General features: G+C 42.3%; 1 protein-coding gene and 2 long non-coding RNA genes across 4 annotated transcripts; 2 read left to right on the top strand and 1 right to left on the bottom strand.

Moving 5' to 3' along the window:
• Nucleotides 1–1649: 1649 nt before the first annotated feature.
• LOC121659308 lies at nt 1650–9471 on the top strand. Its single transcript, XR_006014270.1, has 3 exons — nt 1650–6341; nt 6984–7150; nt 8192–9471. It is a non-coding gene; the product is annotated as an uncharacterized LOC121659308 (long non-coding RNA).
• A 17034-nt stretch (nt 9472–26505) lies between these two features.
• On the bottom strand, nt 26506–65541 carry HTR1E (5-hydroxytryptamine receptor 1E). Of its 2 annotated transcripts, none has more exons than XM_042017004.1 (2): nt 65440–65541; nt 26506–34491 (listed from the first exon to the last, which is right to left on the bottom strand). In XM_042017004.1, the coding sequence occupies exon 2, from the start codon at nt 34327–34329 to the stop codon at nt 33235–33237; it is 1095 nt and encodes a 364-aa protein (XP_041872938.1). In that variant the 5' UTR covers nt 34330–34491; nt 65440–65541; the 3' UTR covers nt 26506–33234. The 2 variants fall into 2 exon arrangements, with proteins under 2 accessions (XP_041872938.1, XP_041872937.1); XM_042017003.1 differs by lacking the exon at nt 65440–65541 and adding an exon at nt 64724–64807.
• A 66-nt stretch (nt 65542–65607) lies between these two features.
• On the top strand, nt 65608–66528 carry LOC121659151. The gene is made up of 2 exons (XR_006014180.1): nt 65608–66013; nt 66115–66528. It is a non-coding gene; the product is annotated as an uncharacterized LOC121659151 (long non-coding RNA).
• Nucleotides 66529–121896: the final 55368 nt, after the last annotated feature.

Here is a 121896-nt window from a genome sequence, read left to right as displayed (position 1 = left end):
TTTGTAGGGATTAAATACCATATTTACAGTAAAAAACAGGAAAAACGACGATACAGTTTCCTTGTATTATAAAATGGCTGAAGTAGAGGCTTGATTGGTCATATATATTCAAGAGGGCATGGACAGACAATGTCATAAAATCAGAAGAAAAACTAATCCCTTGTTTACACAGATAGCCAATGTACATGTTCTATATTTTAGGAACAGTGTATTTATGCATGGAGATAAAATGAAGCCTTTGTCAGTGTGGTTTAAAAGTAACAATGAATCAGTCAGACTGATACTGTGGATTAAAGATGCTGAAGACCAAGCAGGCTGAAGATAAAAATGATGTGTTTTTGCTGTCACAGTGACCTATATTGTATTGGTTTAACACAGACTGGTTTTTGGTGGGGGCAGGAGAAAAGCTGCTCAAAACATCTCTGTCTGGCACAGAGCCAATCGCTGAAGGCTCTGACGCTGGGCAGGTTACCAGCCCAATGAGAGGAGCTGGTAATGCCCCTGTGATGACATATTTAAGGAAGGAAAAACTGCGGGAAGCTCTCCTTCTTCTCCCGAGGGGTGATGAGGTGGCTGTCGGGACCCATCCTGGTGGGGGCTGCCGGGGCCTGTGCAGCCAGAGCCCTGCTGAGGCCGGGACTGTGCGGCTGGGGCCTTTCTGAGGCCGGGGCTGGCCGTGCGGTGCTGGCAAGGACCATGTGGCCAGCAGAGAGAGATATGGTGAGCAATTCCCAGATGTGGAGCCCAGATGAGATCAACCTCTCAACTGCAACTTACAGACACCAACTTTCTTCCAAGTCAGAGAAAAGGAAAAGTGAGGACACGTGAGGAGAACCAACATGGTGGCACCGAGGTCAGTGAAAGAAAAGGAGAGGGAAGAACTGCTCCAAGCGCCAGAGCTGAGATTCTCCTGCAAGCCGTGGTGAGGACTATAATACAACAAACTGTTTCCCTGTAATTCATGAGGAGCACAGGGGGGTGCAGAGATCCACGTGCAGCCCGTGAGGAAGAGTACTCACGCTGGAGCGCATGGATACTGAAAAGCTGTAATCTAGTGAGGAACTCAAACAGAGAGAGATGACCCTTGCTTTTAGAGCTAGAGGAAGAGAGCCTTTGCTTCCAAACTAGAGCAGCTCATCCTTAAAAGACTAAACCCCATGAACTAAAGTGAGCCCTGCTAGGCAGTTCTGGGAAGACTGCTTGGCCCATAAGAGGGACTCACGCTGCAGCAGGTTGGGGCAGGACTGCTGCTTGTGGAAGTTAAAACCACACTAGGAAGGTTCGCAGAGAACTATCTCCCTTGGGAAGGATCCCACGGCACAGCAGAAGAAACTCTTTTCCTTAAACAAACTGAAGAAAGACTTTTAAGAAGTGAAATACTGACCAAAACCCCATGTTTTGTTTCCTTGTGTGGTTGGTGGAAAGAGGGAGGGACTGGGAAAGAAAGGTGTTCTGAAGGTTTGCTTTGGTTCTCATTAGCCTTTTTACTTTTAATTCTGCTAATAATAAATCTTTATACTGTTTAAGTCTTGAACCTGTTTTGCCTTAAAGTGGTTTTTTTTTTTCAATAACCCTTATCTCAATTCATGAAAATGAAGTTTTCAATTCCCCCTCCTCTGCTCAGGTATAGCAGAGGAAAATAAGTAGATGATTTTCTCATGGGTGCCTGGTGCTTTGCCAGTGTCAAACCACGACATATATAAACTTATATCACCATAGTCCTAATAACAACTTCATTTTGTGAAGTGAGGCTTGATTTCCTGACTATCTGTGCCACGTCTCATTGAAGATCCATTTTGCTCAGCAAACCCCTCTCTCTCCTGCCTGGTGGTCCTGTCAGGTGCCCTCCCGAGCTGCTGCAGAGCCATTATCCAGAGCCAGGGCTTCTGTTTGTCCATCCAGCATGTTTTCTTAGGGGTGCTACCAACTTCTTTTTAGTCAGATCCCAATTTTTGTATTCTGCCATTAGTAAGTGTTCATTTTCACAGATCTGCTAAGACCTTGCAAGGGCTGAGGTCATTACCCATCATCCAAAAATGCTCAAAACTGACCAGAGGGTTAAACAGTTGCTGAGGAGCAGCTATCAGACACCTGTGTGGACAGACAGACAGTGTGAGGGCCTCCCTAATTCCAGGTGCCAGGCTGAAAAACCTTCCAATGATTCAAGGTACTGTGATTTCCAGTCCACAGCTGGTGAGAGCAGAAGGGTGTCTTCTTGGCAGAAAGATAAAGCTTTCAAGCTGTGAGGATTTTAATGAATTGACATTTCAGTCCAGATCTCTTACTCGAGCAAGCCTGAGAAGCTCCAAGTGAGCAGTCCTTTTCTCTCCCTGTCACCCTACCTAAAAGGTGTATTTTAATAATGGTGAGGGGGAAAGACATTATCCCAGGGCTTGTTTTGGAAAAGCAAGGCCTATGTGTCTCCCTTTTACAGCTGGGCAAAAGCTCCTTACTAACTTGAAATTCACTTAGATATATTCATATATAGCAGGAGTCTCTTGCAGTGGAGGGAAGGGCATCAATGAAGATTGCCATGAAAAAAGATTGATTTGAAGATGATGCCAGGAAACTTGTAAACTCACTTGGTGATGAAATAAAACTAACAGTTAATCAGGTGTCTGTTAGAGCAGGTGTCTGGAGGATTTTGCCATTCAAGGGGTTTCCCTGTTGCTCTGCAGTTTCCCATGTCTCTGACATATGTTAACCCAGCACTTGGCCTGCTGTCAGGTTGGAGTAAGATGCCATCTCATTATCTGCACACTTGTAAGCAGCAAATCTAGCAGTTACTGCTCTGCCAAACCATTCTGGATGTGGAGGTATGAGAGAAACCACTATTCTTTTGGTTGAAGCAAACAAAAAGCCAGGAAACTTGCTTTGGGAGAAGACTTCAGCTCAGTGTAATGTCTTGAGAACTTGGGGTTTATTGATTTGATAATTTGCTTTTAAAACAATCTTTCTCCATAATTTTGATGGTCTAAAAGCATAAGAAACATCTTTCAGGTCAAGTCAATCATCCTTCTAGCCCAAGCACTCAGTTTCTGACTCTGACAGTATGAGATGCTGTTTATGGGAGCAAAAGAGTCTGGCCATTTCTTGCAGTTGGTTTCCCTTGTGCCACTCTCACAGTAACACAGAATCACTCCCTCGTGTGCCAGTATCCACACTGGTTTACCGGGGGTGCTAGGGGTTACACCTCTGCTTTGTTCTTTTTGTATCTATCCATGCACTTACTTTGTATTAATACGTCCACTCTGGTTTGAACCTGCTGATATTATGTGCCTTCATAACTTCCTGTCACAATAAGTTGAAGAAGTATGAAAAGTACTTACTCTATTTTAAGCTGATTTCCTAGATACTGCCTTAATTATTTTGTAATACTCAACTGTTCCTGTTCTCAGCATTGTCCTCTCTGTTACAAAGACCCCAGCATTTTTAGGGTTTTCCTTGGAGGCAGCCGCTTGATCATTTTGGTTGTTTTTTTCCATACCTGCTTTAACTCTACTTCACCCTTCCTGAGATGCAGAGAGCAGACCCTGACCTGTGCTCCAGTGTGGTTATACTGAAGTTACGTGTAGCAGCAAAATGATGCCCTCTGTCTTGTTCTGGTACCCTTTTTCAGGATACTGGTTTAGCTCTTATTGATGCAAATGTTACTAATGGTCATGCAATTACCCATCTCTTTTAAACATTAACTTAGAGACTTGTAAGACCCGGGATTTGTAAATAATGACTCTTAAGATCTTTTTTCTCACATGCTGCTTCCAGTTCTGCATTCAGCATCATCTGTGGTTTGGCTTATTTTTCCCTAAAAGCATTAATTTATATTTATATACTCTGAAGTTTATCTGACACCTGTTAGACCATTTTGGTTTGTTTGGTCTTTCTGGGGTTCTTTACATCAGCATAAACATTAGCTGCCTGAAAGAGTTTCGTACAATCTATGAATTTGGAAATGTCACAGAGGATTTCCTGCTCTAGTTTTCTGATTAATATGTTGAGTAAAACTGATTCTTGAAAATAAAAGGTCCAAGTTAGCCTTACCCTTTGTTTCCTATCCTTTAGCTAGCTTTTACTTTGTAAAAGAAACCTTTTTTCCAACCTTGTGGCAACTTAAGCATCTTTAAAAAATCTCTTTAAGCATTATTTTGGCATGTCTCTGTTTTTTGCAGTATTATAATAGTAAAACACCCCAACTCTTAGTATCCAGTTCAAGCTGTCTCAAGCTGCTGCTTGACAGAGATTGAGCAATCTCCTGGTGGTTGCTAGGACTGCCTTTACCCAGCTGCTGGGTTTGGAGTCAGGCCTCCTTACAGCAGTCAGTTTCCATTTCTTGAAAACTTTGTTAGGGTGTTTTCTTTTGGATCAAGCCTAGCTATAGTTTGGCTCAGAGACAGCAAGGTTTGGACTTCCTACACCTCTGCATGGAAACAGCCTGGAAAAGAGTCAGTCCAGAAATAAAATCACCACTCCAGTCACAGCTTCTATCCTTGTTTCTCCGACTTTCAGAAATGACGATAGTAAGTCACTGCTAGCCTGTATGAACATGGTAACTTCTACCATGTGGTCACAGCTACAGGAATCAGTGTTCAAAGAGGAAAAGCCAACACACTCTATTTCCCTGTGTGGGTTTTTTTCTTTCCACTTTATTCCCCTTCATCATTGTCTGCCCATCTTCTTCATAGTGATACTCTAGTGAGTGCAAAGGCCCATCAGGTGTTATCCTCAGCAGACAGGGATGGAGAATGTTATTCCTTGTTCTCACTCCTTAACACAAGTGTATGCTTCTTAATTTAAGTAAGGTAAGGCCACATGAAGGCATGAGGGGAGAATGATTTTTCTTTCCCCTGCAGGTTTTTGAGTTAGCTTGATTTGGAATAACTATGTTTTTACACGTGTTTGTCATTTTACTTCTTTTATGTCTTTGTACTAAGCAGTTCGTAATGTTCCTTTCATGCAAATATACTCCCAGAGGAGGATACAACAGCAAAGCAATTCTGAAAAGTCACCAAATAAATAAAAAGGCAAAACACTGAGCTGTGTGTTATTGGAAGACATAAGGGTGCACAGTTGCCTGAGAGCCCAGGGGAAACAGCTCCAGTTGATGGGGCCTCCAAGCACAAGAGCTGGAGGTAGAAGTCTGAAAGAGCTCTAAGCTAATGTTTAAAAGAGATGGGTAATTGCATGGCCATTAGTAACATTTGCAGCCATAAATGCAAAGATAATGGGAAGCATAAACAAATCCATTGCTCAAGAAGTAAGTTGGCCCTGTAGGCATTAGAAGGAATGGTTTTTTTATTGCTTTTTGGTCAGATCAAATACTTGTTTGTGATAGGTTTTATTATTTTTTTTTCATTTCCTTGGGCATGAGGCATTAACCATTGCTGGGGCAATGATACTGGGTTTCATAGTGAAACAATATTCCTAATAAGGATCTCTTCTAGTTTCTTAACATTACTGAATATTTTCTGTCCCAAGCAGAAGAGAAAACATAATTTTGCTCTAGATGTGTTATCTAGCAGTGGGGAGACTGAAAACCAGCAGAGTTTTCAGAATAATAAACATGGAGACAGCATGACGCTATTTACTATAACAACTTGCCTTTCTGTGTTCTTAAGTTTCCCCATCTTTGGGCAGCATCAGCCCAGTGGCTTTTTGCTGGTGCCATGGATGCAATAGATTTCTCTGAAGTGCCTGGGAAGAGAAAGCTGGTGACAATATTAATGAGTCTCGTGATTGTGCTCTGGATCCATCCAGCAGTTTTGTTGTGGATCATCTCAAGGAGGAATTGAGTTCCTGGCTGTTGATCTGGGTGTAAGGGCTCTACAGGCATAAGGTGATGACCACAGAACAACATATCTCAGCGTCCGATGTGATTCTGGGTGTCCATGTGGCTGTGAGCCATAGTGTGGGTGATTAGGAAGTTTTTTCCTTTTTAGCTGCTTGATTAGAGAATGGCTATGGGGCAAAGATAATGCTGGGATTCTTACATGAGGAATGTGTTGGATAGAACACAATACCTTTGTTGTATACATAATCTCTGTTGAGAAATGATTATGTATTTGAACTGTGCTTTGTAGTTTCTAAAACCCAATTCACAATCAGTGTTTTGATACTTAGAGTTAAAACTCTGCCCTTGATGTTTCCTATTTCTTCTGTTTTCTATTACACTGTACTACTAAGCATCAAAAACATTGTTTCTGTTTTCTTCCACAGGAAGAAAAAAAGTTGTTCTGCTTTTCTTATTTTAAAACCTTGTTTCAATGGGCTGGGCAGAAAATCTTGTGCATGGTACATAGCAGTTTTAAGACTGATAACCACTCCACCCACTTGGACCTCTTCAGGTAACATAAAATAGACCTTACAGGAAGAGGGACAAGGTCTGTATCTGATAAGAGTCCTCTGAGCAGACTGCTATGAAAAAAGACCAGAAGATTGCTCCTTGAGAGCCTTTCCCTGCCCTCAAGCCTTGGTTTGAACAACAGTGCCCAGGCTGGGAGAACAAGGCTGCACAGGCAGCGCTGTTGTAACTCCACTATTTTCTTTTTAGGCCTCATAAGCTACATGTTATCATATATCATAGATCCAGAGAGCAACATGAGCCTCTCCAGAAAACCAGCAACCAAGCACCCCTAAAAGCTGTCTGTAGCTGGGTGCTAAGAGTCCACCAGGCTGTTCTGAGGAGTGTACCCCACATGCAGCTGGGGATCTTCTCTAAACAAAGGACACATCTCTAGGGACATGAATATATGTATATAAACCATATAATATACAAATATATAACATGTAATATATGTTTATGTTAGATATTTATTAAATACTATATATTTTTTTTAATGTGATACTTGAATACTACAGACATTCACTACAATAGGAAGATTAAGCCCCATCAATTTCTCTTTGCTGTGAAGTTGCCCTGTATAATAGCTGGAGAAGATCACATTTTAACTTGGGTATTCTCAGACCTCCCCCCTTTTTACCTGCAGGCACCTGTCCCCTGACCTAAATCCTCACCAGAAGGAAACGTATCCTGTTGCCATCATACTCCAAATGGAACTAAACTGCAGCAGAGCAAAGAGTCCTGAGCACATCACCACAAACACCGTGACCAGCAGTCCAGGCAGCACAGCCTGAGAAACGCAAGCACCTTTGGGTGAGTGAGGCCAGAACACCACCACCACCAGCCACATTCTCAGCAAGAGGCAGCAACACTGGTTTCCCAAGGCAGATTTAAAAAATTGAAGAGGAAACTAAAATTCATAGCTAGACTTCACAGCAAAAACTACAGACTTGGCAGCGACACTGGTTGCCCAGAATATCACAGCTTTTCCCGATGAGCTTTTTTTGTTGCTTGTACTCTGTCTTTACACAGCAGAGGCCATGGCTCTGCCATCTCTCCTCTTCCAATTTTTTCTTTGTACCACAGAGGTGCAAACTGTGTTTTCCTTTGAAGGTGTTAACTGGTGAAACTCAGCAAATACTGCCTGCCTGAAGCGTGCTGTGTTCTTTCAGACCTGCAGAGATACTCGTCTGCTCCAGAGCTCACCTCTCATTCCCGGGCATGCCAGCTGGTGTGTAAAAGCAGCTGTCTCTCTGCAAACCCAACCCTACTCGCACTCCCAGACCCTTACGGCTACACCCCCACAAATACTGCTACCGCTGTGCCGGGCTCTTCTTATCTATAAGAGATGTCAATCTGTCTTTATTCTTAATGAGGCGGTGGAAGTGCAGGGCGGCTCAGGTGGGAAGGGGCCCCAGGGGGTCTCCAGCCCAGCCTCCTCTCAGCCGCTCAGCTGTGAGACGCGGTGGATTTAATGATGCTGCCTGGCGGTAGGACGGGGCTGAGCTTTAAGGAAGGAATACAAAGGCAGAAATGCTTTAAAGAGCTTTTTGTGTGTGCGGGTATTGCACAACCAGGGCGTTGTGTCTGTGTAGACCCAAGGTCAAATTAATACATCTCACTTTTTCTCTCCCTGTTGGGTCCATATTGGGTAGGAAAAACACAAGACGCACCAAATTGTTTCCTGCCAACCTGTATTAATGTCGATGTAGACTGAGATGCCGACATATGACTGGGATTCTCCTAATTGGAATGCTGCTTTCAGATCTCCTGTTCCACATCTTACATGCATATTCAGTTTCGTCTCAGAGGAAAGCTCCTTTCTCCTCAGAAACTGTTTTTTTATCTTTCCAGATTTGTTTTCTTGGAACTTTGAAAGCATGAATATATTACAGAAGCATTACCAACAATCCAAAGGCTTTGGACGCTTTGTGTTTTAATTTTCCTTTGCTGCAGTTCCCGGTGTGAGTATTTATGGCCCTTGAATGCCATCCAGTGGTGGAAAAGCAGGGCATCTCCGAGCCTGCTGAGAAACTGCCTCCAGACACGGCAAGTTCACACGGAAAATTATTTTTACATTAAGAGCTTATCATTCTCATGCCCTATTTGTAGTGAAATCAGAAACCATAAAAATATATTTTATATGGCAGGGCACAGCGACAGAAAAGCCATCTGGCGTTTCACAGTTCTTTAAAATGTGAGACAGAAATAGACTGTATTTATAATTTGAATTATAATTGGCTTTAAAGCTCAAGCTTCAAACAACTGCAAGGGCTGACTTTTTCATCTTCATCATGATTTTTTAAGGCAGAATTTTCTCTTGGGGTTTGCTTGCTCAAGAGAACTAAAATGTGAGCTGCCATGGAGGGAGACAGCTTTGTTAACTATTTCCATGCAGGGCTTTGGAACAGCTGGGTGTTTTGGAAATTTGACATGCAGAGATTGCAAAATATGCCTTGTTGAGAGTACATTGTTACTTAAGTAACAGCACTTTCTGCCTTTCCTATGGTGTGGATTCAGTAAGTATTTGATTTTATGCAATTACAAAAACACAGACTGACGATAACAATGAAGACAGTTCAGCCTGTCAAATAAACAGCAGGTTTGTTTGGAAGTCAGAAATATATTTTGAAGGTTTTTTTTAATTAAAAAATCCAAAACAACAAACATATAGAATAAGAGCAGCTCTTCAAATAGTTATCATGGCTCAGTTCTGAAATCAAAATTTAAAAAGTCACATTTTCACTGTTTTCCCTTCTCACACAGTTTCTGCTTTGTCCCACCACTGCCATTTAATGAGGGCAATATAGAATGAACAAAGAGGAAATGGCTGGAAAAACAGAAGAAAAAAATTTCAAAAAGCCACTCTAAAACAATAACAAAACCCCAACAATTCCTCATTTTCTTATTTATTCTAACATGTAAGAGCCTCTTCTTTTTTCCTATCTCCACAAAACTGAATTTTTGTTCCTTTAAAATTCATTACATTTGGGGAAGTTTTTTTTATTTAAAATGGTTTCTGCCCAGTCATTTCTGATTTTCAGTGAGATTATTGCCAAGCCATGACTTCTTGCCCTCCAGTGGGATTCCCCACTTGCACCCTGAGGTGTGACTGGTTATGGTGCCTGGTGCTAAACAACCACAATAAAGGTCAGCCTTTGTCCCGAAGCCTCAGGCTTCCACGTGTACCATCCTCAGCAATTGCCCTGCAAGGATTTGGGATGCAGAGATGAATGGATATTCATGATTTTCCACCTAACAATTCCCTTCTCCCTGGCTACTATCAGACAGTACCAGAGGACATTCCAGCTACTTGGACATTCATACTGGTGACCTGTTGGCACACACAGGACACTGTGTCAGTTTATGCCACATAGCACAAATCCCAGATCTGGTTCAACAGAGAACACCTGGGACTTTTCCAGTATGGTTCCTGTCTTGGAAGAAAAGTTTAGAGAGGGATCAGAGAACTCCTGAGCTCACCTTAGGAGCTGGAAGCAAGGACTTGTGGTGTTAATTGGCTGAGTGTCTGTACTTTTTGTGTACAGGTCCTGAGCTTCTAAAATATAGTACTCAAATATCTCCTGAATCCCAAACACTGTTTATAATTATGTTTGGCATTGGCCTTTATGGCTGCTCAGTCCTTAGCTGTTAGCACAAAATGAATTTTCATTTAATCCTGACTGTTTAAACAATTTGCATGTTTGCGAGGGCTGCTACGGGTTGGGGACTATGGGATCAGAAATGCCGCTGAATTCCCTAGGTGAAATTTTCAGGGAAACTATTGCAACAAGAGTGGCATACCTTTTGGGATTCAAATTTCAAGTGTGCCTGTCACTGAACACTAATCCCAGGAAAGAGGTATCACTCAGCTCTGTTGGTGTTACTTTTCTTTACTCTTTGCTCTGACAGACATATTCCTAATACCTTTTCCATAAGGATCTCGCATACACTTCTCCTGATGAGGCAAGTTGCATCCCTCTTTTATCTGCCACATCTCTCAAGAACAAAGTTCTCTTAGAAACCAGGATTCATAGCAGTTCTCCAAGTGCTGAAAAATAAGCACAGATCAAGCCTCAAAAATTAAGAACTTAGTGTAAAAGTAATTAAATTATTAACAGTGATAATTAACAATAGATTGTAAGTTTATTTGCTTGCTAGTTTACAGCCCTTAGCGATACCACAGTTTTAAGCTTCCCTGCCTTCCTTGTACCCTTGCACCCAAGTGGAGAAAGACAAGCAGTGACTGGCAGGGCTGCCTGTGGTCCTTCCACCATCTCCCTCAGCTCCTCACTTCAGGCTGTCCAGGGGGTTCAGTATCTCACTCCAGTTTTGGGGTTAGCCACTAATTCCAAGTAGAAGGGTAAAGGGAGGTGATTCAAGAAGCAGAGAGGGAATGCGAGTGCTACACTGAGTTAATCCTGACACAGGTACCACGTGTGTGGGTGTTTATGCCTGCCTGGACAATGCCCTGCAGCCACACGTCCTGCTGGTGCTCAGGATGGTGGCAACACCAGCAGGAAACACAGGTCTCCGATCCCAGCAGAGTCGACCACTGCTGGTGCCAAACAAGGGGTTTTCTGCCAGTCCTGCACAACTAGAGCCCATGGTTCTCATGTCTGAAGAAGCTGATGGATACATTGTGCAGCCATATCGAGACCCAGGCTATTCTAGCACCACACAGGTGTGTTTTTTGTCTTTCAACTGGGCTTCCACCTGGAGCCTCTCCTCGGATTTCTGAGTCTGGGTAGTGTTCTGCTGTTTGAAGTGTTCCCCTCTATTTGCATGTAGAGCAGTTAAAATCTTGTTGTCAGCAGCACAGAAATGAGTTTGGGTGCTGGGTGGAGATAATTTCCTCACAAGACATCACAATTTTCACCAGGACCTATCCTTTCAGTTCTGTCTCACTTTGGTTTCTGTCATGGGGGTGCAAATATTCCTGTTGACAGTCTGTGTCTGTCTGCTGGCTCCTCTCTACTTTGCGGTGGCATATCCTGTGTCTGCCAGCAGATGCCATCAAAGCTAGTCAAACATCAGAAGCTACACAGAATCATAGACTCATAGAATATCCTGATTTGGAAGGGACCCACAAGAATCATCAAAGGTCAGCTCCTGGCCTGGCACAGGACCACCCCCAAGAGTCACACCATGTGCTTGAAAACATTCTCCAAATGTTTCTAGAACTCTGTCAGGCTTGGTGTTGTGACCACTTCCCTGAGGGTCTTGTTTCAATGCCAAACCACCCTCTGAGAGAATAATCTTTCCCTAATATCCAGCCTAAACCTCCCCTGACACAACTTCAGGCCACTCCCTCAGGTCCTTGTAACTGGTCACCAGAGAGAGGAGATCAGTGCCTGCCCCTCCACTTCACCGCATGAGGAAGTACATACTTGTGGGGGAGGACAGTTCTGATTCTTTTGCACTTTCTCTGCTTTTCTCCACATCAAGGTCAGAAAGGGGAAGAAGTGATCAAGGATAGACTAAAAATAATTGAAAGAATGGGTTAAAGAACATATAAGTTTGTTGTCAGACTGAACACGTCTGATTGAACAAGTATGGAAAGAACTAGTCAAAGCCACCTCTGTGTAATTAACAACTAGCACAGAAAATTAGTGTGGGGAGACTTAATGTGCCTGCATTTAGAAAAGTGAAATATGGCTTGAATCATGTCATTCCTAAGAAAAAAAAAACCTTCTACAGGCCTAGCCAAACTAACTCTTATACCTGACAAGATGTAGGACACACTTTTAAGCAATCAATCTGTATACACCTCCTCAAGTAAAAGGAAACAGCATAGATTTGTTGAAAATGAATTGTGACAAAAACCCCCTAGTTTCATTCTTTGACAAAGTAACGGCCTATGAAGGGAAGCGAGAAGTGTAATTTACCTTGCTTTGAAATCAGATTTCTGATACAGCTATTGGATACATTATTTTAACATTATGTCTGGGTTTGGAAAAAAAATTTAATCCCTAGTGCACAACTAGCTGAAAGACTGTTCATAAACACTTTTCAAGGATTCACTATCGGAGACACATAAAGATGGCCCTATGAGACAAGACCTAAGGGCAGCTCTAATCCTTATTTTTATTGATGACTTGGATGATAAACTAGTTGGGATATTTGCAAATTTTGTGGATGGCATTAAGTGGTTGGTGGGTTTATGTACCTTGGAAGAGAAGAATTCACATGGATTTGATAAATTGGGAAAATGTCCCAAAATCAAGGACATTAAATAAAAACAAAGGCAAGTGAAAGCTCAACACTTAGGAAGTGTAATGCAAAGCAGATATTACAAAGTATATTATCTATATAACAGCATTGTGGCAGCCAAATAGAAGTCTCTTGTCACAAGCTTCATGGAGTAAAACTGGAATTGCTAACCTAAAAACCCCCAAAAACCAGAAGGCCAAATGGCACCTTGTAGTGAATTGGCTGGACAATAGTCTGTAAGAGAAAAAGGTATTTACCTGGCTCTGTTCAGCTCTGGGGGGAGAAGGTGTTTGTGGGCAGACTGTGTCTCATCAGGGGTGCAGGACACATGAGCTGTGAAGGAAAGCTGAGGATGTGGACTTGTTTAGCCCAGGAAAGAGATGACTGGAGGGAATGTAATTGTCTCCTAGAAGCCAGAAAATTCTTATATATACATCTGTAGATAGGGTGGTGGGATAGGACAAGAAAAAAATTCAATGATGTACAACCTGGAAGATTTAGGTAAAAAATGAGGGAGAAGACTTTTTGGGTACAAAGGCAGCCAGAGCAGGCTGCTTCAGTCATTACTGAGGGGGACTGAGCATACCCCTGACAGTGGCCAAGGTGCTTGGGGCAGCAGCTGTGTGGGCTAGAGGAGATCCTCTCTTACCTGGGAGCTGTACAGCCCTATCCCACCTGTGCTCCTAGAAGCAATTACTGAATTCACCGAATTTCCTTCAGTTGCACTTCAGTTTTTTTAATGTCCCATTCACATGAACCCAACCTAAGCAAACCAAAGAGGTTTTGTTGCTCTTCTGTAGACTGACCTTTTCCATCCTTATGGCAATGCAACTCAGCTGTTCTCATGAAGACTACCTGTGGTATATTAGCTGAGTACATGGCTGGGGTGGATGGAGAGCAGATAAAAAATGGGGATTGCAAAGTAAATCCAACCCAGAAGGAGAGAGAAGACTGACTCCAGTCGGTGCCGAGTGGAAGTTTGGCCCTGGTGCTTTGGGAATGCTTTTGGGAAACAGGAGCTTTATATGTCAGTAGGTTAAAGAGGGTTGTCATCAAAGATCCCAAGGAGCAGGAGGATCTGAACTTAAACAGTTCCATAGGACAATAAGCCAAATCAAATTGCATTCTGGAAGGGTATTTCCTGCTGTAGAAGATGACCACACCATTTTTCATTTAATGTCTTTGCCAAAAGGAATTCAGGGCTGAAATAGCTTCAGAGTTCATTCCATCAAGGATGGATGGGAACACTTGCATGAGAAGTTACTGTTTTCTGGCTGCCTGTTAAATTTTTAACTAGGAAACTTTTCCTGGAAAGTGCATCAATACTTTTGTCTAGAAATCTCCTTCACAGTCTCTCCAACAAATGCTGCCTGTCAATGTTCTACTGCAGTGCAAATCAAGGGAAAGTTTAGGCGACACTTCATGAAGACATTTACTTTCCTTTTCCTTCTACAGCCACAAAGGAAGCCTAGACTTCAATTTTCTGGGGACTCTGCCAGTTTTGTAAACACATTTTCACAGTGTTTCTACCACTTGTTAATGGAAACTCTTTTCAAGGAATTGTTAAGATCTGACAAATAAACATTAGCAATTTAACACTGAGGTTGATTGGGAGGACTGCTGTTTCCAGATGCCCAGAGCATGAGTGGTTGATGGCCATACTGCTGGTTTGTGTTGAAAATCTGCTGAAATAGATTAATTTGTCTAATTTTCCTCCAAGGGAGGGATTAAATATTTGGGCTTCAGGAAACATGTTCAAGTCTGTCATTGCTGTCCTTTTAAATTTTGACTGGTTGCAGCTGCCACTGCACTGGGCAGCCATGTAGGAGGAAGAGGAGAATGCACATAGTTGCATGGGTAAGCCTCAGAATATTTTGAAGCCTGTGCTAAATGTGTTGATCACTGCAAGACAAAGTTTATGTCAGGCATGTGGAGGGATAAATTCTTGCTCCTTGCAAAGAGAGGGAACCTGAAGGTTGTAACTCTTTGCTGCCTTGTGTGCTGTGATTTCATTTAAACCTTTGCAGAAAAGCTCAGAAAAGTGACACATCTGGAACGTTCCTCTGGGTTGCTAGTAAATGGACCTGAATTTTTTCCTATGTCAGTTCTGTGACTCAGGGATGCAGAGAGACAAACCTAGATCTTTTCCACTGTCATGTATATACATGACAGCACTTACCTTCCTGTACCAGTACATGGGTTGAGAAGCACTGGGCTTCAAGCTGGCACCAGTGCACACAGTCAAATCATTTGGATTTTGGAAGAAACGCCTTTTCTGAGGTGGGCAAAGAAACAGGCAAACTAGACTAAGGTGGTATGTGGTGTTAGTAAAAGAGATGGTATGACATGGTGCTTGGTGGACAATACCAAGGCAGAGACACTGATATCCCATCTTTTGCTATGTGTGTGGGTACACTCCCTCTTACCTCAGACTGGCTCTGCTACACAGTATATGTGGAGTGAGGAGGGAGACAGACTCAAATGAGAAGGGCTGTCACTATTGTCCAAGTTAGTCCTCGACCTGCTGGATGCCTGGATTGCCACCACTGCTAGCTGAGCAGGGAGTCACTTGTGTTCTCCTTTCCTGGTCAGTGCCTGATAGGGATATTTGAGAATACCACCTGACGATAAGTGGTTATTTTATGTACAGGCCTTATGTACTTAACCTGAAAAACAACTTTTCCATGCATGTATATGAGGCATATGGAAAACAACTGGCTGTAAAGCCTGGAGCTCAGATGTATGCATAAGAGACTTCTCTTGCAGCTAAAGGTCTTTTTTTTTTTTTTTTTCCTGGTAAACACATCCTTTCTTAAGTTGTATGATTCCTGTAATACTTACCTCCTAGAATAAGAGTTGCTGAAGAGTGCTCTGATAGTTACATGTGCGCTGTGTGGGGCATTTCAAACTTGTAAGTACTTCTTGTAATAGGCACCCACCTGAAGAGAAATAATAAGAAAGCCTGTCATTCTGAAGTGTTTATTGAATGTAGGCTGGTTTCTTGTCTTCTATTCCTGTTGACCTGAGGTGAAGTTGATGATCTTTTTCACTTGCAATTCATGGGCCTCAGGCTCCCTGTGCACTGAGATCTGCAGAAAAACAGGCATCTGGAGAAAAAGTGATTGTCTGTGCAGTGAGCCTTTGATGCTGACCTTGACCTTTCCATTGTTAGGTGTGAGATAGTAGTATTTTCTTCAAACACTGCTTCTTGTTTGAATTTTGCTGGAAACTGTGTGAAGTCCAATGACTTTGGCGCTGATGAATGAAAATATTTCTCTTCACCAGGAGTGGAATTTTGAAAATCACCTCTATAACCAGTACAGAGAGACAAGTCCCTGTACAGGGGGTCATTTGTGCCCTTGTGTTGTGAACAAGATTACATGAGTCACTCAGGTGCCTCACTTCTGGGTGGCCAAAACTAGGTGAAACAAATACCACCTGAGTGTTTCCTACAGCAGGAATTGCTAACTGGTCAGATGAACCTGAAAGTGCTGCTGATGGTAGATGCTCTACCATCACATATCATGATGGTAGAGCAGCATCTGCCCTGCTGAGCAGTGCTGAACTTGCTAGTTTGGCCTCTGCAGTGGCACTGCCTGGGGCCTGAGGCAGAGAGAAGGACATTGAAGAAGAGGGGGTTGTTGATGGTGCCTCAAGGAGAAGGCTGATGGGTTAGGAGATGGAGATCACTGAGAATCTTGGGAGGCAAACCCTGGATGAGGGTTCAGGTAGGAAGTGACAGTGAAGCCTGCTGTTAAATACCTTCTTTTGCAGTGCATGGTTTCCTCCAGTGAACAGCAAATATCTATCTACAGCCAACCTTTCTGGCTCGCTTTCCATATATTTTTGAGCAGCCAAAGTTTACTCAGCAATTATTCACATTAAGCAGATTGGAAGTTTGCTGTCAGCAAATGCTCTCAGCAGAAGCTGGAGTATAAGTGCCTCCTTCCAGGGCTGAGCTGAGAAGAAGGGGTCTCAGGAGGTCTGTGAAGCAAATGCAGCATAGCAGCAATCTGCACAATGGAAGCCTTTGAAACACATGACATTTGGAGGGAAACTTTTCATACTGTAATGTCCAAATAGCTGCAATGTGCTTATGGGCAAGAAAAAATCAGAATATGAAGGAAGGTTTGTCAGGTGGTAAGGGTTCAGAGGCTGTTGCAAAGAATAGGGCATTTTTTTTTCTCTTTGTTGGTGGTAGATGGGATGAAAAGCAACATGAGTCAATTGCAGCAAATGAGGAGATTCAGGTTAGATAGTGAATAAAGCTTTCTGTTGCTGAAGGAAATGAAGCAGGGAAATTGGCTGTCTGAGGAAGATGAGGTATCTCCATCACTGGAGAACTCTGAGAACAGATTGAACAAATATTTGTCAGAAGTGACATAGCTGTAGGTGACCCTGCCTTGAGGGTAGGGAACGGATGAGGCCCTTCCAGCCTTATGATCTGCTGCTTTCTGATGTGGATTATCTACTTCAGACAAGTCTGTTGGAATAAACACCACAATAATGTGTTTGTCAGACTGTTAGACCACTGGGAATATAAACAGTCAGCCTAACAGACATGAGTTTAATGCCTCACAATTAATTGAAGTTAATTTCCTAAAATGAAGCAAGGGATTTTGGAATCTATTTAGGAAGCCTATTCTAAAAAGTCTGAGTGTAACACTTGCTGCTTCTGATGTTGCAGACTGGCTCATATGGCACTCCGTGTGAATTACAGCATCTTCCTGGTACTACCTGGTGTACGATGCCTCTTCCTTGCGTGCTCTCTGTGCTTCCCTTGCTGTTTCTCCCTCTCTCACTATGAGCCTAAGGTGACATGATGTATGTCTTTTACAGAAGCCAACTGGACCAAAGCTGTGTCCAGGGTGGTCAGCTGGCTGGGCAAGTACCATTCCCAGTATCCAATCAGCTTCCGCCCACTCAGCATCTGCTCCCCACAGTTTCCCATGGTGTGTGAAATGCAGTTTGGTCACAGATGGCCAAGATGCCAGATGGCCTTTGGCCACCAAAATCTGTGCTTGACAGCATCTGCTGGGAAATGACAACAAGGCTGCTCTCCAGTGAACACGGTGATTACTGGGATGACAGAAGTGGTGGTAAAATCGGCAACTGTCACCATCACTACACCCTAGGTGTCAGTATAGGTACACGTGTTGGAGGAAGAACGGGGTTCCAGGGTATGCCAGCACCGTATCTGCAAATGATTTTGTGTGTGAATTTGTCAGTGACTGGTGGGGTCTCAGTCTAAGAAGAAATTGTGATTACCATAACCACGGCTTTGCTTGGAGGGATGTCCAGTCCCAATAGCTCCAAAACAGTCAGACGTACTGCTTACATGGGAGGGGGTGGTGGGGCCTGGGCTGGGACAGGGGGAGCAAGCTGGAGAGGCAGCAGATGACAGCATGACTTGTGGCCTCCGCGGTAAGGATGAACTTGCTGATGGTTAGCACCTACTGTGGAGCAGGGGGGATAGGTTACTGATGTGAGCCTTCAGAAGAGAGCAGTTACCTGTATCTGTGTGGGGATTGAGGCTGGGCATTGGTGAACTGCCACTACAAAGCTGCTGGCTACTCTGCTCTGAGCCCAGGACCACGAAGATCCACATCCCCAGGTGAGCAGCCTGGCATTCTCCTAAATCAGAAGTACAGGGTAGTCCCAACAAGGTACTTGTGTTGTCCTTAATGATCAAGACATAGTAGATTTACAACTGACGGCAACAGCTCTCATCAATGGGCTGTATTTCTGGTGTGTGAAAGACAGGCAGGTGCTGGTGCTGGGACTCCAGCTCCTAAAATAGCCCTGGGACATCTGCAGTACAGATGACCGAGAGAATTGTGGCATGACCCCTCTGTCTGGGGTAAGCAAGGATCTCCTGCTGCTTTTCTCTCCCATTTTGAGCAGGTGGGGAGGCTGACACAGTAAGATCAGAAGTCTGTGGGTAGGCACGAGCCTCTGACTGGAGATGAGACAAGGATTGGAACTAGTTGGAACGTTAAAACCATCTGTGGGGTAGCTTCTGTGACTGACTGTCATAGGTTAGCAAGCATAGTCCCGGAAGGGACGTCCTTGCTAAGGGGTGCTTACAGTTTCCTCTGGGAACTGATAGAACCTATCAGCTGGCCAGTTTGAATATGGACAATTCTCTAAGCCACTTAAAGTTGTGATCACCTCTGTGATCCACATTTAAGAATAGGCAAACTCCCCCTCCAAGCTCTCTCTCGTTTCCGGCGCTGGCACAGGTGGCTGCAGGCCCCGTGTGGGGGCCAGCGGGCCCGGCCAGGCCCTGCTTGGGCCAGGCCGGGCCGGGCCACGGCCATCCTGAAGCCATGGACCTGTTCCAGCCATGGAACCCCCCCCCCACTGCCTTGCCGTGGGCAGCCGGAGCGGCTCGGCTCTCCCCCCTCTCCACTGCGATAAGAAAAATACAACATTCCAGCTGCAAAGCTGCAAGGCCGAGGTGAGATTAACCCTTTTTATTGCTGTGAAGAGCTGAAAACCTGAGGGAAGAGAGAGAGGAGATGCTTAAAGCTGAAAGTCTGTTGTGAAGCTATGATATATCAGAGTATCCTGTTGTAATTTCATGAAGATATGGGGGGTGGAGTGTTCAATTCGTGAGCAAAAGCACCTGCGCTGAGATAGGCAGATGCTGACGCAGCTGTAATTTCATGAGAAGTTTGGACAGGGAGAGATGAACCAGATGAGGACTTTTGCTCCGAACGGGAAAGGAGAAAACCTCAGTCCGTAGAGATGCTCCCAGAGATAGTCCTAAAGATGAAGATGATGAAGACCCTTTGCTCCCAGGGAAGGAGAAGGGCCTCTGTTTTTTGTTTCTGAACGGCTCAACCTTAAAATTGTACCCCAAAAAACTTCAAGAGTGGACCCTCGAAGGCAGTTGCGGGAAAAGCTGCAAGTCGGGGGAAAGGACTCACACGCAGGCAGAGAGACTCCTCTTCCTAAATGGACTGAACAATATTTGGAAGTGGGCGGCTGTCTCGTTGTGATAATGTTTTCATAGCATGAGCAAGAAGAGACTTCTCTCTCTAAATGGACTGAACAAGGTTATTATGGAAGTGGTAAACAGACTGAACATCTCAAGGGTTGTCTTTTCACATTGTCAGTGGGAGAAGGGAGGAAGGTGGGGGGAGGAGGAGAGTTCTGAAGGTGGTATAATTTTTTTTCTTCTTTTAGGTCTGTTAATAAACTTCTTTATATTCTTTCAAGTTTGGTGCCTGTTTTGCATTTCTCCTAATTCTTATCTCACAGCAGATAAACAGTAATGAGTATTTTGGACCAAACCACTACACTGACATTACCCTGTCTGTGATAGTGCATGATCACACCCTGCATTCATGACCACATCAAGTGTCTATGTGGTCCTGAAGACCTGGCAGAGCCAGGTGAAGTCATGGACCTGGAGACAAATCCCCAATCCATGCTGCTCCCCAAAGCACTGGTGCATCTCTCTTGTGCAGCTGAGAAAACTGGGCTGCCCTTGGAGAGCAGCAGGCTGTATCTCACCCATGGATTCATGGCTATTGCCAAGACAAGGAGCTTCGCCCATGTTTGCATTTCCTGCATTACCTACAGACCAAAAGATATTTTTATACAGTTCATTAACAAATATTTCAAGAACACAGATACACTATCAGATTAAAAAATACCCTCAATAAAAATGGCGTTAACACAGCCCCACATGTATCACATGAGCTTGTGAGCAGAGAAGCTGTACTGTCTTACCTTTCAACAATTATTTTTAAGCCTCTCTTTTTTTGTGTGTGCATGTGCAGAAACTTAATCTTATCTCCAGGTTTTGGAATTAGGTGACCTGCAAGACTGGCTTTGTTTGCATTCCTTTTCTCCAGCATGCTCATGTATTAACTACAAAAAGGTGTCTATTTCTTTCATCTGAACAAATTTTTTCACCTTTATTTCCTTGGATAGCCTTGCTGTTTCTAGCACCCTGTTGTTCTACACATGACAAACTTGAAAATGTGCAGTAGAATATAGTTTTATGTGTTTCAAAGACAGACCACTAAGCAAGTGCTTAGTGGGAAAAAGAAGAGAACCATCTCTCCCTAAGAAATGGGCTTTTCACAGAGAGTGTGGGGTATTTTTAAAAGACTTTATTTTTAAAAGGTCAAAGTAGAAAATTTATTCTTGCATGACCGTGTTTCAGTGTTCAAGTGTAGTTGATATGCAGTTGCCTGCAGGAGTCCAAGCTCCCTTGGGAGACATTGAAAATCTAGGGCCTAACCCCACTGCCCATAGGTAGGCATCTACTGACACCTGAGGTGCCCTAAAGTATCCTGCTGTTGCTTTGCAGGTCTGTGAGGCCTGTGTCATGCCTGGGTGCAGGTGTATCTTCCAGGATGAAGTGAATTACAGCCCCTGACTCCAAAGGCTCTGTTGGACAAATCTCTCTTGGATGTAAAGGGAGCAGACAAACCCAGCACACACAAAGGTACTTCTGTACATCTAAATTTTGTGTCTTCATAAGCAGCCGTATCCTGTCCCATCTGTCTCCATTCCAGACAGTCTCTGATATCCCCCTTGTGCTCCCAATCTCAGCCTCATTAAGCTGGAGGTATGACGCAGCCTTGATGATTTGGTATTTCAATACATTTTGTATCTGCTGGCAATGAGCAACTGAGCTGTCTTCTTTTTTAGGCAGAAGGGTAAGTGAAAGGATCATAACTTTCTTTTTTGCCTTTAGAGAACAAAGCATTCATGAACTGAACACCAAAAAGCTTTGAATCCCAAGAAAGCCAAGTACTAAATTTCTTGTGCTAGCAATAAAATTAGCTTATTGTAAGGCAAAATGTAACAATTACATCAGCAGGAATTCAAAAGATAAGTGGCAAAGCTACTTTAGAGCCAAAGAGAGGTCTTACATCTATGGAAGTATTTGATTTTTGCTTTTAATTAATGTGGCTTCTCAAGATGCTCACCTGTCAATCACCTTACAAAGAATGGTAGATCATGAAATGGTGGGTTACCAGGAAAAATGGAAAGACTTATGTGAAGAACTATGTGACTAGCAGACCTGATGAGCTGTGGAAACAACTTGTGTTTTAAGTTGGTTAAAAGGCAGAAAACTACCATTGGAAAGTATTCAGTGTAAACTAACAGGGAACAATAGAGCATGGAGGCAGTTCATCAACCTAAGTGAAAGCCTATAGGAAAGATTCATCTCTAGAGCACCCCTGGCTCTTTCCTTTTACTTAGCTCAAATTTCCCTTTAAAAATAATGATTTTCTGCCACTTTCAATGAACATTTTAAACAGGATCTGTTTGATTTTTAGGCTTGTGCATGTTCATTTTTGGTAACATTTTGGCAGGTTATGTATCTAACAAATGATGTTTGAAGCCTCTTTGTGAAATACACCCTCCTAATAAACAGAACTGACTAGTTAACTTTATAAACAGTAGCTTTCCTTTTCCAGACAAAACTCCCCTCGGGGTACTATAGCTCTGACGCAGACACTTGTCTGCACTACAAAGCAAGCTGGGTGTTTAGCAGTATTTCTGAAGATGACTGTCTCATGGCCATCCTGAGAAATGGAATTTCTCATGGTCATCCTGAGAAATGGAATTTCAGGTGTGGGTGCCAGGCAGTAAGCTACTGCCTTCCCACTGCCTGTCCCAGCTCAGAGCGGTGACATGCATGACACCGATGTGCTCCGGGGGCTGGCAGCTGTGCTTTTGAACCCAGGGGTGTGCCTGGTGGGGTTGGTCACTGGCTGCCTCTTCAAATCAAACTCTTCCGTGATGCTGTTAAAAATATGTGATATCAATTGCAATGGGGAAAACAAAGTCAAACTCAGTATAGGTAAAACTGCCTTTTCTCTAGCTTATAGCACATGAGACACCAGGATGCATAGACCTCTATCAAACTTCCTTGGGATTCCCAGCCCCATGGCAAAGTCCATTGCAGCTGGATGAATGTGGAACAGTTTTTGGCAGGAGGTTCACTTCCAAACCTTTGTTTTCCCTGCAACGTATCATCTCCACCCTGCAATCACGCTCTTGAGCAGAGGAAGACAATAGTCAGCAACTGTGAATTAAATGCAGACCTGAGCTGTGTCAGTGCTCAAGCAGAGCATCCCCGGTGAGTGCTGTGGAGGTGGCAGTGCAGTGCCTGTCTGCTCCCTGACAGCCCAATATCAGGGCTGGGGCCAGGGCCGGGCAGCCCTCCCTGCCTCCTGCACTGAGGGTCTGTGTGGGGGGGCGTGACATTCCCTCTGCCTCCAGCTGCTGGCCTGCCAAGGAGGCAAGACTTTTTATTAGGGAAGCACTCCTTTTAGCTCGTATGACAGCAGCCTGTGTGTTTCATGCTGCTGATGGCAGTTCTGTCCCTCATGGTGCACATATATATATGTGAAAGCATAATACATTTCACTTGTCACTTCTTCTTCAGTTTGCTTGGCACTTTCCCCTGTCGTTATGATGACAGAAGGGTTGATCTCACAGTGCCACCAAGTGCAGAATGCCTTGCAGAGATACTAAATTGCTGAGAAATACAGTGCAGAAATGTAAGGAGCAAATTAGAAGGCACATCAGCCCTCATCCCAGTTATGCTCTACCTCTGCAGCTGTTTACCATCCTGCTTCTTATGTTTGTTGTGGCTTTTGGTTAAAGTTTGAGGAATGTACATTCTAATCTCTGTGTTGCTGCAAAAGTCAAACTGATCCACTGGGTCTAAGATAATGGTTCACAGTAGAATATTAATCCAACATTATAGTGGAGGAATGTGTGAAAGAGGGAGAAAATAGAGAGGATCAAGAAAAAATCACTCATCTAAGGTAATCAGCATTCAGGCATTATTGGTTACTGTAACTCCAAAATGCAGATTATAAGGCAAGTTTTCAAACAGCCTTCAAAAATGGCTTCAAATTTTGCACACCAAGAGACTCATTCAAAGGTAGTTGAGGACAGTATGAGGTCTAACACTGGCTTTTTTGACTTTGGATCCAGTTTCCAAAATTTTATGGGTGTACAATATATAAAACATTAACATGATGAAGAGATCACCACACTCCAGAACTCCTCAGAACTTTGTCCTCTCAAAAGCATTCTCCTTTAGAAGATACCTTACAAGCTGTTTCTTTAATATGGAAATAAGTGTAATCTCCAAAGAGAGTGCAACTGGCCCAGTGTGCTGTTAGTCATTGCTGTTGACTTGGGGTGTCCGTGTCAGACTGTTGTCCCAAATGTAGGCTCGTTACCTGGTGCATGGCACCCATTGACACACCAAAGCGAGGTATTTCAGTTTTTCATTCTAGTTTGTGCAAACTAGGGAGCTAGGTGGTAACCCACAAAAGGCTGGCTCACCAGGCATCAAAACTTTACACTATTTATATGTTTTGATAAACAAAGGCATCAGCATTCATTGGTTGCAGATTACATAATGTCTTTTGAAATTAGTACTCAAATCCCTATTTGCTAGTTATATCTCTTGTTTCTCATGCTAATTAGCCTGCATGTGCAGTTTTTCCCACCATTTGAGTCTGGGGTCCGTTTTGAGTAAGTGGTCAATGACCACTGGGTTGCAATCTCCCACTGCCAGAATTGCCTTTCCCCCAGTTAATGGTTATTTCTGCTGACTTCACTCCTGGTGGCTACCAGACAGACAGCCCATTCATCTTGGGATTGTCTTCCCTCTTCCTTAAAACAAAAGACTAGCCAAGCATACAATGCTCACAATACAGTTTCTTAATCACAACTGTTCAGCTGTAGCTACTTAAAAGAAATTGCAAAGTTTGATCCAAACCTTGAGGGGTTTGATATTAAGACTGTCAGACTTACGTGTCAATGTCAGACTGTGCTGACTCGATCAGGATCCATCAGTAAGGACTGATTTTCAAAACAGGGAGAGGAAAAGGAACAAACATAGATGTGGAAGGAGGCAAGAGGATGTTAGTTAGCCAGGAGAGTCAGTGGGAGCTGCTCCGTGCTCTCCATGCCCCATGAGCTCTCTCATGTGCTTTTACATGCCTGACTTGCTGAGTGCCAAGGCTGCTCTTGGTGGTTGCCACATAGCATATTTAAGGCTATCAGTTTTGGGGACCAAAGCTCCCTTATTCCATACTTGTGCCTATCCTGAGGATAGAGAGCAGCAAATCCACGTTTGTGGTTGCTCTTGGACTGCAGTGGCAGCAGCTTGTTGTTCCCCAGCCTGGGGCAAAAAAAGGGGCATTTGGTGTCTTGCATTGCATTTCCTCAGCTGCTGAAGCTGGGCACTGAGCTGAGAAGTTGCTGTCACCTCAACAGGCTCTTAAAGACTGGTAAGACCTCAGCAGTGGTTGCTTTTGGGAACATTGGTGGCTGCTCTGTGAGTTGTTGGGAATCCCAGCCACAGAGCTTGGGGGTTATTGCTGCCACTGGATGGTGAGTTTTATCAGCCCTTCCCTTGGTTTTGCCCACACAATCTTTCAGTTGTCTTGGTGACAAGTAGTGGCTGTCTTTGTGTGCCTTGGCTATCTTTGTGTGGGAGCTAGGTTTGGTCCCAGTAACAGGTATCCACTGTCAGCACCTGTCAGCCAGAGCAGCCAACTGCAGCGTCTGTAGGAGAGACATGGCTTGTTTCCAGCTGGGACCACTGGATGTGGAGGACAGCAATCCTTCCTTTCACAGAGGGTTTGAGTCTCCTGCCTGGGAATGTTTTGATCTGTAGACTGTCAGAACTTGTTAGTCTGCTTTAGGGAATGGGGAGGTTTAGAAACTGTCCCTCGTGTGACTGTTTAAACATTGTGAGATGGTCTGGTGTTGCCCTAAGGGTATGTGCCTGCCTGCCATACAAAGAAGGGTTTGGCAGTGGAAAGCAGCCCCACTGAGCAAGGTGAAGGCATCCCTGTAACGTGTGATGTGTCCTGTCTGCATTAACTGGAGTGCTGTTGGTCAGGATGCTGCGGCCTGAGCTTTTGCAAGGCTGACACACAAGCACAACCCCACTGAGGGACGATGATCAGCCCTGTCTGCTGCAAGGCCTTGCTGTAATGTGTTAGAAGGGCTTGATGAACATAGCAGGGATGTGGCAGCATGTGCCTGCTCCAGGCAGGTCTGCTCTCCTGGGAGTCCCTGCTGCAGGTCTGAATGGAGCTGCTGGTGTGGAGCACATTTGGTGTGCTGCATCATGTAGCAGGGAGAGGGACAGTGACTGCTTTGGGGACAGTGCCTTGCTGAGAGGTGCCCAGGGTGTGGTGATTGTGCAGGTGGCTTATTTGCAGTCTGTCACTGTCCAGAAGCCTGTCCTGCTCTGTCATTAGCCTGCTGGTTTGATGGTATCGGGGGACACAATTCCAGCCACGTGTTTAGTGCACAGCCCAGGAGGAAGTGTGGTTCTGTCCTTCACACCTCTCACTTTTATTTGGTCAGAGGTGCCCTGAGTCCTCTGGGTGAAGGTGGAAGCCATGGTTTGTGTGGGGGAAGACTGGACTCTGAGGAAGGCAGGATACAGCGGTGACACCACGTTCCCAGTGCGCAGGGAAGACAAGGCACGGTCTCTGCCAGCCGTAAAGCCCCCGGTCTCAATCCCCTTCCTGCCTACGGGTTTTGCGTGCATGGTGGGAAAGGGTACAGCCTCCTACTGATCCTAATTAAAACCACAGATAACCCGCTCTTCAGCAAGTAGAGAAACTGCTGTAGTGAAAAATTAAAGGATTTTGATCTGTGACTTGCGTGTATATGCAAGCAGCAGACCAAGACAACCATGCTTAATTTTGCAGTCCTAGATTAACTTCTCTGAACCTAATTGGATTAATTTTTTCTTTCTGCCTGCTTCAAAATGACTGTCCAGTCATAATACAGAAATGTTCTGAAATTGGAAAAACAAGAGAGAGAGTATTTTCTTGTTATTCTGAATTTAAAAAGTGATTATTTTCATTTCTCATATGCAAGCTTAGCAATAAACAAATGAGGAATTGCACTGAAATATGTACGAAGAAAAGTAAAACTCTAGCTGATAGACTTTATTTTAGTGGTCAATTCAATTTAAAACCCTCAAGCTGGAGGTGTTATCCTCATTTTTTACTTATTGAAGAAATAAGCTTGTTGAGGCTTATCCCAGCAGTCTAGCAGCTTGGCAGGCTGTTCCTCCTGTAAAGGACTGAGATAATATTTCTAGTGGCATTACAAAAGTGAAAGTCATTTCTGTGGAACTTTCTATTCCCTTGAAAAGGTCGTTGTAGAAAGCTTTGGAGAGAAACAATTTTTTATTGTAAAATCCACTGGAGGGTCACTCTGCTTGTTGCAAGTTGTTCAGGCATGCACATGTGATTTCATGTTTTGCTTCTTAGTGCTCTTTTAAAATGAATATTCTGAAGTTGAGTCATTTCAAATTGTGCACAAAACAATTTACAAGGGAATAGGAATTTTGTCCCCCCTCTTCCCAAAAGTTATGTTTTGTTTCTTAATGGACAAAACATGCATTTTTTATAAAGTGTAGTTGCAAGGTGACAGTGCTTTATGCCTCACCTCATAGAAATGTGTGCCATTGGCAGTCATGCAGTGTACAGGATGAATATGTGAGACATAGTACATTAGAAGATTTGAGTACCCTAGTGACAAGGGATCTTGCACCAGATAGAAATGAGGCTCAGAACTTGTCATGCAGGAAATTAACCCACGAAGACTTCAGAAAGCTGCTTTATATGCTAATGTGTTTTAAGTATGCAGTGGAAGCAACTAGAAGAGCATGAAATATGAGGGGCAGTGGGAGGAGTGGCGTGGGCATTTCCAGCACCACTTATTGCATCTGAAAACCATGCTAGCTGTGGCTTTCGTTTTTATTGATAGAAGCCCCATGGGTGAGGAGAAGAGAGGGAATTATTAAAAAGATCTCTTCAAAAATTGTGACACGTGGGAAGAAACTATGATTTAATGCACAGCATCTTTCACTTGGAAGAATCTTGATGCACATTAGAAATACAATTTGTAGTAAAACTGCAATAAAGCTGAAGCAGAGGCTGAGTGGAACAGTGACAAGGAACTGAGCCTGCAACCTGATTTCCTAAAACCAAGAGCAGATGCTTAGGTGATGTGCACCAACATAGCACAACACAGCCTTGCTTCTTGCTACAGGTTACTAGATGCCACTGTGGTGCTGAAGAAGGCTGCCAAGGAAAGGAAGGAGAGAAAGATAAGAAACAGAGGGAAAAAAATTAATGAACAGGATTCACAGACTGGGAAATAGTGAAGTGAGGAAAGAAAAGTGATTAAGAAGGTAAAAAGTTGAAATGAGTCTCTCTCCCTTAGGTCTTTGAGAAGATGTTCATATAATTTTCTAATCATGTTTTTTTCCCACAGCTCATTCATGGTTACATCTTCTACTTACAGCAGCAACATCAAAAATTTATCTTTAAGCACTGATTCATAGAGGCATAGAAATTAGCTGAGTAGGAAGGAGTAATTTAATCATATAACATCATCTACAGATGATTACATGCATGGGATTAATGAAGAAGATTCCCCTTTAAGAGGAAGGGAGCAATGTTTGCAAAGGTACATTGAATAAAATAGAGAATGTTGAAGAATAATTTTACAGCTGATGAACCTGGAATTTATCCAAAGTCAGATAATTTTAAAAAAAAAAATCATTCTTTTTGGCCCCAAGTGAAAAACAGATGGCAATTAGAAAGGGTGACTATATATTGCATGGGACTCTTATGAAATACTACATGACCGATAAAAAATACCACAATATTTACCGTGTCTTCTTAACCAATAAAACAATTTAAGATAATTCTTCATAGAAATCATCTGGGTGTGTAAAGGATGAACATAAACCAGCTTGTCTCACTGATATTTGCAATGGTTAAACAACACCCAGGCACAAGGACCATCTCTGCACTTAAGCTGGAAGCTTGTATTTCCCCTCAACACTGTCATGCTCTTTACTTTTTGATAACTGGGATTCAAAACAGAGGGGTGGAAATAGAGTCCTTAGAAAAGATTCCTTTATTCTTGTAATATCTTGTCTTGAATAAACCAAATTTTTTAAAGTTGTTTTTTCTTGTTTGGTTGGAGTTTTTTGTGGTTGTTTTTGTGTGTGTGTGTTTTTTTTGTTGTTTGTTTTGTTTTGTTCCTTCCTAGCACATGCAAAGGACAAAGAAATGAGAAGTGGTAACTACAGACAGCTCAGGTGCATGGCAGTGAAGTCTGAATAGTGACAGTCTTTTACATAAAGTTGGTGAGGCAGGGGCTTTGTTTTAAACGTTTTGGGAAGTTCAATCCTATCATCTATCTCCATTCAGGAAGATCAACAAAATTAATCTCATGCTGTGAACAGCTCGGTACATCATTGTGGTGAGGAACCCAGAACTTTAAAGGCCTGTGCATGAACCAAATCCAAGTGGCTCAGGACATAAGCAACTCTTAATGTGTTTTTGCTGTGTCTGTATAAGCTGTGCACTAGAGAGAGCTAGCTCACCTCAGATGAGGATGTGATCTATACGGGAAAGGTGGAGAAAAAAAGACAGACAATACCCAGAGAATAATTCCTCCATTGCCCTTGTTGACTGCTTTTCTTTCAGGAGTCTTACCGCATCACAAGTGGTTTTGAGAAGGAAAAACCCCATCAACTGCAAGGAACAGGAGAGATGTGGAAAGTTCATGGAAGTGGTGAAGACAAAGCTTGCAGAGAAGAGAGTTGTGGTTGGCACAGGCAGAAGAGCGGGAGCTGAGTGAAACATGGGTAATCTGTGCAGGGACAAGTCCCTAAAAGTGAAGATACAGGTCCATAAAACAATAATATGAGGGTCACTTTTAATGTGGAAGAAAGGGAACAAAAGGATAGGATACAGAAGAAAGGCAACAAGTTTAAAAAGTAGGTAAATTAGCATTTGAAGAGCATGTCTTTTGGGGAGGGCAGCTTATTGATGGGTGCAATCTTTATGGGTGTATGAACTCACTCCAAAGCACTGGCTGCTTACACAGAGCAAAAATCCAGGATGTGGCCTGGATACTAGTAAGACAGAGTAAAATCTGACAGACTTGAACAGCCACAATCATGGGAATTCTGATCACTGCTGAGACGGGGAGAGAACAGGGACTTGCTCTAGTAGGACCACAATAAATGTAGGGATTAGACAGAGTCAGAAACCCAAAGGCAGGACAGGGAGCTGGGGTTGTAAAGCAAGACAACTTTTCAAGGGCACCATTAAAGAAAATAAGGCTTTGAGGATGCAGAATGGTTTAGAAAGGTTAAGGAAGGTGGATGTAGTCTGTAGGTCTTGAATACATCACTAAGAGCTTGTTGGGAAGACCTTGTATTGCAGACCATGGTGTGAGTGGGCCCGATCAGGGTAGGTGTGAATGGGGACTTGCCATGGACAGGTCAAGAAATGTCTCCAAACCCACGGTAAAAGCAGCAAAAACTTAACATAGAAAAAAAAAAAAGAGAAGTTGTCCAACAGTGGTGTCAGACTAGCAAAAGTTTTTATTTTCATGAGAAGACCAGTAATTTCTGATCAAGCTGAATTGTTTTAAGTAGCCAACCCTTTATATTGTTTCTGACTTTGATTCTGAACATGAGGAAAACATACATCTTCATCAGTCTAGTGGCATTTGTTGGAAAACATTCTCTGTGTTTAGCTAATGACTTAATTAGAAAATCAGTAGTCAGCTGGCAGTGAATGGTGAGCCTTTATTTAACAGGGAAGCACGGAAATTAGGCATCCATCTGTTTTTTCCTGTTAATTACCTCTAGATATTAAAATTGAATACAGCCTCCAACCTGATTGGTAGTTTGAGTGGTAATAGTGGAGTTCACACACTGAAAGGAAGCCATTAGTAGAAATAAAGATGATGTGGCTCCTGTATTTCACAGTTTTCGTACATGTTTCTGAAGCACTGCTACCTGCCTATGACAGCTGCTGTGGAGGTCACATTCAGCATTTCCAGCCCTTCAGCCACACTTACAGCTTTAAATGAGCATTAGTCTTGACAACAGAGTTAACTGAGCTGCTGTTTTTCCACAAGAAACATGACTGCACATGGCTTTTCAGAGCAGTGTTGAGCTTTGAGGTTTGATGTTTGTAGGGGGCTTGGACTAGTTGGCCTCCAGAGATCCCTTCCGAACTAAATTACTCTCTGTGCCATGTGCCCTTAGGAGCAGTAGTCAGAGATGGAAGCCTCTCTCATTTTGTTGGTTTTCCCCTCTGAAACACCTTTCACCAGCACTGTCATTCCCACCCCCTCTCTCTTCATAGCAAAGACCCCTGTGCAGCCCACCCCACAGCTGAGCCATAGCCCCAGAGACAGCCCCAAAGAACCTGGCTGGGGTGCAGCTTCTGCCTCAGCTCAGTTCCTTGGGGTGGCTCAGACTGTCTGCTAGGGTAGTCTTGCACATTTACTCTTCCCTTTCTGATCATCACTGCAACTGGGCACTCTGTTCACCCAAAGGATGCTAAACCTACCCTTATAGCCATAACTGCTTGGGTGTCCTGTCTTCCCTCACAGAGTCAACGTGTTTCAGGAAATTATGCCCACTCTTTATTCTTTAATAATAATTTCTATTGAGCTTGCTGAAAGAAAAAAAAATACTACTCTGCAGCACTTCTTATGAATACCATATTTTTATTTTAATTTCCAGGTTTGTTTATGTTTTTCTTAATAGTGTATGTACTATGGGGAGCTGCTTTGGAAGCTTTATAGCATCAGGACAAACTTCCCTGGTTTCAAACAACAGTTCCCACCTCCAACAAGCTGCAAAGAGGAAAAACCATAATGGATGTCTGTGCTTCCCCACTAAAAGAAATTTTCAGTGGCTGAGATTAATTTTCCCCTCCATTTAGGTATTAATGTTAGCTAGTAGGGAACCTAAAGGCATCTGGAGGAAGCAGCTGCAACAGTAGCTTCAGAAGGACAGCTGGAGATAAACATCCCAAACTCAGGCAGGGAGCCCTGAAAGAAGAATCCCACTGTATGTGGGTAAGCAGCTGATGCCTTAAGAAAACCTAAGGCATCACAGCAGGTCATGCTTTTGTCGCCTTCAGACTTGGTTTATGCTCAGCTTGTGGCACTGCATCTTTCCAACCAAATGCTTTCTCTCACCAGTAAGGATGTCATTTCTCAGTTCCATTTGCAGTTTATTGCTCACAGATTACTTACACTTCCTTGACTCTTGATAAGAAAGATTATTGTCATCTTGTAAATTTTCAAAACATTTTTAAGAGATGGCTTCTAGTGCTGTTATAGCACTTTTGCTGCCTCTAATGTTTGTTTTGATGGATTTGGAGCTGCCATACTGTAGTTTTCACTGTTACTGCACGTCAGGTTGACGTATGTGATATTTCCTCTATTGTGTATTGGTGTAATTCAAAAAGAATTTGTCCAGAAAAATGGACAGGGAAGAAAATTAGGGTGCAAGGCGAATAATAAATATTTAAATGGTACTTAGGAATTGCTAATGGACAGTATCAAATTCTCAGCTTTGATTTTGCCCCTTCCCAGACTGACTTCCACAATATTTGAATCAGGACATTTTAACTTCCATAAGCACAAAAGACAGAATACAAAGGACTCTTTGTCTCTCAGGACAGAGGAATTAAGTCTGTGAAAGACTCCCAGAGCAAGAAATCCTCCCAGACCACCTGACCATAGGTTAAGTGGGCAAGATTGCCATTGCAAATTGTGAGATGACGACAAGGCATATGTGCAGAGTGCTATTTAAAATATTTTCCTGATTTTTTTTTCTGATGTTCAGAAATAATTTGGTTTTAGCTGATGTTTTTGAATTTCTGTATATTGCTGGTCTGCTGAGAAGATATGCAGTTGTCTAAGTTGGTGGGGGTAAGATCCATAGACCTTTGGGGTTATGCACCACAAGATCCAGGTGAAGCATGGCACAGGTGAATAATACCACCCTGGAACTGACTAAGGCACAAGGCCTGAAGAAATAGGGTTAGTGGAATTGAAAGTGTGACCACTCAGATGTGCAGTTAGTTTCACAAGTATGACTCTTGCTAGCTGCATCCTCTCAACTGCCAAACAAACTGCACGGGTGTCTGCCCAACACCTTGAATGCTAATCTGGAATATTACACAAAAAGAGCCACTTAAATAATTCCCTTGGGGTATGAAATGGGATCATTTCTAGATGCAATGAACTGAACTTTGCTTTCTGTTCTGGGAGTGTATTCCTGAAAAAAGAAATAGTTTATTCTGCCTCAGCCCCAGGTGGAAATGGTGGTAATTTTCCTCCTAAACGGCTGTTACAGCTTTTTCAGAATGCCATGGTAAAGAGGTGCTGTTTAACTGTCATGATCATGAAGTGTTTATTAATTTTTGAAGGTGTATTTATGGGGTTCAGTTTATACAGTGCATGATAATTTAGATGTATGATTCTGAAATGGAAGAAGTAAAAAAGTGAATATCGTTATTTGCTTTTGAATCATTGATTACACAAAATGTCTTAGACATGAGTACCTAATACTAATAATATTTTTGTTGTTGTTTCAGTTCTAAAAAATCTTTTCCTTTATAGAATAAATTTATTTCAAACCCTTTACCATGAATAACACTAGAGATTAAAAAAACGGCATAATGAATTACAGGCTGAAGAACAGTCAAGCAAATAGGCAAACACAAAAACACCCTTCATCAAGGGAAATGGTGGCAGAGTCAAATAATTTTGCTCATTTTTAAGGCCAGGAGTCATGTCAGTGCCATCATCTCTCAGTACTTTTAAGTATGTTCTCGACACCTGATGAGCTTTCTAAAGGCCAGCTTGAAATCCTCGTTAAAGCTCGTGTACAGCAAAGGGTTGATGAGTGAGTTGACATACCCAAGCCAGGTCAAGAAGTCTGCTACTTCTGGAGAAACAGTGCAAATGTGGAGGCCCACAAGCAGTTCCTTGATGAAAAAGGGCAACCAAGACAAAATGAAAGCACCCAGAATCAGCCCCAAAATGCGAGCAGCCTTTCGTTCTCGTGTCGTGGAGATCTGCTGCCGGTCACCAGCCAGGTCCAAGTCATTCTCGAAAGGAGGGATCCTCACGGATGCATTGATTTTATCAAACTCTGTGGTTGGGTCAGATGTGGAGAAGTCCGAGACACAGAACGTCTGTGTGAGCTTGCAGCTGGCAAAAGAGTTCTGGCTGTCAGTGCTCCTGTTGCTGAGGTGGCGGCTCGAACCCCGCTTTTGGTAAAGGCTCTTTGCAGCATGGTAAATTCTGTAGTACAGGATCAGGATCAAAGTCAAGGGGATGTAAAATGCTCCGAATGTGGAATAAATCGTGTAGATGACATGGTCATGCTGAATGCGACACTCACTGGGAATATTAATGCTATGGTGATTTCTCCAAAACAAGGGGGGCATTGATATGAAAATGGAGATAGTCCACACGGTCACTATCATCAGCCCAGCCCTTTTTGCCGTTCTTTTCCTGGCGTATTCGATAGCGTCTGTGATGGCCCAGTACCTGTCCAATGCAATGACACACAGATGAAGGATTGAACACGTGCAACAGGTCATGTCGACGCTAAGCCAGATCTCGCAGATGAAGTACCCCAAAGTCCATTTATCTATCATTATGTAAGTGATGCTCAAGGGCATGACGAGAACAGCAACAAGGAGATCTGTCACAGCCAGTGAACATATGAGATAATTTGCCGGCTGGTGGAGCTTCTTGGTTGTGGAGATTGCTGCAATTACAGCAGAATTCAGTAGCATAGTCAAGGTTGTGATTGTGGCCAAGGTCAGGGTAATGAGCATCTTTTCAGTTACTGTTTTTGGCTTTGCAGCCACACTGGCTTCAGTGGTGCAATTTGTGAGATTCATTTTCCCCTCCAGGATGCAAGAAGTTGGTAATGAAGAGTTCCAGGTTCAGAAGTTATCCATTTGAAAGAGATGCTCTCGGTGCAGTTTTTTTTTTTTTTTTAATAATTCCATATTCAACAGAGCAGCAAAAAGCTTCCAGGTTTCATCCTGTTCATTGTTTTCCTAGAAGATAAAAACACATCAGTTAGTCAATCTAGGATAATCCCACCTTTTGGTAAAAAGTTTTCTATTTCTAATATTATTATCTCAGATAAAATGTTGGTCTGTTTTCCCTTCTCTTCTGCCTTTTCTCTCCCCCTTTCTCTGCATTCATTGTTCATTTTTTTCTTCTCTAAAGGACAATTTGGGCCAGATTCCTGCTGATGTGAAATGGTTATTCCTTCTTTGGTTTTGGAGATTTTGCTTAAAGTCGAAGGCTGGGCTAAGGGACCTCCAGAAGTCCCTTTGCACAAACATGCCTATGATCGTTGTGATACTGATACCTTTTCCTGATAGTCCTTTTCCTGCTTGTTAAAATACACTCCAGCAGACGAAGAGCTGAAGGAATTTGCCTTTTCATTTTAATTGCTACATGAGTGGCATCAATTACTTCTATATATCACCTTTGGAAAAAAAGCAGCAGAGCAGCCTATCTCGGCAAAGGCATGCCAGCATTTCATAGCTTTCTATTCTGCTTTTTCATATCCACGTCTGTATTAATATATTGGAAACTGTACTCAAAAATTACTTAGGTTACCTTTATCATGCAGGTTTCCAACAATGTTTAAAAGCTTTATGGCAAATGCTTGGTTTTACACAGCACATCAGTGTTGGTAGGAGCTTATATAGTTTTGTCTAATTATTCCTGACATTTCACATATCCCACTGTGAGTGTCTTTAGAGGAGACAGACAAAAAGCTTCTGCCACTGCTTTGAGATTTCTATCTAATTGTGCTCCCTGTCAGGGAGTCCAGTGTGATGCAAGGTACAAACAATAGTTGAAAAAAAAGTTTAATTTTTTTTCAGAAGTTCGTATATCTTTTCCATATATCCCAAACACTAACTGAAGCCAGAGTTAACAGTCCATGAGATGCAGCTTGGGATAACTTCTGGCACCTTGCTTACTCATTTGTAATTTATCTCGGTGTAAAGGATGTGGAAAACTGAAAGTCTGAATCCTTTTCCATCAAAATAAACAGGAAGATTGCTTCCCCTGACTTCATTTATCAAAGAGTAAAAAGTCTTCTAGGTTAGTTGTACAGGTTCCCTCAGCAAGCAGGGGAATAAGATAGTGGCTGCTGGAAATACACTTCTTCCTTTTCGAGACAAGCCTTTAAGGAAGATGGTATGAATCATATCCTGGAAATGCTGATCTTTCTCTCTTTTGACTACAAGTGGCTCCTCCACAGTTGCATTTAGAATACACGCCTGATTTTTATATGGCTAAATTTGAGAGGTAAAACCCATTCTCACTGACACCAGTGGGACTTGGATTAGGCTCTGAGTTTGCACATGCAAGCGAATGAGGAATTAAGAAATTGAATGAGGAATTATGAATTTAAATCTAGTTGGCTGCCTAGCTCTGTGTATATATGCTCTTCTTCAAAAATTGGAGTGCCATCTTCAGAATGAGCTGGAAGAGGGAAAATTAAAAATAGAAACTTTAGAAAAAAGCTTCTATTTGTGGATAGGATCTAGGAAAGCAGATCCGTACTGCCATAGTCTCTAGGTTAGCAAAATGTTTTAAATTCTGCCCAAGGAACTGCAGAACCGCCTTCCCCCTAAAGCATACTCTACTCTTAAGAAACTACTTTAAACAGCTTTAAACTGTGAATAGCCTAGGAGGAAATATTAGGCCTGATTATTGAAAATTGACTGGAGAAGTCAGATGGAAATCCATCCATCAGTCTTCATGTCGTTACTACCTCTGGGGGCTCGGCCAGGGCTCACGTCCACCCTCCTGCAGTGCCTGCTCCTCACCCACTCTCTCACTGTCCACGCTTGTCCAACTGTCCTCACTCTACTTTTGTATTAGAAGACACAGATAGAGAGTACTTTGGGCCAGGAAAGAAATAATGTTTTAAACTGGGAAGTGATTTACAAGGAGATGCCAGTGATTGACCTTGCTTATTAATACAGGGCAGGATTTAAATGCTACTTATCACTAATCTTTAAAAATGCAGGTGTGTTTGTGGCTGTAACATGAGTGTTAACAAGGAGAGTTTTACTATCTCTAGGCAATAATAGCTGGTTTCCAGCATCTCTATCACTTGCATACAATTGCTATATATAGTATTGCTATCACTATAGTAATTGATTGTGGTTTTCTAAGTGACATCTTGGAAGGGACATTAGTAACTGTTATTTAAAGTGCTCTCACTAAAAGCACTGCTGTGTTTATGTTTTGCAGCTGTATTGCTTTAGGCTGTCAGTCATTTCCTACAGAGAAAATTTTACACACACAGACTAATTTCCCACATTTGGTGCAAGAAACTCATCTGGCTTCCTCCAAATGGGAATCAATCATGTTTCATATTAGCTGATTATTGGTAATGGCTTTGAGTGCTGTTTAGGAGGAAGAAAGGGGAAAGAGTTTGATTAATTGTTCCTTAAAAGGAACTGGACCATTTTAAGCTGTAAGGTGGCAATGTCCATGTCTGCTCTTGCCAAAAAAACATCTCCCCCTTCTCAGCAGAGTACCACAGTGTAGCAGAATACTCTGAATTTCTGCTGGACAGACTGACTCCCACTCCTTGGCCACTGAACTTTGCACCACTTCATAACAAATGGAACAACATCACTTGGAGCAAACAAGTGGAACTGGCATTGCACATGTGTATGTTTAAGGCAGGTTAGTTCCTTTACATCCATGGTTTTACATTTCCTCTAAGCAATTATGGCACTGTACAGCTGCTACATCTTTGTGCCCTTGACAGCAATAAATCAGTTTGACTCTGTTAAACTCTGAATTGGTCTGAGTGCTTTTCACTTTCAATATTTCCATGATTTGAGCTGTGAAGGGCAAGAATCTATACCATGATTTGTGAGACAGTTTATGGAAAATATGACTTAGCACATTTATGATAATGGTAATATTTCAAACCATGAAAAGATGCTAAACTTTCAGTGCTCTTCCTCTTCCTTCAAAGAGGTTTTCTCTTCCAAGTTTATGTACAAAGCACTGAAATTCAGGCCTTTCACTCGCAACTTTCTAGATCATCCTGCTTTTGTAAAGTCAACAAATCTTGGACTTCATGGCTCCTTGGTAATCAAATAATAGAGCTGATTTTAACCAAGGATTATAGGTTTCCAAACACTAAGTATTGTGCTCTGTCATGCGGGTATTGCTTTGGGTTTCTGAGGATGTCAGTGCTGCAGAGGTCACGTTATGGATTTATATAGGCACTGATGCTGCTTGTAACATGTCGTATTTGGAAAAGCAGCATCCAAAAGCTGAGAAAGTGGAGATGGTCATAATCACACCAACCTGTGGCAAGATTGTCAGCAAAACAAAATCTTCTTGTCACCAGGCAGCTCCTATTCACACCCACAGCATGAGATTTAGATGCAGTTGTATTGTAGGCAAAATGAAGGTAAACTATCAGAAGGTGCATCGGGGTTGCCTTACAGAAGCATAAACTGGGGTAGGCCAATAAAGGAAATCACTATTTTTGTGTGAAACCCAAAATTTTACAAAAACCTGTCTGAGGAATTCCTAGCTGCACTATGGGACCATAGATTTAGGGATGTGACCTTTTCCTACACAGACTGAATGAGGCCAGGAATGAAATTACTAGGAAATTTGCACAAATTGACCTATAAAATTGACCTTCAAGGTACAATTTACCCTGGGCACACCACTGAACCAAGCAGCATGATGGAAAGACAGGTTGGAAGGACTCAGCAGTAAGCAAGGTGTGCGGAGGCCTAGCTGTGTGTTTGCATCTGTGGGCATCTGACGAATGTTCATACATGTAGTGACCCTGACATAAATAACCAAAGCACAGTACGTTATAATCAAGGATATAATGGCCTGCAGTCTGTCTTCGTGTAATGTAGGTTTCTAGGGATACAGGGATTTCTCTGCTCCAGCTTGGTCCTGGCCAGAGGATGGGCTGAGTGAACAGCACTGGGGACACTGCTGGGTACAACAGGAGAACATGCTGGACACGACAGGTACCAGTGCAGGTGCCTGGCACAAGTCACAGGTGAAGCCCCAAGGGATGGCTGGGTTTTGCAGGTGGAGTTACATGACATGCGGTTGAAATTCACAGGAGAGTGGAGAGGAGCACTGGGGACTTTTCGGGAGCACAGGTTGTAAAACGCACAGTACCTCAGTCTCTCCAACAGTAACTGCATATAAAGCTGAGCTTGCCTACATCGATTCTATCAGAAACTAGATTTCACTAGTTGTTGCAAAACTGGGACCAGTGGGGAGGAGGTAATTTGGCTAGAGTTTTCCTTTTGGGAGGAGGCTGAGATGGAGAAAGGGAGTGTCAAGTCTGGTGAAAAGAAGGATGAGAAGTGGAAGAAAAGATAACAAGGGAAAAAGCGAGTATGCATTGCTCATCCACAGCCAAATCAGGGCAATAACCCAACTTGTTCAGACCAGAGCACATGAGTCAAACCTGACACCATTGTTGGGAGGCTGGGAGGACTGGGTTATTCCCAACCAGCATGGGACCCAGGGGACAGAGGGATGCAGCACGCTGGTGCTGCTGTGTCAATGCCCACACCAGGCCTGATGGCTTTGGAAGCCATCACCTCCTCAGGGCAATGAGGTGAGTCCAGGTCCTCTTGTCCTGTTCCAAGAGCAAAACCAAGTGTTGGTGCAGGCCAGTTGTGGGTGTGTGCAGGAAACCTCACAGCTCTGCTTATTTTCCAATGAAAACTAAGTTCTGTCTAAGAGGTTGCTAAAATGGCAAGCTGAGAAGCGGTGCTATGTCACTGCTATCACAGTTGTCACTGTATATTGTGATGTTAATCTCTGTCTCTTTCACTGAATGCCAGGGTGCCCATGTTTTAACTCCCTCAGCATTAGAAAGGGGATCTCCGCTTGTGTATCAGGAAGACTTCACCTTCCTTCCCAGTGAACCTTGCCAGCCTGGAGGATTTCCTTCCCAAGTTAGAAGCCTGGGAGAAAACTGATGGGAGAGGGGAGGTGCTGCCTCTCAAAAAGCCCTGGTGCCATCTGATCTGGAGTCAATGAGAGACCACAAGCCAGCAGTTTTGCAGGTTTTTTTTTAAATAAATCCCTCCAGCATTACACTATAGAGGTAAGCTTTTCTGGTGCAGATCTCGGCACATGCAAATGAGAAACAATAATTAGTGATGATCTTCAAACCATGCTCCCTCCCACAAGCAGTGGTATAATTATCATTCACAGATGATTACTCATTTTTATCTACTTTCAGTATGAAAGTTAGTAAATCTTAGGCAGTGAAAGCTTGCAAGATGCTGCTGAGCTGCAATCTGATACAAACTAGGACTTAATGCACATTTAATCCTGGTTTTTGCAGACATAAATAAAATTCTCTGGGGGAGTTAAAACACAGATTTCTCATAAAAAACTAGAGTCGCACCCTACTCTAGTTGCATTATTTTGTAATAAATAATACTCTAAATTTATAGTAATTTGCTCTAAAGAACCTATCAAATGAAAAATAACTTTAAAACTCATTTTCACATCCCTTTAGACCCTTAGCACCGTACATGTAAAGAGTCTATTTTGTTTTACACTACACAAAATACCTACGTAAACTTCAGCTCATTCCTGGTAGCTCCTTTCACTTTACCCTTTTCGTGCTCTACCTTATATCCTGAGATGTTTAATGGATGGACACCAGAGGCTCTAATTTCCCATACTATGGAGCCAAGCGACATGGGTAGCTGGATCTTGCAAAATATTTTGGGGTAGAGTTTATAGTAATCAGCTGTGCAACCCGACACTGTCCAAACATGTAAGTGCTGCCTTTCCCACCAAGTTGTGGCAGAAAGACGTTCTCCCTGTACCTGTTCTTCCTCCAGAGATGATTTATGGAGAAAGAAACCTCCTTTCACGATGAATCTATGCCTGACAGAACAGAAAATAAAAAGATGTTTTGAATTGTCTCCAGTTGTTTTACAGACTACATTTGTGTAAGTGCTGAAATGAGCTAGCTTGGGTACAGAAATATCATGTTATATTAGCATGGAGTGCTGAATGGGTTAATTCACCCAGCCAAGAAACTGTAAATTCCCAGTCATGGAGTTCCTGATTCCCACAGCTAGACAGCCTTGTTACTGAGCTAATCTGATCAAAGTTAGCTGAAGTGCTCTCCCCTCGTATGTGCATGACATCTATATTAACAAAGGCAGCAAGCTTGTTTGATTGCCCCAGAGCAGCATTTAACTGCTCCAGAGCTGTGCTTGTCAGCTGATCTTATCTCAGTGCAAAGGTGCTCTTGATATCCCTGGTGATATCTTAATTTAGTAGATAGCCAGACCCGGAAGACATGTAACCTACACACTTAACCTCTCATCTGAGAAGAAAAATAAAATCTGTATCTGTTACTGAGCCTTGCAACCTTCATGCTTAGCAGTCAACTCTCACAGAGACATTATTCTCTGATTAATTTTTTTAGAAAACTTGTGGTTAATACTGTCTTTCTTGAACTTCATGTTTTTCACTAAAGAAGACTTTTCCTCTGTGTTTTAGGTTCTACCTCGCTTTGTACATGCATCTTTACAAGATGTTCTGTTACCGAAATTCCCTCTCCTCCTTTTTAAGTAAATTTTTAAAGCTTTTAATTTTTTTTTTTTGGCCTATTTTGTTTTATAAAGTTGACCATGGCACTGATCCCTGTTATGGATGTTTTCATGCTTCAGCAAAACATAAAACTTCAAAGACCTGGTGACAGACCCAAATCACTTGCTTTGGAACAGGCAGTTATCCCAAGGGAAGACATTTATCCCGGGTTTTGTGCTGCTGCCAGTACCCACTGCTGCTTTTGGCTTGGCTGTTTTGCTCTCTGCTTCCCTTCTGTTCTACTGAATGGTTCAGCAAGGCACACACACAAGCAGAAAAGAAAAGAGCGTCAACACTGAGTATTGGTGAGTACTGTGGCCCTTCATAATCCCTCCTCCTACTGCTCAACCTCCCATTCAGACTATTTATTCATTGACTGTATGACTAAGACCTGCAATCAGATGAAATACAGGTGGGAGGGCAGCTTGGATAATGAGATACCCTATCAGACATGGGCAGCTAAACTGTGCGAGATCGGAGATCGCACCCTGTAATTCGTAGCAGGAGAGGACAGAGGAGTGTGCCATTACCAGCACTTACAGCCCTCCTTAGAAGAACAACGTTTGGGATGGTGCTTCACTGATGAGTGGCCCAGGGACAGATGAAGCTGGTTAGTAAGGTTTAACTGTAAAGTGAAGGCACACAATGTATGAATGTTCCTGAGCGGGTGAGTCCATCCCCCAAACCTGCAATTCTTCCTGCAGCCACAACTCAGTCTGCCAGGCAGCAACCAAGATGAAGAACCATCCATAACAAATCCCAGGAACATTTTGCCAAAGCAAGGTAAACTACAGTCACATTCACCTTAAAAAACCCCAAACAAAACGACAGTAATTCCAACTGTAGAGACCATGCTGTCACGGCACTGAAGACTGGTGCTGAAGTGATCCCCCATTTCTAAGCTGGGAATAGCAGAGACAGCATCTTGGTGTTTGAGGGAAATACAGAATCACACAAAAAGGTGCGGGAGGACTCAGAAAGAGAGGAGTTCACTCTATTTCTCCTGAAAAAAATCTTGCTTGAAAAACTGGAACCAGGGACAAAATATTTCAGTGTCCCCTTGGTCACTAACAGTGTAATCCCTTTAAGTAAGAAATCTTTGTTTCCCCTTTTGAATAGGCTTATGAAAAGAAAATCCAATATTCAGAACACATTTTGATTAATGTTTACAATTAAAAAAAAAAAAAAATTCTTGACTTCCCCAGGTTGCAATTATGTGGAGAATGGAAGAACTATCCATAGACCTCCAGGAATGATAACTTTTAAAATAGTAGGAGCTATTAGGAGAATTTTAAGTTTAGTATCCTTTGAACTAATAATGTTCTGCTTGTTTTGTAACTAGAAACAAAACTGCTTTGTTTTGAGTCTCCCCTCATGGTCTTTTGGAACAGAAACCATGCAGAGCTTGTGAAGTTGTTGTAAACCAAGACTATTTTGCTGGAGCGATATTCCATGTGGGAAAACTATTTTTTAAAAAGGATCCTTCATTAGAAAGAAATACGTTTCATTTGCAAACTATTAAAGAACTTCACTGGAACATCTTAAAAGTTCCTCTGAAGAACAAGAGGACTACGTCCAATATAACTAGAAAGAGTTGCTGTGGTAACAGTTGGGTTTTCTTACCTGCTGACAATCTTTATTTTTACTTCTTTGAGTTGAAGATCCCAACATAGTCTGCAAGTCTAATACTTCACATACTGTACACAGCCTGGTGGGAGGCACAGTCCAATTCCTCATTTACTAACACCTCCAGAGAGGGAAATGCAGTTTGTGAATGGGAGACCATGTAAAGACAATGGGATTGACTTGTTCTTCAGCTCCTGCTGCCCAAATGCTGAGCTGGTTCTAGAAGTTCAGCAGCACTGTAAGGTGCCCATGAATGGGGTTTATTATCTCTAGGCACACGCCTGAAATCCTATTTAATCTTCATTGTTTTATGGCTTAAAGCCTACCTTTAAAAAGGTAGAGGCCTTGTCAAGCCCCTAAAGGGGGGGAATGATGCCTTAGGTTTTAACTTTTGTATTTTTTAAATCCGGTACTGCCTAGTGTGTAACTCTGAAGTTTCTTGTAGCCTGTTAACTTCTGCTCTCTCATGCAAGGTAGACATAACAAAGCCTCTCCAGGCTTTGTCTTCAAGGACACCCAGACCGTCCTAGGCCCAAAAAGTATAAACCAAAAGCCTTTGAGAGGAGGGCAAGCAGAGGGGAATTACATCATTAAACTGAAGCTTTAATTGGAGAATTAACCCTGATATGCAAATGAACCAAACCTACAAAAGTGTGAAGAACTCGTGACCTGTTGTCCATCTTGGGGTCCATCTTGGCAGTAGCCTCTGGCTCCCCAGGGGGTACCTTTGAAGGCCCTTCAAATAAATACCTACCTTTATTCCCTTACTCCTGTCTAGTCTCTGCTTTTAGGTGGACTCTCAAGGCATCACCTAAATATGATTCTAAGAGTACAACTTTGTAAGGAAGACTTGTTCCCTATGGTGAACAGCTACTACCCAGACACCTTTCCTGTGTCACCTGCGGCTTTAAAGACTTGTGCTGTAATGAGTTGGGCCCTCAATCTTCTTTTTCCTAACTGAAGAGCCTGAGCACTCATTCCTCATATTGATGAACTGTACTGTTGTTCCTCATACAGAGGAAAAAGCCTCTGTACTTTATACAGGGGTTACATTATTAAAGATGCTTAGGTCACTTAAGTCCCTGAAACCCTGGTCTATAAAATCCCTAACTCTCATATAAAGATAGTGAAACATTAGCTCCCTGGTGCATAAATCCTTTCTGAACATGGGTATTAGGCTCCTAAATTAATTAGCTGCTTTAGGGTTTCTTTCTGAGGAGTGTTCTCAGGCTTGGAGCCCTGCCACGTAGCACAGTATGAGTGGCAGAGTCAGGAAGCTACTGGCAGGAACTGAGTATGCTATGGTCCATTGTAGTTCTGATGCTTTGCACTTAAGTCACTACAGAAAGGGAAGCATCTGCTTTTTAAGGTCTCCCAAATGCATTGAGAGAAAAACGTTAAGAAAAATCTGTACTGAATTCTCACCTGCAAATGCATTTTCCATCTCAATTTCTCATCTTGCTGCTTAGAGACATGTCAAAGACACACAAATATTTACTGATGAATATAGTTTATTCAGCTCTGGGGAAATGGTGCTATTTGCATTTATATGGAGACTATCACTTTATACAAGCTAAATGTCACTGTACAAGCATTGTTTTTCTAGTCAATATTTGTTTCTTGCTGCTATTCTGTGTCAGGAGACTGATGTCAATGGAGTTTATTTAATCTCCACATGACTTGGTTCTGTACACAACTGCTCTACAATTCATAAAGGCCTCAAAAGAACAAATCCAACAGACTAAAACTTAGTAATTCTTGAAGCTTGATCTGAGATCCTTTGAAATCAATGGAAATGTTTCCACTGTGAGCAAAAAGATTTCAGATTAAGCCTTAGTGAATATATACCCTATTTCTTGCTGATAAAATAAAGCAGATGATTCACACAATGGCTCTAGACTTGCTTTGAAAGGAAGATTTTGTGTGACTGAACAAATAGTTTTATTGTAGCAGAAGGTGCTGTGGCTCCCTAATCATGTAGAAAAATGTCTCATGTTGGTGAGAAGCACTGGGCTGATGGCATGAGCCTGCTGCCTGGGACCGCGAGCGTGGGATTTCCATCTGGGCAGTGTGCTTGCTGCAAGCACAGGAGAAATGAATTACTGACGTGTTGTACAGCAACCTAAAGGTCAAGGACAGAGTCCTTTTTCGTATGAGAAAACACTTCTTGTACAAGCTGTAGGTGCAAATCCTGCTGAGGCAGAGGCATTCAGATACTGGACTGGCTGAGCTCTGACTCCATGGTGGCCTGATGCACTCTCAGTTTGCCAGTTGGAAGAGGGTCCAAACTTGCTGCAGTACATTTATGGCAGTAGGAGTTTGTATTTGAACTGAACTCATGTTACCATTGCATTCTTAAGGCAAATGCTCCAGGGGTTGGGTCTTGAGTCACGATTTTAACAAAAATCCCCAGCTAAATGTGGTCAATAGCACCTGAAAAATGCCATGAAAAAGAGTTTGTGCTTTTATTTCCAGAAATTTGTTGTTGGTAATAGAAGCCATGAGCTGAGCTGACAGCAAATACAAACAATTTTTTTTGGTTACCCAAATAAAATAGCCACTGTTGTGATACTGCAGTTACATTATTCAGGGCCTTAGCAATACCTACGTCTAGCTCTAGCTTTCATATGAAGACATAATTTTTCCTTGAAACCCTTACAATACACACAACCCGGCTAAAATGTTCACTTTTTCCACTGCCTGGAATAACTAACCCACGTGTCTGCTTTTGGAGACTTTTAGTTTGATTAAACTCACATAACTGGCAGTGTAATTACTTGTCTGGAGCATCATGTAAATACAGAATAAGCAAAAAAACATTATGAAAACAATTCAATGTCAGCTATGTCAGACGTGATTATATGAATTAGTGATAATTTGCTGTCAAAAACCATTAAGCACAATAAAATTAACCCACAGATACAACACACATATAGAGTAATTACAAAATTTCAGTCACTACTAAGACTGAGTTGTCCTTTAGCAGGTGCAATAAAATATGATGAATCAAGCTCTGTTGAAAGTAGTATACATTAAAATAGTAGGCATTGGTGTGTGTGATGCAGAAAGAAAAAGGGTTTTTTTGTAGCCCCTGTTTTTCAGCCACAAACTGCATATACCAAATTTATACTTTCCCCTTATGTAGTAAATTGATTATACTGAATACAGAAGACATTCTTTGATGACTAGCATGTCACAGCCTTTTTAACCAGAAAAATGCTTATGTGACCATTTTTCCTGCCCTTGGTTGGATTTTGCTGCAGCAGTTAATACTCGTAACAATTAAGAGATATTAACATCATGCTAACAAGGAAAGGGTCATGGGAAAAAAGAATTAACCAGAATTCCCCCACAGGGCTCCCCCAGGTGCTTCTCTCAGTGGTAGAAGACTGATTTTAAGGGCGTAATACATTTCACACCTACTGTGTGCATTTCAAATACATTTTTCTCACTAAGAACAATATTAATTTGTGGATTAAACCAAAGTACTTTAATCAGCAGCACAAGCAAAGCCTTGATTTACTGTGCCTCGGAAATGAAGAGGAAGATGAGGGGATAGAAGATGTTTGTCTCTTGCTTTACCAGAGATCTGCTTCAGGCAGCTTGGGTAGTTAACAGGCTTGGGTAGAACTTATTGTGGGATCAAAGGTGAATATAGCAAAGTGTTTTAAAATTCATCAGTTCTATAAAATTAAACCAGCATACATTCTCTAAGTCATACAGGAACTAAAAATGTGTGCATTGTGTATGTTTTGTACAGACACAATTACTGTGAAATTGTACAACCAGTATGTTATTCCTTAAATACTAAATGAAAGTCTATGAACCTGAAGACCCTCATGAGTTTGAGAATTTGAATTCTAATCATGAATGCCACAGCTGTGCTGACTCATCTGCCCCCTGGTAACAAAAGGAAAGGAGCTGACATTGCAAGACCTCTGTTCACCCCAGAAAGGGCTGGAACAACACTTACATGGCACTTGAGGCTTCCTCATCCCACGTGGGAAGAGTCGCTGTCTCACTTCCTAGATTCTGTCAGCTTTGCAGCTGATACCCAGCCCAGCACTACATGCAGTGAGAGAAGCTGGGCAGCATCCACACAGACAACACTAATCCTTTTTGAACAGGCTGCCAGGCCCACCACCCCTCCTGCTTTGTTAAACGTGGCCACTGCTCACGAGGCAACACTGTTCTCTGTCTCTAAAGCAAACATATACTAACCTGTGTGACATTAACTGGACAGACTTAGATTCTGAACAGGATGTTCCTGAAGACCCTACCAGACTGAAAAAAATTTCCTCTCAAAACTTGTGCAAGGTACATATTCTTCCTTCACATAGTGGAGTCTCTAGGACATTGTACCAATGAAACAGAGCAGACTTTGGGTTAAGAAAAAGAGCTGTTGTAATTCTGTGTCACCGCTATCTGGGTTTATTTCTGGGCTTATATGGCATCCTGTGGGCTGGGGGACACCAGTGAGTCACTGCTCTCTGGCTAACTATTATTACAGGGCATAGGCAGCAGGATAGGCTGCTGGGGTAGTGCATCCTATTCCTCACAAACCACAAAAGAGACAGAACTCTGGCTAAAATCCTGGTGAGATGCACCAACCTTCTGTGCAACCTGAGCAACCCCAAAGCTCATGCCCCAGAATAGGTTAATCTAGGGGTAGGCAAAGGCTGGGTCTTCCCTCCTGAGAGCCCACTCTTTGTGGGGATGACCAGGCCACAGGTCCCTTGTGGGTCTCCCAACAGTGGTGAGGGCTCTGATTCACTTGGGACCATAATGGAAAATGAGAAGCAGCCAAATGCTCTGGAAGCATTGCACTGCCTGTTGATGCAGAGGTGCTGGTGACACAGAGGCTCTTCAGCTGGCACAGCATTTCTCAGAGCACCCGATGGTTGCAAAAGGGAGGCTGAAACCTGGACATCTGCAGGCTGTTACAGCAAATTAAATATGATGAAACATAGTAGACAGTTTTATATGCTCTATTAACTGTATTAGACCTCCATATTGGAATAATTTATTGCTGGATTCTACACAGCACAGATGAAGTTCCAAACATCCTCTGATTTTGGTACTTTGCAGAGGCCTTGGTGTCAAAGATATATCCAGTAAGGGCCAGTAGGAGCTGGAAGTTTATTCTGGAGGCTGTCCCAACAATGTCAAAGGAGCAGCTGTAGTCCTTACTACTAGTTGTCTTTTGTCATGCTGACACAGCTGGTACACTTGGTAGGAAATGCCATTCCAAAAGAGTGTTGAAGTTCTGTGGAGACTGTCCAGCAAGTTGTGTTCCTCTCAATGACCATGTGTGAAGTACTCCATTGTTTCAAACCTGTTTGACTTGCTTCTCACCCAGCGATCTGCTGGAGCAGCACTGATTAGAAGAAGAAGAGAAGACGACCTCCTGCATACTCATGCTGGTGGAGTCGCTGTCTGCTTCATCTGTTGCTGAAGGGTGACAAACACTGCAGGGCTGAGTGCCTGCAGGAGGAAAGCGAGGCAATTCAGAAGTTATTTGTTGGTGTCCCGCTGTAGTGGTCGAAAACAGGAATGCTTGTGCTGCTCCTCAGGCTCCTCTGCACAGAGAAGGTGCAGGCACTCACCTTTAATGGGTGATTACTCTTGGATGAGTTTGCTAATGGCTCCAGTTATGTCACTCATGAAACCCATCTTCATGATTTCTGAAAGACCCCATTAACACTGCATTAGAATCCTGATGGCTTTCATTCACTGAATTATTTAATTACTTAAATTTTTTAAACATATCAGAATACCTTCTAAGTCAAATGTGACCTCCTGGTCTTCTTTGAGTGGGGCTGACCTTGAGCATGCTTCAGGGGGCTGTTGCAGCCTTGCTTCTGTCTTCACACATGCTCTCACTACAGCACTCAGCCTTGTACCTTCACAAAAAGGTGTTTTTGAGGGAAGAAGCATGTTAAGTGGTTTTCTTTTTTGTGATTTACCCAAGTGCCTGTTTGCTCCCACATGCTGTGAGTGGATAATAGCAGTTCTCAAACAAAGTTAAAATTACTAACATTCTTGCCTGTGGAAAATTTAGTGCGGGAAAGAAAAAAAGGTTAACGATACTGCTATACTACCAGTCTTACTATGGTTTGTCTTATCTTCATCCCTGCATCTTTGTGAGCATTATTATATTAACAGGGTATTCCAGTTGATTTCTCTGCTGAAACCAATGTAAGGCAACTGTATCTGATATTTTGCTAAGATGGTGAAACTAGTATAAAAAAAAGCCACGTAAACAGAAACAGAAAAACAATGTTTTTTTCAGACACTATGTACATCATCCAGTGAACACTCACAACTCAACAGCGTGCTGACAGAACAGTGATTAGCACAGAGAATTACTCCATCCTCCTCTTGAATATATGCTTACAGCAGTAAATTTTGCCTATGTATTTCCTCATAGCTGGAAGCTGTTGAAATTATTTGGCACAGGATGTTGGAGTAGCTTGGAAAAAAAATAGCAACAACAGCAGCCACTCTCACTTCAAGTTATTGACACTTCACTGTCCATCTGCAGTTCCATCATACAGAGGCAATGTACCATTATTTCTCTTTTTCTAATTGTGTTCACCCGAGGTTCTTCTGTGGAACAAGTTACGACTACCTTTTAATTGTAGTCTTCTACAACCTTTTGCCAGTGTAAAAGGGCAGAGAGTTGATCTTTTCGCTTATATATTCTCAGTCTTCTACTGAACACATTTAATTTATAGGAACTGGAAAATGGGACAGCATTAGGGTTTCATATATCCATGCACAAAAGTCACTTTTAGTTGAGACAGATGAACTCTGATGGATTACATAGTGTCAAATTATATGCTTCAAATTACATGGTGTCATGATGGAGTGGTTTGACCGAGTCATACTAGGCTCCTTATCTGAAAAGGTATCTGAAACCACTCTTGGGTACTTAATCAAAACCAGTCTGGTTTGTAGGGGTCATCTGCATGCATGGACCACTGCCTAAATCACTGTCTGTATGGTGAGAGTATCTCGAATGACTGTTTGCTAGGTAGTCTGGGATCAAGCCACCCTCTTGCGTGCCTGGTTTCTGACACACTGAAGGCTCCAGCAGATGGATGAAGTTATCTTTCGGATGCCTCATGCCCAGCCAGAGCCACACTGAATACTGCATGTTCCCTGTGGTGCTTTAGAGAATAATTAGAAAATTTCAAAATTTACCCTTAAGATAGAGTTGTGTTCAAAGACTGTCCTCCCCTGCATCTTGGATGTCTTCAGTGTGCCCTTGTGTACTCTCCCCTCTGCTACATGGAAGCTTTCCTGTCATGTTGGCTCCGGTTCTGAGACGCAGACGTGCTCCTGATACCACTCCATGACCTTCTTTCACAAGTCTAACACAAAACTCTTGGCAGATAGTGGAAAGACTTCAATTTTCACACTAATTTTGGAATAATCACTCCCAAATCTCCCACTCTCACTTTTCCCAAGACTCTGTGTTTGCTGGAGTCTTTCTGCAATACAAACCTAAATTCAGAACGCCTTCAGCACAAACCTAACATGAAATGTGACAGTACTTCCAGAGGCAGTTGCTGGATCTGTTGCCATGCTGAAGATGAGACATGTATTTAGTTCCTTGCGAATCACCCTCCATGATTTCCTGCATAGAACCAGCACAGATGAAGGCTCAGGGGCAAGTAGGCAAGGTCCTACCCTAAGCCCTGGGTCTTTCCCAGAGACCTTGCAGTTCTGGGTGTGTTTGCCTTAGGAGGCAAAAAGGGAGCTGACTTAATGCATGTGATCAGGCACCCCCCCAAGACACTTTTTGCCTTAATTATATTTACATAGGAGTAACAACAAATAGAAGGAAAACTGTTCTTATCAGCACAGCTTGACATTCCCAGTGCATTAGCACATGAAATGATCTGATGACAGAGTAAACAAGACATAAATTACTTTTAAAAAGTTTTTGCAACAAATTCTAAGATGTTTCCATTTCAAAGGTGACCTGTAATTGTTAATGGTTTGCAAAAACAACCCCATCAATGAAAATGAGGGTTTCAGTAGAATCATTATAAATGTTTCAAATAATCAAGTTAAAGTATTCAGCACAACTGGATTCAAATATGCCTTTTCATTTTCATCTAAGTCCCTATGACAACTGGACTGCCTCCATACTACAGCAGCCAGGTGCAAACATCTCTGCAGGAGCCCTCTGCTTTTCCAGAGGCAGAACCACTTCCCTGCTGAACCCAAAGCTTTCTGAGAGCCCTTAAAGAACACCCAACTTTGTAACCCTTCTGGAGGCCCCATGGGCTGAAGCTGGATGTTGTCCAGCTGTGGCAGTCATAGAATCACAGAATGGTTTAGCTGGAAAAGCCCTTTAAGCTCATCCATTTCAACTATCAACCCAGAACTGCCAAGTCCAACACTCAACCATGTCCCTAAGTGCCACATCTACATGGCTTTCAAGCACTTCAAGGGACAGCAATTCCACAATTTCCCTGGGCAGCCTATTCTAATGCTTGACAACCCTTTCAGGGAAGAAATTGTACCCAGTATCCAATCTAAACCTCCCTTGATGAAATGGGAGGCATCTACCTCTTGTTCTCTAGCTTATTACTTGGGAGAAAAGACCAACATTCCCCTCCTTTCAGGCAATTGTAGAGAGCGATAAGGTCTCCCCTGAGCCTCCTTTTCTCCAGGCTAAACACCCCCAACTCCCTCAAGTGCTCTTCATAAGACCCTTTTGCTCCAGACCCTTCACTGGTTTCATCATGCCCTCACTACTCTTTGTGTCACAACAGTGATTTAATTTTGTCCCACCACCTCCCAAGATGTCACTTGGGCAAGGAGCTGGAAATCTGCCCTGCAAATCTGAACAGCAAATCGAGGTAGGCAGAAAGGGGCCATATCAGGGTACAGCACTCCGTGAAACAGCTACTGTGGCCAGGTGTGCTGACAGCAGCTCACACCAGTCCCACTGTGTTCTGGATTAAGACTTCAACATCTTGATGGGATATTATGTATTTTTTATTGCCAGCTTCATCTTCTATACCACCAAAGCCGGTATTTAATTTAGAACAGCTTTATTCAGAGATGTTTAACCACAGAGTATCTCAATCTGGAGGTGTGGGAAAAGAGATCATTTAAAATTTCTTTAATTTTTTTTCTGGTTATTTTCAGCAGTCCTCTATTCAAAATAACTTGGAGCTATGCATAAAGGCTGATTATAAAACCTATCTAGGGGATTGAGTCACACAGCTGTGCATTTAAATCTCCTTAAGCATGTTTCAACAGTCTCAAACACATGATGCTAAATTGGAGATGCGATTTTTGGATTATAGATGGTGAAATGGTAGAGGCAACACCAGGGTTAGAAACTAAGTGTGACTTCTGCATAGGGCTGTGAGGTTTCATCAGGAATGCTGGCTTGGAGGAAGGATGTCCTTGGCCTGAGAAAACCAAACGGTACAAACTGCACCAGGCTCTGCCAAACTCCCCAAGATGCATGCACTAGGGCAGCAACACCACTCTTAAAAAAGCGTATTTTGCACCTGAGGAATTCAGAGTTTGATAATTTAATACCTTTGGAAGAAGCTGCGGATGGCATGCTCTGCTTGGAAGAACTGCTGTGACCTGCAGGAACAGAGTTGAGACCCAGAGCTGACAAAGTTTCCTGATGAAGCTGAAACCAACACAGTAGCACTACCTTTTCACCCTGAGACCCAGACTCATAGCTTTGCCAGATTATTTTGACGTATTTCCTCCACACTGAGGATTTTAACATTACTTTCGACAATATCTTTTAGCTTGGAAACATTGTTGATTTTCTCTGCAGACTCTTCCCAGAAAAAAAAAAACAGGGAGGAAAAAAAAAGAGTTCATTTCCAGACGCTTGAGAGTATTGGAATTGTTAAGGTGCTGAAGTCAATGCAAGGCATCAGCTGATAAGTGGGAGGCTTAAATGTTAAAAATCTCGAGGTAGCAAGACAATGATTTGAAAAGGCCTTCTTTCTTCCGATTACTACTGAGAAAGGATGATATTACAGTGAACCTTGTTAAAATGGAATATTCTCAACAGAGAATAATTGATGTTAGTGCTACTGTCAAACTGAAGATCTGAAAGGCACTAATTACGTTTTCTACTAGGAATAACTTTCTATTTTGTCACTGCTTCGGTACCTGAGCAGTCCCATTAATCTCAAACATCTGAATCCCAGATCCTCTGCCTAATTTCTGCTGGGAATTGAGGGAAATAGCAAAACCAGCACTACCTAAGCTACAGTGGCTGAATTTGATGCCCTTAAATCAGAAAAACATGTAAAAATTTTCTGGACAGTCTTTAATAATTCATTTTAAGGAACATGCAGCTAGAACAAAGCAAGCATCCGTGAAGCAAGCTGTCTAATGGTGGTTGCTGGTTTAGCTATTCACTGCTGGGACAGGGAACAAGGGATCCTCTCCCCACACTCCTGTGTGAGGCTGTGGGAACATGCACTGGGCTAAAAATGGGAGCTCAGAGGCTCTGCCTGTTAGTGGGAAACTTCTCTCCCCTCCTGTCTCACTGTCATTAGCTCATGACAGGGGCAACATGCTTTCCCTCCAGCTTCCATATGCCTTCTGTACAGGTTTCTGTTTGGTCCTGGCTCCTAGACTGAAGGAAAGCAGTTGACTGCCTCACTTGAGTCTCTTAGCCTGTTAAGTCCAAGAGAGGTGGTATGCTCAGGCCGTTGGACAGATCACATCAAGAGAAACATCTCCTTGTGCTTCAAGAGAAAGCATTGGCTAGAAATGAAGGGCATTAGCACATCATCTACACAACTACAGCAGCTCTGAAGTGTTCCAGCAATATTCCCTTACTCAATGTTTACTCTGTTCCTGAGTGCTTCTTTGTGGTATCCTGCATATTCCCTGACTAGGTTGCAAAGAACGAGAGAGAAACTGGATGAGCAGTTTTCAGACAACATGCTAGTTGTGTCTCCTCTTACCATGGCTGGGCTGTCAGGACTGGTTCCCTCCCCCTGGGGGGATGAGTGGTGCTGCTGCTTGCCTGCAAACAGTGACCAGGCATCATAGAACTAGGGGAAATTGAAAAACAACCAAAACGTTTAAGGAATACTGGGGTGCTCGAAAGTCTCACCAAACTCAGAATTGTCGGAAGGCTGAAGAAAATCAGAACTGAGTTCCCTGCTGTCTATCTGAACGTCCTGGAAAAACGATGCGTTGCGAAACCTCAAGAACAGAAGAACCAGAGGGTCCAGCTGAAGTTCACCAGCAGGATTTATCCTTCAACCAAAGCCAGGCCCTTTCCTTTGTGTAGTCCCAGAAGCAGTATACACAACAGCAAGACTTTCTAGTAATTGGAGTAACAGCCATTTAAAAAAAAAAAAAAAGCTGATGTTAAATATATCTCACTTCTGGGGACATTAACAGAGTTTGCAGGTACCACTAAGAGAAGAGACCTCACATCTGATCCCCCATCAAACCATAAGTCATGGTTTTCTCCTTAGCTAGGTTATGTTGGGAACACAAAATGTCAGAAAAATGCAAGGTTTCTTTGAGTCATATGAAGCATTTTTCTTTGCCTGGATGACATTGATTTAGAAAAAGGGTCTACAGGTGAAGGTGTAGAGATCTCTACACAATCAGAGGCATTCTGGTTCTTTCCAAAGGTGCTGGCTACATCCACGTGTGAATTCAGTGCAAAGGATAATGCAACCAGGGATAAACGCTGGCACAAAAACTGGAGGGTAACTGGAAGTAGGCAATGCATCAACACATCTGCCCAAACTGATGACGAAGGATCAAAAGTGTCCTGGAAAATGGCTTCAAGGGAAATTTATGCCTAAATAAGCTGACAAAAATCAGCAATTTGGGGCACTATTTTTTAGCACATCTGACAGGTTTGTAATAGAAATTGAATACAAATTTTGAGGTACTGACGGTATTAGGTAAAGAGACACCATTTTTGAGACCTATTAATAGTCAGTTATCCAGGGACATTTCTGAAGGCAGTGGTGATTGCACAAGAGGCACTCACTACCTAGATCTCTCCAATGACTACCTAGATCTCTGTGCATTGACACTTCAGTGCAGGAATGCAAGGAACCATCAAGGAATTTTTGGTAATTCAACTCCACGATTTTAGGCATGGCTAGATGGCCAGGATGTGGCAATTATCAGTAGACATAACCTGTTGATGATTTTCTTGCCATCATCTGGCTGGTAATTGCTGCCCAAGGTCTACTTTTACATGCATTGTACACTTCAAGCTCCTTTCAGCCCTGTAACATCCTTTTATTCCTCCCCTCCCCCCCGCTCCCCACCTTCTAGCTGCCAAAAACCAGTCTAGCATAAGTGAAAATTCAGACTGGTTGATTTTCAGAATATTTCCATGATCACGCAGAATCACTCAGCCTTGTACTGCACACAGTTTGAACTACACATGCAGGATTTCATGCCTCATGGAACAGCTTAAAAGTACACTATCTAAAATGGCCCAAAATTAGATCAGTGTTGGTACTGCTGTACTGGATAGTGAAATTGTTTAAAGGTTGTTACATTAAAAGTGCCATCAAGATATTTGTTGTTGAATTAATTTTTTAATGCCTAAAATACCGAAACAAACAAACAAAAAAACCCCCCATGCTTTCCTGCTGAATACAAGATTTAAAAAACATTATTTTATAAGACAGTTCCAGAGAAAAAACATTTTTCTGAAAATAAACCATGGTATCATCAGTATCATGAATTAAACACATAGAGAAGAGAGCTATTACATGCATCCAAAATATAATTTCTGAAAGAAAGATATCTTTTCCCCTCCACCTCTTGAATAATGCCCATTGCGTGCCCGGTTAGAAAGCAATAGCTTGGTTATGAAATAATGGAAACTTTATCCATGAAAATGCCGCTCACCCATTAAAATCATCACACAGCTCACACAGTGCTGTCTGCAAGCTCCTGGGCTATAAATCTATCAGTAAATAAAGACTATTTTACTGTGGCTCTTAACATTAGGTGAATTTCTTATTAAATGGCTGACTAGAATGTGCTATATGTGAAAAAGAGAAGATCAAATTAAGCTGTGCTGTAAAAGTTAAACCACCAGAGGAGATAAATGCTGGCCTCTGCATTTTAAATTTTCCATTCTAAGTTCAAGCTCCAAAGCCTGTGTGGTAACAGCTTTACTGCTTGCTTCTGGCAGTGGTGCATCTGGAGGTCCCAGGGCACAGCTGCACAGCAGGGAGAGCCATGAGCATTTTAAGGAACATGCCTGTTATGTATTAGGGAATGTTCCTGTATCGGGCTGATCAGTGACACAGGAGCTGGTCACACCTGGAGCACTGGTGAAGCGTGGGAGATTGATGTAACTCAATGACATTCACTTGTGGGAAACTGCTTTAGTTAAGGCTGCAGACTCTCTGGGTTCTCCCCATCATTTGAATCTGGCTGCTCTGGAACCACCCTTTCAATCCCTTTTTTTTCCAGTCCTCCTCAGATGCCCAGGCAGAATCGCTGGCAAGGGACAGCCAGAGTGAATACAGAAAGGAGCAGTGAGATACTTGTCCCCTGGTCACAAGCCTTACTGAATGGTGTTGAGTGTGGCCAGCAGATGGTGATGACTGCCAGCTCACTCTGTCCATGAGGAAAAGCTGCAGGATCATTTAAAGTTAAATGAATGTTTTAGTTTAAAACAGGATCATTTAAAGTTAAATAAATGCATTTGTATACGAGACTGGATCTCATATACAAATGCAAAAGCTCTTTTGCACATGAATAGCTTGGGGAAGAGCCTGCACTTGGATCTAGACACACCTTCTGAATTCCCCAAATTATAAAGGAGCCAGGATAATAGGATTTAACCTTAGAAAACTTCCTCAGCAGCCAAAGAGTAAAGAAAACGGGCTTAAGAAAAGTTAAATGTTTTAATACAGAGTGGAAGACATTTAAGTAATGTTTTCTTCCCTATCTGATTATATATTAAAAATTCACTTACATTCTCAGCAGTTCCCAGACCTCTACTGGCTCCAGTGGGCATCACAGTGCCTAAGGGATATGAACAAAACCCCAGAACATGTACAGTGGATTAGCAGGGACTCAAGAAAATTGGCAGGATTTTTTCTTCCAATATACTGTTGTGACTGGGCCAAGTCCTTACTTCTCTGCTGGCCCTGGTGTCTGGACCTGCCCATACTCTAGATTTAAGCTTTCCTGGTAATGCTAAGTTGCGCCTTAGCATGAGCCTCAAGCTCATCTCCCTCCCTGAACTTGGATGTCCCTAGGGCTTGGCCAGGATGTTCTCACTTGTTCTTCTGGCTACTCTTCATCAGCATTGGCAGAGTTCTCTGCTAGCAGTTATTAACAGGAGCAGTTAACAGGAACTGCAGGATTGTAAGTTTCCAAACATCCACGCTGTGCTTTTTGACAGCAAGTGAAAACAGTTACAAGTACCTCCACCAGTAAATCCCAGTATATTTATCACCCACCCACACATCAAACTTGCCTCAAAGCAAGCTGTGCTTAAGTCTGTAGTGTATCTACTTTTCTTTATGTGTTTTTTCCTTCTCTATGAAATATGATAAATTTTCTCCTTTCTTCTTTTTGTGCGTGTTTTTTTTTTTTTGTGAAGTGTTTGCAAACAGTTCTTCTATTATCAAATACTTGAGAAACAAAAAAGCTTTACTTTTGTATGATATGTATTTATTTTTAGAAGCTTAGTATATATGTTTAATCATAAGTCAGAGGCTAAAACCAACAGTGACTGAAAACTGGTATTTCGACACTAAATACTGTAGCCTTTTCAAAGAGACAACTGGACTACGCTAAGTCATTTAGAAGTGTCAATTTCCATTTAATATGAGAAGGTTCCAGAGCATATTTGACACAATTGCAGTTAATGCAAGATTTCTCCATTTTGTGTGTCTTTCACAGACACTTCTGCAGCTACTAGGGAGAAGAGAAACTGTGTTTGCTTCAAACTCTTCAGGACAGAGACCAACTTAACTAAGAGGTTAAATGCAGAGCTTGTTTTATATTATTTATTAATTATTATTTAATAATAAAAAATCTGTGTAGAAATTTCCCTGCTTTCTTGTTCCAAATGTCTCCACAAGAAGGAGCAGCTAGGACTGGCTGCCCTTATGCCCAAACAGCATTTTGGACCCCTCAGATCCCACTGAGGCTCAGCCAGGCAGCACAGTCCTATCAAGGAAAGTCTTCCTCAAGCACAAGTTGTAAGGATCTTAGATAACTACTATTTCTCATACTATAATAAGAGTTTATTACTATTTTTTACTCACTTTGTTTGTTTGTTTTGTTCTCCTCTGTAAGAGGAGGATTTTTCTTCTGTGTCCATATGTTACCTGACAACTGGAAAATATTCAAAAAAGGAGACCAGAGACTCCTTAATAACAAAAGGCTCAAAGAGCTAATGAGACCTCCCCCAGCCCTTCCTTGTCCAAGTGAGTTTTTCGAGGACCCATGGGAGGAATTCCAATGTGGACAAGATGATTGCTGTTTTTCAGAGGAACACTGTGTATTTTAATATCCCTGAAAGCTCTCCTAAGGCTCAGCAAACAGCTGCTGGGTGAAATGCAGCCCAGAGAAAGGCTCATATACACATACAGCAGGAAAGTGCAATTGTAACTCAGGTGAGTGTTCTATTCATACCAGCCCCAAATGTATAATTTGTCCAATTATTCAGGAATTTCAGATCTTTTTTTCAGTCCAGTGAACAAAACTAGTGATAACCTGGGCTCTTAATTCTAGAAGATAATGCACAGCATACTTGGGTTTTTAGCTGTCTCCACACTGTGAAGTTCACACCCACACCATGCAAAGCAGTTTTATCAAATATTTACAGCTTTGTGAGACCACTTGCCTGCTTTATGCTGGCCTATGAAATAGGAGAGCTAAAAAGGCATTAGTCTCACCAGGAAGAGAAAGGTGGATATTTGACTGTCACAACTCAGGGGAACATGAATTGTATGGAAAACCACCTGAGCAGTGACAGCTAACACAGCAAGTTGCATCAGAGAGCTGGGTGCACACGTGTACCCAGCTGGGCCACTTCACTCTGGTCAGTCTGTTCTGACCCTAACAAGTTTGGCAGAATCAGTTGCAAAACATCCAATAAAGAAAACATATGTGTGCCTGCTTGTAACCTGTTCCAGACCTCACTCAATTTCCAAACTGGATGCTAACTACTAACCTATTTCAGCAGTTCAAAAAGCACTTTGCTTTAACATCCCTTAATGAAGTGCCATTGTAAATGGATCAAAATTATCTGCTGTGTAAACACGTGAATCATGCGTGTGTATTATGATCACCAACACTCATGACAAGGTTTTGCTTGGCAGCCAACTTAGGTTTTGCATCTTTGGATATTTTGGGATATGAAGCTAAGACACCACATGGATACAGCTTTGCTAAGTTCCAAGTATTTCCCTTCATGCAGAGCTTCACATATATGGGAAATGCTACTACTCCAAAGCATTACTGCAAGAACAGAGTGGTGTTGATGGGAAGCTGTTCAGTTTAAAATTAAGATATTAATTTGACTAGCAATCATTGTGTGTTTGCAAGTCAGGACAACATGCTTATAGCTCAACAGTCTACAAAACTCTCTCTAGGAGAAAATTGAAAGATTTTCATCCACAAAACACTTGAAGCAAGGCACAGAACATTCAATTCTGTGAAACATGGAATAGTGGAATTATCTTGGCAATTTACATGTGAGCTCTGAGTCAGTGCTTTCAGGCAGGGAATAATTCCACACATGCATCCCTAATGAAACAGGATCATAAATCTTTCTGAATGGTACTTTTCAGTTTATATGCTTGGCTTCAAATTAATCTCCTACAGGAAAGACACTGGAAGACAGGAGCAGCACAGGGTCCAGCCCATGGGACACAGCTCAGGAGCATTTTCCTATGCAGGACCCCATTTGTATGCTCTTATCCTAGTTTGAAATGGGTATTTATATGAGTATTTGCAATGTAATGGTATTAAAAAATAAGAAAAAAAAGGAGAAAAGAGCAGAACAGCAAGGCAGGTAGCAAGTGCTCCCTGGGGTAGCAGGTAGCCTGGCCTGCTTGATTATAAAAAGAAACAAAAAATGTAAACCAGAACCACTAATACCTTAATAGGAATATCTATCTAATTTAGCTTGTGGGGAGGAATAAGTTAATCTCAAAGTAAATAAATGTGTAGTTCTATAAATATCTCTCCTTTTTTTGCTGCTTATGCTATAAGTATAAACCAAAATCTTTCCAAATAGATTTAAAAAGGAGGTGGACCTGGAGCTAGATAGTGTATTTGGGCCTTGGACTGAAAGTCAAAAATGATGAGATGCTGCCACAGCACAGGTAGCTGCAAAAACACCCAGAGGCAAAAAGAGGGTGTCTCGAGGAACGGGAAACAGTCAAGGGCTCAGGGAGCCCACAAAGGGGCTGTCCATCCTGGAGAACTGGATATGTGTTACTCCCTTCCTCTGAAAGGCTCTGCCAAAGAGATGCCACTTCATCTGAGATGTGGGCTCAGGAAAGGGATCTTTCGTGGCCTTCCATGACTTCTAGCTCTTAAAAGAGGATAAATTGGTAAATCAACCAGCAGCATAATTAGAAGCTGTCAGCATGGTATTCATCCAGGATATCCAAACTTGGAAAGTCTTGCAGGAAAAAAGGGATAATTCTGCAAGTGTGGTACTAAAGGTCTCAGTGCACCTGTTCCCTGCCAGGCTGAAGCCATGGCATTTGGCCAGAAGTGTAAAGGAGCAGGGTTTCCATCGGTAGTAACCAAGTGACAATGCTGGGGACGAGCAATACGCTGCCCTTATACATTTTAAATTGTGTTTGATGAGCTGCTGATTTGGTACTGCTGCGTATTTTTGATAGTACCGCAGAGACTGAGTGATGCTTTTGGTGCTACCAAAAACTCCTTCATTTTTAGGATCCCAGACAGACCCCTGGGAGAACATGGGTGACCCTTAAAGGCAACTTTGTTATGAGCTTCTGCAACAGACAAATACTTGATTTGCCTGCTCCCAAAAGAGATGTCCCCTTGCATCTTTCTGCAAGAATGGGGCTGAGCTGGCAGAGGCTGCACCCCACATCCCACAGGCCTTTTGGGAAGTGCCCAGCAATGGGTGCTTATAAGTGGTGGAGAAGGAACCTCTGGCAACATGGATCGTTGTCCAGAGCAGAGGCAGGAATGGCCTGGCCTCAGCAGTCAGGTGGTGAGGCATTTCCCTGTGGGTCCAGGGAAAGCAGGCAGACTATTGTATTGCCAAGAAGCTGCCAGCTGGGCAAAAGGATCCAGCCAGCAAAGACAACAGAGGGAAAACTGGCATTTAGAAAGCCCCGGGCAGCAGCCACAGCCTTGGCAGCTGCCATGTGTAAGATTAAGCCTTGTCTTCAATAGGGTGGCCTTACTTTCAGCATTTTGACTCCTTGTTCCCATTCTGGATTTGAGGAAGCAGTAAGGAAAAGGGTAGTTCCACGTGAGCAAAGGAGTTAGATGTTGGGGCTGATGGATTTGCTTATTGGGTTTCTAAATAATTTAGAGGCCCAAACTATTTTGCCTGAGATGACTTTTCTTTCCATGGGACTAAAGAAAAATATCCCTTTGTCAGAGTAGCTCCCTGTTACAAAAGTGCCCTTGCCAAGTCCTACCCAAGCCCAGGATACCTAAGGATATACCCTGTGACTCAGGGTATTTCCTTGTCTGGATAGGAGTACAACTGCTGCTTCCCTATGGGAAGTTTCCCAGCAGTCCAACACCACGGTTACAGGGTGGCTTGAGCCCATACTGGCTGCACAGGGAGCAGCTAGCTCCCTCCCTTTTGGAGCAGACTTGTAAATGTGGAGGCTACAAGCATGTCCTGCTTCAGTTTACTCTTGAGGTTAAAGAGCCTGATTAATCTCCTTCATGACCACGGTTTTAAACCCCTCCCTGCACCCTCACCAGGAAGTTCACCCTGAACAGCTGTATCCCAAGTGGCAGACTCCTTCAGCCAAGACCCCACCATCGCTGAGCTGTGGGACCAAATCCCACCATGTTTTGTAGGGCGCAATCCTCTTTGTGCAGCCCTGTGAGATGTCTGGCTTTCTCTCAGCACTGCTTTGTTTCCTGTAAAAATGCTACCAGGCAAGCTGCTTCCCATAGTACATTTGTGCAGCAGATTATTCCCAGCTCAGCATGATGCTCTCTACCTGGCCTTCCTGAACTCACTTCTACAGATCACATCTCTACTTCAGCTCAGTCACATTCAAATTCTGACCTCATCTGCACCTGCTGAACTTCCCACCACAGTAATCTCCACAGACCCCACATTTGTTACTGCCACAACTCTCAGGAGCACAAAATTATCTGTGCAAAAAGTTTCAGAAGGGCTAATCCACCAGGTGTTTGCAGAAGTAAAGTAAGTAAAGTAAAGTCTTGGGCAGGTGTTTAATTTTACACAGGCCAAATGCTATAGAATTTATGAGGGCTGCTCATAAATAGACATATTTACGTACTTGAGCATGTGGAGAAATAGGTGCTTGCCTTTTGAATACACTAGTCACTTTATAAAGGAGAACCAGAAATATATTTTCAGTCAAGCTGTGCCAGGGATTAGTTTGACAGACTTAATGTAATTAGATGGAGATGAGTTTGGCCTGGTGACCTTTTTCTTTCTCCTGGTGTACTCCCAGTATTTGACCAATGACTCTCCAAACAGCTTTCAACTGATTTAAGGCTTTTCTTGCTGTTTGCATTGATATTTTTTTTCTCCCTTTTTAATATACAAGACTCCTCCCTATGTGTCCTGGAAGAGATCCTTATGTCTTAAATATATCATTCTTACAGGGAGGTTATGCTAAATCCAAACCCCTCACTCAGAAAAGGGGTTGCTGCCAGTTTCATCTTTACTTACTAATGCCATTGCCAGCAAGGGGCACCAGGATTTCAGCAGAAATACCACAATCAGGGAAACACGAATTTTAAAGCTGACATTCACTGTCTTAGGTGGCCACTTGGTGAAGCTGGTGAGTTTTACAGAAAAAGAAAACAAAATAAAACAATTCCAAAAACTGCCCCCAACAACAACAAAGGCACATTATCAACAGGAACAGGCTAAAGCTCAGAACTGTGAAACCAACACTGCTTCTGTCTGTACACTCCTGGAGATGTTAAATAACAATACAAGCAAAAGTGCATCTTAACTTTATTAAAGCTCTTAAGACAGGCATGCTTATCTGCATCCTGAAAAGAATGGGAAGATACTCAAGGATACAGATGATTTCAGCATGCACAGGACTTTGTCAACAGAGGAAAAACAGGGAATGGTTAAGTACAATTTTCTCTAATTTCATAGGAATCAAAGAATACCTTGCAGAAGAACCAAGCTATTTAGAAATAAATGCTACTCTTTGGACATCCTAATTATATAATGTCCTTTTTCATGCTGGCAAATGCTCCAGTTCCTGAAAATTACCTATGTATCTGGTGCCTGACAATTTATACTTTTGGTGCTTATAAATGATTTGGAGATCATAGTTTTAACAAATAAGAGATTTTCTGTGCGCTTGTATTTTTTAAATTGGGCAGATCATGTGAAAACTGCCCTCCCAAGTCCCAAAGTTTGAGAGATTACTGAAATGCAAAGTTAGGCTGAAGCCAACCCATGATCATGGAGGGCTAGTGGCCCTTATGAGGTTGTAATTCACATTTCAAGACAGAGTCAAGAACAGCTCACTCTATACTTAGAGACCTCCTAAAAAACCCCAGGAAAAATCCACAGGGCTGGTGATTACCTAGTTTTTGTGCAGACAGCCTGACGATGCTGTTCAGCCCATGCTTTCCCTGATTTGGTCTGCCTTGAACTTTTGAATGACTGTGATTCATGTGACTGAATGCTTCAGTGAACAGTACTTAAGCCCTGGTTTGGGGAAGCACAGAAGCACGTTTGCCTTCAGCCTTGCCTTTAGCTTCTGCGTAATTCCACTGAAGCTCATGGTACCTAAGCCCTCACTTGAATTTAACAAGCACTTTGCTGGATTGTTGCTATTCTTACATGTTTCTCAGTGAGAAAGTAGTGCATCCTTAGAGGTGCAGATTTGGTGGGGTTTTCTTTATTTTTTTAACTTAGAGCCCCATTTGAATGCATAATCACATGCCAATTCCAATCCTTTGAAACTGAACATTTCAGATTTTTTTCTGTAAGATTCCCAGCCACCAGGAAATAACTAAACATAGATTAAATGCCTTATGCTGTTAATAGCACATTATTTAGTCACAGTGAACCCAAACTTGAAGTGTAAGGTTGGTTACAAACAATAAAATGAACTAGCCCTGTTCTCTGCTCTCTAGGTACATATACTGAAGGACCCCAAAGCCTGTGGCCAAACGAAGGTCTTGATTCCACCTGATGCTCGTTTTGAGTCACAAGGACTATCAGGTAGATGGGCAGTCCAACACCTGCATTCCTGAAGCAAGGAATACAGTCGTATTCATAATACCTCGTACAGTACTGAGAATAATTATTTTCACATCCTGTGCATCATTTCACCATTCAGCCCCGACTCGGGTGTGAGAAACCAAGGGCAGAGCACTGCCCTTTCTACCTACTGAGAGGTACTTTAGCGACGATCTCACAGCACCACTAATAGATACTGGGGATGCCCGGACAACCCCGGAGAGCACGCCGCTTGCCGGGACCACGGGAGCGCTGGGCGGGATACGCCCGCCGCTCACTCCCTCTCCGAGCTTCCCGCCGGCACCACAGCCCCCGGCAGAGCCCCGCAGCCCTCAAGGAGCCCTTCGGGACCCCGCCTCAAGCTCGCGAAGGAAAACTTCACGGTTCACGGAGACACCATAAGGCAACATCCTGCTGCGCTAGCGGGGTTCCCCCTCGCAGCCGGTCCCTTCGAGGCAGCATCGGGGGATGCCAGACGAGGCGCCCCGCACACCGCGGCTCCCTGCGACCCCCGCACGGTCCCGTCCCTCCCGCCGCCCCCAGCCTCGGGCGCTCACCTGAGCTCCGGCTCCTGTTGGGGGTCGCCGCCGCGGGGAGGGGCCCGAGCTCCGCCGCCTCCCCGCAGCGCAGCAGCCGCCAAGTGCCGCGCTGCCCTCGGCACTGGGATTTATCGGCGGCAGCGGGCGGGTGAGGGAACGCCGTGCGGAGCCCCTTCGGGCCGCGCCTCGACCGCGGGCAGCGCCCGCTGCCTTCCCGCCCCTCTGGGCGGGGGCAGCCGGCGGGGTCGCGCCGCGGGGAGGGGGAGGAGGAGGAGGAGGAGGAGGATGAAGATGAAGATGCGGCCGCTCCGCTCCGCTCCGCGGCGGCGGCAACGCGGCACCACCCCCGCCTCGCCGGCCGGGGAGCACCTCCGCCTGCCGCCGGACACCGCTGGGCACGGCGGCTGCGGGCACCGGCGGCGGGCGGAGCGGGGAGACCCTGCCCCGGCCCCGGCTGCCGCCGCTCTGGCCAAGCCGCCGGCACTCCTCCTCCCCGGCGCGGCTGCTGCCGCTGCTCCGGCACGGCCGTGGCCGCTGCCCGCGGGGGCTGGGCCCGTGCCGGAGGCGCTGTCGCTGCCCTGTCGGGGCGTGGGGCGGCTCAGCCGCCCCCCTGCCTGGAGCCCAGCTGCGGGGCTGGATAAGCCCGCTCCCCGCTGGAGCTCAGCCCGCCCTGGTGCGGGCAGGCGCACGGAGAGAGGGGTGTCGGCGGACAGCGCGCTTCCGAGGGCTGGTACCTGATGCGGGGACTGTCTGGGAACCGAGAGAGCCTGCTTGGGGCTTGCCTACTCTTCGCAGTCCGTCCCTGATCACCCGGTGCTGACCGATGCCGGAGATGCGCTCCTGGAGCAGGCGGGGCTGGAGTGAGAACCATGTGGTTTTGCGAGCGTGTTTTGGGATTGTAAGGTTGCGTCCACGCTGTCTGAACACACGGGAGTGGAGTCGCTCTGTTTTGCGATGCATACACTGTACAGAGTGATAGATACCCTATGGAAGTACCATAGAGAGAGTTTAGAGGCCATCAATGTCTAAAAATCAAGTAGTGGTTCCATCTGATAATGACATCATTTCTACTAGTAATGTTAATTTTGTCAAATGCGACTTTGATGCTATATTTTCTACCAAAATAGGTAGGATGGAAGCTTCCCCACATACCAAATAATTTGGATAAAAATGCCACAGGAGAGTCTTAGAAGGCTTCTGCTTTTCTAAGGAAGGATGTATGCATGGGATACAAGGAAAACAAGAAGTGAAGAATGGAAGTAAAAGAACCTCTGCTTTGTCTAATGAGGTTGTCACTAATCAGAAATGGTATTATTATGCACAGCTTTAGAAACTTGTGTTTTAATGTGGAGTGTTGGTTTAAAATCCATTCACTAAGTCTCTGTTCTATCTCTCCCACTTTACCAAAGGAACAGAAAAACTAAAGAGATTTGTCCTGGTGCTTTCTGATGAAGTGTGTTCAAGACTGCTGGAGAGCTCCATGATCTAAAATGAGAGTGGAAGATGGCATAGAGAAAGAGCAAAAGTCTCTGGATCTCATTAATGATGTGCTAATATGCTCCTCAAATTTTGAACAACAAAGGAATGAGATTCCCAGGCATTTTTTATGGTCATCAGTGTTGAATAAAATTTCTGTCTCAGACTTTCCATAGAGTTTCTGCCATCTCTTACTTCTGTTTGGGCATTGGAGGAGGATGGTAAGGCTGATATGTGTTCACACATCAGCCATAACAGGGCCATAATCTTCAGCAGGGCCATCATCATGATTGGTATTTATCTAGATATGTGCATGGTTGAATAAAACAACTTGCTCTCTGACTCCATTCTGATGTGTGTCCCAGGCAGTGACTCTCCATCTCACCCATCTTCCCCTAACATCCTGCAGCCCCAGGTAAAACCAACTTCCAGAAGCAGGCAGTGGTTGTATCAGTCCCACACGGAGAGCCCTTCATCCAGGGTACCAGGCAATGAAAACAGATTTGAAAAATAAAAGCAATATTATGCAAAAATTAAGTATGGAAGGAAGGATTTTAACTGAGACAAAGTGTTCTCGATGAAAGGCACAAACATCAGTCACTCACAGCTGAATGATTTCAAGTTGATCGGAAGCTGGATGGAGTGACAGCCCAGAAAGTTTCACATTAAGTCAATTAAATTCCATTATTCTTTAGATTTTAAAAACTAATTAAATTAATTTCATGTGACTGTGAAATGAGCTGAAATGACTGCCAAAAACTGTTCTTGTGACAGGCTACAGAGGCAGCATTAGTCAGTAATTATGGCACCAGGCTGGTACTCAGGAGAGTTTTGTGTCTTATCTGCCCAGCTCTGCATGGTGATAAGAGGACTCTTCAATTTCCACAAAGTGGTACTGGGGACAAGTACTCAGTTTACATGGTGGGGAGGAATCACCATAACTGGATTATCTCTTACTGCATCCCAGCAATACTCCTCAAACCTGATCAGTGGTTTCCTGATCGTGGTTTCATTTGTAGGTAGATGATGTAGAGCCTGCTGAATTGCTTCCTTTCAGATATCATGAATGTCTTGCTATGGAAAGGAATATGCCTTTCAGACAAGATTTCATATGCATTTAGGTATGTCTGCTTGCATGTGTTCAGTCTACCAAATTTCCATCATGGTAGAACCGTGGATGCAAGGAAAGGCAGTGGGAGATCATCTTGTGGGCTAACCACAGTCTTACTTCAGTTCTGGATCATTCAGATAGAACTGGTCGTGCTGAGCTGTGCTGTTTTGGGCAGGAAACACCCAGCAGGGAATTGCGGGCTGGTTGCTATCTGCACACATTTCTTCTTATCTTTCTTTAATGTATTGCCCTTCTCCTTTCCTGACCTATTCTTAGCATTTAGGTTGCTATTTCTTTCCTAGGTAGTCACTGGACATGTCACCAGGTACATCTCTGCAGTGCTAGAAGAAGCCACCACAGTGGCTGTCGACTGTGCTCTGTAACCCCCTCCCTTCTGTCTGCAGGGCTGGCTGCTCAAATGCTGATGTGCTGTGCAAGGGATTCATCTGCCTTTAGCTTCTGACATTGTGAGTTAATCATCAGAGTGCAAGCACATCACCTCAGGCTCTCTGTACAGCTAATGGAGAGAAATAGACACCTCCAGAAGGCAACTCATCTCATTCATCTTAGGCATCCTCTACGGGAAGATGAAATGAGCTGCCTTTTGGAGGTGCTCATTTCTCTCCACCGAGTCAGAAGGGCGCCCAGGGTGACTCGCTTAGATAAAGATGGTTAACGTTTAGATATGTACAGTGAAGTTAAATGAATCTCACTTCTTTTGAGTAATTCTGGTAGCAATGACCTAGTGGAGATTGAGAACCTCTTGAGACTTTTCTGCATATCCTATAAAATCCTAGCTGGGGGCAAATCTGAGCTGTTTTGCAGTTTTCTAGCAAATAAAAGCAGTGCTGATCAGTCAGGTTAATCCCAGGGCAGCAGGATGATGCTAATTTAGGAGGAAATAGAGAAATGTTGTTCAAGCAGGTTCCAGAAGTGCCATTTTGTACTGGTAGGTGGCTGCTCCCACCCACTTGTCCATCTCTACGTGGTGGCAGGTTGCTCAGAAACAGGTGTCTACAGAACCACTCTTGCCTGTGCTAAAACAGGTTCTTGTTCAGCACTAGAGTGATTCAAAACTCATTTTAAGGGCTCTTGCAGCTCTCTCTCTGAAGCACCTTGTACTGGCTATGATGAGATGCTGTAAGAGAGACTCACCAGACACACCACAGTCCTTTTTAGTTCTTTTCTCAAAGCTGCCTCTTTCTGAGCTCTGCGTGACACCCTGTTACTTTCCTAAGGAGATAATTCCCTATGAAAAAGTGGTCTGTTGTCCTGTCAGTACCCAGTAATGCACTGCATTGCAATTACTCCTCATAAGAAAATTAACAAAACAGCACCCTCATTTTATTTGGATTAGCTTCTGTAGTGAACAGTTGACAGATGATACCAAAAATACTAGTGTAAATAATGTGTATTTTTATGTTTGAGCTTCTCAGAAGTATTCTCAGGCTTATGTTTTTCATGGGTGGTCCCTGGCCATTAGTAGTTCTAGGACCCTGATGTATAAACAAAGGCTACTTCTGCAGGGAAAAGCAGAGCTGCCCTTTAAAAAAATGCTGTCCTGATAAATCTACTGAAATTCAGAACTTGGCAGGATCATACTCATCAGCAAGGAGTTGATTGGTCATTAGTTTGCTGTTGTTCTCTCGTCCTTCTTTGTGTACATGTCAGTACTGCAACCTCAGACACCCTGGAGCTGTGATGTGCTGCTTGATGCTGTCAGCACTGCCTTGCTTCAAACAGCAGCTGCAGTGTCAGCTCAGCAGCAAAGGCCTGTCTGGGAGCACGTCCCAAAGGACAGAGACCCAACCCACTCACATCCAGCAGACAAAGTGTTAAGGTCTGTGGCATGCTACGAGCACAGCGCCTTCTGGCTCTGGCAAAGTCTGTTTGTGACTTGTTTATTTGTGCAGTGCTCAAAACAATCATGTATTATCTTATGTGTGTGCCTTACTCGGGGTGTGTTCTTTCCATCTCTCCCAGTGGCACTTGTAAGTGTTTGGCAAATGTCCCCCTTACTCCGTCATTCTCCCTCGGTTATTTTGCAGGCATATTTAGGAGGATGCTGTCTTGTAGCACCTCCCCAACCTCATTCTTGCACAGGCAGTTCATTTACTGCTCACAGCTTGTATGGGATCTGCTTTGTTTAATGCTTTAGAGACATCTCAATATGATATATCCCAACCCATGCTCCATCAAGGCTGATGTTTGTCACAGGCATATGACTCCATAAGAGCCAGTCAGTTGTCCTCTACGGCATACAAGCTTCAACTCCTCTGAATCTCACCTTCTGAGATGTGGGTCTGCCACACCCCTCCTCAGCCCAGCTTCCCTGGGGCAATGGTGCTGCAGTGCCTTTTCGCCAGGCACTGTGCGGTGTCTGAGGACCCCTCTTCTTTCACAGGGCAGAGGGCTCAGATGACCCAAAGATGCTGTGAGAAGATGGTGCATGTTGACTGAAGAAGTTGTGTTCACTTCTGTTGGCTGTTTTAGAGGGTTTTCTAGAAGAGACGGCATGTTAGTGAACCATAATATAAGTTTTCCTGGCATATATATTTGGAAGAAGATGTAAAAATAAGTAAATGTGCTTAAGGGGCTTCAAAACTCCGTAAAATGTACCTCTAGTTTTGATTTTCAATTGTATACTCACTATTGGTAAAGGAGGTGTTGTGGGGCTCCTGTCTGGACTTGATAAAAGACCCCAGTGTTGATTAAACTGTGATCAAACAGAAACCAGAGTACTCTTGACAGAGGACTAAGTATTTCTTGTTTAGATAGCACCTAAAATTAATTCTTGGTTAGTTTTTTTTACTCACAATAAAGTGAACAGAACAGGATGTCTCCTACAAACCCTTTGCCTTATGATGAGTATCCAGTCAATATTTAAACTCCAAGTTTGTTAAGAATTCATTCAAATTTCTTATCATAGTTATTTAATTATTTTGTATGAATGGGAAGAGTCCAGTACAGCAGTCAGTATATCTGAGCACACTCAGGGTTTCTCTGCTGAAACAGGAGTGTACTGAAGTATGCAATTTAGTCCCTTCTTGTACAGTGATTGGATGATTTCCCTTGCTTTTATTTTTCTGTAATTTAGTGTTATTCTGACAAACCACAAAGAAATGCACATAAATCATTTTCATTTCTAGATGAGAAATAACCAAAGCAGTATCTTAAAACTTGGAAGACTGTATCTTCTCAGCTTAATAAAAAACATTTGTGGAGACATCAGGCAAATAATAGTGTTCTGTTATGATTCAAAATATGAACACATAGAAGTTACACAGAAAAGAAAAAATGTGGTTGAAGTGGTAAAAAGCAAAATCAGTTTCACACTGAGCACTCAAAGCAGCTCATGTTTAAAGTTGTTGGAAGGCAATAGCTATTGTTGATAAAATCCTTATGAATAAAGGCATTGTGTTACTCTTTTCCCAGAGAACTTCCCCAAACTTTGACTTATCCTACAGCAGTTCTTTACTGATATCTATCCCACTTCCTGGGGGGTGTGCCTGTGATGCCTGTAAATTTTATGACAGTGTGTTTTTGCGTTGCTGCTGTAACTTTAAGTGTTAGCTGGGGATGTTGTGTGGTTCTTAGCCTGACTGTAATGGGGATGGACCACTGACTTGGGATGCAGCTTGAAAACACCGCCATTGCTCATATCAAAGGGTTAACTGGTGATGTTGATGGGTGATACATAGAGGAAGGGATAATAAGTTCCTTTAATAGGGATGTACCTCACTATGTGTTTAGAAGATGAAATGAAGGTGACACTCAATGGCTACAATTTTGTTTGAGTCTGACATTTGATATAGTTGCCTGTATTGGGTTAATTTGAAGTCTTTTCAAGCACTTTCATGGCAAGAGTTTTAGTTGCACCCAAAGCCTGCTGAAATTGATAAGAAAACTTGCTTAGTTTGTGGGGTCATGGATCACATGCTTGGAACAAGTTATGCAGAGATCATTTCGGCTCAGACATCCTATGTTCCATTCCTGCCCTTTCTGTGACAAATGCTTAAGTAACATTTCACATTACCTAAAACACAGCAAAGGTGGCAATGCCTCGTAAGAGGGTCACTAAATTGCAGGATTTTATCACCAACAATTGAGGATATATTTGGATCTAACAGTGCAGGAAAATTTATGTGTCAAGGAGGCATACAGAGTTTTTGAAAATGTGTTCTAATGTTTTAGAACAGTGGCTGTAAGTAATCAAGCAATTAAATCCTTCCCATACGTCCAGCTGTGGCTGGTCAAATAAGTATTCCCACCACCATCAGATAATGCAAGAAGTTCCTTACACGCTGTGATTCTGCTGTTCCTCTTGATAGCACTGCCCCTCACCCCAAGCTGAGCTGACACTCTTCTCTATAAACTTTCAGGCATGACAGACCCCAGCGTAGGTACGTCACTGTTAGGAATGGGGCTTTTCATGGATCGTGTGTTTCTCAAGCATGCGTGGAACGTTTGCTTTGCACTGTGTTTGTTGCTGATGGTTGCCTGATTATCTGCATGGGCTACCAGGTGCATCCCAGCTGCTGAGGGTTGTTGCTCAGTCAAAATCCCTGACAAGTTGACAGCTTTGCTTCCTTCTCATGGCTGTCATGTGATCAGTCTGTTTTACTCACAGCTATGGCTGGGGAATACAGGGAGTGTGTATGCAGGGCCATGCTAACTCTGGTGCTTTGCTTGTACACACAGAAATAGTGAATGGGCAATGAGTCAGCCCTGTTCAGTAAGGGGGCCATGGTCCTGGAGCTACAAAAGCATCTGAAGATGGTTCCCTCTGGAATCCCAGATTTCTCAGAAACAACTTTATGTGCCACTGTCTATGCCATTTATATCTTTTATATGCCCTTTCCTATTGTCCACCTGTGTGTGTGTGCACTTGTGAGTATTCAATACAGCACACAGGTAAGTGACACAGCCCAGGCATCCTTGTCACAAGGGACACCGTGGCATCACAGAGGGAGAAGCAGAAGTTTGTTTTCTCTGTAACACCAGCAAAGGCTCAAATCAAATGGGATGGGTAGAACATTTCTGCATGTAATTCTGGAGATATTTCGCACTCCATCACTACCAAGCAGTGTTCTCTTTTCCTAGTCTGCGTTCCTTTAGGCTCATCTCATTTAGCATGTGATTATTTAAAGGAAGCAGGTGGAGAATTCCCAGTGAGAGGAATAATATAGATGGAAATGAACTTGTCTGTACAATCAGGCTAGCCTGTTTTAAGCGAATTCAAGCACATATGTTGCATGGAAATTCCAGATACCTGACTCTTCATGCTCCTTGTGTCTTTTACATAATTTAGTTGCTCCCTCCCCAACACTCCATCTATCTACAGTGGAAATCAGTAATGACAGAATATTATTAATCTGTCTGGCAGTATAGTGAACTGACTGTACAGTGTCCATTACATTTTAATGTCCTACATTGTTAGATCTGTTTATCCCAATTGCCTGGAATCTTACTCTAGTCTGCTCCTTCTAGAGCCTAAAACCTCCTCTCATTTCATTTTAGTTCACACACTTCTGGTGGAAAAAAATAGCAGGGATTCTGTCTACTGACAGGAGGAATGTAAGAAAAGCAAGATTTGTTTGGCACCTCTTTCACTAAAGTGTTGCCCTGTACATCCTTTGGGAGAAGCACTGCTCAGGCAAAGGTGAGCCATGGACAGGAACCCAGGTGCTATTTAAAACCATAGATGTCTTTCTCTGAATCTTTTCCCTCTGAAAGCCAAATGGAGGACTGACTCAGACTGCTATCGTCCTGCAGCACATTTCCATAATGGATCTAGATGCACAGTAGCACAACCTGACATTTCATTATTTTTAATAGTGCTGTTGCTGGAAGGAGCTGCTGATGTGAGTACACTCCAGCAGCAGACGGAGGTATTAATGGGGAGTCACAGCAGCAAGTGCTGAAAGATGTGTGGCTGGGAGAAAAGGCAGTGCTCCTGACAGGATACAGTACGCAGAGTAAGATTCAATTACACAATATTTATATGCCCATACTTTCTGTTTCAGTGGTGTGTAGCTACAAAGAAGGGAGAAAAAGCCTCCTGTATGAACAGTGCTTGACCAAGAAGAGAAAGGACCAGCCCTGTGTGTTTGGTTGTGTGCTGCAGCCTGAAGTTGCTCCTGCTGTGCAAACTGCTGTTGTCAGCTTTTGCAAGTGAAGGGAACATGTCATTCATTTTACAGAGCAACTGTTTTTCTGGATTTATATGATCTCTGTTCTCCTTCCCACTCTAAGCTTTGCTGCCCTGCCCCGGCTGGAACAGCTCTGCCCCTCTCCCTGCATTGGCTGCAGGGACCCATGGGGTTCCAGCTCAGTATTGGCCAGAGGATGGGCTGAGTGAACAGCACTGGGAGCACTGCTGGGTACAACAGGAGAACATGCTGGATGTGACAGGTACCAGTGCAGCTGCCTGGCACAAGTCACAGATGAAGCCCCAAGGGATGGCTGGGTTTTGCAGGTGATTGAGATGGAGTTACCTGGGAAGTGATTGAAATTCACGGGTGAATGAAAGGGGAATTCTGGGGACTTTTTGGGAGCACAGCCTTGTAAGCCCTATAGCACCTCAGTCACACCATCGGTAAGTGCATCTAAAGCTGAACTTGCCTACATCAACTCTATCAGAAATACTAGATTTGGGTATGAATGTTGCAATATGGGGACTCATGGGGAAGAGGAAATTCAGGCAGGGTTGTCCATCTAGGAGGAGATGGAAGTCTTCCCCAATCCTGGAAAACAGAACTGATGCAGACATCTCCCAGAGAGGGTGAGATGTACCTGGCAGAGAGCTGGGAAGCCCCTAGCAGTAGGAGCTTGTGACGACCTTATGATCAGCATATCCGTGTCCCACTATGAGGCATCACAGGTCAGGGAGGAATACTGAGACTTAGGAAGGGTTTTATTCTCTCCAAACTCAAAGGAGGGGATTTTCAGATCCCAGAAGCAGGACTGTAGAGCTACTCCTTACTGTAAAGTCTCCATCACTTCTTTTCTCTGAGGGCCCAAAAATATATTCCCCAGCTGTACATTGTTCAGTCACAGTGGTGTGAAGGAAAGGCATCTGGATGACCACCAACATGGTTCAGCTGAGTTCTCTGGGACCCATGGGAGAGTGTGGAGCACCAGAAAAAACATGGAAAATAGAATATGTCCTCCCTTCTGAAAAACGTGTTCCTACATCAAAGCTTTGTCTTTATTTGGTGAACAACAAAAATGTTGTTACCAACAAAGTGCCTTAAGCAGATCAAATTTTGCTATAGTTACCACATTTTCAGTGGTGACCAATTATAACAGGGAAAAATTATCCAGAAAAATCCTGACACCTCATCTCTGAAATATATTTTAAATACTTCCAATACATTTTAAATACTTCTAAATGCTTTGCATTTTCCTTTTACTGTCCTCTTTGAATGTAGTCAGGTAATCCCTCAGCAAACTCATAACTTGACCCTCTGCTAACACCACTTACTGATTCCAATATTGAGTTTTTATAGAAACATGAAAAGCAGTTGATTAAATTTGGATAAATATTTAGGAGGGTTTTTTTAAAACCCAACTCTTGCTAATGCCTTTCTCATATTTAGGTGCCACCTGAGATAGACAAGTAGAAATGTCAAAACCTCTGGAATGGATTACATTACAGAAAGTTCAGTGCACTGCAAGGAAATTAGGAATATTTAATGAGACTAAATTCCTCTGAGAAAGAACAAGATGGGTTGTATGAACAACCCAATCTGTTTGTCACAGGTAAGCAAGTCATGAATAACAAATGGACTCTAATTTAGGAATGTAAATAGAGAGATGCCTGATTTGAGGCACCTGGGTCTAAATATTTTAGGCATCATTATATGAAAAAAACAGGCAATTTTGTATGGTTGTCTGGGCTCATAATGGGCCCTGGCTAAATCTAGTTTCCAATAGCAAGGCTTCAGGGGAGGCTTAATGATGCTGCAAATAGCAGTGCACAAAGCACAGTAACCAGTTACTTCCTTTTAAGTTACAGCAATACACACTTCTGCTCTTTGTTCAGATTTTTGTTGTAGAAACACCAGTTTAGGTTATCTGACTGATCGGCTCACACTTCCCGTGTCCTGGGTGTTTGTGTGGAGCCAAATGACCCTCACCATGTCCTCTGGATGCCATGTCCTGCATGGAGAGCAACAAGACTGCCTTGCTGGGGTGCTGCCTCGTGGTGCCAAAGCCCAGGGGAATGGATGGCAGCGTCTGGGGTACAAACCTGAAAACTGTTTGAAAAATAAAACATGTCTCTCCTCATCTTCTCTGTTGCTGACAAAGGTATTGCAAACCCAAGTTTATCTTCTCTCCCTGCTCAGCCAGATAGGAACAATAGGGAGAACAGCTTTAGCCTTCTTTCTAGAAAAATGGTGAACAAATTACTCCTTACATCGTGGATAAAGGTGTTTGCCACTGTGGTGTGGTGCATCTTAAAGGCAAAGCTTGAAGTGGAGTAAGTCCTTGGGTGAGAGCAAAGCAGAACATTCAGGGGCTGTTGCACAGCAGAGGAAGAAGTGAGTGTGACTTTGCCATTGTCTTTGGCCACTCTGACACTAATGCAGATGTGCTCAATCTTCAGATCCACCCACAGATGTTTCACATTGCATGCCTAAAATGAGCTGTTGTGAGAGAAAAGCAACTCTGAAGAACAAATAACAGAGGGAAAACGGTGCTGTTGGCTGGTGTTTTCAGGCCAAGAAGCAGTCTAAAGGAGGTCTGTACATACACACCTATCACAGTCATCAAAAAAGTAGAAATAATCCCCTCACACAATGACTTCTTCTTAGCTACTTGGAGTTCAGGCTTCATTTTCTTACCTGAATGTATTTTTTATTATTCCCAGTATTTGTTCATTTCATACATTGCATAAACAAGCACAGCTGATGAATAAATAAGTTGGAGTGTTAGCATGGATAATTTTCTCTAGCATTACTGATGAAGTTCTGAATCTCTTTCACTTGCATGTGGGAACACGGTTGTAAATTATTTTCACCACATACATTTCAGCTCTGTTGTTGTGGCACAAAACATTCCTCAAGAAAACAGGAAACAAGTGAAAAACCCACTCAGCCAAATCAGCTTTTCCTTCTCCTTGCTTTAACATGATGATTTGGTTGGAAAGATTGGCAGAAGGTGAATCACAAGTAACTAAATTGCAGAGCAGTTTGGTGATCACAAGATACATGCAGAACAGTAATTAATTTAAAATTATATTTAGATGGATCAAAATGTAGAGATCATAGTAGAGCTCCTATGCTGCAAGGGAAAAAAAGGAGTTTAGAAACAGGTCATCATATCCATGGCAACATAGGAGGGAACTTTTCAACAAAGAAAGTAGCTGCTTGTCTAGCTGTTACTGCCTCATGAACAACAGGTACAGCTCTTCTGGGGGCCTGGTGAGCAGTGGGTGAAGATGCTGTTTTGGGAGGACCTTGATCCCCCTGATGTGCTGAGTCAGTTCTTAGGAAGCAAAAAGGAAGGGGAACATCACAAATGATGAGCAGCACCCAAGCCCACCTTGCCTGGCTCCCCCCTGCACGCTAGGGCAGGTGGGGGTCTCCCATCCCATTTTCACAGAGGAAGAGGAGCTGACAAAGCTGGTGGGCAGGGAGTGTCCTCACTCAGGAGGAGCCCAAGCCATGGATCTTCACACTACACAGAACTTGGCACTGCCCACGGAGGAACAGCTCTGGGACTGTTTTCATGCTGGCAGAGCCACGTATATATAGAATACCTGTTTGAGTTCAGCATGAGCAAAATTGGAATCCACTTCTTTTTTATCTTCTGAGTAATTTCCTTTATTTTAGAATTGACTTTCAAAATTACCCACAACCAACTCTTTTACCTAGCACAGTTAAGGACACAAATCTCTCTGTATTAACTGATGCACCTACCTAACTACTAATAAGTAGTTGGAGATATAAACAGCCTTAGTAGCATCACTGTTAGGTGCCTAGCAGGAAAGTTTGCTTTAAAAGGAGTATTAGTGTTTTACCAATGTGTACATGATAGTCAGAAGAAAAACGTTTATTAGAATGTGTGTAGTGATTAATACTTACTAGTGTCTCTATTTATTTGTTTGTCTGTACTTAGGCAGGATCCTCACTTGCCTTTGCCTTAATGTGATTCGACAAAGGTACTGTTGATAATTTAACAGTCAGTGTTGTAATGAAACAGACATCTTTCCTATTAATATATTTCTAGATCTCACCCCTGAAATAAAGTAGTCAAGGCACAAGTCTGGAGGGATAGGAAGGAATTGTCGCTCATGTGAACCATTTTTGGCTTTCTTCTTCATGCCACTCTGTCATCAACTCTGAAATTTCCATGTATGGTTTCAGCAGACTCCGGGTGGCTTCCAGGTACTTGTTGCTTCTGCTTGTTTGCTCAGATACAATTTGCTGTTTTCTGGCTCTATCACGTTTACAGGACCTCAACAAGGTCCTCTCATTTTCTATGTCTTCATGATCATTTTGTTCAGAAGACAGGTCCACTTAATAATGGAATTTCTTGGCTTCCATCCTTTTTTTTTTACAAATCACTGTCAGTTGCCAGTGCAGCCATTTCAGCTCCATGCTGTGCATCAAGCTTTCCTCTGTTAAACTCAAGATGAGCTCCTAGAGATCAGGAACTTGGCCAGAACATGACCTTCATCATTGATAATTGACATGAATATGACAAACTCCAGGACTTCGCCTATTCAAGCAGCAATACCTAAATTCCAGCACTGTTCTGCTCCCATTCACTCAGCTGTTTGCCCACAAGACGATGGGCGTCTTATCGAGCACTACATCCAGCTACAGGAAGGGAGTTGGAGGTTCAGCAAAGCCGCTACTTGAGGATCTGGTTATGCAGCCTTCTTTCCTGAGGCTGTGCTGTCGGGATGCACTTGGGTGTGTGCATGTGTGGTTGACATTCTCAGCAAGTGGTAGCTCCCCAAAATTCTGCTGACTCAGCTGCCACCACAAGATCACACCGGTGTCCAGGGCTGACAAGTCTGGAAGCGTGGTCAAGCAAAAATAGCTTAAGTACTTGAAGTCAGTGATAGAAGTTGTCCCACAACAATCTATCGGACACTTCCTAGGATAACCTGTGCAGTATTGCTTAGGGAATCCAAAATTTATCACAATCATTTCCCAGTACCTAGTGCTGGAATACGTAAGCATAGTGTGGATGTGGATAATAAGTAAGGCTTGTTGTCTGTGTGACAGCATGGATAAGAGAAAGCTGCTTTGCATTGGCGGTGTTACAGCTGTATCTCTGGAGTGAGATAAATAACTCACAGTTTGTAGCAAGCTGGTAGAAGAAAGCCCGAACTTCAATTTATGTGTTTATCACTTAATAAATCTAGGTGTTTGCTATTTCTGTTTCTCAAAGACACTGATATTGATTGCTGGGAGAGATGAAATGCTATGTGAGCTTCCACCTCCTTCTGCTGGAATGCTGTCCAGGAACTACTCAAGTTTCCTCTTGCATTGGAAAGGCTTAATCTTTGCAGCCATGTGGAAAAAATAGAAATGAAAAAAATCATAATGGGTTTATCTGAGTGGAGAAGTGTGTAATATAATAGTAATTTTGAGAGCTCAGAAGTACAGAATCAGCCTTCAATTATATTTCTTCTGCCTGAAAGAGATGCACACAGCTCAGTAGTCAAATTTTGTTTGCCTTTGGGTTTCTGTGCACACAGAACCTGTATTTAATCGCCTTTTGTCTCACCTACAAGAAAAAGGGGAGGACCTGGATAAAACCTAAGTGGAATCTCAGGAACTGGTTCAGATCTTCAGTTGAGCATCCCTTTTGGATCTGTGGGAGTTATTTCACTGCTACCTGCAAAGAAAATAAACTGGCAGAGCCAAGCAAAATGTTTTCATTCGCTCTATGGTGTCTGATGAAAGGAGAGCTTTTGCCATAATTCCCAAGTTTTTCTTTTCCTAATAAATATATAGAAAAAAATCTCAAACAAGGTGTTCTTTAAATGAAAACTCAGAGGACACGGTTTGCCAAGGTGTGTGAAAGGAAGAAGAGGTATTTTTCCCTGACTGGCCCGTCCTTCTTCAACCTTTCTCTGCTGCTTCTCCTTGAATTTCACCTTCCTCAGTTCAGAAATGTTTCTACATTGGGACAGTTGCAAGCTCTCTTCCTATCTCTCTGCACAAAGCTCAGCAAAGACATGGCACACACAGTTTTGCCCCATGGAGACCAGCTTCTACTCTTCAAATGCAGCTGACAACACCTGTGCAGCCAGTACCTTTGTGCAGCAGAAATGGAGTTGCCCATCATCAGGCTTACACAAAAAATCAGTGTTTAGTTCATAGGTGAAGCTGTGTAGCCTCTACTCACAAGCACACTGAAGGCTGGGACACTCCCAAGCAATCTGGCATAACAGTGCTCAGAAATAGTTACAGCCTCTTGTTAGTGCTTGTGAGAAGTAAAGGATGCCTAGATAGCATGTGTGAGTGGACAAAAAGGAGCAGAAGTGAGAGTGCCATAGGAAATTTTTATCCCTATGGAAGGTCACTTGAGGAGAGGTGCTTCCCCAAAAAGTGTACATGAATGAACACCTCCAGGAGGGTGCAGAGGACTGTTATGAGGAAGAGAGCTCCCTGGTGAAGAGACTGGACTACAGCTGGTGTAGCTGGACTATAGCTGGTGGCAAATGCCCATGGACCAGGAAATGTCTCAGTTCACAGGCAAAAATTTGTGTGCAGATCTAGAGAAGAGACGCTAGGAGGGTTGTTATGGAAGTCATCAGGGGTAACACAGAGATGCACCAGTGCAAGAAGGTCTGAGGACTGAGCCCCAAATACCACAGTGAGCCATGGACCACGAATGTGGAGAATCAGAGATACGTGTTTTGCCACCATCAAAAGATAGATATCAGATGTTGGCATTCCCAGCAAGTTTAAGGCAATGCTAATTTTTTGGCTGGTATTTGTCATTGTCAATAACTTTGGCAGGATCTTGACTTCATCCTAATATAGAAAGTAGGAAAAAGCCTGAAAACTCAGAAAATATTTTTCAGGGCAGGAAACTCATTTGGTTAATGCTGAAAAGACCATCTAATACAACACAGCTCTAGAGGAGGGATATTTAATTCCTCACAAAGCTGGGTTTAAATTTGTGCTTACACTGAAAATTTATCAAATTAGCATTTAAAAAAACCCAACATTTTAAAAACGAGCTAATACACCCTGTCAAGTTTTATCTCAGTGCAAATGCCTATTGAGATGTTACGATAAATGGCAGTCTACTTATACCAGAAATACCAGGAGACCTTTAACTATAGCAACGCAAATGATGCCACTCTAATTAAAATTGGTAAATGGTTATAGTCAGTTTTTAATGAAAATATTCTTCCATGCATTTTTAATCTTTAGCACCATTTCATTTTGTCTATGGTGGTCAAGGAAATAATTACTGGAGTCTAAATCTCCATGAATATACTGGTAATCAAAGATGACTTCTATTAGCACTTAGATGAGCTGTTCTGCTAAAAATGAACTGCACTAACTGTAAACTTGTTTTCACTTTGGGAATTAGGTGGAATGAATGTTAGGGAGTTATGAGCATTGGCCAGCTGGCCAGGACTGTTTGTGCTGCACAGGGAATTAGCTACAACAGTGAGACGTGTCCAATGTATGCAATTCAGCAAAGTGACAAGGTCCATTTGGAGGTGTGATTAAGCAGTGTACATTTTCTTGCCTTTGCAGCCTGGAAATGACAGGTCACCTCAGGTCTTACTGAAGAGCAAATAAGAGGCTAGCTGAAGGAAAATGGGGGAAAAATATCAAATGAAAGAACTACAGTCAACCTGAGGCAAAGGCTTTCTCATCACTTCCCTGTCTGCTGCCACTGCTGGGTTTGTTCTTGCCACCCTGATCCCCTTTTCTGTCAGTAGTGGGAAGGTATGGACTTCTTATGGACTTGCCATGGGATACAAGTTACCATTGTCACTTGGTGGTTTCTGTGATATTTCTGGATAAGCCCAACAGAACAGAAAAATCATGTCAGTCTTCATAGTCCTTTCTCTTACTATGTTTAATATACTAGTGATTTTTTTAGAATTTCCATTCCAGAAAAGTGCCATCCTTTCTCTATAGCTAACAGTGATAAACTGCAAAGGTTGAGCATCACTTGCCACCTGGGCTGTGCAGCAGCTGGTGTTTCTAGGTGCTCCAGGAGGAAACCAGTCCCTCTGCATTACTGCTTGTTAAAGGGGGTGAAGGATTACAGAATTTTAAATTAATTAACAAATAAGTCCTTAAGATTTTAGCAGTGGACTACAGAAGATGGCATATGCTTCTTGTGCAAGCACATCACAGCAGTACCTCAATGCCAACAGCTGAGAGCTTTTGGTGCAGCTGCGCTGTCTGCATTAGTCTGGATTGAAGGGATGACTGATTTCCACAGGCTCACAGGCATTGCAATCCTCCATCATCCCAGTCCTGCATACTGCCAGGGTGGTACCTGCCGTCATCTTGGGGGGAGATTACCCTGCATGGTGCTGGGTGGCTGAACAACAGCAAGGCTTAAGCAGCCCCAGCTCCTGGAGATCACTCCTGGACATCCTTCTCCAATGGCACATGGCCCAGTTGGCCTCCTGAAGCCCCATTTCCAGTGGTGATCCCCTTGTATCTGCCTGGAGCTAAGACCAAGGGGAGACACAGTTTTGCAGGTTGTGCTTCAGCCTGTCAGGAGCTGCAGTACCTCCAGGGTAAAACAAAGCCCATCCATGAAAAGTGAAGTCAGACTTTCAAAGGCTTAATACAAAGTGGCCAAGGTTTGGCATCCCCTGTGGCCAAGAGGTTCTTACCCTCTGCAACAAAAAGTTTTGCTTGCCTACCTTGAAAAGTCTTGAGGAAAGATGTTTTGTCATTCCTTCTATCAAACAAGGCCTCCCAACAAACCAGCGCCCAGAAAATTGGAAGTTTTCCCTTCACAATCTCATAAGAAAATATCCAAATTCCAGACTTGGGCTCTGGTTTCAGCATACCTTCCACTGCTCCCTTTTTGACAGCACTCAGGCATCCTGATGGTATCCATGGACTAGGCACTCACTTTCTTCATGGTCTGGCTCAAGAGTTTCTCCCAGTCTCTATCTTTTTCTCCACAAATGGTGCTTGCACAGGAATCCAACCTTGCTGTGCCAAGTCCCTTTCTCATAACACTCAGGACAAGAGGAAACTGGAATAAAATAAACTGGCAGTCCAAAGAACCTCAAGTAATTGAGTTCTTATTTTTTTCTTTCTCACAGTATAATTTATCCCCTAAGAATCATAATTTTCCACTTGTTCTACCCCTGCATTTAGTAAAGTAAAAACAAAGCTACCCATTTTGGTCATGTTCTGCTGACTTCCTGGGTATGCTGTGTTGCCATAGGAAAACTGTTGCTCTCTCTGAATATTTTCCTGAGTCTGAGGTGGTTTTTTTCTGTGACTTATTGTCTGTTCTTTTAAACAGCATATTAAAACACTTTATTTAAGCCGCAGTACTAATACCCTTTTTCTTTCCGGAAGTGAACAAATGTTTGCTACTGACTCCAAAGTCTTAAAATATTAGAGATATTTCATCCAGTTTTTCCTTTGATTTTCAGAAAGTTTGTTCTTGCGAGTTTTTCAAAGTCTCTATCTATCTGTTTACAGCTGCATCTTTAGCTGAAAAGTTTTAACAAGTAACACAGCTAGAAGAGCTATATTCTTTTTCTCTGACAAGATGTTTTTGTAGCTAGAGTTCTGGTCTTGTCAGAAAGTACAGGGATAAATGCCACCTCCTGCTTTCAGCCCTAATAGGGACATGCTGATGTATTTTCACAACATGCCCATTGCAGTTAGTAGTAGATGAAGGCTCAGAGTCACTCACAGGTACACAAAAATACAAGAGCTGCAGAAAAAAGAAGTGTTTGGCACAAAGTTAGAAAAAAAATAAGATTTGTGTTCATTACAGGATCTTCGTAATGTGTGTATTTTTTAACAGACCAGAGAAAGATGTCAAGTTTGCAACAAACTCCTCTCATGGCAAGAAGGAGCTTCTTGCAAAAGAATTACTTTAGGAGATTTTATTAATGCCTTTTTTTTTTTAATAACACAATCAACAATATCAATTGTTGATTCAATTCAGTAGAAATTCAGTAATTCAGAAATTCAATTCAATTCAGTAAAAATACGAAGGTGAAAGAAAGCCTGATGACCTGCTGAGAAATGCAATTTCCTGGAGTCCAGTGACTTCACTGAAGGTAAATTGTCAGAGCCGTGATCCAGGAGCAAACATGATACAATCTGAAGTTTTAAATACTTGCTTGAAGGAAATCTTCTTAAGAAATTAGTCAGAATTAAGTTATGTAAAAAGGCCCATTCAGAGGCAGCACTGAGCATTTACAGAAAAATGTTGACTGACGAAAGACTAAGATCTATTGGAAATCAAGCTGTAGAGGGCCATGCATTCAAAATGCAGAGATGACACCTGAGTGGGATGAAAAGATGCAGAATGACTGGAGAGGCAAAGGACCAGCGTGGGGTTTACTGCTGCAACCACCAGAACTGACCTGAGGAAGGACAAGGGAGAAGAAAGGAGGTGATCCTACATGAGGGAAGAAATGTCCCAGGAGCAGGTGGAGGTTAAAAAAAAAGATTCACAGCTTGAAAAAATGGATAATTGGGAGGGCTGGACATTTTAGGAGAGTAAGAGAGGGGGCAAGGGAAAACCAAGATGCTTAGAGATCTGAGTAGAGAGAGGACACCTTGGAACAAGGAAAGAAGGGGCAATGGGATTTGAGGTTGGTATCTGTGCATCAGAAAATGAAAAAATCCATGGAGGGCAGGAAGGGGGACAGAAATACAGCTCTAGCTGCAGCACTATGGTCAGGCCATGGCAGGCAGAGGGAACAAGTAGGTGCAAGAGCCTGGGTTAGAGGGACTTGCAGAAACTGCAGTAGGATTTGGCATTGCCAGTCAGATCCCTGCAGTTTAAAGTCACCAATATATTTTTTATGAGGATGGTGTGGTATCTGCTTGAAACAGTCCAGCCAGAGTGCAGGAAGAAACATCAGCTTGTGAAGATTTATGGATTTGCAAGAATTGTCTGTCCAACGAGGGTATAAAACAAGAGGCAAATCTCAATATGTCAGACTGGCCTTCCTACCTGCAAAAGGGAACATCTCCACCTTTCTCCTTCCTCCCATATTGTTCAGTTCCCATCCCCTTCCTGGAAGAAAGAGAGAAAAAAGGTATTCCCCTCAGGGCCAACCACAAAACATTAATTCAAGAGAGAATCAAGGAAGGATAAATAAGAAAATGAAGCTATAGAATTTGCTGGGTGACTGGAAATGTGAAAGAAGAGTTAAAGATTGAATAGTGCCTGAGAGATAAAAAATCCAATAATTTATCTGTGAAAATAAATTAAAGGAAGCCAGCAAGGTGTGTTCTGCTGCAGAGTACAACAAGGATGCCATTTCACCTTTCACTGATGGAGAAATTGAATGTATACTAAAAACATTGCAGCCTTGTAGAGCAAAAAAATCTAAAAATTGTGTTTGAGAAACTCCCAAAAGATCAGAGATGTGTAAGTTTACAGTTAACCTGTCTGTTGCAGGGCTGCCATGTGAAAATTGTCCTGTCCACACTGAGAGGCAGGCAGCATGCTGCTTTTTGGCACAAGGGGGTTGACATGGGTCAGCTTTTCCTGCCAATGGAGCCCTGTCAGGATGAGCATGGAGCAGCTTTATTGGCACAGGGACAGCCTGGCTGGTGGGACTGGACCACAGCAGGACGCTAATAAATCCTCCAACACACTGGAATTGATGTCTGTGCATAGTCCATTCTCTCAGACATGCCCACAGGGCTGGGTATTGCTGTTTCTGTGAGACATTGCACGGCGCATTAGGTGACTCACTGGAGCTGTTACAGACCTTGACACCTACTGAAACTTGCCAGAGGTGCCATGCTTCAGGAAAGGGATCGCTGCTTGTGGTGCAGGGGCCTCCTGGCAGTGATGCACAGCCCTGTTGTCAATTGTCTTCATGTCAAAGCCACAGTATTTGTCAAAATTAGGTTAAAAAGAGCCCAGGTGTGTATTTAGCTATAGGGCAAAATCTCTTAGGTCTTCCTCACTGAAAATGCAGCCTGATGCTGCTGTTTTGGAAGCATGTGTGTGGGTGGATACAGCATGACTGACTGGTACCATGGGCAAGCAAAACAGAGCTACCTGAAGGTGGAGTGTGGATGGTTGCACTGAGGGTGTGTCATGTGTGGTGTGTGTGTATTTATGATTAAATGTCCAGTTATTTGTAGGTGACAAAGAAACAGTCTTTTTTGTAACATTCCAATTCTGTGCATCGCTCCAACCAACCCAAAGGAAAACATTTGATGTATATGTCTCAGGGTATGATGGAAGATTAATGCAGGATGTAAAGGAAGTGTAAATACCTTCTTAGCTCCGTGAAGTTTGCGGCCTGCATATTTCTAGTTTTTTTCCACCAACATTCCTTCAGGTTACTGGTTATAGCAAAAATTAATTAAGCAAAGAGAGTACTTGACCTATTGAACAGTGTTCTACAGTTATAATCATATATAGAGCAATAAAACCATAAATCAATAACATTGGGTGTTTAGTGCTCATTGCAAGATTTGCTTAGGATCAGCTGAATAGTTTCAAGTGCATCTGAGTGAAAGAGGTAGGTCAAATACGTTATGCAGCATAAAATTAGCCTATCCTGACATTTTCACAATGGGTGAACTTGCAAGAGTGGAGTGGATGATGACAATTGCTTGTGTTCCTCGTGACTAAAACATTTTCTATGAAGATAGACCAGAGCACCTCCTGTTCATAATATCCCTGTTTAACATATAGGGTATGAAATATTTAGCAAGTCAGCGGAAACACAGCAAAGAGTGTGAATGCTCTGATAAAGAATAAAGCCTGAATTATCTCTCAGCCTGATTGCTTTTTGCCATCCATTCGGCATGTTGTCACATCATGCTTGTGCAGTGGCAGTGACTTGCCGTGTGGCTTTAGCCTGCCAGGATCCCAAATCCCACCACTGAAAAGCAGACACATCTTGCACACCGTGTAAGGACACATCCATCATGTGCAGCCCTGTGCCAGGCAGCCTGAGAACACACTTTTATTAAGCATGTGTGATCAGGTACAAACCTAAAAGGATTGCAGTGATCATCTCTCCTATACTGCTGCTCTGCACAGGCTGGAGAGCAAACCTAGATTAATCACTGTTTGAAACATTCAGCAGCACTGGGAAAGGGACTTAATTTCTTCTTAAAAATTCTGGTCCTGGAGCAGCTACCATTAACACTAGTAAAATGTTATAGTGCTTAACTTCTCTTTGCAGTAAGCTTGTAAATATTTATTTTCTATTTGAATGCAATTAGGCTAAAAATATCTGCTTATTTTCAATGTCTCTTCTTCGTGTAGGTAAGATTAGCTTGTGACATAGTGCTCAACCTCTGTTTAATAACCTAGGAACTCACAGGGTACCTCAACATCTTCCAAACTGCTCCTAATTCATTGTGAGCCTGGTCCAATTTTTCATCCTTCTCTTCCATCTGTAGATCCAAAGATTGCATGTTTGGTTTTGCCTAGTCCTGAGACTTCACATTTGAGTGGTTGATTGCACCACCATCCACATGTCTTTGTCAAAAGTCATGCTTATAGGAAATTTTCCGTGTACATACAGCTTCCCCTATGCACACCATAATTGCCCTGGAGGCTATAGGATTGGTGGGAGAATGAGTTGAAATCCCACAAGAACCCAGGTTGCTGCAGTGGACCCATGAGTGAGTGTCATTTTTCACTGAAAGACCTTATCAAAATAGACTGATTTCTGCCTCACTCATTCCTTTTATTTGCAGGTCTTAATTTGGTGAAAATACCAGAGTGGGAAGGTGACTTTTGAGAATGCTTCTTGTCCTAGCCTAGTGAAGAATGAAGGCTTTGGGGGATACATGGGGTCACTGCAGCACCTGGCTTCTGTCCAGCACAACTTTCATCTAAAATAGACATGCAATGAAAGAGCTTTCCCCCTTTTTTTTCCTGGTAAAAATGCCAGAATATCAGCTGTTCACATTCTATCCTTAATTATGTTTCAAAGGAACACCCTGTCCCTACAATATTTTATATAATGGCCAGCCACCAGGATAAATTTATGCAGGAACAGACAGGGGACAAAGCTGGGCAAAAAAGGAGAAGAACTGATGGAACAAAGAAAACCCGTGCTGTGTACAACAGAAAAATGGGCAAATGAGAAAGGTGCCGGAAAATAGTAATAGTGAGTAGAAATAAGTCAAACTACTGGGAGGAGGAGAATGATGTAGTGGAAAGGAAGGAGGACTCCAGCACATGCAGATGGAAAATACAGGGAAGCACCCAGCTGTCTCCATCATCACATCTGTTCCCGTATCCTCTCCCTGAAGGAGTCAGCTCCTGGTCTTCCTGACAGTTTTCATCCTCTTTGTGTTTATGTCCTGGTGCACCCAGTGGTTCCATTATCTTTCACCTCCTACCTTCTCAACTGGCTATCCACCCCATTGGCATATCCCATATGCCCAACATCTCATGTATAAGTCTCCATTAGTCCTGAGATTTTAAAAATAAAAGGCTTGAATTTTTTGCTGAAGTTCTTGTATCAAATACATGGAGAATCTGTACTCAGTCACGTGCTCACTAGCGCTTCAGGTTTTTTGTTTTATCCTTCAGGTGATGGCTTCCAAGCTCTGATTTGTGTTGCATGAGTGAGGACAGGCAATAATCCTCAGGACCATTTTGACTGGTTTTTTCTCTTGCAGATTAAATAGTCTAAGTGCAGAGAGCTCTGTGGGAAACTGTCCAGCTTGGCATCTGTGTGTGGGCCCCAGTGTCTGGACACTGCTGTCATTGACTCCTCCAGCTCTCTATTCAGAGGGTCCCCATGCCATAGGGAAAAATCTTTGTGTTTGTTTTTCTTTTCTCTGGGAAGCAAGGGGGCAGAGAGGGCAGAAAAAAGACCCAACTCCTTTAGCAATGAAACAATGTTGACAAAATCACAGCAATGCTTCTGCATTCTCATTAATAGGAGCTTTCTCTAAAAGCATGGAAACAGAACTCTTGGTTTATTTGCCTCTGCCAAGCTGAACATTTGTCTCTGAAACTTCTTAACTTTTGATGATGAGTACAGCTCTCAGAGTAAAATAACAGTTGTGATTGCTGCAGTGAGTTCAGCATGGTATCAGTTTCACGGCAATGACAGAGGAAGAGATGTGACAGCAGAAACAGTGGGATGCAGCAAGAATGGAAATGTTCTGGGATCTGTGCTCTTCAGACCAAAGAAAGGAGTACATGCAAATCATTCCCCACGAGGGAGATTAGGGGCAGGGTAGGGCTGTGTGTTTTGGATGCACATGCCAGAGTCTTCCATTGTCTCCACTGCAGTATGCTATTTCTCCCCCTAGTTTGGATTATGAGATTTTTTCCTGCTGTCTCTGAACCACATTTAAATGCACCTTCACAGGTTTCTGAAGCAAATGAGCTTCCAGCCACCATGTCAAATGCAGTTTTCAGAATTACACAAAAATTCTTATGGCTATATTGAAGTTAGCAAGTTATTAAAAATGAGATCTAATTACTTATGGCTTATGAAGACAGTTTCTTCTCAGAGAAAACCCAGCAAAATATAGTTTGGTTTTTTTTTTTATTCTGTTGTATTTTACACTGATAAAATGGTATTTCAGAAAAAGCTGAAACGTGGAAACAATCAGATGAATACCTAGTTAGTTTTCTGAGTCTATGTACCCTGTCAATTATTCAATTATTAAAATTGAATAATGCAATTAAACTCACAAATGACAATATTCCTTTCCAGAGCTTTTTGCATTCAAAAATGAGAAAAGTGTTAATTAATTTATTCTATTTCCACTGTTAAAGTGTTAATTAAATTTATCCCACTTCCACTGTTGCATATCAATATTATTGTAGTACACATATAGCAAAACCAAGTGACAGAAACTAAAGGATTCACTTTAGAGCTCTCAGTAGTTTTCTGTATTTCCAGTTACCAACATTTATGCTTGTTCTTTACATCAGACTAAAAAGCAGGAAAAAAGAGTTAACTGCCTGAAAAAAGCCAAGAGCTGGAACCTCAGTGTCATAAAGTACTCTGCCTCACACAGATCATTGCTAGTAAAAGATGAATATGAAAGAATTCTTACAATGTATTTATATGACTTCTCACTCCTAGTTAAAATAGGAAACAGGCAAGGACCTTAGGTTAAGGAAAAAAAAAGCAGCAGTACACTACTGCGCTTTACTTGATCCTGAGAAATAATATTTAACTCACTGTCCTGACATTCCCCTAGTTTCTAATCCATATCACTGCCCATGAAAAGCTGCAAAGGAAATTGTTACCATGAACGATGTGATAGAAGTCTGCCTATTTTGAGTGAGTACTCTTTGTCCAGTAGCAGTGTCTTGGAAGTTGTGATGAGCCATACAGCACGATCACTCTGTCTAAAAGGCTTTATGTTGTTGTCAAGGAGACCAGCTTTTTAGTCAGATACAGCTTTGAAAGTGAAGCAGTCATATGAAGGAAAGCTATGTGTATTTAAAAAGATCCACTTCTCAAACTCTAATTTGAATTATTTTCCTTGCTTACACCAAAGGAGCAATAATGGGGTTTTAGCAATTTCTCAGTGCCCTTGTATTGTGCTCTCAGTTTCAATAAAATCAACTGGCAAATCCAGAGTACCAGCCCCCAGGTGGATGACACTGACTTTTCTGCACTGAGACTATGGATGGTATAACCACCTATGGTTCTGCTTTGATCTTTGGAAAGCACCATTGTTTCGTGCCCTTGTCCCACTCGTCAGCCTGCTCACAGGAGTGGTCTGGACAAGGTTTGGTCTGGCCTTTTGGCCAACAGATTTGTGAACAAGCAGATGTTTTGGCCTTTGTGGTGCTCCACTTTTGTGGCACCTTAGATTTGGGGGATCTTCAGGGCCTCTTGGTCCTTACTCTTGTCTCCACCCTGGTTCACCTGCATACATGCCAATCCCTGGCAATTCTTGTCCACCCTCCCCTTGGGTTCTTATTGGTATCTGAACTGTGTTTAGTGCCACAATTCCCATCTTTCTTCAGTTCATTGCTCTAAATCTTTACAAAGAGGGTTTCTGGACCTCCTGCCATACTCACTGGTATCTTCTCGGCTTTTTTCAAGTCACTCATGCCTTTTCTGGACTCAGGGTCCCACCCCAGGTCTGGTACATCAAATGGAACCATACCAGTGCCAAGCAAAACTTAAGACTATCTTAGGTGCTGAGCTTGGATCTGTGCATTCAGTGATGTTGCTGCCTTTTATGGTAACAAGAAGTCACAGAGGACTTAGGATTGATTGTCTGTCTGTTCCTTGTGTCCTGCCTGCCTCCCACCAGCTCAGTAAATTCAGCAGTGGTAGAGGCAGAACAGTAGATTCCCAACCCTTCATTTTGATGGTAAATTTTGGATAGCATGCCCTCTGGTTCAAGGTGTGCACCTAGTTTTGCATCCATCCCTTAACAATGTTAAACATATTTTCCTTAGATTCTTTATGAGAAAGCAATTGAAGCAACATGAGAAACTTTAATAAAATCAAGTCATGACATCTTCTCCTTCACCCCTATTCACAGGGACTGGTACTGAGATGCAGGAGGTTATTTAGTTGATTTGAAACAGTTTGTTTTAATATATAAAACTTGGCCATGTGTCTGAATCAGAGGAAGTTGTTTGATGATCTTCTGAGAACTTAATTACTCTAATGTCCCATGTTGCAAAGAAAAATTCTAAAAAAACTCCCAAATCGTAAAAAATTCAGGTTTCTAAAGTACATTTTGCTTGACAACTCTTTACATTGTGATTTTGTTTAGTACTGGCCTTATTTCATCAATATTCAGGATTCATAAAAATGAAAATGTGTTTTATTAGAGTACTGAGTATGTCTTTATACTGCATGAATTTACAGTCTGAACTGTCACTGCTGGACGTTCTGGGATTTCAGAAAATGTTTCCCTGCTGTGCTGAGCATTAGCAATTTTCCCACAATAGATTTTATCTATTGACACTCTTCAGTCATTTCAAGCTCATTAGGCTATAGCAGCTATGACATCTCCTAGTGAGGCTGCAACTGCACTTTACTGTATCATTATTTCATTTTATGAGGCATGGGAAGGACAGGAACTGCAATGGCAATTCACCCAACCCTGCTCTCCTTTGACCTTTTCCCCATGACTCTTTTAAAGCTGGCTACAAAGTCACAAGCTGATCTAAAGAAAAACATCATCAGTTTTTATAAGTGCATCTCTCCTTTATCTGTCCCATGTTTTCAGCTTTGCCACAGAAATGATAACCTGCAGGCATCAAGTGCAAGCATTTTCTTTTGTGTTATTCAAAGGTGACAGTTTATGATGTGTCTTATTTACCTCCCACATTGTGAGTTCATGGGCCTGGGGTGCGGAGGCTGAGCTCCAACCCGAGCCTACTCCAGCCACAGGGCAAGGATGGTTTCTGTCCATGGGATCCCTGGGGCAAGGCAAGCAGCTGGCAGAGCAAGCAGGAAGAGCGTAGGAGGGAAAAGAATGTCGACAGCAATGGAAAACTGTGCCTGTGGAGTGTGGAGAATATGCAGAGCTCAGATCTTCCTTTGGAGGCTGCAAGCCAGTGAGGGCTGTTTAATGACGCCGCTATTCCCGATGGTCCTGCTGCCTGCCCATTAGCAGCTGACAGTTCTCCTGGCAGCTCCTAAGGCGTAATGGGCTCTGGGAGAGGAACTGCTGGGCTGTGGACCAGTCTGAGGAATCAGTTGCAGCCCTGAAAAAACACAGGAAGGGGAACTTTACAGCTCCTTGCACTGGCAGCTGGACACTGGGGGAGAAGGCTAGTGTGATGCTGGAACAGGAAGGGCAGGCCAGGAGAATGCAAGAGGAGGTCAGAAGTGAGGGGCAGGCCAGGAGAATGCAGGAGGAGGTCAGAAGTGAGGTTGAATGACCCAGTCAGTGAACTGAACTTCAGACAGCTCACTGAGGGTTTGCCTTCTTTTGACTTCCATGGTGTATTTTAGCATCTGCACACACTGGGATAAATAAAAATATATAACTCTTCCAGCTATGGCCCTGATGCTTCCAGCTATGTAAAATGCCTCCATCTTCTCTGGCTTCTCTCATTTTTGCTGCAGGGCTTTCCATTCCTCAGCAGAGGGAACTTCCTGGAGGGTAAATGGAAGATCCTTGTGTCAAGGAGGACAGAAATTACAGCTCATTAAGGTGAGATAACTTTTGGAAACTGCAAAGAAAATGCCTCACAGAAAAAGTAGTTTCACACTGGTTATTCAGGGAAGGAAAAAATCCCCAAATCACTAAAAGACGGAAGACAAAGACATAAGGGAGGAGAAAAGGATGATTTCCAAACATTCTCTCCTGCCAGCATCTTACCTAGGCTATACTGGCTAGGGTATCTCTGGATCACATGTGCCTGGAAATGTCCTTAATCCATGCCCCTCATGGTGATGAGTGCAAAGTGATTAAGGGATATCGATGTCTAAAGACAATTTCCAACCACCTGCAACACAGAGGTGCACAGTTACTCACCTACCTACCTACCAACCAACGTACCTGCCTGTAAACACCATGCTCTACTCACACAGGCCAGTGGTTAAAAGACATTACAGCTGCAGAGGAAGTTTTGACTGTCCCCAGGAATGATATTTATACAGCCTTCTTCTTCCAGCAGAGAAAGGGGAGATGGCTCCTTCCCCTGCAGTTTCGGTACAGCTATCATCACCACTCATCACCACTCATCACACGCATCATCCTTGCACGTCATCCTTGCACTGGCAGGGAGGCAATTAGGACAGTCTTCAAAGGAGAAATCGTGATTCAGTACATCCATGGGACCTGTCACAAGTGGACATTGAAGAAAAACTGCAGAGCCCAAGCCTACCAGTGACAGAAAGGCCACGTTCCTTTCATGGACTAGAGCTGATCCCCACCAGGGAAAAGAACTTTTCAGCACTCCCAGCAAATTTTGCACTGCTTTCCCCCAGGGTTTTCGAGGGCCTTGCACAGTGGAATGTGAACATGATTTGAGTTTTACAAAACTTACAGGGGTACAAATGATTACTTTTCACATAGAAGGGGAAAAATCACCCTATGCTTGGAAGCTAAAATTGCCTGAGCTAAAAAGCTGCTTAAATGTCGCTGTTGTGGGAAGGAAGATCCTGATGCAGCTCTTACAGGTGTTTCTGCTCCCAGTCTCCAAAATGGAGCTGCTTGTCAGATGCACTCCTTGGAAATGCCTGTTTCCCAGAGGGCAAATGTTTGACAAGATTAGACAGCTCTGATTACGTGCAAAGCATTACTAAAGCTCTGAATTTACGTAAAGTTCTCTCCAAAGCAGTAGAAATGTTTGCTGTTTTCAAGACATCAGTCTTACTTTTTGCACCAGGATGCACTGAATCAGCTCTTTACTTCTGTTGTGGTGAGCAGTCCAAACTGGGTCCCTTTCTGAGTGTGCTGTATATGTGCGTCATGAAAAAAACTGAGTGTGAATTTAGTCTTTTATTTTCTCTCATTCTCTCCTCCCATCCCTTAATCTTTCAAAAGATTACTCATTCTTTCCTCCAGGAAGTTTACTTGAGGTGAAGAATATCTCAAACATGGAGTTTCACAAGTGGCTGATTTCAGGTAAGTGCTCCTCACCCACAAAAAAACACACTCAGCCTCATCAGTCAGAAGAACAAATGCCATGAATAAAACCATGTTCTCAAGGAAGGATCCTATTTTCCTGGAATGAAGGAGAAATGAGTAAAGAAAAAAAATGAATTAGTGTAGAGTCTTTATGCTAAAAATATCTAGCTTTACGTATCATTTTAGTTAAAAATAAAGGCAATACATATTCCAGAGAGAAATATATAATGCTCAGAGTACCCTAGAGGAATGAGTTATAACTCAGGGTAGCATTCAGGGGACTTCAGCAGAAGCAGAGGCATTATTAATGTTCTTTTAAAGTCTCTCTCCTTTTCTAAATGTCTCTACAATTATTTAATAGAGCATAATTTTTAGAACCTGGAGTTGCCTTTCTACAAATGACATTATGAAGTGCCAGTTTATCCTGGAGGGACCCAGGAAGTAGAGAGTCCAGTTTTTTCATCATTGTTGAATTCTAGTAGCTTCTCCTTCCTATGTCACTGCATGTATCTCCACCACAAGATAGTGGGCAGGCATCCAGTGATCATGGTGGTCCCACCACCAGCCCTTTACTGTCTTCTTCACCTCTCTGCTGCCTCCTGGTATAAAACCCAATCCTGCAGCAAAGGCGCAATGATGGCGAGGAAGGCTGGAGTTATCATGTGGAAATAGCAGAGGAGGGTTTCTTTCTTCTACCTGTTTCTTTCTTTTCAGCTGCTACATCATTGTCATAGGTGAAGTTTTATTTTGTTGTGTTTGTCTCTTCTTATGCCTAGTAATAATACCAAGAAATAACAAGTCAGGATGAGTTTTGGTTCCTCTTACCTACTTTCAGTGGTAGCAGGCAGCATCTCTACTTGGACACAGATCAGTCCCTGTTTTTTGACTATCCTACTAATACACCCCCAAGCCCTATTTGCTGCTTCCCTGCCTCACAGGGAACCACAGCACTTTGTCTGTGGTTTAAAGAAGCTTCATCCCTGCAAAAGCTGTGTTTGTAGAAGCTCACAGTATACACAGACCTCTACTACACATTGTTTGATTCAACTAATTTGCAGTGGTGACAGTGCTAATGGTGATTTTTAACTGGCTCAGAATAACATGTGACGTGCACGTGAAGTGCTCTCGGTATCTGCCATTGCTATTACTGTACCCACAGAGAAGGTTGAAGCCCTGGTACTGCAGAACAGAAACTCCAGGGACCTGTGCCTGTTCTGCCAGTCAAGGAAGGAGCAGGATCATCTGAAGGATCCTCAGATAGAAAGAGAAAATGATTCCCTGTAAAGGTTTAAAACTTAATTTTATAAAATTGGCTAAAATCATTTGCATCTAAAGTCACATCCCTAGAAGAAGGCTCAAGGCTGCTGGGTCTGCTGCACTGACAAAGCTCCAGGCTAATATTTGCATACAATGACATCTTCATTGAAGTCTTAAGGGAGTCTAGGTGTCATCTGATACTTGTTTCTGAAAAAAGAATAATGAGTTTGTCTTCCTTGGTCACTGCTAGCCTGCACTGATTGTTAGTCCTGGGCTTATGTCAATCTCCCCGTATATTCCTCTCAATAAGACAGCAATCTGAACTTCAATACATTTGAGGAGAATTATAATCAGTCACTAAAACCTTGTACAGTCAGAAATATTAACTCATTACATAGAACTCCTGAGCCCTTGCTCATTTTTAATTTAGTTTTGGGCAAGTGCTCAGTCATGCAAACTACCATGAATCAATCTTCTTTTGCTGCAGCAACGGGGCAGCTATACTCCAGAATGGTAGTTCAATAGAAGAGTGCTTGACAGAGTCAAACTGGCTTTTCCACTAGGTAATTTCTTGAAAACTTAGTTTATGAGACTGTATGCATTCAACTAGTTCTGTTTGTCTTTGCACGCTGCCAGCACTCTTTGAATCTGCTTTGATAATGGATGTGAGATAGATATGGCTGTAAAGTTTAAACCAATTACTGGTAATGCACTATTCAAAAAATGATAATGGAACTATATGATAGCAGTTAAATAAGCACTCATTTTTAAACACTTTAATGATAACAGAAGTCCCATTCTTTCCCTACATGTATTTCTGTTTAAAGAAAAAAAAAGGCATTTAAGAAATTGGCACTCAACCTTCAATCTAGGAAAAACATACATCAGATATATATGTTGGAGGCAAGACCTACAGTTCCTTTTGAGACAATGATGTAAATGAATAATGCTGAAAACTCCAGTGAAACACAGTAATTGCCCAAGAATACATTCATTCCCAAGAGTAGAGAAGTTATTGCAACCTAATGTTTTTTATTTGTTTATATATTATTTTGCATTGTGCATGTGGCTTGTTAGGCACAGCCCAGACTGTTATAAAGGGGTTTTTTAGCTCCAAGATAGACTATAATTGAAAGACAGGGGTTATGTTTTCTCTGCACCGTAATTTACAGCCTTCAGTGAAAAACTTACTAACATACATGACAACACCATCTGAAATGAATGTTCTGAGTAACAGTTTAGGGCATTTTCTTATTTCTGTTTCCCTATAAAACACTGATGATGAGTGTTGTCTCTGCAGATGAAGGGACTCTTATTATGGGAGCATACATGAAAGAAAGCACACAGAGCTGGAAGAGCATTTCAGCAGGTCTTCACTAAAGCCCCAGATAGGGGTCATTCAGGGGGATTTAGGCAATTATAGAAAATCTAACCACCTAGAAAACAAATTAATGCAAAGTATTAAACCTAGTTGTTTTGCACTGGGGAAGAACTGGCACGTCTTCAGCAGAAAATACAATTACAAGGAAAATAATTACCATTGAGCTTAAGTAAGCTCTGGAAGGTGAATCTACAATTGGACAGGTAGGATGAAAATAAAGAATCTGGATGCCTTGGGAGGGAAGAAAGGAGGAGAGTGGTGAAGGGTGTTGATTCCTATGCAGCATCTCCAAGATGCAAGCCAGCAGGTAGCACCCAAAAGGGAGCCAGAAAGAGCTTTGTGCCACTCTCCATGGCAATGCCTGAAAGTCAGGAATCCAGCTGTGTGAGCAACATCCATGCTCAAGACAGGAGTGCTGAAAGTATGCTGAACTGAGCCAACCTAGCAGGCTCCAGGGAGAAGTATATGGTACAAGTCTGGGATGGCTGGGAATGGAGACGCTGCCCCAGGAAGGGGCAATAAGCAACTCTGTGCTGATAATTAATCTCTTATTAATGCCCACACAGTGTCTTGAGTTGAGGATTGGGGTGCACACAACCCAATGAAAAGCCTTATATGAAATGGAAAGCTAGCCCAAGGCAGCTTGTGTTGGGCTGAGGTTTGACTTAGATAAACCTGACCATACAACACTGTCAGTGTACATGAGAAAACCTAGCATTTTAATCAGAATTCTGTGCTAAAACACCACTTTCATAGCTCTGTTGAACATTATTTAAACTGAAAACCCCAGAAGAATATCAGATCATAACAATGGTAGAAAATTTCATATTATTCATGCTTTTCTGTGTCAGGCTGGGTCACCTTTCTGATTACTTGGTTTCATAACACCATAGGGGAGACCCAGGTCAGCAAGAAGAGAGTGTGTTGGTGAAAGGAGTCACCAATTCTAGGAAAGCGTCAGTTGCCAGAGGAAATTCTGGCATTGGGAGGGCCAGCATCTAAAACGTGGAAGCTCCAACCCTTGACAGAGAGGCTACAACCTCCTTCTGCAAGCAGGTGGCTCAGCCTTGGTGGAGGCACTGCAGCCACGGGCTCACTGTGCTCAGCTGGACCAGGGAAAATGTCCACAGGTACTTCTGGCTCACAGCAAATGCAGAGTGCTACATTCACCATGGGAAAGGAGCACGGGCACAGGCTGTTTCTGTGACTTGGGTGCCATCCAGTAACTCGTTATGCCTTGGTAATTTGGTTACATGTCTCGCCTGAAGATGTATCTGTTACCACTCGATGCTTCCCATTTAAGATGAGCCGATTGACATGTCCCCTCAGGCAGACAATTGCCTGAAAGAGTAATGAATAATCATCTGGGACACAGTTTTGTCCCCCTGTTGGTGTAAGCAGTCCCACAGGTGGGTTTGCAGCAGGGAACAAACACTCAGCATGAACTCGGATGTCAGAAGCTGCCTGTATGACCACCAGTTCTGATCATCCAAGTGCATCTCAGTTGAGAATTTCCTGATTCTTCCTTGCTTGAACACACTGAAACAAGCTGGAGGTTTCTACATCATTTGTTGTTATTATTCAAATGCCAAAAAGGCAGAGTGACCTCCAGCATTTTCAGAGCCTGATGTCGTGTCTTGAGGACGCCGGGACCAACATTTAGAACACAGTTTCTGCCTGCCTCACAGGACTAAATCATACATGCTCTGGAGAGCAGAGCAAGTGAGCTGGAGGCTTGAGAGAACCTCACCTTCACACTCTTCCATGCAGATTGCTGTCTTTGCTATTAGCTTTATTTGCACTTACTTGTTTGGTGTATGTCAGTACATACAAGGGTGCAAACACAGGAGCTAACACCCTATCTGCAGCAGGCAGGTGGAATGAGAAGTCTAGGAGGTTTCAAACTAGCACTGATAATAATCTCACTCAAAGGTACTGAAACAGGTGTTCAAGAGACTTGAAGGGAAAGACTCAGCAAATGGAAACATGAAAGGGGTCCCAGAGAGGCTGGGAGGACAGGATCTGGAGGGACAGTGGTGGCAGAGCACTGAGGCTCAGGCTGGAGCTAGTCTTCCATCAGTATTCATGGAACAAAGCAGTGTGACAAGGCCCAAAGCATCATCCCCACAAGCTGACCCCAGCAGGAATTTTGGGGGGCCATGAAGGCTGGGCACACCCTGTCAAGTCAGTGGATTGCTGTGCTGGTACCACACATAGAAAGTGCCATGGCAAGGTGGGATGCTGACACGCCTCTTCAGCTGGGAAGCAGCAGTGCAAGCCCATGCAAGGGACTAACAGTGACCAAATGTCCTCTCTAATACAAAAACTGTCCCCTTGTTTCTTTCACTTAATGTAGCAGAATTGTTCAGATCAGAACAGTTTCTTTGGAAATGCAGGAGGACTTACTGGCTCAGCAAACTAAACACCAGTAAAACTGGGATAATGAGCCATTATTTATGCAGTGGAGCCATTATGCTTTTATTTATTGCACTCACTGTAATTACAGTTTCACCAGACCTGACAGTAGCACATCTTTTAATGATATACCCAAAGAAAGTATTTATTTGAAAAACAAAAATCCCACAAGTGTTAGTCATAAGTTAACTTTCTGCTGGAAATTTTTAGGAAGTGAGACAGAAAATATAAATAATGGATTTAGTGAGAAAATATGTTTGTTTGTTTTTTTAATCTTTGTCGTGTTTCCAACCTCCACTTCATTCTGAAAGGTCACACAGTGAAAGCTGCTGTTGTACTCTCAGCCCTGACAGTGGTAGTTCTTGCTGTATAGCATGGGATCAAACAAGCTAGCACATGCAGAGATGCTTGTGGAAAAGGAATTGATGGTAAGCAGAGAAGCCCCATCAGGCAACGAAACTTGCCTTGTGGCAGCTTCACTTAGTCTCACATGTTCAGCATCACCAGATCTCTCACATCTCTCAGATTTTCAGATGACTTGTCTTTCCTGAGTTCTGCTCTGTTATCGAAGTGTCAGTCTCCTACTCAGTTGTTGTCTAATCCACTCTGCCTTCAAAAAAAAAAAAAAGTGAGACATCACTTATACTTTGATGCAACCTGTTATTTGTTTGGCATGTTTCACCTGTCAGGTACCTCTGTGTTGACTAACCTCTTCATAAATATTAAAATAAAGGCAATACCTTACCTGGCAGAAGAATGCATAAATGGCTAATGATGAGCTCTGATCCATCTAACTTCCAGGCATCCTCTCTGAATCACAGCCTACCCTCAGCCTGAATAATTTTCATTCTCTTGCTCACAGCAGGGACAGTCTTCTGTACTGCTAAGTGCAAACGATCACAGAACCCTCAGTCCCTCTCTGCTAAGACCTACAACTTTAAAATATTACCATATGACTTTCTCTCTCTTTTAAGATGATGTTTAGAGGCCCCAGCCAAAACCAAGACCCTGCTGTGTCTGCCACACAACAACAACTTAGAAAATCCAGTCCCCTGTGAGATCTACTACAGCCTTACTTGACTTCAGCTCCACTTTTTTTTCTAGTGTATAGAGCCAAATGAAGACCCACGGACTGAATAAGCCACGTAGCTCAGTCCTGCCAGTAGATTTGTGCTGGGGATCATCGTCCCAGGTAGGAGGGTGTCTCATGAGTGCCACTTTCAGGTCTGACTGCATTTGCACTGAAGTATTGTATTAATCCTGAATAATTAGGATTATTCATATAATAATAAAAGGGGGGAGTGCAAGTGCCATCATTCTGGATGGGTTGAACTTTCCTCCAGCACCTTTTCCTAGACTGAGCTGTTATTTTGTGAATTGCTGTTTGGGTTGGGCACTGGGGACATCCACAGTGGTGCCTGTGCCGAGTGTTCTCAGCCTCTGAGGCTGTGACTGGCACAGAGCTGGAGGGGAGTTCTCAGCTCCTCACACCAACTCAAACAAGAGCGCCAATCACAAACGACGGAGGGAAAAAGCATGACTTCAGTGTGGTGAAAAATGAAAACCCCACCAAGAACTAGGAAAGTATGCAGAAGTTCCTGATGCCTAATTATTTTGTGTGTTTAAAATTTTGCTGCCTTTTGTGCTACTCCTGTCCCACATGGGACTCTGTGCAAATAAAGTGTTTGCTGCTCCTTCTGCCATCAGAGCAACAATCTCTTTGCTCCTGTTTCTGCTTTCTTCAAATGAAAATCTGTCCCCATGTTAAGGTCTGAAGTCACCCCTTGTTTCTTCATGACTGTCTTTGAGATCCATGTTGGCTGTGTTACTGAAGAATAGAACCAGTTGCTCATAGCCAGGGGGACCTGCCTGCATTTATTTACATCTGAAAACAAGCAAGCACAAATTTGAATGATTTGTGGCTTTACAAACTCTTTCTGAAATTATACAGCATTTATCACAGCCAGCCCTGGCATCCTTACTCCTGTGTGCTTTGCTGCCGTGACTTGTCAAGCCTTTATCTTGGATTAGGTTGTTAACTCTTTAGGACTGAGACCCTAACCTCTGTGGCTCAATGTCATTCACTGGGTCACATACACCAGAACTATTTACAAGAAGCTCCACGAGTCCCCTTTCTTGTGATGAAAGCAATTAGGGATTCAGAATTTGCTTTCTGCTCCTGTTCAGCCAGAATTCCCAGCTGTGCTGAACATTCGTGCCAGAAGGCATTAAATACATTAGCTCACTTGCAGAAAGGGGTGGGAACAACAATGAAACCAAATAAGCAACCATGGAAAAGGTGCTTGTAATATTCAATCAGCCCTAGGAACACTTTATTAAATGATTCCTTGGGCAGTAAAAAAAGGGCAAAAGGAATATTTGGGCCTATAGTTGTTCCGGCTGCAAAGGCAATAAGCAGCAGATTGATCTAAAATCTTGGTGTGGGAGAGTTTCTCCAGGAAGAGTATGTTAGGATTTCAGACTTAACCCCTCAATGATGTCACCAAATCTTTTTGAGTCTGTAGTCTTCACCAGGTTTGCACGAGGGATTTTGTGGCTATCTGGAAAGACATCAAAGGCAAAGTTACCGTCATGGTGTGACCAAATTCAAGTGGCTGACGGAGAAGACCTTAGCACCATAAAAACAAAAATCAGTTCTCAGCACAAGAATGAGGATGCATTGAATGAAAGAGGTAGGTGCCAGGTTCCACAACAAAGCAAAGCAGTAACTGACTATTTCCCTTGCATGTGGGTTGGCTCCAGAACACCTCTGCACAAGATATCGTAGATGCTGAAAGTTCTAGAGATGAAGAGTGAAAGAATCTGAGGTCAGAAATATCATCAGATCCAATCAGGGTAGGAAAAATGTCTGGCTCAGGAAGTCCTTGAATGTTAAGAAGTAGAAAATAAGTAGAGTATGTCAGGAAAATGTCATTCATACTTGGTCTGGTCTTATTTATTCTCATAGGCATTCATTTAGGACACACTGAGAGACCTGATGTTGGGCCAGACAGACCTTTTGTTTGATAGAGTAAGGTAGTCTTATGTTTTATGTATCCTTGCATATGCATGTGTATAGAAGAGTTAGTAGAAATATTAGGTGTTCTTTTTTTTTTTGTATATAGCATCTCTCTGCATGTACTGCTAAATGACTTACACTCCAGGTATATTGTCCCCAAATTTCAGCTGATACATTAAAAGTATGAGCCTTAGGAGAAGGGAAAAATCCATCCATTGATGTCTTCCAATCTTGATGTTCCTGTGCCCCTAGTCAAGATGTGCTTTAGCCAGGCACAGTATAGAGACACCAGGCTGAAGTATTAGGGCCTAGGATTTTCAGGTGGGGACCATCCAACAGATCCTTCTGGCCTCATCTGACCTAGAGAGACTACAAGGCACAAACCTCTTCATATAAGACCCCCTCCACAGTCTTTTGAGAGGAATTGGTTTGTTCAGGATACAACTCACATGATTATGGTAGGTGAATCCTACTCTAGAGGTATCTATTCTCTTCAGTGACTGTACAGGGAAACTGTACATTTACAGGAGTTAGATCAGCTTCATCCTCCAAGTCTTTTACAGGTCTAAAAGCACCTGGAGATTCACAGCTCTACCAATACCTTCTATTTCCAGATTATAACTTCCACAGGTATTCTATTATTATTGAAGAAAAATACTTTGCCAAATTCAGTCATGCCATCAAAACTCTGTGAATTCAATGGAATCTCACAATGAATTAATTTAGTAATCTGGACAGATGTTTTGATGAGATTAACTTATTGTAAAGCTATATGTAAATGTATTTCCTGTCTTGGTAAGCATACTGGCTTATACTGGCTTTTGAATAAATTCATTGTAAAGTAAAACAGGAACACAGAATTCTTCGAAGATGCTCTGAGTGTTAATCTTGCCTGCCTATTCAGTACAACTTCATGGAAATTCATAAGAATTACAGAATTATTTTCAACTCAATCACAAGATACATATTGTATACTTCTGTTTGTTCCTTATGCTTGGATTGAATTCAAGACTGGGAAAAAAATCAAGAACTGATTTCTTTCTCAAAGCTGTATGGTTTTGGTAGAGTGAGAATAAAAAACCCGGTCACTCTCCTTCTCTCCTCAAGTACGACCCCTCAAGAGGAGCAAAATAAGACAGACCTAATAATACAAATATACTCCCATTACCTTTTTTTTTTTTTCACAGAGGTCCATGTGATGTGTTTGGCTTCCCATGTGACTTTTTGAACTATGTATTTTCAGAAGAGTCTCAATGAATGCAAATGAATCTTTACCCTGTGGGTCACTCTAACCTGAAGCAATGCAAATTTTATGCAGTGTCATGCTTGTCTACCAAAGCTTAAGATAAATTGTTTCACTCAATCTCTTTTTGATGCTGAAGACTATCTTAACAAAAGTGAAATGAAGGTGAAACAATTTGCTGTGCCCAGAGAGTCATTTATCTTTAAGATGCTTTCACCAGTAGTTTCTGCTTTCACATTTAAGCACATCATTTAGACCAGTTTGATTTTGCAGGCGCATCTCTTGGCACATTCTGCAACTCATTTTGGGGTGACAATCTGCCTAACCATCCTGTCTGGATCCTGTATCCAACATGCCATGTTGGTGGACTGAGGCATGTGAAAGGGCATATGTTTGGAAGGGGGAAGAGGGAAGGTTAGCGCTGCTGTACGTCTATGTCCCTCCTACACAAGCACATTTGACACAAAGGTGTGTGGCTGATCAGGGGCTAAAAAGGGCTCTGAGTCCCTGGTTGAAGATAAGCATGACAGGCTGCTGGAGGTCTCACTGCTGAGTTTATCTCAGCCCCATGACAACAGCAGTAACAGCAGCACACTGATGCAGAGAAACTGTGGTTTAACCTGAACTTTCTAAATCCTGGTGTCAAGCACAGAGATAAATATGAGAATTTTTAGTGCTTGGAATAGTCTCTTGTTCAGCCATAGACTCTATTAGGTAATGTTAGAAATTCGATAACTGGGATTTTTGTTTGGTTTTTTTCTTTCCCTAAAATAAAAACTCAGTTCCACACATTCAATTTCAGAGTAGAAAACGGGTCCTCCTCTATACTTCGAGCAAATAGGACTTGATCCTGAGGTAAGACATGGGCAGCAGGAGCATGAATTATGAGCACTTCTACTGCGCTGCTCCTTTATTTCGTAAGCCAGGATTCCCTTGTCTCACAGATCCTGAGAGTGGGACTTACGTCACTTAGTATTAGACATTTAAATTGTGGCTGGTCCCATTAGATTAAATTTATAGTCAATGGGGAGAAGCAGTCTCTGGTAAGGTAATGCAACCAGACTGTGATCTAGGATTACATAAATCAGCCATAAGGTTATTTTCTGCCCATTAGATATAAAATGGTCCCTAGTTTTGACTGAAATACAGCATTTTGGAAGCTGCATTAGGGTGAGTGAATTCCATTCTTTGAATGAAATTGTCTCGGATGCCTATATACATTTGATAAGATACCAGAAAAACTTCAATTCCTCCCTCAGTTGGAGAAACATCCCCAAGAGCAGATTTCTTCATAGTCCAAACCACCAAAAGCTGACTGGTAGGTAGGTTTGCCTATTTCCCTTTACTTCTGTAGACTGAATTGATAAACTGCCTTCAGCAGGAGACCTCTGCATAGAGAGCACCAACCGATGCCATAGGATTCAGGTGGAGGATCAGAGTCCACAACAGCCCTGAGCCGTTTTTTGCACCCCTAAGGAAGTGAATGATGCGGAAGAGCTGTGGCAGAAGCAGCTTCAGGCAAGAAACACGATGCTGTGCGTGACACCCTCTCCCATCTGCCTGGAGAAAAGAAGTCTGTGCTTGTGAGTGAACCAGGAGCAAAGGGAAGCACTGAATTTCTCAAGAGGAAGACAGAAAGTTGTGATGATTTCCCCTATGGGACAAAGATGCCAGTATAACTTTTTTTTTTTTTGAGCTGGGTGGAAGACTGAAAGAAGATTTTCTCACTGTAAATAACAGTGCTTAAGGCACAGGCTTTTCAGTATCCAAAGTCATTAAAACTGAGATGTAAATGGGAACTAAGGAATATATCTAAAAATTTCTTAGATACAAAGTAGTTGATAAACCACCCTATCATTCGCTCCATTGCGTGGTGTGTGCTTCCTATAATGAAGGCATCTATTGTTCATGTGGGACCTTTGCCAGCTCCAAGAAAGGGGGGAAAAAATTCATTTACATAAGAAAAAAAGCACTTACAAAAATTCATTTTGCCAAAGTCAACTCTGGAGGAAACTGCCTTTGCCATCAGTGGAATGTTTTGGTCAGAAACATCTAAGTCTTAAAAGCTGCTAAAGTAAAGATAGTTATCTTGGCAGTCTTTCCACAAATTAAGAAGCTGGTTGCAGAGTCTATGTTAACATTATCAGACATTTCCCTCTCACTTGTGAATATCCCTTAATCACTTTCCCTGAAATGTGATTTTACGAAGATGTGAATTGATGAAGTTTCATGCTGAGTATTTACTTCTTGTGAGATCATTCAGGGATTTCTCAGGAGATGTGTTTGGGAAGCTCTGGCCTTGTAATTAGGATGAAAGTAATTTGACAATAAAAAGCAAAAGAATGCATGAAAATTACTCTACTGCTTTTGCTGCCTTTCCTTGCTATTGTTGAAACATTGAAATAAATACCTCAGAAATTGAGTACCTAAAAAGAGCCCTACACATGAATATGAAGTACTGTACATAGGCAGTATTCTTTTTGAATAACTCTTCCAAAAAAAAGGCTCTCAGAACACATGACCTTGTATTTGATCAGACTGTGGTAATTTTCCTGAATTAAAAAACACAGCCTCACTTCTATTTGAGATAGATGCCTCTACCAGCATCTGGTGAGCCCATAACTCTCATTCTGTTGCCTGCCATTCTCTGCAGCATGCATGTCTTCCAGTACATGTGCATACCATCTACAGTTAGTATATATTTTGTGATGCTTATTTTCTTTACCTTCTACTCCTTCAAAAGAAAGAAAAGTGGTAGAAAGGAGCTAAGGCTTTTGGGTGTGCTCTATGTTTTTCCACATGTGTAGGATGGAACTGTGCATCTAGAAGACCCAGAGAAAAACAGATGTCTCAGGCTGTTTTCTTATACTGTCTTTTTATATTGTCTTAATAGGTCAGCTTTAGTCAACAGGGCAAAAATTACTCTTAAAGTGAAAACAAGAGAATACTGTTGTTCTTTGGGCTCTGTCAAAAGTCGAGGTGTCAGGAGAGTTTCATAAAAAATACACCCTGTGTAACGGCTTCCATGAAACTGAGATTCACTCCATCCATCAGGATTAAAACAGATTTATGTTAAAACCAGCCTGCAGAATACATCATGTGTCTGGAAAAGAAACCCCATTTACATGCAGATTAACAGCAGCCAGCACTGGGAGCTGAGTAACAAAAAGTCACTCTTCCTCTCTTTTTGGAAGGGATTTAATTATCAGAGAATATCCTACTCCCATGGAATTCAAGAGGAGTAGGAGAGGATGCCTTGTGCGTCCATGGAATGAGACATATGAGAAAGAGGAGCAGTACTGGGGGGTTCTGGCTGTATGGTAGCCAAGGTACATTACATATTCATGAAAAAGCCCAATACTGTGTAATATTCCTTTGACAGTTTCAGCTAGGTAACACCTGTTTGCTTTCCCCTTTAGAGACCCACATTTCTCCAAGTTTCTTAAGATCCTCCACCTGCAGAGCAAGTAAATTTATTGCTCTAAAGAGCTGATTAAATAATGGAAATCATTGTCTACGGGCAACTTCTACTAATGATTTGATAAAGCATTCGGAATTTTAGTTCAATAATTTGACGAAATTATTAATATTTTCAGGTTATGTTTTGAAGCAAAGCTATCATTCAGGGATATATTCACTAAGCTGATCAGTCTCTTTTTAAAGGAATTCTGTGCAGGAGTCTGAGGCACCAATTTAGCTGTAGATATGGTAATTAGCCACTTAATGTTCATTGGCATTTTCTGGTATCTTTTAACTAGTGGCTACAAATCAAACCTGTCATTTCTTCACTGTCCTTCCTCTCTTCAAAACAACAAACCAATTTATCACCTCATTATACAAATTTTATGCCAGCATATCTTGTCTCAGTTCTCTGGAATTGCAGAATGAAGGCAAAGATTGCAATAGCATAGAAATACCTCAAAGTTTTCAGAATTCACAGTTTTCTTATTCCCTCTCAGTACTAAAAGTGCCATTAATTCTAGGTGAATGGTATTCTCTACTTTGACCTTGATTTCCCTTCGCTCATTACATCTTAAAATAGACAAAAATCAGAATATCCTCCTGGATCAGCCCAGAAATCTTCAGGTATTTTGCTTTCTTGACTTCACAGCTGCTACATCTTTCCAAATACTTTTCTATAGTGATTAGGGAAGACCTTTTAGTCCCATTTTCTCCTGTTAGAATGTCTCACAAGGAGCTTGTCTCTCTTCCCTCACTTTTATTCCTCCTTCTAAGCTTACATTTCTGTAAGTCTTGAAGACATTTCTGAGTAAAAACTAAAACTTTGCTATTTTTACCTTCCCCATACAGAATTCACCTCAGTTTCATAAACTTCTAACTTGGCTTTTTAGTCTCATACGTTGCCCGAATCTTTTACCTTGCACCTGCCCCAGGTGAGATGAGAGAAGCATTTGTGGCAAGTCTGACATAAATCCACTTAACTTCTTGTACTAACAAAATAATAAATCTCTTAAAAAACCAATGCTACTCATGTGATTCTATTTCCAAAGAACATTTTCCTCTTCTCTTCTTAAGGACAGTATTCCCAACCTGGATTTTGTTCCGAAGTCAGGACACAATATTTTTTCTTCATATATTAGCAAATTTATGGAAGTTTCTCCTTCAGAAAAGTTTGTTTGGTGAGTGAAAAAACCCCCTGAACTTCTATAAGAAAAATGGAATCAGATATAGAGCTCTATATGTATAAGGAAAATGAGAAAATGTCTGTTTTGTTGGTATCTCCCATTTCTGCCTTTCAGAACTTGTTGTGATGGATTTCAAGCACAAAGAAGCCTTAGTTTCAATATCATGCATTGTAAAGTATAAGACCCAAGTTTCATCTGAGTTGCTTAAATGCATCATGATTTTAGAAGATTTAGGGTTTTTTTCAATTTTCAGCAGGGAAGCTGTGACAGTTATAATAGGAAGTGCTGTGGCATAAAGAAAAAGAGCACCAGCAGCACCAGCTGCCTAAGGTTATTTGAGAAACACATTATTCCAAGAGCACATGCAGCCCTGTGGCTGCCACACGTCTCTAAACCGGATTTACAAATCTGTGAGAAGACACCAGGGTGAGACACTACCACCTTCACTTCAATTAGTTCATCACAGATCAAATCCAACAACAGATCACCACACGCTCCCATGGGCTACATGAAAATAATCTTAATCTGCACTTCACAGCTGTGCAAGGTAAACCATTCTACTTCTACTCCAGGAACAAAATATGAGTCAAGACAGGTCTGACAAGTCACCATGACATGCCAATCCATTACAATAACAAGACGTATGTCAAGACTTGCAGATGAGTCAGATGACTGAAACAATTGAAATAATTTTCCCACATCTTTGATAAATTCATCTTCATATCTGATGCATTGACCATATCTCGGGCACAACTTTAGGCACCAAAATAACTCCACTATTTTCTCACCTCTACATGAACAATGTGGAGGATACTAAATGGATTAGGGCCTACTTCTGCTACACAGATGGATTGAAAACATGAACTTATGCACAAAGAAGTTTGCAGAACACATGCTGAAGAGTTGGCTGCTATAAGTGTAAGCAAGACATGAAAAGGCAAATCAGCTCAGATCAGGCAGATTGCAATACTTGAGCCAGGTTCTGCTCCTCACCCAAGGTCTCATTGCATTGGAGCACCTTAGAAAGGCAACCAACTGTGAGTACATCTTAACCTGATGATTTGGGGGCCAGGAGAAACTCTATCCAGCTTTACCCCTATGAAGAGGTAAAAGTGACAGATCCACAGTTTATACTGTGTTCTAAGGCAGATAAAATAAGGTTTCACGCTATTTTTTATGTAATTTTCCTTATTACTTCTTTTTAAGGCAGCTTTCCCAGTTTATCTCTGTTTACAAGCATATTAAATAGTAAATCAAATATTTCCATCACTTAGGAACTGAACAATTTGAAGCATGTTTACTCTCAAGTAACAAAATCACAATGCAATATATTTATATCTCAAATCAAAAAAGATGAGAGAAACATAGAAGCCTTGCTTTTGTCTGTCAGTTTAAATATGAAAAACAAAACCCCCCAAAAAAACCCAAAAGCTGATTGCTAGCTTTTTTTTACTTATGGGACCAGGCTGGCTGTGTGTAATGCAAAAAATAACTATTCATTTTTTTCTCAGTTGATTAGTCCAAAAGTTAAAATTTTATTTGATAAATATGATAAAGATGATAGAGATGAATATGGATATATATCCATATTGATACAGATATATTGCTACAGATCATGTAATATGTTTAGATACAGGTAATGATAGAGACCGAAATGAGAGAGATAAATTGTCCTTGTTAAAATCCTTGCCAATCTGAGGAAAAGATGATGCAGTAGTGCCTGCTTTAGGCTTGCTTGATATCATGACAATTTTGAAGTTTAATGGCAGTGGAGGTACAAACATCTTTCATTATTTCCCTGAGGGCAAGAGCTGCCACCAGGAGAGTGGAAAGTCGGGCTGCAACTTGCACCAATGCCCTCGGTGCTCAGGTAACACTCACAGTTCGACAACACATCAGTCCCCTCTTTCTTTCTATTTGATTTCCCATTATAACCTCTTTTTCACTCAGCAGATGAAGGAGGATGGTTTCTCACACTGTGTCAGTGAGCCTTAAGAGATAGATATGTCAGTCTTGGTTTGTAATTCATATCTGCTTAGCTTATAAAACTAAAGCAGCTTTAATATTTGCATAAACTTTGCATTTTTCATTTTGTCATTTTTTTCCTTTTCCTGATCCTAAAAAGGAAAAAGCCTAAAAAGAAAAAAATGTCTTTAGATTTATAACGATAAAAGAAAGCCTTGATTTGTGAGGGGTTTTCTCTATTTTCTGTGACTTGTTGATTGAATGTTTCAGCTGAAAGATGGTTCTCTTTCACTCTGCTCTTCATCCTGCTTCATGACTAACAAGAACTGCCAGCACTAATTCAAAAATTGGAGGGGAGGTGGAATATTTCCTTCCTGAGGAGTGCACAGATTTAGGGAAAGTTATTCTGAACAATATAAAATGGAAAGATATTCTAAATGTCTTATGACATAAAATTACTATAATAATTCTCAAAATATGGAAACTATTCAATGGTGGTTTTTTAAAAAATTAAAAATTTTGTAAGAATTTTAAAACTTTTTTAGCTAAGATCCTATAACAAGTAAAACTAATTTTGATATGAAACTCAGAATGTTCACATAAAGCAAAATCAACAGACAAATCTTTGCCAAGAGCTTTGTATTTCGTGTGTTTTCTGATGTATAATAAAATGCATAATAAAATTAGCTTGCTGTCATAGGCCTTGTCACAGAAAAAGTGTCAAATAGTATAAACTGTTTTCCAGACAGAACCCTTAATTACTGCTGATGATGCTGAGTAACTTCTGATATCCTATGAAGCAAAGAAGGTCACCAAAGGCTGGGCACCTCCTTGGTGGAGACCTGGCTTGTTGCCTTTTTTTTCCTGACAACTGGAGTCCACCAAACACTGAAAGTGTACAAGGCTGTTGGAAACCCAATGCATGACAACCACAGCTGGACAGTCAGAGCAAGAAAAAAGGCTCTTCCGTCTTCACCACTCCATCCCACGGTTTTGGAGATTTAATTTTTAAATATAGCATACCCTTGTTAATTTTCAGTATTGTTCAGGCATGGGATTGAATTATCTAAATGCAGAGTGTGGTTTAACAAATTCAGGAAGAGTATAAATGATCAAAGTGATGGAACCCAATGAGATACACAGCCTAAACCTTCTCTTCTTACACATTGAACCTGCCAGATAGAGCCACATACTCTTTTAATTGCATATTCCTAAGATCATAAACAGCAAAAATGATTAGGCAATACAAGTGGCATTAAAAGCAATGATGAGCATCTGTTATGACTTAGTTCCCCTGGGGATCCTGGGGGAGGTTCTGCAGCATGGAAAAAAGCAGGAGAACAGCCTCACAGGCAGCGGCAGCAGTCCCGGTATTAAATTACAGCCTTGACTGATCGCTGTGTCCTACAGAGCCTTGTGAGGGTGTCACAAGCAGTTAGGGCCCGAGTTGCTGCAATCCTTCTGGAAAGAGAGAGTTGCTAATTGCTCCGTGTACACTGTCAGAGGCGTTTCCAGAAAATTTACAGTCATTTGCCAAATGGACTGTGGGATCCTTTTACCTCAAGCATATTAAGCAGAGGCCGGGCTGAAGTAGAATTGGAGTGCAGGGTTTATAATGTACATAGAGAGGCGTTTTTTGGTTTGAAAAATAAAATAAATGTTTCTCATGGTAGGGACAGCTAATGAACTCTGGAGCCTTTAACCTTCATGTCACAAACAGGCAGTACAGTGTGCTACCCCTCCCACGTGTGGTGTATCACATATGCAATGGCAGACAGGATTCTTTAGGAGGACCACGATATCTAGGAGAAGCTTTAGACAGTTATTTTGCTGCTGTGTTCCCAAGGAATTGTTTGTGTGTCTGCAGGGAGCACAGGCAGATCTGCAGAGGAGAAAACATGAGCTAGAGCAGAAATGTCTCTCACTGCCCACTCCCTCCCTTGGCACTGGCACACCAGCTGATTTAGAGCTGCTGTGTTTTGTTTTAACTGTGTGAAGTTTTGCTGTGGAAATTTCTGAGCCTAGGAGATTGGAGCTGTAATGTGAAAAAGCTTGACATGTTTTAAAACATTTAAAAAACCCAATAATTCACACATGAAGGCCCTGCCTCCTGATCTGGATAATATATTTAGTACAGAAGAAAAAAAAAGGATAGATGACTGAAAATGCTTGTCTTTTTAAACACGGTGAGAGAGATAAAAGGTAATCTAATGATCTTTAGAGTAGGATGTTGCATTTGAACCAAAGAAAAGGAGGCAAAAAGGAAACACAAATATTAGAATTTGAATGCAGAATAGTATACTAAAACTTAGTGTGTTTCACTAACTAGGGTAATTTTACCATCAAAGGTAGCTGAATTAAAGTGAGTTCTTACAGTACAGAGGAGAGGAATTGATAGTTTGAATCCAGCTTCAAACTGCTTCAATCTCCTGAATCAGAACTGTAAGAGGAAATCGCTCAGGATCATGTTTGGGTAATGCTTCTACTTGTCTCAGGTTTAAATATAAGAATAGAAAGACGACAACCATGTACTCTACTGTGTGTTCTGTAGAGGGGGGACCATTGAGGAACAGTGGTGAGTGATTTTATGCAAGTACTTCCAAGACAGGGAACTATTTTGGATAATTGCCTACACTGCATTATCAATGCAGGCTGTTCATAAGGCATCCATAGACTACATGTGCCCAGTTTGCTGAGAAGAGAGACAGCCTGAAATGGGTCAAGGCACAGGTTTTTGAATGCAGCAGTGGAAGGATAGTGTGGGATAAGTATTGCTGAGAAAATGCTATTGTCACACTGTACAACTCCCACAAAACCTTCCCAGCAGCAGCCTGGGTGGGGAACATCAGTCTGGTTTGGAGTGCAAACACCTATGCAGGTGAACAGTGAGCACAGTGATGAGAGGGATGGAGGAAGGGTGAGGACAAAGCCAGGAGCAGATGAGATGGAGCAGATGCAGCCAGGGTTGGGGTAGGTATTTGGGTTATGGTAGCCAAAGGTGGGGACGAGGGCACTAAGGCATATACATATTCATTCCTGTCTCCAGCATGTACTTTGGGGGTTGTCCAGCTACTCTTGGATCTGTGTATGTCAAGGCTTAATAAGGGCCCTGATGGAGCACCCAAATTGCTCTGCCCTCTTTCTGGGAGGCTGAAGGGTTTGATGGTCTAATACCACACACAGAACTTCACTTTCAAGCACTTGTTTTGTATGTTTAGGCTGCAGCAAACTGTGTAAGAGCCTTGCTACCATACGAGGAGACAGCTAACAGGGTTGGTTGAATAAACAGATAGAACATAAGTGTTTTATGAGAACATTAAATTCAATTTTATAAAAGTATATGTCATTGTAACTGTACCACACAGGATGCCTTCTTTTGTGTTAGAAAACCCAAACTACATGAAACAGAGCTTCTGCCACAGTATTAGTTGAAGTCACTTTGTTTTGGCAGGTAAGGGCAAATAACACTTTGAAATCTATTATGCATTGACCCAACATGCCTTGGACTGAGAATAGCAGAATAGATTCTCCCACTGTAACTAATTCAGTGGAATAATTCAGTGGAAAAAATAAAAAAGTAGTAATAAGAAAGATAAAAAATTGAGGCTTAGGGACAGCTGCATTGCTCTCTACAGCTTCCTGAGGATGGAAAGAGGAGAGGGAGGTGCTAATCTCTTCTTGCTGGTGTCCAGGTTTGACACGTGGGACTGGTTCAAAGCTGTTCCAGAGGAGGTTTAGACTTGACATCAGGAAGCATTTCTTTACAAAGAGGTTGGTCAAACACTGGCATAGGCTTCCTACAGAGGTGGTCAATATCCCAGTCCTGTCAGTGCTTAAGAGGCATTTGGACAATGTTCTGAATAACATGCTTTAACTTTTGGTCAGCCCTTAAGTGCTCAGAGAGTTGGAGTAAATGATTGTTGTAGGTCTCGTCCAATTGAAAATATTCTATTCTATTCTATGATCCCACTACACTTCTGTCAGAGGACTGCTTCTGGTTCAGAAATAATTCAGTGTGACTACTCACTCAATTCCACCTCTGGTTTCAGCTGGCACACAGCTACAGCCCATTGTGTGCTGGGATCATTGCCATTATATCAAAACAAGAGCAACACATGGGACACGATGGACAGGAAGAGATAAACGTCATGCAGCTGTTGTCACCTGCAGCCAACATCCTTGCCTGTTCAATGCCTATCTGTTCCTTCAGAATCCAGTAACTTAGAGAACTGGTGTAGACCAAATGTGCAAGATGAAAGGGACATGTCAGCTCACTCAAGAAGCTTCTGAAGCAGATCCAAGAGCAGCCAAAATGCTGAGATTTTCATGCTTCCAAGTGTGATACAGGGGATGCCCATACCTTGCTGGAGGAGGAAATGTGAGCACCTTCACCATCAGCCAGGTAAACATTTTGCACAGAGGTGCAGGAATTATGAATTACAAATTACGAAACATTCTGAATTAAGAAACCAATAATGAATTTACATGTTTGGCCATTGTTTGACGTGTTTGTTTTCTTTCCTAATGAACTCATAAAAGTTTAATTAAGGGAATACATTATCCTGTAACATTAAGAAATCAAAATGGACTATGACATTTGGCCATGTTAAGCCAAAGATGCAATGTGAAGTCCAGCTTTTTCCACTTAGGTGGATTAATATCATTAAGTTCTCTGGAAGCATTACAGGGAGAATACAGTGTATTATGGCAGCTTCATATCATGCCTCAAATCAAATGCCTCTGCTTGAATCATATGCCACTAACATTTCAAAGTTTATCTCCACAGAATTCCCCATGACAAGTGGGGAAGACATTGTTAGAGACAAGAGAGAAAGACAGATGGGCTGAATACCTAGGCTCCAAGGAAATATTTTACCAACAGCAAAACCTGTTACTAGACAGAACAGCCTTTGAAAAGTTGTGCTCCTTTAATGCTCCTGTAATGTTTATCTGGAGCTTACAATGAAGCTTCCAATATCTATCTTTCAAAAAACAAATTTTCATGTCATGTGGCTTTTTTGTTGGTGTTGTTAGAGACAACTGCTTCAATTCCTTCATCTTCAGTTTGGGAAAAAATGGAGCAAAGATGAACAGAAAGGAGCATGGAGAAACAAGGTTAGAGTAGAAAAATAGGGAATAAGAGGGACCAGAACTTAAAACTAGTAGAGAGAATATAATGATAGGGAAAATAACAGATGAATGTTAAGACATACAGACCAGTTAGATAAACACTTGGATAAAATGTCAATTTAAAAGTGTATTGAACTTCTTGGAAGATTTTCCTCAAACTGTCCCAATAGCAGCTCTTTTTTGCTTCTTCAGAAATTCCTGCTCCAAGAGAAAGCAAAGGTATCCTTTCCCCTGTATGTTAGGTTGGACTTTGGGGCTTCCTTTCCTACACTTGTATAGGGGAAGACACTGCCCAGGCTTAAGATAGTCACGGTTGGAAAAGCAGCATACTTTGATATGCACAGAAGTTGCATGTTGATTTTTATCTTATTATCTTCTACTGAATGAAAAGCTATTAAAATCCAGAATATGAGTTTTTAACTGAAATTGTACAACTACATTGAAATACAGCATGCTACTCATGGCATCCTTGCTGAACTCAAAAAATTGTTCATGTTTAATAAAGGAAAGGCAAACTTGATGAAAATCTAGTGACTGGCATAGGTGTGCTGCATCACATTTTTGGATGTATGCAACATTAAAGTAAAAATAAATTAATCCTCCACATACTGCACATACTGCTGGGAAAGCTAAGTCTTGAAAACTAAAAGGATAACTCCATAGGAAGATCCATCTGGAGGAAGAAAGTTGTGGCTAGCAGCAATGAGATCCATGTAAGAGAGTTGTAATTACACTCTCCTAGGAGGGATACTTGCAACTTGAAACAGTTGATGATTCAGGCAAACCTCCCTCGTCAGAAGGGGGAAACTTCTCCCAGCACCTAGACAGGCTCCTCTGCTGGCTCAGGGTGCCTGGCCATTCGGCTCTAGCTTGCTGTGTCACCTCTCTCCAGTGGAAGCAGAGCCAACTTCTCACCCATGCTCCCCTCTCAACAAGGCATTTGTTACAAGTATGTGAATCCCTTCAGTGCCTGGCCTCTGACTCAAACTCCCAGAACCAAACCAATGTTTGCAGAAACACCTCTCCAAGCTGGTGTACCACATTCCTCTGAACAGATCAGGAGCAAACAAGAAAACCCCTCTTCAATTTTACTCATGTATTGCAATTTTCTCTCTTGGGAAAAAAGTGTATCCATGGTCCTAACAAAAATATTTGCATGCTACCTACTTATTACACTCATGACAACTTTAAATGTGTGTGACATTCTAGAAAAAAGAAATTTTGACTACAAAAAAATCAAAACAAAATCACAAACAGTTTGCAACTCTTGCAGCATTTACATCTTTCCTCAGTCTTAGCATCATAAAATTGGGATAGTTTATCCCCTATATCCTATTATTTCCAAAACTGATAAAACTGGAAGGAGAAATGTTCTGATAGGCAACCTTTGTTTAAGTCCATGCTTGAACTGAGGCAGGTAGAGCCAAGGGGCAGTAGAGTCAAGGGACCTTCTCATAAAAAAGCCCAGATGAGGGCTAGAGCAGAGCTGCTGGAGCTCTGGAGCATATGGAACACTCTGCAGTAGCTTTGTTCAGGTGAAGCTCCAAGTAATGATCTTGGATATCTGGAATGGGAACACAGACCATGCTTGATCACAGCCCTCACTATTAGCATCAATTGCAGCTCTAAAGAGGAAAAGTGTCACCAGTCATTTTAGTGTGGGGAATCACTTCAAATATTTATTTTCAATTTATAATTGTTTTTGTTTAATTCTTCACTGCAGAAGTGCACCTGAAAGATTAGAACCTCTAAAGTGAAGGAAGACTAATTACCCATGGCACCCTGTAATGTACTGTAAAAATATAATATCAATGGAGAAATCAAATTAATGAAAGATTAATGTTGTTACAGGCAGCTCAATTATATATCTACTTGCTTTTATTGAAGGTCTACAAATATCTGAAATAAAAGTCTGATGAATCATTCATTAATTCTTTTAAAGAGATGAGATTATAACCTGTGTTGGGGAGTCTACATTCTTATTTTCAGATATTTTCTCTTTACGTATTTTAATGGTCAGGGTGACTTTGGAGGACAGAGGAAGCCAGAATCTGTTTCTCCCACTTAATTTTACCACGGAGATATAGGCAGTTTAATAGGACAAAAAGGATTGAGAAAATAATAAAAATTATGATAAAAGAATATACAAAACAGATAACGCACAATGCAATTGCTCCCCACCCACTGACTGATGCCCAGTCAGTCCCCAGCCAGTGGACTGACACCCCTCAGCCAGCTCCCACTAATTTTATTGATCATCATGATCTTATATGACACGGAATATCCCTTTGGCCAGTTTGGGTCAGCTGTCCTGCCTGTGTCCCTTCTCATCTTCTTGATTCCCCTCTCCCCAGCCTTGTCTCTAGGATTATGAGAAGCTGAAAATATCCTTGATTTAGGGTCAGCACTGCTCAGCAACAACTCAAACAGTGTGATATCAACATTATTCTCATCCACTACACCAGATACAAGGAAAAAAATTAACTTTATCCCAACCAAAACCAGAACACTGAAGTCTGCAGTTTTTAATATTCTTAGACTACTTGATGTGTTACTGATGGAGATAGAATTGAAAGAGCTACACCTTGCATACAGAGGGAACTTGCAGGAAGAGTATATGGAAGTAGAGGAGAGAGGATGGACAAGGAGAAAATTCAGGATAATCAAAGTACATGACTAAGAGTCGCCTGTACAGTATATTTCAGCATGAAATGCATCCATAAGTACCTTTTGCCCACATTCCAGCTGCAAGTTATGTTTCTCACTTCGTTTGCACAACAGGAAGTAAAAAAGCACACTTTCTAATCGCCCGGAATGTGCTCATTAAAAACTGATGAATTATTTGTAGACAAAACGAGGCATGGTGTTTATATTCAGATCCAGATTTCCTTTAGAGGCTTACAGTGCCAAATCCTGATGCGTTTTCATGTCCACACCGGGCCGTAAGCAGAGATCATTATCAACATGCAGCAAGCCCCAAGACATAAGGAATGGGATTCATAAAAATTTTATACAATACATTTTCTTAAACCTCTGGGCAAAAATACTGTGTATTGTAAACAGACAAAGCTAGTGAAGTGCACCTCCTCCTGTGGCAGGGACTCTCAGTCAGCCTGCAGAGTGGCGTGGCACAGCAGCAGGGGATGATGTTTTGCTGCTTAGCCAAGAACACAGAAATAACCTCTGCTGTATTAGAAATCTCACTCCATTTTAAACATCTTTGTGGGAGAGATTAAAAGATTCAGCTGAGAAACTCACAATGCAGTAAACAGCATGAAAAGCCTTTGACTTCTGAGAAGGGATGCCTGAGTCAATGTGCCATGAACTGAACTGGGTGTTCCCAGGAGGGCAGGTTTTCAAGGAAAGAAGGGACTGCAGAACCTGTTGTCCTCATTTGTTCTAGTCCTGCTTGTTGAGAGCAAGAGGCAGTTTTACATGTTATTTTAGCAACTATCATCAGTGTCTTTTGAATCTCTTGTGAGGTTTGGGATCCATTTTTTTGTTTGCTTGTTTGTGTTTTGTTTGGTTGAGTTTTTTCTTTTTTTTTTTTCCATGTTGCTTTTTGGGGAGTGTTTTTTTGGTTGTTTGGTTTTGGGTTTTTTAAAATTATTGTTTCCTCTCATAACAGAGTTTTGAAAAAATACTGTGTTTAAGAAAGATAAAATTTGTCATGAAGTCCCCAGATTTGGGCCCTATTACATTGGGGGAAGCCAGAAAAAGAACATCTGGATTTTATTCCTCTCCTACAGCAGTTGTTGTCCAGTGTGATTGGTACAAACTTATCAGGGGACCAGTATTGCTTCATCTAAGCACCAGACAGAAAGGGTGCAAGAGGGAAGAAAATCAAACCCACAGAAGCTCTGGAGATCTATGCCCACTTCCCCAAAACAGGTCTGATTTGTTCCAAATTCACACAGCTCTTAGCTTTGGGTTTTCTTTACTGGCAAAAGGTATAGAGGATTTTTGTCCCTATTATGCCACCCAACGAGTGAGTGCTTGTTCCTTGCTCCTCTGTTTGCCCTTTCGTGATGAATAAGCAGGAGGGCAATCTGAAGCTCTTACTTACACTCCTTTTGCCAATATATGTATGAAACTTCTGCTGAATTACCTTCTCACAAACCAGTAGCAAGTGTGTTAACAACCAGGTGGAGCATATCCCATCACAAAATGTTACAGACGGTTCACAGGTGATGGAGAAAGGGTCAGGCCCAAGCCTGATCATTCTGTTATATTCTGCAAGATGTCATATGAATTAATCAGTCTTTTTTATTGAAAGTCATTAATTCAGTTGAAGAAAATTAATTGCATTTATTTAGAACATTTTTGGAATAGACAGTGATGTTTATCACCTGCACTATTAACTTCCTTATGTTTATTGAAATATACTTGAATTCAGATCAATCATCTGAATGAAAGTTTACTTTTCAAAAAAACTAATTTTTTTTTCTATAAACTTATAAATTCATTTGTTTGGTGTAAAATTTGTCTTCCATGAATACATAATGAAAATACATGCTGTTTCCTAGTTCTGTGAAAATGAAGGCACTAGCAAATTTGTAACTGGCTGGGAATTGACTGGAAAAATTTTATGGGATGTTCTGGAAGAAATTAGATTACAGATTAATTAATGAATGTCTTGCAATTTTATATGCAGAGAGAAATATAAACTTGGTGCTCTTTAATCAGGAAAGGACTTAAATTTATCATAAGTAATGGCTGTTTAACTTTCCTTACATATAAATATATTCCCTATATATAAACTGGGACCTGCATATATCCATTTGTCTGTCTGTCAACCTATCTTCAGATGACAAAATGAATGTAGCAGTGAGCACTCACATTTACACTGCACACAAATGTCTGGGATACCACTCAAATAGGGAAGGAATTCTGCATGATGGGATAGATCCTGCCAGCTAATCCATACAGTTACAAACAGATAAGGAACTGATGTAGCCTCACACCTGCCAGGGCACAGGCAGCATATCCAGCTGCACCTCCTCACAGTTTTTGGTACATATTTGTCTTCCAGAAAAAGAGACTGAAGAGGACTTTGACGAGGACTTCGACAAGGGCTTTTAGACTCTGGCTCAAGCAGCTCCTCTCTGGGGATCCCTAGTGCTTTGAATCTTCCCCAAGGGGCAGAGGTACTGAGGGCTCCTCACTGGCTGAATGATGGTTTCTCCAGGCTTCATAAAACTGAGGACTCTTGGGGATCCCTCAGGTGATCCGAAACCACCTTTGTCGCTTTTGGGGAGCTCCAGAAGCTGCTGAGCGTGGACTCACGCCCTGTCTTTTCCCCTGCTGTTGGGAACACCAGGTTTGGGGGCTGGCAGAGAACCCATGGAAAGGAAAACCTGTTGAGCTTCCAGGATTGACACCTGGGTGGTAAATAGCAACCAACTAACAGACTCTGGACACCAGGTCTCTTATCTCTCTTGAGACAAAAATACAGACTACCTCGGGCACATCCAGAAACTCTCTGTTACTTTGGCTGCAGTGGGACAAACCTGGCTTTGCTAGGTACTGCAAAGAACATGTTAGAGGGGAAGCTGGCTTTAGACGAGTTTATCAAAGTTATGAGGTAGAAAATTGGCATGCTTATTAATCATTTGCAATTTTAAACTTTTTCTTCCCTTGATGCAGTATTTCCCTGCTGCCTATAAAACTCTCTGAGTCATTGTTATTCTGGATATATCTCTCCCCTACTGTGAACTGCCCTGAGTACTTGATTTGATATGTCTTTTATGCTCCTTTCTAGTAGATAGTGTTCCATCTGGTTTCTCAAGGGACCATGGCATGTGTTTTGGCCTTATGAAGCGGATGGAAATGGGAGGCACCAAAGAGAAAATATCCCATGAACTGACCCAAGAAAAAGGAAGGGAGGATCTGTTCCAAATACCCATTGAAGAAATCAAACATTACTTCTTGTTTGAAGAAAGTAAATCAAGCGAGATATGAATATCTGTTTCCAAAAAGGTGGCAGCTCTGACATCCTCTGTGGTTTCAGAGCTAATGGAATTGCTTTGCCTGTTGCCCACCTAACAGAAGCTGCTGGATGTCCTGTCAATTTGTGTTTGTCCTTGATTTAGCTGTTACTGGCCATGCACATTCTGCAGTAGCTTTATCATCTCCTCCCTGGCAGCAATACAACAGCAGGATGAGCAGCCCCAAGGCCATCCAAGTGCTTCTCCTGGCTCTGGTGGGAAGAACAGCTCATGGCCAATGTGGTAAGCTCTGTGCTGCAGACATATTGCTATGACCTCATGGAACCAGAAGAGCCCTGTGACCTGATGTTAGTGCTGCCAACAGAGACAAAACCCTAGCTCTGAAAATGGAAATTTGTATCCTCTTGGTTTACCTAAAGTCAGAATATTTAAGCATTCCTGCTGTAAAAAGTTTGTAAAACTTTCTCTTGGTGCTAAGACACCATTACTGCAGTGCAAGGTATTATTGTCTCTCTATGGTTCTTGCTAGAAAGCATAGAACTGTCAATAAAGAGCCCACACAGATTCATTAGCTTGTTGTTCTCATTTTAATACCTTTTTGGCCTCCCTCTAACAAATCTGTCTTAACTTTACAATTTGAAATAATTGCTATGTACACAAATTCAGGTAAATGTTCTTGCAGACTTCAACTCCTGCAGGAATGACAGCATATGAAAGGCCAAATCTGTTAGCATCTTATGAAATGTGTTTGGGGAAAGTAAATAGAAAAGCTGACTACAGCAATGTTCTCAAGACTATTTAGTACTATTCTCTAAAAATAAGCAAAAAACCTCCAAGGTCTCCCTGGAAATTCAACTGACACCATTTCAGCAAG

The sequence above is a fragment of the Corvus kubaryi genome, unplaced genomic scaffold (genome assembly GCF_017639235.1).
Source record: "Corvus kubaryi isolate FWS band 111438036 unplaced genomic scaffold, C.kubaryi_AGA036_p1.0 split3-73, whole genome shotgun sequence".
NCBI classification, from domain to species: Eukaryota; Metazoa; Chordata; class Aves; order Passeriformes; family Corvidae; genus Corvus; species Corvus kubaryi.
The sequence above is the reverse complement of the archived record's forward strand: the minus strand, read 5'-3'. Positions and strand labels throughout refer to the sequence as shown.

Bases quoted from the DNA above. Each gene is read 5' to 3' on its own strand.
- HTR1E (XM_042017004.1), bottom strand. From the start codon at position 34,329: ATGAATCTCACAAATTGCACCACTGAAGCCAGTGTGGCTGCAAAGCCA.